Raw genomic sequence first — 124,458 nt, forward strand, 5'->3', positions numbered from 1 at the left:
TTTAAACATTACTGTGACATTATGGTAGCGCGGCCACGCGGTCTAAGGTGTTACATTTAATTTCTATGGAGGCGTGGGTTTGAATCCCAATGCTCTTAGAATTTCTGCCAATGTTTATTTTGACCTGTTCACAGAAAACCCGAATTTAGTGCGATGGAGCAGAGGATGTGAAAGAAGATGAAAGTGAAAGTGCAGATATTATTTTCATCACGGGGACAGGACACGTTCCCACAGGAGAGGGCCTCTCTCTTTAATATTCCTTCCAGCAGAGAGGGACGGGTGATCAAAGTGACTGGGCTCTTGCAGCGCGATCAGTCAGTGGGCGGTCCTTATATGACAGTCCAGGGTCGGGAAATGGCGAGGTTGTTAGTTGACTCTCATCGAGATCAACCAATGCTTTTCTTTGTGAACATTTCGAACGGAGTAGAATGTGCAATTGGTGTGTTACAAAATGCATCTAGTTATTTGTTCAGCCATGTGGTTCCTCCGGCCTACGCTGTTGCAAAAACAGATGAGATGTTTAGTTTTATTAGTTTACAGGAAGGAGGCTGCGGAATTGGAGCCACAAACCGTGATTTTGATCCATCTACAAATTATGGGATTTAACTGGAGCTTTAAACCAGCGGGTTAGACCGCTCAGTCACGATACTTGAATTCTTGAGATTTTCAAGAGCGACAAGGGGGCTGTTTCCCTTCTTTGATGAACATTCGTGATCCTGTTGTGGTTTTGCTGCAAAGTTCTAATTCCCACCACCAAAATTGAGCCCTCAACTTCAACGGTAGTCAAATTGGAATCCACAACTTTGGAGCTGGTGATTTGAAGTCCAACGTGCGACCCATTGCGCCACAAATCGGCTGTCGATTATGTGAGTTCACATTACCCATTTGCTGCTTATGACTTTTTGCTGCGGTGCAGCAAGTGGTTCGAAAGCTCAGTGGGGATTCACAGCAGCTCCTGAGAAATCTGCACAGCGACGGTTTCTCCAATGCCGAGTGATCTGTCTGTCTGTCTGTCTCTCTCTATTCGTCTTGCTCTCTCGCGTTCATTCTTGAGCTCTTACTCTCCCCGTTTATTTCAAGAAGGCTGGAATACAAAGGGGTGGAAGCGATGTTACAGCTGCACAGAGCTCTGGTGAGACCTCATCTGGAGGACATCATTCAGTTCTGGGCACTCCACCTCAGGAAGGATGTGTTAACCTGGAGGCTCGAGGGGCTGAATGGCCGATTCCTGTTCCTGTGCTCCAATAAATGAAAACATAATTCAAGTATAGAGACCCTAATGTATAAGGGTATCCGTTCACCACTACTCTCTGCCTCCCATTCCTGAGCCAATTAGGTGCCCACGTTACCACAGGTCCTTTAATTCCACGTGCTTCTATTTTTCGCATAAGTCTGTTACGTGTTAATTTCTAAAATGCGTCCTGAATATAGCTGTAACCCCGTAATTTTATACTTAATCAATAAGAATACGGATGTTCCGACCGAGCGATAGATTGGGTTCATTCCCATTACCCGGAGGTGACGGGACTGAGGAGGTGAAATCCCATCTGGGTTTATATTTTCCGAAAACGGAGACGGAAAATAGCAAAGCTCATCCCGTCGAAATCCAACAATTGGACTGAAGATCCGACAGTCTTTTCCATCCCCGGTTTCCAGACCTGGCCGTTCAAGGAAGCCTGATAAGAGAGAGAAGAAACGTAGACAGCGATAGAGAGATGCATGCAAAGAAATAAAATAGTATAAATCTCCAAATTCTGTGATTGAGCAGAATTTAAGGTACAGTTTTTTTGAAATTCTGTCTCAAGTCGTGAAATCTTAAAGGTGAACATTGGGCTGGATTATCCCTTAACCTCTGAGAGAAGTAAACACTGCCTGGTAATTACAGCTCTTATTTATTTGACTGTTTCACAATCGTCGTGTAAGCTGGTTTCGAACCCCCAGTGAATTTCACGACCATGCTTAATCTATAACTTAACACAAAGGCATGGCGCGGCTGTGGAGTCGATTGCGCACGGTAATCACAGGAACTCTGCCAGAGTGCATGTTCCAGACATGTATCCAAAGCTACACGTGCTGCCTGCAGCCGTGTGTCCATTGGTGGTTCAGTGGTGGAACCCTCGCCTGCTGGTGGGAAACCTGGGGTTTGTTTCCAGGCCAATGCAGCATCCTTTACCTTTTTTGTTCTGTACCCATGAGATTGTCTGAATTGGGATAAATTCATGTGCCGGCTTCAATCTACAACTTCTTCAAAGATGATCTTCATTTCGTCCACTTGTGTTGCATGGACAAACCCTCTGCATTCTTTCCTCTGGTGCTCAAACATGCTCTGCTGGAGATAAGTCAAAACTGCCTTCCACACCGCTGAAAAGATGTAAGAAGCCAATTGGTGATTTTTGACTAAAAATGGGGACATAACAGGGCTCATTCGGAATTTTGAACGATTCGAACTTCCTGAGCGACATTCAGACCCAAAGACCAACAAGCAACAGAGCCGTGCAGCCGCTGTAAAATTTCGCTGCCATGCAGCCGTTCCGCCATCCTTTCAGAAGGCTCTGTCCATACAATCCCGCTTTCTTCTACGATGCACGATGTGGAGCAATATCAGGTTCCACACGGATCATTTCATATCAACAATATTTCTCGCTTATTATCAAATTTGCTTTGAATGTAAGACTTGCATTATCAAGTAACACTTTGCAAAATGAATTGCTCTGAAACAACATAATCGTCTGTCTCGACATCGTCATAGTTTACATTCTACCATAAGTATAATTTACTCAAATTGCTGCTTTCAATCACTATGAGAGTAACATAAATGTACATATGCAGTGCCTGTACGCACGAGTATTGGTGGCTCTGGGATAGAATTCTGGCCTCTGACACGGATTCGATTCGCGGACAATGCATGAACGTTTCATGTTTTGCACCAATTAGGAAGATGAGTTTAGCCACTCGAGCCGGTTCCGCAAATCTATCAGTCTCAGGTTTAAAATTAACAATTAAGCTAACACTGTCGCTTGCAGAAGAGAGTTCCAAACTTCTACCCCCCTTTGCTTGTTGAAGTGTTAACTAATATCACTCCTGAAATTCCTGACTCTAATTTTTAGGCCAGGTTCCCGAGTCCTCGACATCCGAACGAGCGGGAAGAGTTTCTCTCCATCAACACCAACAGTTCCCCGTAATATCTTGAAAACTTCAATCAAATCAGCACTTATTCTACTGAATTCCAGGGAATACAACCCTAGTTTGTGTAATCTCCCCTCGTAATTTAACCCTTGGATTCCAGGTATCAATCTAGCAAAATTACACTGCACTCCCTCCACGGCCAAAATATCCTTCCTAAGGTGTGTTGCCCAGAATTGAACACAGTACTCCAGGTGTGGTCTAACCAGAGCTTTGTGTAGCTGTAGCATAATGTCTATCACCTTGTATTCTGGTCCTTTAGATATAAACGCTAGTTTTCCATTAGCCTTTTTGATTATTTTCTGTACCTGTCCATGACATTTTAATGATCTATGTATATGGACCGGTCAGTCCCTTTGGAACTCCACGGTTTCGAGCATTTCACCAGTTAGAGCGTATTCTGATCAATGCTCTATAGGTCCAAGTTGGATGACCTCACACTTACCTAAATTGAAATCCATTTGCCACAGTTTTGCCCATTCATTTATTATATGAAATACTCTCTGTAATGTTCTGCTTCCATCTACTTTGCTTACAGTGCTGCCCATCTTGGCGTCATCTGCACATGTCGCTCTCTATCCCGTCATCTTATATCAATGAGACCGACTGCACTGGGGTAAATTCACATTCAGCTTCAATCTCATCATCATATTGAGACATTTTTTTTTTCACCTGTGTTGTGCCTTGGAAATTTCCGCACTCTGTCCTCTGGAGCTCAAACATTCTCTGGATATAATTCAATTCTACCAACAGCAACACTGAAAAGATATCGGAAGCACATTGGTGACTTTTCACTAAAAGCACAGAAACAGGAGGGGTCATGCGGGATTTGAAGCTGAGATCGCGCGCATATCACATAACACAACCCTCGAAGCGAAAATCATACCCCTAGACCAACAAACCACTGATGCTGAAGTCGTGGAGTCAGTTGAAAGGTGCGCTGCCTCCAACAGCCGATCGGCCATCCTTTCAGACCTCTTCTGTCCATCCAATCTCGTTTTCCGTTCCGGTGCACAGCAATATCAAGTTGTACATTAACAACTTCCAGTCACCAATATTAGTCTCCCTTTAACAAGTAGGTTTCGACTGTACGACTTGAATTATGAAGTAAGACGTTTCAGAATTAGTTGCTCTGAAACTACATTGCTTGGGAGGAGACTGAGAGATGTAGATGAACAGCAAAACCTTGGAGTGCATGTCCACAGATCCCAGAAGGCAGCAGAACAGCTAGATAAGGTGGTTAAGAAGCCATAAAGAATATTCTCCTTTATTAGCCGAGGCATAGAATATAAGAGCAGGGGAGGTTCTGGTAGAAATTTATAAAACAATAGTTAGGCCACAGCAAGAATACTGCGTACAGTTGTGGTCACCACATTACAGGAAAGATGTGATTGCACGAGAAAGGGTACAAAGGAGATTGAAGACAATGTTGCCAGAACTGGAGAATTTTAGCTATGAGATTAGATTGGATAAGCTGGGGTTGTTTGCTTTGGAACTGAGGAGGCTGTTGGGAGATTTAATTGAGGTGTATAACATTATGACGGGCCTCGATCGAGTGTATAGTAAGGACCTATTTCCCTTCGTAGGGAGGTCAATAATCAGGATACATCAATCTTAGGTAATCGGTAGAATGATTAGAGGGGAGTGAATTTTTTTTTCCATCCAGAGGGTGGTGGGTGTGAGGGTCGGAAAATTACTGCCAGAAAGGGTGGGAGAGGCGGAAACCCTCATCGCATTGAAAAATAAAAACTTCAATATGCACGTGAAGATCCATAACCGACAAGATTAGGGACGAAACGCTGGAAAGTGAGACGAGGCTCGGTACCGATTTTTCGGCCGGCACAGGCACGATGTGCAGAATGGTTTCCTTCTTTGGCATAACTTTCTCGGATTCTATGATATAATTGCCGTCTGTCTCGGCATTGTGATAATATACACTCGACCAGAAGTATACTTTAATCAAATTGATGCTTTGTTTCACTGTGAGAGTGAAGAGACATAAGTGTGTAGACATTAGCTGCAGCAGCTGGGTTGCACCTTTACTTTTCCAACCGTCTCAGTGCCTTTTTTTTACCTTTCTCTGCTGGTGTTGCAGATGAGATCAGCCTTCGCCGTTCAAGGAAGCCTGAGAAGCCCGTCGGGCACAACAGAGATAGAAGAGACAGAGACAGGGAAAGATAGAGAGATGCATGCAAAGAAAATAAAGAGTATAAATGTCAGGTTTTGCAAACGACCAGAATTTAAGTTACAGATTGGGAGAGATTCCTTCTCGGGTCTTGAAATCTTGCAAGAGAAGATTGGACGCTCAATTAAAAGTATCTCTGATGCTGGGAGAGAGGTAAATGCGGTCAATTAACTCCAATGAATCTATTTGAGCATTGAAGAGATCTTTCAACAGTTGGGGGTTGCGAGCAGAATTCAAACCTCGGCAGGAAAACCCAAATGGGGTTTTGAGACCAACGCTTGAACCACTCGGCCATCGCAGCTGCAAACGGCATGTTCGTTTAGACAGCATTCCATATAGGAGCATGTAACTTCTACAAAAGCAAGCATTGGTGGTTCAGGGGTAGAATTCTCGCCTGCCACGCGGGAGACCCGGGTTCGATTCCCGGCCAATGCAAGATCATTTTGCATTCTGCACCAATGAGGAACTTCGGAACAGGATTGTGGTATTTGGTCCGTCGAGCCTGTTCCGCAACTCAATACGATCATGGCTGAGTTGTGACCGAAATCCCTGTACCCGCCTAAGTCCCATATCTCTAAATATCTTTGGTTAACAAAAATCGATAAATCACGGGTTTGAAATTAACAATTGAGCTCGCATCAACTGCAGTTTATGGAAGAGAGTTCCAAACTTCTCCAACACTTTGCTTGCAGAAGTGTTTCCTAACTTCACTCCTGAAAGTCTGACTCTAATGTTTAGCCGATGTCCCCAAGTCCTGGACACCCCAACGAGCGGAAATAGTTTCTATCCATCTAACCCATCAGTTCCTCTTAATATCTTGAACATTTCGATCACATCAACCCTTAATCTACTAAATTGAAGGGAATACAACTATAGTTTGTGTAATCTCTCCTCGTAATTTATCGCTTAGAGTCCAGTTATCTTTCTAGTAAATCACACTGCACTCCCTCCAAGGCCAATATATCCTTCCTAAGGTGCGGTGCCCAAAACTGAACACAGTACTCCAGGTGTGGTCCAACCAGAGCTTTGTGCAGCTGTAGCATAATGTCTATTCTCATTCTCTAAACATATAGGCCACCATTCCATTCGCCTTTTGGATTATATTCTGTTCGTGTCCATGACCTGTTATTGATCTATGTACATGGACACCGAAGTTCCTTTGGAACTCCACAGTTTCGAATTTTTCACCTTTTATAAAGTATTCTGATCTATCCTTTTGAGGTCCAAAGTGGATGACCTCACACTTGCCTAAATTGAAATCCATTTGCCACAGTTTTGCCCATTCATTCATTATATTAATGTCTCTCTGGAATTTACCAGAATGATACCCGGACTTCAAGCGTTAAGTTACGAAGAGAGATTACACAAATTGGGGTTGCATTCTCCAGAGTTTCGAAGGTTAAGGGGTGATCTGATCGAAGTTTATAAGATATTAAGGGGAACAGATAGGGTGGATAGAGAGAAACTATTTCCGCTGGTTAGGGGTTTTGGAAGTAGGGGGCACTGTCTAAAAATTAGAGCCAGACCTTTCAGGAGCGAGATTAGAAAACATTTCTACACACAAAAGGTTGTACAAGTTTGGAACTCTCTTCCGCAAATGGCAATTGATACTAGCTCAATTTATAAATTTAAATCTGAGATAGATAGCTTTTTGGCAACCAAAGGTATTAAGGGATATGGGCCAAAGGCAGGTATATGGAGTTAGATCACAGATCAGCCATGATCTTATCAAATGGCGGAGCAGGCACGAGGGGCTGAATGGTCTACTCCTGTTCCTGTGTTCCTCTTCCTATATAATCTGCACTGCTTATAACGCTGCCCATTTTGGTGTCATCGGCAAACTTCCATATGTCGTTCCCTGTCCCGTCATCCAATATCAATGAGACCACCTGAATAGGGGGAGATTCACATTCAGCATCAATCTCTGCATCATCTTGAGACATTTTATTTACTTCACATGTGTTGCACTTTGGAAACTTCAGCACTCTGTCCTCTGGAGCTCAAACATGCACTTTAATCCTACCAACAGGAACACTGAAAAGATGTCAGAAGCCAATTGGTGAATTTTACACTCAACGTAGCTGAACAGCAAGAGCTTATTGGGGATTTTACCCCGGGACTCTCGGATATTAATCAACCAAAGCCCCCGAAACAAGAATCATACATCTCGACCAACCAGACGCTGTTACTTACGTCATGCAGCTAGTTTAAAGTTTCGCTGTCTCCCATAGCCGATCGGCTACCCTTTCAGACCTCTTCTTTCCATCCAATCTCGTTTTCTATTCCGGTACACAGCAATATCAAGTTGGACACTAACTATTTCCAGTCACCAATATTAGTTTCCCTTTACTAAATTGGTTTCGTCTCTACGACTTATATTATCAAGCAAGATGTTTCAGAATTAGTTGCTCGGAAACTACATTGCTTTGGAGGATACTGAGAGGTGTCGTTATAAAGAGAGACCTTGGAGTGCATGTCCACAGATCCCTGAAGGGAAGAGGAGAGGTGGTTAAGGTGGTTAAAAAGGTATAAAGGATACTTTGCTTTATTAGCTGAGGCATAGAATGTAAGAGCAGGGAGGTTATTCTGGAACTGAATAAAACACTAGTTCGGCTACAGCTGGAGTATTGCGTACAGGTTTGGTCACCACATTACAGGAAAGATGGGACTACACTCGAAATAGTACAGAGATTTACGACGATGTTGCGAAGAGTGGAGAATTTTGGCTGTGAGGATAGATTGGACAGGCTGAGGTTGTTTTCTCTGGAACCGACGAGGCTGAGGCGAGATTTAATTGAGGTGTATAACATTATCACGGGCCTCGATAGAGTGGATAGGAAGGACCTGATTCACGTAGCAGAAAGTTCAATAAAAAGGGTCATAGATTTAAGGTAATTGGTAGAAGGATTAGAGTGGAGCAGAGGGGAATTTTGTTCCACCCAGCGGGTGGTGAGGGTCTGGAACTCACTGCCTGAGAGGGTGGGAGAAGCAGAAACCCTCATCGGGTTTAAAAAGGACTTCAATATGCACTTGAAGAGCCGTAACCGACAAGACTACGGACTAAACGCTGGTAAGTCGGGTGATGCTGGATATCTCTTTTCCGGCCGGTACAAACATGATGGGCCAAATGGCCTCCGCTAACGTAAATTTTAATGATTCTATGATATGTTTTGCCGTCTGTCTCGGCATGGTGATAACATCCACTCTCCCATAAGTATACTTTAATCAAATTGGTGCTTTGTTTTACTGTGAGAGCGAAGAGATCTTAATGTTTAGACATTGACTGCAGCAGCTGGGTTGCACCTTTACTTTTCCTACCGTCTCAATCTTTCTTTAACCTTCTCTGCTGGTGTTGCAGGTTCGATCAGCCAACGCCGTTCACGGAAGCCTGAGAAGTCCATCAGAGGACAACACAAGAGACAGAGACAGGGAGAGACAGAGAAATGCATGCAAAGAAAATAAAGAGAATACATAGAATCATAGAATCATAAAATGGTTACAGCAGAGAAGGAGGCCATTCGGCCCATCGAGCTCGTGCCGGCTCGTTGTTAAAGCAATCAAGATAGTCCCATTCCCCCGCTCCTTCCCGTTAGCCCTGAATTTATGTCCCTTCAACTATTTATCCAATTCCTTATTGAAAGCCACGATTGGATCTGCTTCCACCATCCTTTCAATCAGCGCATTCTAACTACTCGCTGGGTAAAGAAGTGTTTCCTTATGTCGCCTTTGGTTCTTTTGCCAATCACCTTAAATCTGTGTCTTCTGGTCCTTGACCCTTCCGCCAATGGGAACAGTTTCTCTTTATTTACTTTATCCAAACCCTTCATGATTTTGAACACTTCGATCAAATCACCTCTTAACGCTCTCTGTTCGAAGGAGAACAACCCCAGCATCGGGTAAATGCGGTCAATTAGCTTCAATTCATTTATTTGAGCCTGAAACAGCACTTTAAACATTACTGTGACATTATGGTAGCGTGGCCTCGCGGTCTAAGGTGTTAAATTTGATTTCTATGGAGGCGTGGGTTTGAATCCCACTGCTGTTAGAATTTCTGCCAAAGTTTATTTTGATCTGTTCACAGAAAACCCGATTGTAGTGCGATGGAGCAGAGGATGTGAAAGAAGCTGAAAGTGTAACTGCAGATATTATTTTCATCACGGGGACAGGACACGTTTCCACAGGTAAGGGCCTCTCAGCTTAAGATTCTTTCCAGCAGAGTTGGACAGTTGATCAAAGTGACCGGGCTCGAGCAGCGCAATCAGTCAGTGCGCGGTCCTTATATGACCGGACAAGGTCGGGAAATGGCTAGGTTGTTAGTCGAGTCTCACCTAGATCAACGAATCCTTTTCCTTGTGAACTTTTCGAACGGAGCTGAACGTATAATTGAGGTGTTCCAAAATGCATCAATTATTTGTATCGCCACGTGGTTCCTCTTGTTGCAATATCAGATGTGATATTTAGTGTTATTAGTTTACAGGAGGGAGGCTGCGGTATTGGAGCCGCAAACTATGATTTTGATCCATCTACAAATTATGGGATTTAGCTTGAGCTTTAAACCAGCGCGTTAGACCGCTCAGTCACGATACTTTCCATCTTGCGATCTTCAGGAGCTACTTTCACAGGAATAGAATTACTGCAAGCTAGAATTCTACCCCTCAAGCACCAATGCTCGCAGGCAGCAGGATGCATGTGTCCAGTTGGAAACCTGACTGAAGGAACATGCAGTCTGACAGAGCCGGAAGTCCAGCAGATTGACTTTTGTGGTGAGCAGATGATGTGCCTCCATCTTGAGAGTGTTTCGCCAATCCAGCTCAGAGTGGATTAAGCATTATAAATTCGGGTGGGACTGGAGCCACTTGTATCAGATGAAGTGGAGGGGTTATTTCCCTTCCTTGACGAGCATTAATGATCCTGTTGCGGTTTTGCTGCAAAATTTCACTTTCCAGCGCCGAAATCACCGAACCCTGAACTAAAATTCAACGATGGTGAGATTCGGACACACAACCTTTGCAGTGATTAGAAGAAGTCCCACGTGCTATCCATGGCACCACAAATCGGCTGTCGATTAGGTTATTTCACGTTACCCATATGCTGCTTTGGAACTTTTGCTGCGGTGCAGCAAGTGGTTCAAAAGCTCAGTGGGGATTCACAGCGCTCCTGAGAAATCGACACAGGGACGGTTTGTGCAATGCATCGTCCTCTCTCTCGCTCCCATTTGCTCACTCTCGCTTTCTCTCTTGAGCTCTCACTCTCCCCGTTTATCTCAAGAGGGCTGGAAAACAAGGGGTGGATGTTATGTTGCAGCTGCACAGAGCTCTGGTGAGACCCCATCTGGAGGATTGCATTCAGTTCCGGGCACCCACCTCAGGAAGGATGCTCGAGGGGCTGAATGGCCTACTCATGTTCCCAAGTTCCAATGAATGGAACAATAATTCAAGTATGGAGACCCTAATGTATCAGGATGAGTGAGTGAAGAATGTTTTCTGTTTGAAGTACTGATTTCATTAATTGAATACTCCCAGTGTCCTACCTCATTGCAGCCCAGGCCGGACAAACTGCTCGCACAAAGTGGCATTTTCTGTGAGAACACGAAAGACTTGTTCAGGCCATGACAGTACCGAGTGCGGGTAGGTCTGCGCGTGAAATGGAAAAGTGAGTTGAAACACTCCAACAAGCACCGGATGTCTCTGTTTGCATTTCCAAAATGCACGCACGCACGGGCCCATGATCCCCACTCACACTCTCCTTCCAATCTCACACACCTTTGCTTTGGTTTGAAATCGTGTATGTTTTCACAATGGGATTTAATTTGAAGAAAGCAGTGCTGTAACAACCCGGGGATATTGAAGAGATGCAGTACAAGAAGATACATAAAAGGCAAATGATAACAATGACTGTTCTCACACTGTGAGCTACAGTTAAAGGCTGACAACATTTAAAGTCTCATGCAGCAGGTCCGGGTCCAAATCTTTCACGTGGCATCTCCTTCTGTTTCTGTCACTCCTTTTCCTCCACGGAGAGTGGATTTGGAATTCCTGTGCGGCTGCATTGCGCATTTTCCAGATCTGCTTCGAGCGCAATTCACTCCAGTTCATCAATTGCACACATTAGTTTGATCAAGGGGAGAGGACACCTTTTCACAGACAAGGGCTGTTCATCCTATTGTTTTTCTAGCAGAGTCGGGCAGATCATCAAAGTAACCGGATTGGGTGAACTGTCCGTACAGGTGCCTGGTGGGCTCGTGGTTATGATTCGGCGTTCACACCTCTATAATTAATTGCATGAAACCAAATAAACTCGACGAAAAGAGGAATATTTCTGTAAACACCATTAACCAACCTATAACTTTCTGTTGCAGACTGAAAGAGACGCCAACGTGGTTACCGAGTGACAGTCACAAGTTTAATAATGATTTGTTTTGTATGTGAAACGCTTTTCAGACTGCATTTTAGGAGACTGGTTGTACAGCTTGCTGGAGTAAAACATGCCACAATGTCGTGATCGCGGGTTTGATTCCTGTATGGGCTGATAAGGGCCTTTGTTTTGGGTTTTCGTAATTTTGAAATCCAAGCTTTACAATCAGATCCACAGACAAATTCACGGGACAATTTTATTGAATAACATCCATTGCAACTTTACCCCTGGGCCGGAGAAACACGTCTTTCTTTTTCTTTTTCTTTCTCCGGTTTGCAGAGAAACATTCAACTCGCGGCCTGTTCCCATTAATGATCATCAGCAACAACAGAAAGACAGAGCGGGTCTGACCGCCCCGAGATGTGGAAAAGGGATCAGTTTAGAACAAATGCATCAAATCAAATGGTCACCCGGCACCGAGAGAGGAAAAACCAAGAGGAAAAGGCAGAAGGTAGCAGAGAAATAAAAACCAAATGCAGACGATATAAATATTTCCCATCGTTGATGTCTCTCTGTTCCATCCCCAATCCTTCAGTGGCGGGGATAAAATTTCACTGCAAATAAATGCGAGAATCGACCCAAAGAAGAAGAAACTAAATAACCAAAAACTGCCAAACACTGGGTTACACCAAAGACCTTTAAGTTTTCAGTCTAATGCAACCGCGACTGAGCTGTTGGGACACCAAAGCAAATGCAATTTTTCGCCATTGTCTTGCAAGAAAATATCACCCCAGCGACGCCTTGCTGTTTATTACTGCACTTCATATATAAACATCACACTCAGATATACCCAACCACAGTCCATAGATAAACACCGCACTCATATATTCACATCCACTGTTCAAGATATAAACACCGCACTCATACACACAACAACGGTTCATATATAAACATCGAACTTATATATACACACCCACAGTTCATATATAAACATCGCACTCATATATACACACCCACAGTTCATATATAAACATCACACTCATATATACACACCCACAGTTCATATATAAACATCACACTCATATATACACACCCACAGTTCATATATAAACATTACACTCATATATACACACCCACAGTTCATATATAAACATCACACTCATATATACACACCCACAGTTCATAGATAAACATCGCACTCATATATACACACCCACAGTTCATATGTCAATACTGCACTCATATATACACATCCACTGTTCGGATATAAACATCTCACTCATACACACTCACACACAGTTCATATTTAAACATCGCACACCTATATATACACCGACAGTTCATATATAAACATCGCACCCACATATACAAATCCACAGTCCATATATCAAAATCGCACTCATAGAAACATACCCACATTTCATATATAAACATCGCACGCATATATAAACACCCACAGTTCATATATAAACATTGCATTCATATACACTCACCCACAGCTCATATATAAATATCGCATTCATTGATAGTCACCCACAGCTTATATATAAAAATCGCATTTTTTTTATTCGTGCATGCGATGTGGGCGTCGCTGGCGAGGCCAGCATTTATTGCCCATGCCTAATTGGCCTTCCAGAACTGCTGCAGTCCGTGCGGTGAAGCTTCTCCCATAGTGCGGTTAGGAAGGGAGTTCCAGGATTTTGACCCAGCGACGATGAAGGAACGGCGATATATTTCCAAGTCGGGATGGTGTGTGACTTGGCGGGGAACGTTCAGGTGGTGTTGTTCCCATGTGCCTGCTGCCCTTGTCCTTCTAGGTGGTAGAGGTCGCGGGTTTGGGAGGTGCTGTCGAAGAAGCCTTGGCGAGTTGCTGCACTGCATCCTGTGGATGGTAAACACTGCAGCCACGGTGCGCCGGTGGTGAAGGGAGTGAATGTTTACGGTGGTGGATGGGGTGCCAATCAAGCGGGCTGCTTTGTCCTGGATGGTGTCGAGCTTCTTATGTGTTGTTGGAGCTGCACTCATCCAGGCGAGTGGAGAGTATTCCATCACACTCCTGACTTGTAACTTGTGGATGGTAGAAAGGCTTTGGGGGGTCAGGATGTGAGTAACTCGCCGCAGAATATCTGACCTGCTCTTGCAGCCACAGTATTGATATGGCTGGTACAGTTAAGTTTCTGGTCAATGGTGAGACCCAGGATGTTGATGGTGGGGGATTCGGCGATGGTAATGCCTTTGAATGTCAAGGGGAGGTGGTTAGACTGTCTCTTATAGGAGATGGTCATTGCCTGGCCCTTGTCTGGCGCCAATGTTACTTGCCACTTATGAGCCCAAGCCTGGATGTTGTCCAGGTCTTGCTACATGCCGGCTCAGACTGCTTCGTTATTTGAGGGGTTGCGAATGGAACTGAACACTTTGCAATCATCAGCGAACATCCCCATTTCTGACCTTATGATGGAGGGAAGGTCATTGATGAAGCAGCTGAAGATGGTTGGGCCAAGGACACTGCCCTGAGGAACTCCTGCAGCAATGTCCTGGGGCTGAGATGTTTGTCCTCCAACAACCATTATTATCTTCCTTTTTGCTAAGTATGACTCCAGCCACTGGAGAGTTTTCCCCCTGATTCCCATTGACTTCAATTTTACTGGAGCTCCTTGGTGCCACACTCGCTCAAATGCTGCCTTGTTGTCAGGGGCATTCACTCTCACCTCACCTCTGGAATTCAGCTCTTTTTTCCATGTTTGGACCAAGGCTGTAATGAGGTCTGGAGCCGAGTAGCCCTGGCGGAAACCAAACAGAGCATCGGTGAGCAGGTTATTGGTGAGTAAGTGCCGCTTGATAGCACTGTCGACGACACGTTCCATCACTTTGTTGATGATTGAGAGTAGACTGATGGGGCGGTAATTGGCCGGATTGGATTTGTCCTGCTTTTTGTGGACAGGACATACCTGGGCAATTTTCCTCGTTGTCGGGTTGATGCCAGTGTTGTAGCTGCACTGGAACAGTTTGGCGAGAGGCGCAGCTCGTTCTGGAGCACAAGACTTCAGCACTACAGCCGGGATGTTGTCGGTGCCCATAGCCTTTGCTGTATCCAGTGCACTCAGCCGTTTCTTGATATCAAGTGGAGTGATTCGAATTGGCTGAAGACTGGCTTCTGTGATGGTGGAGATATCGGGAGGAAGCTGAGATGGATCATCCACTTGGCACTTCTTCCTGAAGATGGTTGCAAACGCTTCAGCCTTGTCTTTTGCACTCACGTGCTGGATTCTGCCCTCATTGAGGATGGGGATGTTTACACAGCCTCCTCCTCCCGTTAGTTGTTTAATTGTCCACCACCATTCACGACTGGATGTGGCAGGACTGCAGAGCTTTGATCTGATCCGTTGGTTGTGGATTCGCTTAGCTCTGTCTATGGCATGTTGCTTCCGCTGTTTAGCTTTCATGTAGTCCTGAATTGTAGCTTCACCAGGTTGGCACCTAATTTTTAGATACGCCTGATGCTGTTCCTGGCATGCTCTTATGCACTCCACATTGAACCAGGGTTGATCCCCTGGCTTGTTTATTAATGGAAGAGTGAGGAATATGCCGGGCCAAGATATTACAGATTATGCTGGAATACAATTCTGCTGCTGCTGATGGCCCACAGCACCTCATGGATGCCCAGCTTTGAGCTGCTAGACCTGTTCTGAATCTATCCCATTTAGCACGCTGATAGTGCCACACAACACGTTGGATGGTATCCTCAGTGCGAAGACGGGACTTCGTCTCCACGAGGACTGTGCGGTGGTCACTCCTACCAATACTGTCATGGACAGATGCATTTGCGACAGGTAGATTGGTGACGACGAGGTCAAGTAACTTTTTCCCTCGTGTTGCTTCTCTCACCATCTGCCGCAGTTCCAGTCTGGCAGCTATGTCCTTCGGGCCTCGGCCAGCTCAGTCAGCAGTGATACGACCGAGCCACTCTTGGTGATGGACATTGAAGTCCTCCATCTAGAGTACATCCTGTGCCCTTGCTACCCTCAGTGCTTCCCCCAAGTGATGTTCAACATGGAGGAGGATTGATACATCAGCTGAGGGAGGGCGGTTGGTGGTAATCTGCAGGAGCTTTTCTTGCACTTGTTTGACCTGATGCCATGAGATTTCATGGGGTCCAGAGTCAATGTTGAGGACTCCCAGGGCCACTCTCTCCTGACTGTATATCACTGCACCGCCACCTCTGGTGGGTCTGTCCTGCCGGTGGGACAGGACATGCACAGGGATGGTGATGGAAGAATCTTGGACGTTGGCTGATAGGTATGATTCTGTGAGTATGGCTATGTCAGGCTGTTGCTTGACGAGTCAGTGGGACAGCTCTCCCAATTTTGGCACAAGTCCCCAGATGTTAGTGAGGAGGACTTTGCAGGGTCGACTGGGCTTGGTTTGCCTTTGTCGTGTCCGGTGCCTAGTGGTCCGATGCCGGGTGGTCCGTCCGGTTTTATTGTTATTATGACTTTTATTAGCGAGATTTTACAACTGAGTGGCTTGCTAGGCCTTTTCAGAGGGCAATTAAGAATCAACCACATTGCAGTGGCTCATTTATACTCACTCACAGTTCACATATAAACATCGCATTCATATATACTCACCCACAGTTCATATATAAACATCGCACTCATATTTTTACACCCACAGTTCACATATAAACATCGCTCTCATATATAAACTCATTCGGTTTATAAAGCAACAGCGCGCTCATAAACCCACACCCAGTTTATAGTAGCAGATCGGTACCGATCGCCGATAGAGCTCTCAGATTTCGAGAGTCCGAAGTAGCAGCGACCGAACAAATTCTGGATCTCATCCTTAACACAGACCGGTCGATCCACCTGTAAAATTACATCGCACTTGGATATCAGGGAGGGTAATGGTTTCTGAGAATGTATCAGGGAGCCTAATAGCTTCTTAGTGGCGATCCATCGGGGCAAGGGGATCTCAGAGAGGGGAAGGGACTGTCAGAGGGTATCAGAGAGTGTAAGGGGATCTCAGAGCGGGGAAGGGATAGTCAGATGTCATCAGAAAGTGTCAGGGGGCTCAGAGAAGGGAAGGGACTGTCAGAGGGCATCGGAGAGTACATTAAGAACTGAGAGAGGGGAAGGACTGCCGAGTCTGAGAGAGTGTAAGGGGGCTCAGGGCAGATCTGTGCAAGGGGCACTCAGTGGGTATGAGAGAAGGTAAAGAACGCTGACAAGGTTCAAAGATGATCATGGACTCTCTGAGGTCAGAGACAGAGTGTATCAGAGAAGTTAAGGAGCTCAGCGAGAATCAAAGAGGGTAAGGGGGGCTCAGGAGGTATCAGAGAGGCGAATGGATCCAGAGATGTCATCTTCTAAATATTACAATTTCGAACATTCAACATTTTTGATAACAGCAATAAATGAAGCCGATTGAACCGATAATCTGCCGTGTCCCATCTGGAGGGAATGAGAAGGTAGAATCTGGAGGGACTGGATATTTGGCAACGCTCAAGGTTTCATTTCACACAGCTCAGTGTTGTGTCTGTTTTTTAACTGGATTTCATGAACTCGAGAAAAGAGGTTGCAATTTGAAAATTTTATTACCCATTGTGAAAAATAGAACACAAATCGCCCAACGTGGGGCTCGAACCCACGACCCTGAGATTAAGAGTCTCATGCTCTACCGACTGAGCTAGCCGGGCTGGTTGCTAAAATTTTTCCCATTCTATTATTGTAGAGAGACAGCTGTTGGCTTTGCTGCAGGGGTTCAGTTCGTTCTGCAATCTCAGGGTTTCTCCTTCTGTGCACCTGATTTTCATTCTGGAGTCAGTCTGATGTCTTTTGCACGTCATTCAGCACCACGCTGAGCTGAAAAGGAACATCGGAACAGGAGAGGGCCATTCAGCCCCTCTTCCTGCTGTGCCATTCAATTCGATCATGATGTGATCTGCAACTCAACTCTCCTTCCCCGCCTTGGACACAAATCCCTTGGAACCCAAACCGAGAAATGATCTATCAATATCAGTCTTGAAAATTTGAATTGAGCCACAATCCACATCATTTTGGCCGAGAGAGTTCCAGCTTTCGGCCGTATTTTGTTTGCTAAAGTAATTCCTGATTTCTTGCCTGATTGGTCTGTCTCCAATTTCAAGATTAAAACCCCTCATTATGGATTCCGCCAACATAGAGAGAGATGACACAAAGATAGACAGAATTATAAGCAGTGCAGATGGAAGAATGAGATCACAGAGAGATATTACTAGATTAAGTGAATGGGCAAAACTGCGGCAAATGGATTTCAACGTAAGCAAGTTTGAGGCCGTCCACTTTGGACCTCAAAAAGATAGATCAGAAAACATATTAATGGATGTTACTCCAAAAAATTTACCTCATGACATTTTGTGTGGATTCGCTTGTTTCTCAAGTCTGCCAAACTTTTAAAAGTTACCAAAATATTGCAATAGGAACCTTATGGCCCGTACGGGTATCGAACCCGCGACCTTGGCGTTATTAGCACCACGCTCTAACCAACTGAGCTAACCGGCCATGTATACAGCTTAGCATTATGGGCTTACCCGCGTGCTGGGTAGTTTGTGTTTATTTTTACACCAGCTGACAGGGTTTTACAACGAATATTGAATAAACCACATCCCTTAAACATTGTTACTTGTTTCTGTATATACTGTCGAGAATGTAGATCAAAATTAACAAACAAAGAGCACTTTAATGTCACAAATTAAATTCCGATCAATATTATTTTACGAACAATCAACAGCCCATCCATAAAACACTGCCCCGCTATCAAACCTGTGGGAAGGACCCTGAGCGACTGTGAAAATGATATCACCGCAACGTGATTCGATCACGCTGCGTTTTGACGTTGAGTCAGATGTCTGTCTCTCTATCTGTCTGTCCGTTTATCCGTCTGATTGGATCTCTGCCTTATTCTCAGGCCAGGCTTTTTGTTTGCTGGCTGCAGGCCTCGCTCCCCGACTGACTGAACAACGACCGAATCAATGACTGTGACTGACTGTCTGCCCATTTATGGCCACATTTCTGAGTTCCTGCCTTCGCTCTGTGTCGCAGGCCTGTCTCTGTCCCTTAGGATCACAACACACCCACAAGCTTCACGACTGAACGCAGGTTTAGTCAGTCTGTCCTCGCAGGTCCATCGGAAGCGAATGATTTTGAACTGAATTATTTTTTCCTGAGTGACTTGTGAAGTTTTGTTCAGTGATATGTTTGCGAAAGAGAACGAAGGAAATAGTTAGTGTGCAATTCGACATTTCTCTACATCGGAATAGAAAACGTGTTTGGATGGATAGAAGAGGTCTGAAAGGATGGCCGATCGGCTGTGGGTGGCACCGAATTCTGCAGTGGCTGCAGTGGTTCATTACCGGTAATGAAAATGAGGTAATATACTAACACAAGCTGCCGCTGAAAATCATTCAATTTCCCAAACTTGACCCACCGAATCAAATGAAGCTGCTGGGAAAGCTACAAGACAACGCCGGTCTATAGGGCATCGTTTGAAGCAACTGGCATTTTAAAGTAGCATCCACAGCCATGTAAGTACTGCCATGTGCCGCTGCGATCGCCGAGTGGTTGAAGCGTTAAATTCAAGATCAAATGGAGTTTTCCTTCGCAGGTTTGATTTCTGCTCGCTGAATTATTGTTTAAAGATCCGTTCAATGCTCAAATGAATGAACTGGATCGAATTCACTTCATTTATCTCTCTCAGAGCATGAGAGCTACTCGAGCGTGGCCGGCGCTTTCAATTGGGTGCCCAATGTACTCTTGCAAAATTCAAATACACAAGAAAGAATCTTGCCCAATCTGCAACTAAAATTCTGCTACTTTGCAGAACCACCCATTTATAAGCGACTTTATTTACATGAATCTCTCTATCTCTCCTTGTCTCTATGTTGTCCCCCGATGGACTTCTCAGGCTTCCTGGAACGGGAAAGGCTGATCTAACCTGCAACACCAGCAGGGAAAGGTAAAGTAAAAAAAGACTGAGACGGTCGGAAAAGTAAAGGTGCAACCCAGCTGATAAATTCGTAGCTAATGTCTCCATATTTTTGTCTCTTCGCCCTCACAGTGAAAGAAAACAGCAATGTGAGTAAAATATACTTCTAGTCGCTTGTATACTCTGACGATGCCGAGACAGATGCCAATGCAGCTTCAGATTAACTAATTCTGAAAAGTATTATTTGAAAAAACAAGTCGTACAATGTAAACGAATTTAGTAAAGAGAGGCTAATATTGGTGACTGGAAATAGGTAGTGTACAACTTGATATTGCTGCAAATAGGAATAGAAAACGAGATTGGGTGGACAGAAGCGGTTGGAAAGGATAGCCGATCGGCTGAAGACTATGGTGAAATTTTAGACCGGATGCAGGGCTTTCTAGCAAGCGGTTCGTTGGTCTCGGAGTATGATTCTCGCTTTGGGCGTTTTTCTAATGGAATATGCGAGAGGTCCCGGGTTCAAATCCCGGACGAGCCCTGTTATCTCACTGCTTTTTAGTGAAAAGTCACCAATTGGATTCTGACATCTTTGCAGTTGAACGAATTGAATTATATTTGAGCTCCAGAGGACAAAGTGCAGAAGTTTCCAAGGCGCAACACACACGGAGTAAATAAAATGTCTCAAGATGATGTGGAGATTGAAGCTGAATGTGAATTTACCCCAATTTAGGCGGTCTCATTGATATTAGATGACGGGATCGAGAACCACATATTCAAGTTTGCCGATGACACAAAGATAGACAGAATTATAAGCAGTGTGGATGGAAGAATGAGATTACAGAGAGATATTACTAGATTAAGTGAATGGGCAAAACTGCGGCAAATGGATTTCAATGTAAGCAAGTTTGAGGCTGTCCACTTTGGACCTCAAAATGATAGATCAGAAAACATATTAATGGATGTTACTCCAAAAAATTTACCTCATGACATTTTGTGTGGATTCGCTTGTTTGGAAAGTCTGCTAAACTTTTAAAAGTTACCAAAATATTGCAATAGGAACCTTATGGCCCGTACGGGGATCGAACCCGCGACATTGGCGTTATTATCACCACGCTCTAACCAACTGAGCTAACCAGCCATGTATACATTTTAGCTTTATGGGCTTACCCACGTGTTGGGCAGTTTGTGTTTATTTTTACACCGGCTGACAGGGTTTTTGGACGAATGTTGATGACACCACATCCCTTGAACATTGTTACTTGTTTCTGTACACATTGTCGAGGATGTAGATCAAAATTAACAAACAAAGAGCACTTTAATGTAACAAATTAATTCCGATCAATATTATTTTACCAACAATGAACAGCCCATCCATAAAACACTGCCCCGCTATAAAACCTGTGGGCAGGACACTGAGCAACTGTGAAAATGATATCACCGCAACGTGATTCGATCACGCTGCGTTTTGACGTTGAGTCAGATGTCTGTCTGTCTATCTGTCTGTCTGTTTATCCGTCTGATTGGGTCTCTGCCTTATTCTCAGGCCAGGCTTTTTGTTTGCTGGCTGCAGGCCTCGCTCCCCGACTGACTGAACAACTACCGGGCCGTGTGTCAGAATCAATGACTGTGACTGACTGTCCGCCCATTTATGGCCACATTTCTGAGTTCCTGCCTTCGCTCTGTGTCGCAGGCCTGTCTCTGTCCCTTAGGATCACAACACACCCACAAGCTTCACGACTGAACGCAGGTTTGGTCAGTCTGTCCTCGCAGGTCCTTCGGAAGTTAATGATTTTGATCTGAATTATTTTTCCTGAGTGACTTGTGAAGTTTGGTTCAGTACTTTGTTTGCGAAAGAGAACGGAGGAAATAGTTAGTGTGCAACTCGACATTTCTCTACATTGGAATAGAAAACGTGATTGGATGGATAGAAGAGGTCTGAAAGGATGGCCGATCGGCCGTGGGTGGCACCGAATTCTGCAGTGGCTGCAGTGGTTCATGACCGGGAATGAAAATGATGTAATATACTACCACAAGCTGCCGGTGAAAATCATTCAATTTCCCAAACTTGACCCACCGAATCAAATGAAGCTCCTGGGAAAGCTACAAGACAACGCCGGTCTATCGGGCATCGTTTGAAGCAACTGGCAGTGCAAAGTAGCATCAACAGCCATGCAAGTACTGCCACGTGCCGCTGCGATCGCCGAGTGGTTGAAGCGTTAAATTCAAGATCAAATGGAGTTTTCCTTCGCAGGTTTGATTTCTGCTCGCTGAATTATTGTTTAAAGATCCGTTCAATGCTCAAATGAATGAACTGGATCTAACTCACTTCATTTATCTCTCTCAGAGCATGAGAGATACTAGAGCGTGGCCGGCGCTTTTAATTCGGTGCCCAATGTACTCTTGCAAAATTCAAATACGCAAGAAAGAATCTTGCCCAATCTGCAACTAAAATTCTGCTACTTTGCAGAACCACCCATTTTTAGCGACTTTATTTACATGAATCTCTCTATCTCTCCTTGTCTCTTGTCTCTATGTTGTCCCCTGATGGACTTCTCAGGCTTCCTGGAACGGTAAAGGCTGATCTAACCTGCAACACCAGCAGGGAAAGGTAAAGGAAAAAAAGACTGAGACGGTCGGAAAAGTAAAGGTGCAACCCAGCTGATAAATTCGTAGCTAATGTCTCCACAGTTTTGTCTCTTCGCCCTCACAGAGAAAGAAAACAGCAATGTGAGTAAAATATACTTATGGTAGCTTGTAGACTCTGACGATGCCGAGACAGATGCCAATGTAGCTTCAGATTAACTAATTCTGAAAAGTATTATTTGAAAAAACAAGTCGTACATTGTAAACGAATTTAGTAAAGAGAGGCTAATATTGGTGACTGTAAATAGGTAGTGTACAACTTGATATTGCTGTATATCGGAATAGAAAACGAGATAGGGTGGACAGAAGCGGTTGGAAAGGATAGCCGATCGGCTGAAGACAATGGTGAAATTTTAGACTGGCTCTCAGGCTTTCTCTCAAGCGGCTCGTTGATTTCGGGTTGTGATGCTCGCTTTGGGCGTTTTTCTCATGGAATATGCGAGAGGTCTCGGGTTCAAATCCCGAACGAGCCCTGTTATCTCACTGCTTTTTAGTGAAAAGTCACCAATTGGATTCTGACATCTTTGCAGTTGTTCGAATTGAATTATATTTGAGCTCCAGAGGACAAAGTGCAGAAGTTTCCAAGGCGCAACACACACGGAGTAAATAAAATGTCTCAAGATGATGTGGAGATTGAAGCTGAATGTGAATTTACCCCAATTTAGGCGGTCTCATTGATATTAGATGACGGGATCGAGAACCACATATCCAAGTTTGCCGATGACACAAAGATAGACAGAATTATAAGCAGTTTGGATGGAAGAATGAGATTACAGAGAGATATTACTAGATTAAGTGAATGGGCAAAACTGCGGCAAATGGATTTCAACGTAAGCAAGTTTGAGGCCGTCCACTTTGGACCTCAAAAAGATAGATCAGAAAACATATTAATGGATGTTACTCCAAAAAATTGACCACATGACATTTTGTGTGGATTCGCTTGTTTCTCAAGTCTGCCAAACTTTTAAAAGTTACCAAAATATTGCAATAGGAACCTTATGGCCCGTACGGGGATCGAACCCGCGACCTTGGCGTTATTAGCACCACGCTCTAACCAACTGAGCTAACCGGCCATGTATACATCTTAGCTTTATGAGCTTACCCGCGTGTTGGGTAGTTTGTGTTTATTTTTACACCATCTGACAGGGTTTTACAACGAATATTGAATAAATCACATCCCTTAAACATTGTTACTTGTTTCTGTATATACTGTCGAGGATGTAGATCAAAATTAACAAACAAAGAGCACTTTAATGTAACAAATTAAATTCCGATCAATATTATTTTACCAACAATGAACAGCCCATCCATAAAACACTGCCCCGCTACAAAACCTGTGGGCAGGACCCTGAGCTACTGTGAAAATGATATCACCGCAACGTGATTCCATCACGCTGCGTTTTGACGTTGTGTCAGATGTCTGTCTGTCTATCCGTCTGATTGGGTCTCTGCCTTATTCTCAGGCCAGGCTTTTTGTTTGCTGGCTGCAGGCCTCGCTCCCCGACTGACTGAACAACTACCGGGCCGTGTGTCGGAATCAATGACTGTGACTGACTGTCTGCCCATTTATGGCCACATTTCTGAGTTCCAAATCGCTCTCTGTCGCAGGCCTGTCTCTGTCCCTTCGGATCACAACACACCCACAAGCTTCACGACTGAATGCAGGTTTGGTCAGTCTGTCCTCGCAGGTCCTTCGGAAGCTAATGATTTTGAACTGAATTATTTTTCCTGAGTGACTTGTGAAGTTTTGTTCAGTGATATGTTTGCGAAAGAGAACGGAGGAAATAGTTAGTGTGCAACTCGACATTTCTCTACATCGGAATAGAAAACGTGATTGGATGGATAGAAGAGGTCTGAAAGGATGGCCGATCGGCTGTGGGTGGCACCGAATTCTGCAGTGGCTGCAGTGGTTCATTACCGGTAATGAAAATGAGGTAATATACTACCACAAGCTGCCGCTGAAAATCATTCAATTTCCCAAACTTGACCCACCGAATCAAATGAAGCTCCTGGGAAAGCTACAAGACAACGCCGGTCTATCGGGCATCGTTTGAAGCAACTGGCAGTTTAAAGTGGCATCTACAGCCATGTAAGTACTGCCACGTGCCGCTGCGATCGCCGAGTGGTTGAAGCGTTAAATTCAAGATCAAATGGAGTTTTCCTTCGCAGGTTTGATTTCTGCTCGCTGAATTATTGTTTAAAGATCCGTTCAATGCTCAAATGAATGAACTGGATCTAACTCACTTCATTTATCTCTCTCAGAGCATGAGAGATACTCGAACGTGGCCGGCGCTTTTAATTGGGTGCCCAATGTACTCTTGCAAAATTCAAATACACAAGAAAGAATCTTGCCCAATCTGCAACTAAAATTCTGCTACTTTGCAGAACCACCCATTTATAAGCGACTTTATTTACATGAATCTCTCTATCTCTCCTTGTCTTTTGTCTCGATGTTGTCCCCTGATGGACTTCTCAGGCTTCCTGGAACGGTAAAGTCAGATCGAACCTGCAACACCAGCAGGGAAAGTTGAAGGAAAAAAAAGATTGAGACGGTCGGAAAAGTAAAGGTGCAACCCAGCTGATAAATTCGTAACTAATGTCTCCACATTTTTGTCTCTTCGCCCTCACAGTGAAAGGAAACAGCAATGTGAGTAAAATATACTTATGGTAGCTTGTATACTCTGACGATGCCGAGACAGATGCCAATGTAGCTTCAGATTAACTAATTCTGAAAAGTATTATTTGAAGAAACAAGTCGTACATTGTAAACGAATTTAGTGAAGAGAGGCTAATATTAGTGACTGGAAATAGGTAGTGTACAACTTGATATTGCTGCAAATAGGAATTGAAAACGAGATTGGGTGGACAGAAGCGGTTGGAAAGGATAGCCGATCGGCTGAAGACTATGGTGAAATTTTAGACCGGCTGCAGGGCTTTCTAGCAAGCGGCTCGTTGGTCTAGGGGTATGATTCTCGCTTAGGGCGTTTTTCTAATGGAATATGCGAGAGGTCCCGGGTTCAAATCCAGGACGAGCCCTGTTATCTCACTGCTTTTTAGTGAAAAGTCACCAATTGGATTCTGACATCTTTGCAGTTGTTCGAATTGAATTATATTTGAGCTCCAGAGGACAAAGTGCAGAAGTTTCCAAGGCGCAACACACACGGAGTAAATAAAATGTCTCAAGATGATGTGGAGATTGAAGCTGAATGTGAATTTACCCCAATTTAGGCGGTCTCATTGATATTAGATGACGGGATCGAGAACCACATATCCAAGTTTGGCGATGACACAAAGATAGACAGAATTATGAGCAGTTTGGATGGAAGAATGAGATTACAGAGAGATATCACCAGATGAAGTGAATGGGCAAAACTGCGGCAAATGGATTTCAACGTAAGCAAGTTTGAGGCCGTCCACTTTGGACCTCAAAAAGATAGATCAGAAAACATATTAATGGATGTTACTCCAAAAAATTGACCACATGACATTTTGTGTGGATTCGCTTGTTTCTCAAGTCTGCCAAACTTTTAAAAGTTACCAAAATATTGCAATAGGAACCTTATGGCCCGTACGGGGATCGAACCCGCGACCTTGGCGTTATTAGCACCACGCTCTAACTAACTGGGCTAACCGGCCATATATACATCTTAGCTTTATGGGCTTACCCGCGTGTTGGGTAGTTTGTGTTTATTTTTACACCATCTGACAGGGTTTTACAACGAATATTGAATAAATCACATCCCTTAAACATTGTTATTGTTTCTGTATATACTGTCGAGGATGTAGATCAAAATTAACAAACAAAGAGCACTTTAATGTAACAAATTAAATTCCGATCAATATTATTTTACTAACAATGAACAGCCCATCCATAAAACACTGCCCCGCTATAAAACCTGTGGGCAGGACCCTGAGCTACTGTGAAAATGATATCACCGCAACGTGATTCGATCACGCTGCGTTTTGACGTTGAGTCAGATGTCTGTCTGTCTATCCGTCTGATTGGGTCTCTGCCTTATTCTCAGGCCAGGCTTTTTGTTTGCTGGCTGCAGGCCTCGCTCCCTGACTGACTGAACAACTACCGGGCCGTGTGTCAGAATCAATGACTGTGACTGACTGTCTGCCCATTTATGGCCACATTTCTGAGTTCCAAATCGCTCTGTGTCGCAGGCCTGTCTCTGTCCCTTCGGATCACAACACACCCACAAGCTTCACGACTGAATGCAGGTTTGGTCAGTCTGTCCTCGCAGGTCCTTCGGAAGCTAATGATTTTGAACTGAATTATTTTTCCTGAGTGACTTGTGAAGTTTTGTTCAGTGATATGTTTGCGAAAGAGAACGGAGGAAATAGTTAGTGTGCAACTCGACATTTCCCTACATCGGAATAGAAAACGTGATTGGATGGATAGAAGAGGTCTGAAAGGATGGCCGATCGGCTGTGGGTGGCACCGAATTCTGCAGTGGCTGCAGTGGTTCATTACCGGTAATGAAAATGAGGTAATATACTACCACAAGCTGCCGCTGAAAATCATTCAATTTCCCAAACTTGACCCACCGAATCAAATGAAGCTCCTGGGAAAGCAACAAGACAACGCCGGTCTATCGGGCATCGTTTGAAGCAACTGGCAGTTTAAAGTGGCATCTACAGCCATGTAAGTACTGCCACGTGCCGCTGCGATCGCCGAGTGGTTGAAGCGTTAAATTCAACATCAAATGGAGTTTTCCTTCGCAGGTTTGATTTCTGCTCGCTGAATTATTGTTTAAAGATCCGTTCAATGCTCAAATGAATGAACTGGATCTAACTCACTTCATTTATCTCTCTCAGAGCATGAGAGATACTCGAGCGTGGCCGGCGCTTTTAATTGGGTGCCCAATGTACTCTTGCAAAATTCAAATACACAAGAAAGAATCTTGCCCAATCTGCAACTAAAATTCTGCTACTTTGCAGAACCACCCATTTATAAGCGACTTTATTTACATGAATCTCACTATCTTTCCTTGTCTCTTGTCTCTATGTTGTCCCCTGATGGACTTCTCAGGCTTCCTGGAACGGTAAAGGCTGATCCAACCTGCAACACCAGCAGGGAAAGGTAAAGAAAATAAAGATTGAGACGGTCGGAAAAGTAAAGGTGCAACCCAGCTGATAAATTCGTCGCTAATGTCTCCACATTTTTGTCTCTTCGCCCTCACAGTGAAAGAAAATAGCAATGGGAGTAAAGTATACTTGTGGTGGCTTGTTTTCTCTGACGATGCCGAGACAGATGCCAATGCAGCTTCAGATTAACTAATTCTGAAAATTATTATTTGAAAAAACAAGTCGTACATTGGAAACGAATTTAGTAAAGAGAGGCTAATATTGGTGACTGGAAATATTTTTTGTACAACTTGATATTGCTGTCTGTATGAAGAGAAAACGAGATTTGGTGGACAGAAGCGGTTGGAAAGGATCGCCGATCGGCTGAAGTCTTTGGTGAAATTTTAGACGGACTGCAGGGTTAGTGGAAAAGCGGCTCGTTGGTCTAGGGGTATGATTCCCGCTTTGGGCGTTTTTCTAATGGAATAAGCGAAAGGTCCCGGGTTCAAATCCCGGATGAGCCCTGTTATCTCACTGCTTTTTAGTGAAAAGTCACCAATTGGATTCTGACATATTTGCAGTTGTTCGAATTGAATTATATTTGAGCTCCAGAGGACAAAGTGCAGAAGTTTCCAAGGCGCAACACACACGGAGTAAATAAAATGTCTCAAGATGATGTGGAGATTGAAGCTGAATGTGAATTTACCCCAATTTAGGCGGTCTCATTGATATTAGATGACGGGATCGAGAACCACATATCCAAGTTTGCAGATGACACAAGGATAGAGAGAATTATAAGCAGGGTCGATGGAAGAATGAGATTACAGAGAGATATTACTGGATTCAGTGAATGGGAAAAACTGCGGCAAATGGATTTCAACGTAAGCAAGTGTGAGGCCGTCCACTTTGGACCTCAAAAAGATAGATGAGTAAAAATATTAATGGATGTTACTCTAAAAAAATAACCTTCTGATATTTTGTGTGGATTCGCTTGTTTCTGAAGTCTGCCAAACCTTTCAAAGTCACCAAAATATTGTAAACGGAACCTTATGGCCTGGACGGGGATCGAACCCGCGACCTTGTCGTTATTCGCACCACGCTTTAACCAACTGAGCAGATATGTTCGCTTTGTGGTCCAACCAAGGTGTTGGAAAATTTGTGTTTTTTTTTACACTCGGCGACAGGGTTTTTCCACAAATATTGAGTAAACCACATCCCTTCAACATTGTTACTTGTTTCTGTATATACTGTCGAGGATGTAAATCAAAATTAACAAACAAAGAGCACTTTAATGAAACAAATTAAATTCTGATCAATATTATTTTACTAACAATGAACAGCCCATCCTTAAAACATTGCCCCGCGAGAAAACCTGTGGGCAGGACCCTGAGCAACTGTGAAAATGATATCACCCCAAGGTTGAGTCAGATGTCTGTCTGTCTATTTATCCGTCTCATTGGGTCTCTGCCTTATTTTCAGGCTTTTTGTTTGCTGGCTGCAGGCCTCGCTCCCCCGCTGACTGAACAACTACCGGGCCGTGTGTCAGAATCAATGACTGTGACTGACTGTCTGACCATTTTTAGCCTTAAATGGCCACATTTCTGAGTTCCTGCTTTCGCTCTGTGTCGCAGGACTGTCTCTGTCCCTTAGGATGACAACACACCCACAAGCTTCAAGACTGAACGCAGGTTTGATCAGTCTGTGCTCGCAGGTCCTTCAGAAGCTAATGATTTTGAACTGAATTATTTTCCCTGGGTGACTTGTGAAATTTTGTTCAGTGATATGTTTGCGAAAGAGAACGGAGGAAATAGTTAGTGTGCAACTCGGCATTTCTATATCGGAATAGAAAACGTGATTGGATGGATAGAAGAGGTCTGAAAGGGTGGCCGATCGGCTGCCGGTGGCACCGGATTATGCAGTGGCTGTCGTGGTTCATTACCGGTGATGTGTTACCGGTGGCTTTTTGGTTTAGGGGTATGATTCTCGCTTTGGAATATTTGACTATTGATTCTGAGCGAGGTCCCGTTTCTTAATGTTGTTTAAAGCTCAAATAAATATGAACCAGATGTAACCAACCACATTTCTCTCCTTCAAAGAGGTATTTCAGCAGACGTGTTTAATTCGAGAGCCCAATGGTCTCTTGCAAGATATTTGAAGGAATCCCTCCCGAGTTCCGTGTGAAATTCTTGCTCGTTCGCCGAACTTGACATTTGTTTCTATACTTTAATCTGTCTCTTGACTCTCTGTGTTTTCACCTCATGGACTTCTCAGGCTTTATTAAACGGCCAAGGATGAGCGAATCTGCAGAGAAGTGTAAAGATAGGAAGACGGAGACGGTAGGAGAAGCAAAGGTGCAACCCAGCTGATGAATTCAGAACTAATGTCCACTAAAGTCTCTTCGCCGTCAAAGTGGAAAAATCAGCAATTTGAGGAGAGTATACTTTTGGTAGAGTGTATAATCGGCAGATGTTGAGACAGACACCAATCGAACTGTTGCCGTGGCGATGAAAGCGCCAAATGCTAAACACTGGACCACCAGGTAACGCTGAACATTCTTTGCTGTGAACAAGCAGACAAACGCGGCCTTTCCCACTTGCCCCTTTGTAATTCGGGTCATTTTCGGGCCAGACAAGCTGCTCGCACAAAATAGCATTTTATGTTCGAACTACTGTTACAGCAACAAGTGCAAGTAGGCATGTACATGAAATGGAAAATGAGGTAAGAATCGACCACAAGCTGCCGGTGATAAGGCCAGCATTTATTGCCCATCCCTAATTGCCCTTGAGAAGGTGGTGGTGAGCCGTTTTCTTCAATCGCTGCAGTCCGTGTGGTGAAGATTCCCCCACAGTGCTGTTCGGTTTGGAGTTCCAGGATTGATACCCAGCGACGATGAAGGAACGGCCGATATATTTCCAAGTCGGGATGTTGTGTGACTTGGAGAGGAACGTGCAGGCGGTGTTGTTCCCATGTGCCTGGTGACCTTTTCCTTCTTGGTGGTAAAGATCGTGGGTTTGGTAGGTGCTGTCGAAGAAGCCTTGGCTAGATGCTGCAGAGCATCCTGTGGATGGTGCACACTGCTGCCGCGGTGCGCCGTTGATGAAGGGAGTGAATGTTTACGTTGGTAGATGGGGTGCCAATCAATTGGGCTGCTTTATCCTGGATGGTGTCGAGCTCCTTGAGTGTTGTTGCAGCTGCACCCATCCAGACAAATGGAGAGTATTCCATCACACTCCTGACTTGTGCCTTATAGATGGTGGAAAGGCTTTGGGGAGTCAGGAAGTGAGTCACTCGCCGCAGAATACCCAGCCTCTGACCTGCTCTTGGAGCCACAGTATTTATGTGGCTGGTCCAGTTAAGTTTCTGATCAATTGTGACCCCCAGGATGTTGATGTGAGGGATTCTTTGATGGTAATGCCAATGAATGTCAAGAGGAGGTGGTTAGAAAGTCTCTTGCCTGGCACTTGTCTGGCGCGAATGTTACTTGCCACTTATCAGCCCAAGCCTGGATGTTGTCCAGGGCTTGCAGCATGTAGGCACGGACTGCTTCATTATCTGAGGGGTTGCGAATGGAACTGAACACTGTGCAATCATTAGCGAACACCCCCATTTCTGACCTTATTATTGAGCGAAGATCATTGACGAAGCAGCTGAAGATGATTGGGCCAAGGACACAGCCCTGAGGAACTCCTCCAGCAATGTCCTGGGGCTGAGATGAATGGCCTCCAACAACCACTCCCATCTCCGTTCGTGCTCGTTATAACTCCAGCCACTGGGGAGTTTTCTCCCTGATTCCCATTGACTTCAATTTTACGAGGGCTTCTTGATGTCACACTCGGTCAAATGCTGCCTTGATGTCAAGGGCCGTCACTCTCACCTCACCTCGGGAATTCAGCTTTTGAGTCCATGTTTGGACCAAGGCTGTCATGAGATCTGGAGCCGATTTGTCCTGGTGGAACCCAAACTGAGCATCGATTAATACGTTATTGGTGGGTTCGTGCCGCTTGATAGCACCGTCGACGACATCTTCCATCACTTTGCTGATGATTGAGAGCAGACTGATGGTGCGGCAATTGACCGGATTCAAATTGTCCTGCTTTTTGTGGACTGAACAGCGAAACAGGCTCGTTGGGCGAAATGGCCGACTCCTGTTCCCGTGTTCCTCATTGGTGCAGAATGTAAAACGATCCTGCATTGGCCAGGTATCAAGCTCGAGTCGCATGATAAGCAGGCAAGAATTCAACGCCACCACCACCAATCCTCGCATGGCCATTTGTTGCATGTGTCCATTTGGAATCCTTTTTGAAAGCATATGCAGTCTGGCGGAGGTACTGCGATAACCCAACGCAGTCTGACCTACAGCTGTGCAAGAACTGCTGTGTGCAGCTGCGATGGCCCAGTGTTTGAAGCGTTAGACTCATAAGCCACTGGGGTTTTCTTGCACCGGTTTGAATTATACTCGGTGTGTCACTGTTTAACGATCTGTTCAATGTCCAAATGTATAAACTAGATCGAATTGACGCAATTACCCTTTTCAAAGCAGGAGAGACATTCCACCGTGGCGGGCGCCCAAAGTTCTCTTTCAAGATTTCAAGACACGAGAAGGAATATCTCCCAATCAGCATCTTAAATTCTGCTAGTTTGCTGAACCTGGCATTGAAACTCTTCGTTTCTTTCCTTGCATCTTTGTATCTGTCACTGACTCTGTCTCTTGTCTCTCTGATAGAATTCTCAGGCTTCCTTGAATGTCCAAGGTTGATCTAACCTGCAAGACAAGCAGGCTGAGATGGTCGGAAAAGTAAAGTTACAACCCAGCTGATGAATTCGTAGCCAATATCTCCACATTTATGTCGCTTCAGAGCAATTCATTCTGGAAAGTGTTTCAGGATAATGCAAATCGTACATTCAAAACGAATTTGGTGAAGAGAGGCTGATATTGTTAACTCGAAATAATTAGTGTTGAATCTGATCTCGCTGTACATCATATTTTGTACAAGAAAACGAGATTGGATGGACAGTCTATTCTGAAAGGATGGTTGATCGGCTGCGTGGCAGCGAAATTTTACATTGGCTGCACGGCTCCGTTGCCAGTTGGTCTTTGGATCTGATTCTCGCTCAGGGAGTTTCAATGGTTCAAATCCTGGAGCTCTTATTCACGTTCACTGGATTTCCCACTAAAGCCCAAATAAAGTTTCACTCTCTCCGGTCCTCCATAAATCCTGCTGTCGCAGCCTCTCCGGGAGCTGGGGAACAGCAGAAAACTGATGGGTTTGTTGTCCATCTGAAATGCGGTTTTGAACTGTTGTTTTTCGCCGAGACAGCGTTGCAGAATCCTTTAATGACCTCTCACAAACCAGCTGAAACCGGTCGGAATGTACAATCTATTTTGCTTTTCCGAAATAAAGGAGTGACATTCATTGTGGAAACACGGTAGCAGTCTGGTCTCGTTCACTGCACAAATATCCATATCTGAATGAATCAGCTCTGCGGCAACCATTGAGTCCTCGCTTCGGACCTTGTCTGTGAAGAAGAATTCTGAGTTCTGTATAGCCAATCGCGGATATTTAAATATTTTTCATGTGCCTGCTATCGGACCGCAGGTTCAATGGTGGAATAACAGCTGTGCTCCACTGGCAATTTTTACCCTGTATTTTCTTGCAGACAAAACACACATTAGAAAACTGGCGCTGTGAGGCAATGAATCCTGAGGTAAAAGTTATCCTGGGCGGGCTTAAACCACCAACCTTTCAATTAAAAGTCGAACGCGCTGACCGATTACACCACAGAGACACCATGTGCTTCATACTAAACCATCAGTTCACCGCGCTGAAGCTTGAGGTTGCAGTGACCAATACAGCAGCTGTCTACCATCGGTTTACTTTTCTAAAATAAAAGGAGTGCAGCTTGCACGAGTGAAGATCTGCGCGGTATTATTTCTGAGCATCAGACTCAACTTGCCCCATAAATGCCTGTATGGTTGTAGGCTCAGTCCCCAGTGGTAGAGACGATTGGTTTCTTGAGCTGTTATTTGACCAGGCTCCATTTCAGTAATATTCCCGTTACCAGAAAATGAGATGAGATGAAACGAGCAGGTCCAACCTGCCGTTTTATAACACTACACGGCATCTACAAAGTTGGCTCTTTGTACTTACAGTGAAGCGGAGGGCAGTTTTCACCATTAAACCAGCAAGATAGGTGACACGGTAAATAGTGTAGATTGGAGCAGAAAGTCGCAAAGGGCCATTGATGATTGAATGAGAGGGCCAAACTGTGACAGATGGAGTTCAATGTGGGGAAGTGTGATGTAATCCACTGAGAAACGAAGATAGATCAGAGTATTTTATCAATGGAGAGAAGTTTGGAACTGTCCAGGAGCGGAGAAATTCAGGGGTCCAACTCCAGAAATCTTTGCGTCGACTGATTTTTTTACTGATCTGCTGGCTGGCAGCTGGTGTTCACGATGTAATGGTTTCACTTTTGTGCTGCGGGTTCGATTCTCTGTCAAGGAAATAATTTTAACAAAACAATTATGAACATTACCAATTTAATATACGAAACCGATGATTCTCTGTGAAAGATGAATAATTGTAATGGTCATTAATGAACCGATAACTTTCTGCTGCAGACCGATGGAAATATTAACATGGTTAACGAGTGACAGCGAAACTTTGTGCTTTGCATGAGATGAACTTTCATCCGTTTTCATTTCCCGGACAGTATTTTAAGAGTCTGGTTAAAAATGTTCAGTGTTTATGACACCAGGACTGTGATAGAGCCGTTGTTAAATTTAACAGGAACAAACAATTGGCGGCGCATTTTCACAGATGAAGCTCAGCCCTGGAGGGTCATCAGGAGGAACTTCCCAAATAAATTTTCCGCCTGGGATCTAATCGGGGACTTTTCGCATGTGAGGCGAACGTGACGACCGCTAAACTAGCGAAACCTTTGCTCAGTTCATAGCACTGTGTCGCTTCTCCGTTAGACAACATCACTTCTGTCCCACACTAAACGCCGCCAATCCTCTTCCGCTTTCCTTCACAAGCATCTCAATGATCAAAACTTCACAAGTTACACAGGAAAAAATCTTCCAAATTTCAAAATCATTCAACTCCAGAAGGAACTAAGATGTTAATTCATGGGATTTAGGCGTCGCTGGCAAGGCGCGCATTAATTGCCCATCCCTAATTGCCCTTGAGAAGGTGGTGGTGAGCCGCCTGCTTGAACCGCTGCAGTCCGTGTGGTGAAGGTTCTCCCACAGTGCTGTTAGATTGGGAGTTCCAGGATTTTGACCCAGCGACGATGAATGAATGACGAATGACACCATTCCAAGTCGGGATGTTGTGTGACTTGGAGCGGAACGTGCATGTGGTGTTGTTCCCATGCGCCTGCAGCCCTTGTCCTTTTGGTGTTGGAGGTCGCAGGCTTGGGAGGTGCTGTCGAAGAAGCCTTGGCGAGTTGGTGCAGTGCATCTTGTAGATGGTACACACTGCAGCAGATTACAGTTGCGTTCAGTCAAAGTCGGTGTGTGAATGTTGTGTGTGTATTGTCATCCTGAGAGACAGAGACAGGATTGTGACACAGAGCGAAGACATGAACTCAGAAATGTGGCCATTCAGGTCCAAAAAAAGGCAGACGGTAAGTCAAAGTCATTCATTCTGACACACAGTCCGGTACTTGGTAATTCAGTCAGGGAGGGAGGCCTGCAGCCACCAATCAAAAATCCTGAGAATAAGGCAGAGACGCATTCAGACGGATATATAGGTAGACAGCCAGATAGACAGACAGACAGACAGGCAGAGAAGCAGACCGTGTCCTTTGCCTTTTATCCTGATTTGTCAGTAATAATTTTAAACAGCATCTGGATCGGTCCCTTCCTTTAATCCTGTGCAGCAGCAGTGACAATAACTTTGTGGATTTGAGGGTTGAGCCGAATCCGAGTCCGATCCCCAGTCCCCAGGAGAAATTCCCTCATTCCTGGGCACTTTGTGTTAAGCAGAGGTTAGCAGCAAAACGTGTTAATAATGGGAGTAGTGGGACTGAGAAATGCTTAAACAGCCGGCAGCCTGTAAAACAGAGCTCCAAGTATCGGTTTAAATAAAGACCTGAACTGACAGAGCGGAGGGCAGATGAGGATTGAATTAAATCCCAATTCACAAAATCTAAACAAGGTTTAATGAAGTGAATCTGTCAGGAGTGGGATTCCTGGGCCTGTGTGTGAGCTGAAACTGGATCGGTCCCGTTCAGTAAGAGAGACCGGCAGGCGGCTCCCAGGCCGGGCAGCGGCTGTTGCTGCTACTGCTTCCGTCTCTGAGAGTCCCTGCGGTGGCCGGTACTGATTTCCCACTTATGGATCCGGCTCCAAGTTTTGGTTGTGGACCTCGTGGTGCAACGGTAGCGCGTCTGACTGCAAATCAGAAAAAATGCTTGTTTGGATCACGTCGGGGTGATTGAATTTTCGCAACGTTTCAGTATCACTCTGTTTTTTAGCGGGGCAGTATTTTACGGATGGTCTGTTCACTGTATGTAAAATAATATTTATCACAGAATGAACACAGCACAGAAGGAGGCCATTCGACCCATCAATTCCTTACCTGCCTTTTGTAAGAACAATCCCATTATTCCCATTCCCCGGCCCTTTCCCCGTGGCCCTGCATTTTCCCCTTCAAGTATTTATCAAATTCCTTTTTGAAAGCCGCGATTGAATCCGCTTCCACCACCCTTTCAGGCAGCGCATTCCAGATCATAAGTATTCGCTGCGTAAATAAAATTTTCCTCATGTCGCCTTTGGTTCTTTTGCAATCACTTCAATCCTGTGTCCTCTGATTCTCGACACTTCCGCCAATGTGAACAGCTTCTCTTTATTGACTTTATCCAAACCTTTCATGACTTTGAACACTTCGATCAAATCTCCTCTGAACCTTCTCTGCTCTCAGGAGAACAACCCCAGCACGGCGTAAACGCGGTCAATTAGCTCCATTTTTTTTATTTGGGCATTAAACAAAACGTGAAAGACTGGCAAGGCGTTGTGCGACCGGAACTCACTGCTTTAAGACAATAAATCCAATCGCTGCGTGGGCGCTGGGTTCAAATCTTACAACTGATAGAATTTCTGGCAATGTTCATTTTGACCTGTTCGCAGAAAACCCGATTGTCGTGCGATGGAGCAGAGGATGTGAAAGAAGCTGAAAGTGGAAGTGCAGATATTCGTTTCATCACGGGGACAGGACACGTTTCCACAGGGAAGGGCCTCTTACCTTAAGATTCTTTCCAGCAGAGTGGGACAGGTGATCAGAGTGACCGGGCTCTCGCGGCGCAATCGGTCAGTCCGCGGTCCTTCCATGACAGGACAGGATTGGGAAATGCCGTGGTTGTTAATTCCAGTCTCAGCAAAGTCAAACAATCCTTTTGCTCGTGAACATTTCAACCGGAGTTGAAGGTACAATTGGTATGTTCCAAAATGCATCTACTTATTTGAATTGCCATGTGGTTCCTCCTGTCTGCGCTGTTGCAATAGCAGATGAGATGTTTAGCATTACTTGTTTTCCGGAGGGAGGCTGCGGAATTGGAACCACAAACTATGATTTTGATCCATCTAAATTTCAGGGATTCAACTGGAGCTTTAAACCAGCGGGTTAGACCGCTCAGGCAGGATACTTTCCATCTTGCGATTTTTAGGAGCCACTTTGGCAGGAATAGAATTACTGCAAGCAAGAATTCTACCCCTGAAGCACCAATGCTGTCACGGCAGCCTGATGCATGTGTCCAGTTGGAAACCTGTCTGAAGGAACATGCAGTCTGACAGAGCCGGAAGTCCAGCGGATTGACATTCGGTCTGAGCAGATGTTGAATCTCCTCCTTGAGAATGTTTCGCCAATCTTCCCGTCCTTGACGGACATCAATGATCCTGTTGCGGTTTTGCTGCAAAATTTCACTTCCCAGCTCCCGATCCCTGAACTAAAATCCAACTCTGGTGGGACTCGAACCCACAACCTTTGGATGTCTCCTCAAACCCTTAAGTAGAAGTCCAACACGCTATCCATTGCGCCACAGAGTCAGTTATGCAATGATGAGGCAGAGCGGGGACCTTGTGCTGTGGTTGAGGCGGTCAGGCTGCTCCTGCTTCCGCCTCTCACATTCCGAGAGCCGCGGTGGCGGTCGGCACCGATCGCCCTCCAATGGATCCGGCTCCAGCCGCTTGTTGTGGGCCTGGTGCAAGAATCGTCGCGTCTGACTCCAAATCAGAAGGCTGTGTGTTTTGAACCAGGTTGATATCGCAGCATTTTCACTGTGGCTCAGGGTCCTGCCGACTGATTTTAGATCGGGACAGTGTTTTGGGGATGGGCTGTTCGATGTTTGTGCAACAATATCAAAATTAAATTTGAGACATTAATGAGCTTTTTTTCTGTGACTTTCGATTTACACCCTCACCAGTTTTATGTCGAAACAGTTAACAATGTTTAATCGATGGGGTGTACAGTGTTTGTGGAATCAGTGCAATTAAATTTGATACTTTCATTTGTTCCTTCTCTAACCCAGACTCTTATCATCAGATTTGTAGCTTCACCCAGTTTAAAATAGGTTACTCAGTGATATAAAGAAGTCAGTAACAATCCCGAAACCTCAGCGGGTATATTTGTTCCAATGCTTTGTGATGGTCGCGATTTCCATGCAAATTTTCAATCAGCAAATCCCAAAGGGTGTTTTGGGTTTGACAAACTAATTTAAGTACTTGACTGGTTCCTGGAAATGATCCAATGGGGATTTCCTTACCTGTACAGATATAGAAATAAATACATTCCATCATTTCACAAATTACAGTTGCGTAAATAAATATATCGCCATATCCAACATGGAAAATCAGCTCTTCAAATTCATAAACAAATTTCCTCATTTTATTTGATTAATCCACTTCCGTTTCAATGTAGAACATATATTCAGAGCATCCCTCTAAACTTAAAGAATGGTAAAACAATTGCAGATTTTACAAACCCATAACATGCTATCGTGTAAGTAAGATTAAGGCCTACTTTGTGAAATGTTTATTCTAATTGTCTTTATGATGTTACGAAAAGTATTTCTCGATGTTCGTCCCCAACTTAACAGAGAAACTAAGATGAAAAACAAAAGGATTTTTCAAAAACTATTTGGAGCGATTTGATCGGTTCCCCTTCTCCTTTCTTTAATTGTTAACTTTTGCTAATTGTTCATCTTGATCCGTTTGCTTCATTTTTTCCTCAGTCATTTATTGTGAATTTTCTATCCGTTAACGTTCTTAAATATTTGATTTGTTTGTTCCCTTCCTCTTGACTTGTGATTTGTTGACCTTCAGGTCAAAGTCTGAAACGGAAATGTGTTTATATTCAGGCGTGACTCTGCAGTATGAGACCGAGAGGTGATGCCGGATGTGTGACCGAGAGAACAACTGCTGGAGGCAGAATTGTCCGTAATCTAACATACCACGTGTGGCATTGCTCATGGTAGGTCGGATGACAATGTTTCATATTGACTGAACGGCTATGTATATAACACACAACGGATTTTACTGCTGCTTTAACTGGACAAAGTATAATCACCATAAATGACCAAAGTCTCAGATCAGTTAGAATTGAATTACTGTTGGTGAGGGGAGTTTGTACATTGGAAGGAGTTTATACATTTACAGCTCCAGGTAAAACTGGAAACCTCCCTCGCCTGCAGGTTACGTCACCACGAGGTGTCCACCTTCCTTTGCGCTTCTGGACTTCTGAAGTGTGATTGAACCTGACCAAAAGTTTCCTATAATTAGTGAGGAAGGAAGGTATCAGTGTAAATGTGAGATCCAAACGTGGATGTTTCACTGGGTACCATAGGAACGAGATACACTGCTCATTCCAGTTATTTGTCCAGCAGGAAACAGAAATCCTTCTCTTCAACTGTACTCGCCCGAAGGAAAAGGAAACAAACAAAACTGCTCAGTTCTTTGTTTTAGCTTCTTCTGCTGGTTTACGTTCACTCACCGAGAAAGCGACAGAGAGAGACTAAGAGATTGGATTGGCTTTTTCACTTTATAATCTATTACACTTTGTCATTATTATAAGAGACGGTTCCACCCAACTGTCCTGTGCCTGACATTCTCATTGATACTAAGATGTGCTTTAAATGAGTTTCTACTAATTACACATTGCGGATAAAAGCTGAACGCCGAAAACTGCTCTGAAACCAGCTTTGCTTCGCAACCTTTCATGGAGATTGGTTGCTGGTTGCAGTTAAAGGAGTTTGTAAAATAAGCCCACGAGTGCATTATCCTGAAAACGTGTTTTGGACACATTCGCAGCTCAAATATATTGCATTAAATACAACAAATATACAAATACGTCACATGTGTTAAGATTAACACATAATGATACGAGGAAGGAGGCATTGGTGGATCTGGTTCTGGAGAATGAGGTGGGTCAATTGGAGCAAGTGTCAGTGTCAGATTTATTGAACGGTGATCATAGTATCATAAGATTTAGATGAGTTATGGTGAAGGAGAAGGAGCAATCTCGAGTAAAGTACTTAACAGGAGAAGGGCCAATTTTAATGGGTTGAGAACGTACCTGGCCCGTGTAAATTGGAATCAAAGATTGGCAGGCTAAAATATAATTGAACAATGGTTGGAGGAGATGTTTCGGGTACAGACTAGGTAGATTCCCAAGAGGGGCGAAGGTAGGGCCTGAGATCGCTGGATGACGAAAGAGATAGTGGGTAAAATGAAGCAGATAAAGGGGGTTTATGATAGATATCAGTTTGACAATACAAGTGAGAACCAGGCTGAATATAGGAAGTACCGTGAAAAAGTAAATAAGAGGGGCAAAGAGAGAATATGAACATAGTTTGCCGGCTAACATAAAAGTTAATCCAAAAGTCTTCGACAGGCATTTAAATAATGAAAGGTTCATAATAGGAGGGGTGTGGCCGATTCGGGACCAAAAAGGAGATCAACGCATGGAGGAGAGTACTTTGCATCTGTCTCTACCAAGGAAGAAGATGCTGCCAAAGTCACAGTAAAAAGGGAGGTAGTTGAGACACTGGATGTGGTGAAAATTGATACAGAGGAGGCACTTGAAAGGCTGGCTATGCTTAAAGTTGATAATTCACCCGGACCGGATGGGATGCTTTCAAGGTTGCTGAGGGAGTGGAAGGGTGGAAATTTCAGAGGTCCTGGTCATAATCTTCCAATCCTCCTTAGATGCGGGGGTGATGCCAGAGGACTGGATGATTACAAATGTTAGATCCTTGTTCAAAAAGAGTGTAAGGATAAACTCAACAACAACAGGCCAGTAACATTAAACTCGGTGGTGGGAAAGCTTTTATAAACGATGATCCGGGCCAAAATGAATAGTCACTTGGGCAAGTGTGGATTAATAAACGAAAGCCAGCATGGGTTTGTTAAAGGCAAATCGTGTTTAACTTGATTAAGTTTTTTGATGTGGTAACAGAGAGGGTTGATGAGGGCAATGCGGTTGATAAAGTGCCACAACAACAAAAACATCAACAACGACGACGACTTGCATTTATTTCGGTCCTTTAACGTAATGAAACGACCCAAGGCGACTCACAGGAGAGATTATCAAACAAAATTTCACACTGAGCCACATAAGGAGGTATTCGGACAGATGAACAAAAGCTTGGTTGAAGAGGTAGGTTTTAAGGAGCATCTTAAACGAGGAGAGAGAGGTAGAGAGGCGGTGAGATTTAGGGAGGGAATTCCAGAGCTTAGGGCCGAGGCAGCTGAAGGCACGGCCGCCAATCGTGGAGCAATTAAAATCGGGGATGCAAAAGAAGGAAGAATTGGAGGAGCGCGAAAATCTCGGAGGGTTGTAGGGCTGGAGGAGGTTACAGAGACAGGGAGGTGCGAAGCCATAGAGGCATTTGAAAAAAGGATGAGAATTGTAGGGCTGGAGGAGGTTGCAGAGATAGGGATAGGCGAAGAGATGGAGGGATTTGAAAACATGGATGAGCATTTTAAAATCGATGCTTTCCCGGACTGGGAGCCAATGTCGGTCAGTGATCACAGGGGAGGTGGGAGAACGGGACTTGTTGAGCGTTAGGATACGGGCAGCAGAGTTTTGGCCTCCTTCCCTCCTCGAACGATTCTATGATTTGTCAAGCTCAAATGCTTGCTACTTCAGTAAGAGTTCCGTCTGTGCAAAGAACGAGCATTTCAGCATTCCTTTCCTTGTTGGCTCCGGAATTAATACAAATACGGCCCTGCCTTACTCTGTTGTTTAATTCACAAATGAGGTAAATATCAGATGGAACAAAAAGGCGCCGCTGGCAATCGAACCTTGGATCTCTTGTGACAAAAAAGGCAATTTGCCCAGCTTTTGCAAATTAAGGAGACAAATTAAGTTGCAACGACTCCACCTCCTCTTCCTGATATCGACCTATCACTGTCTGTTAGCGTTTGAGGCAGTTGATATTTTTCTATTTCTCTTCTCCATTTCGCTCTGTTTACCGATACTCTGTATCTCTCGCTGTGTTTACCGATACTCTGTATCTCTCGCTGTGTTTACCGATACCCTGTATCTCTCGCTGTGTTTACCGATACTCTGTATCTCTCGCTGTGTTCATCTCTCTGTGTCAATCCGTGGGCTAATTCTGAATGAACAATGAAATAAATGAGGAGTTTTAGACAATTCTCCCTCTGACACTGAGGAACCAATGAGCGAAATTTTACAATAAGATACTGTTTATTGTGAAGCAGCAAAGAAAAAATTTCATTTTGAACGACTGAAGTTCAGTTATGCGCAAACAGAAACTGTGACCACAACGTGTTTGCAACAAGCCGCCTTTTAAGCTGATGTCAGACACACTAACATTGCAGCACGAGGTGCAGGCACCGCACTGATAACCTCCATGTGTATACGGGCAGATCAGACACTTCGTGTGACACAAGATCTTTCCAATCCCCTCCAGCCCCTGGGCACCGAGACATCCGTCAGAAGCAGCATTCACCGCCAGGACAAATATCGTGCCCCCTTTGCCAGACTTCAGAAAATTTAATGCTGAAAATACAAAACAGGATGGACAGTATCTGGAAAACAGTTAAACTTTCAGTGTTCAGTCTTTGGTAAGGACGAGAAACATAACTTTGAGTAGATATTAAGTGGATGTCAATAAGAGTGCGCTGTTGTTTTATAAAGTGTGGGAGTCCATATATGAATACGATGAACACATATGAACTGTGGGTGTGTATGTATGAGTGTGATATTTATATATGATCTGTGGGTGTGTATGTATGAGTGCGATATTTATATATGATCTGTGGGTGTGTATATATGAGTGTGATGTTTATATATGAACTGTGGGTGTGTATATATGAGTGTGATATTTATATATGATCTGTGGGTGTGTATGTATGAGTGCGATATTTATATATGATCTGTGGGTGTGTATATATGAGTGTGATGTTTATATATGAACTGTGGGTGTGTATATATGAGTGTGATGTTTATATATGAACTGTCGGTGTGTATATATGAGTGTGATGTTTATATATGAACTGTGGGTGTGTATATATGAGTGTGATGTTTAAATATGAACTGTGAGTGTGTACATATGAGTGTGATGTTTATATATGAACTGTGGGTGTTTATATATGAGTGCGATCTTTATATATGAGCTGTGGGTGTGTATATATGAGTGCGATGTTAAGATATGAACTGTTTGTGTGTATATATGAGTGCGATTTTTTTTTATGAATTGCGGAATGAACAGGAGGGGAAATGCCCCCTGGGGTTATATTTTCTTCCACGACAATGACATAAAGTAAACTTTTGACAAGGGGCCGAAATAGCTCAGTTGGGAGAGCGTTAGACTGAAGATCTCAAGGTCCTTGGTTCACTCCCGAGTTTCGGCATTTCCTGGTTATTTAGTTTCTTCTTCCTTGCTTCGATTCTCGCGTTTATTTACAGTAACATTTGATAACGGCCACTGAAGGATTGGGGGTGGAATCGAGAGGCATCAAGGATGGGAAATATTTCTGGTGTCTACATTTGGCTTTGATTTCTCTCATACCTTCTGACTTTTTCTCTTGTTTTTTTCATTCTCGGTGCCGCTAACATTGCAGCACGAGGTGTCGGCACCGCGCTGATGATCTTCATGTGAATCCGCGCCTTTCAGACACTTCGTGTGACACAAGAACGTTCCAATCCCGGCCAGTTCCGAGACACCGACTCCTCCGTCGAAGCAGCTTTCACCACCAGGACCGATATCGCGCTCCCTTTGCCGTACGTCAGCAAATTTAAAGCTGAAAATACAAAACAGGACGGACAGTATCTGGAAAGCAGTTAAACTTTCAGTGTTCAGATTTTAATAAGAACTATAAACAGGGCTTTGCGTAGATATTAAGTGCGTGTGCAGTAAGAGTGCGCTGTTGGTTTATAAACTGTGGGAGTCTATATATGAGTGCGATGTTCACACATGAACTGTGGGTGTGGAAATATGAGTTTGATGTTTATATATGAACTGTGGGTGTGTATATATGAGTTTGATGTTTATGTATGAACGATGGGTGTTTATATATGAGTGTGATATTTATATATGAACTGTGAGTGTGTATATATGAGTGTGATGTTTATATATGAACTGTGGGTGTGTATATATGAGTGCGATGTTCACACATGATCTGTGGGTGTGTATATATGAGTTCGATGTTTATATGTGAACGATGGGTGTTTATATATGAGTGTGATATTTATATATGAACTACAGGTGCGTATATATGGGTGTGATGTTTATATATGAACTGTGGGTGTGTGTATATGAGTGTGATGTTTATATATGAACTGTGGGTGTGTATATATGAGTGTGATATTTATATATGAACTGTGGGTGTGTATATATGAGTGCGATGTTCACATATGAACTGTGGGTGTGTATATATGAGTGCGATGTTTATATATGATCTGCGGGAGTGCATACATGAGTGCGATGTTTATATATGAAGAATGGGAGTGTATACATTAGTGCGATGTTTATAATATTAAGAGGATGCCAACTCTGGATCCATTCGCCTATCTGACACCTCCTGAGCCCACCTTACCCTCTTTGATTCTCCCTGAGCTCTTCATCTTCTCTGATACGCTCAGAGAGTCCATTATCCTCTTTGAACCTTGCAAGCGCCCTTTACACTATCTGATACCCGCTGAGTGCCCCTCGCCCACTGATACGCCCTGAGCGTCCTTACACTCTCTGATACCCTCTGGCACTCCTTCCCCTCTGTGAGATCTCAATATACTCTCTGATACCGTCTGACTGTCCCTCACCCTCTCCGAGCCCCATTACACTCTCTGATGCCATCTGACTCTCCCTTCCCCTCTCTGAGATCCCCTTGCCCAAATGGATCGCCACACAGAAGTCATTAGACGTCCTGATGCCTTCTCAGAACCCGTTACCGTCCTTGCTGTTAAAGTACGGTGTAACTTCACAGGTGGATCTCCCGGTCTGTGATAACGATGAGATCCAGAGTTTGTTCGGTTGCTGTTGCTTCCGCCTGTCCCATCCGAGAGCTCTATCGGCAGTCGGTACCGATCTCCCTCCAATGAACTGGATGTGGATGTATGAATGCGTTGTGGTTTTATAAACTGTGGGAGTGTATCGATGAGTGTGATATTGAAATGAACTGTGGGTGTGTATATATGAGTGCGATCTTTATATATGAGCTGTGGGTGTGTATATATAAATGAGATTTTTTCTATGAATTGCGGAATGAACCGGAGGGGAAATGCCTCCTGGAGTTATATTTTCTTCCAAGACAATGACATAAAGTTAATGGTTGAAAAGGGGCAGAAATAGCTCAGTTGGGAGAGCGTTAGACTGAAGATCTAAAGGTCCTTGGTTCAATCCTGAGTTTCGGTAGGTTCCTGATTATTTAGTTTCTTCTTCCTTGCTTCGATTCTCGCGTTTATTTGCAGGAACATTTGATACCCGCCACTGAAGAATTGGGGATGGAATCGAGAGGCATCAAGAATGGGAAATATTTATGGCGTCTATATTTGGCTTTGATTTCTCTCATACCTTCTGCTTTTTTCTCATGGATTTTTCACTCTCGGTGCCGCTAACATTGCAGCACGAGGTGTCGGCACCGCGCTGATGATCTTCATGTGAATCCGCGCCTTTCAGACACTTCGTGTGACACAAGAACGTTCCAATCCCGGCCAGTTCCGAGACACCGACTCCTCCGTCGAAGCAGCTTTCACCGCCAGGACCGATATCGCGCTCCCTTTGCCGTACTTCAGCAAATTTAAAGCTGAAAATACAAAACAGGACGGACAGTATGTGGAAAGCTGTTAAACTTTCAGTGTTCAGATTTTAATGAGAACTATAAACAGGGCTTTGGGGAGATATTAAGTGCGTGTGTAGTAAGAGTGCGCTGTTGTTTTATGAAGTGTGGGAGTCTATATATGAATTCGATGTTCACACATGAACTCTGGGTGTGTGTATGTGAGTGCGATGTGTATCTATGAACTGTGGGTGTGTTTATATGAGTGCGATGTGTATCTATGAAATGTGGGTGTGTATATATGAATGTGATGTTTATATGTGAACTGTGGGTGTGCATATATGAGTTCGATGTTCACATATGAACTGTGGGGTGTGTATATATGAGTGCGATGTTTATATATGAACTGTGGGTGTGTATATATATGAGTGCGATGTTTATATATGAACTGTGGGTGTGTATATATGAGTGCGATGTTTATATATGAACTGTGGGTGTGTATATATGAGTGCGATGTTTATATATGAACTGTGGATGTGTATATGTGAGTGCGATGTTTATATATGAACAATCGGAGTTCATATATGAGTGCAATATTTATATATGATCTGCGGGAGTGCATACGTAGGTGCGATGTTTATATATGAACAATGGGAGTGTATACATGAGTGCGATGTTTATATTATTAAGAGGATGCCATCTCTGGATCCATTCGCCGATCTGATACCTCCTGAGCCCACCTGAACCTCTTTGATTCTCCCTCAGCTTCTCATCTTCTCTGATACGCTCAGAGAGTCCATTATCTTCTTTGAAATTTGTCAGCGCCCTTTACACTCTCTGATACCCGCTGAGTGCCCCGCACCCACTGATACGCCCTGAGAGTCCTGACACTCTCTGATTCCCTCTGGCAATCCTTCCCCTCTGTGAGATCTCAATATACTCTCTGATACCCTCTGACTGTCCCTTACCCTCTCTGAGCCCCATTACACTCTCTGATGCCCTCTGACTGTCCCTTCCCCTCTCTGAGCCCCATTACACTCTCTGATGCCCTCTGACGGTCCCTTCCCCTCTCTGAGATCACCTTGCCCAAATGGATCGCCACTCAGAAGCCATTGGACGTCCTGGTGCCTTCTCAGAACCCGTTACCGTCCTTGCTATCAAAGTACGGTGTAACTTCACAGGTGAATCAAACGGTCTGTGTTAAGAATGAGATCCAGAGTTTGTTCGGTTGCTGTTGCTTCCGCCTGTCCCATCCGAGAGCTCGATCGGCAGTCGGAACCGATCTCCCTCCAATAAACTGGGTGTGGATGTATAAATGCGTTGTGTTTTTATAAACTGTGTGAGTGCAACGATGAGTGTGATACTTATATGAACTGTGGGTGTTTATATATGAGTGTGATCTTTATATATGAGCTGTGGGTGTGTATATATGAGTGCGATGATTATATATGAACTGTGCGTGTGTGTATGAGTGCGATTTATTTAATGAATTGCGGAATGAACAGGAGGGGAAATGCCCCCTGGGGTTATATTTTCTTCCACGACAATGACATAAAGTAAACTTTTGACAAGGGGCTGAAATAGCTCAGTTGGGAGAGCGTTAGACTGAAGATCTAAAAGTCCTTGGTTCAATCCCGAGTTTCGGCAGTTCCTGGTTATTTCGTTTCTTCTTCCTTGCTTCGATTCTCGCATTTCTTTACAGTAACATTTGAGACCAGCCACTGAAGGATTGGGGATGGAATCGAGAGGCATCAAGGATGGGAAATATTAATGGCGTCTTTATTTGGCTTTAATTTCTCTCATACCTTCTGCTTTTTTCTCTTGGTTTTTTCACTCTCAGTGCCGCTGACATTGGAGCAGGAGGTGTCGGCACCGCGCTGATGATCTTCATGTGTATTCGCGCCTTTGAGACACTTCGTGTGACACAAGAACGTTCCAATCCCGGCCTGTTCCTGGACACCGACTCCTCCGTCGAAGCAGCTTTCACCACCAGGACCGATATCGCGCTCCCTTTGCCGTACGTCAGCAAATTTAAAGCTGAAAATACAAAACAGGACGGACAGTATCTGGAAAGCAGTTAAACTTTCAGTGTTCAGATTTTAATAAGAACTATAAACAGGGCTTTGGGGAGATATTAAGTGCGTGTGTAGTAAGAGTGCGTTGTTGTTTTATAAAGTGTGGGAGTCTATATATGAATTCGATGTTCACACATGAACTGTGGGTGTGTATATATGAGTGCGATGTTCAAACATGAACTGTGGGTGTGTATATATGAGATTGATGTTTATGTATGAACTGTGGGTGTGCATATATGAGTGTGATATTTATATATGAACTGTGGGTGCGTATATATGAGTGCGATGTCTATATATGAACTGTGGGTGTGTATATATGAGTGTGATATTTATATATGAACTGTGGGTGTGTATATATGAGTGCGATGTTTATATATGAACTGTGGGTGTGTATATATGAGTGTGATATTTATATATGAACTGTGGGTGTGTATATATGAGTGTGATGTTTATATATGAACTGTGGGTGTGTATATATGAGTGTGATATAAATATATGAACTGTGGGTGTGTATATATGAGTGTGATGTTTATATATGAACTGTGGGAGTGTATATATGAGTGCGATGTTCACATATGAACTGTGGGTGTGTATATATGAGTGCGATATTTATATATGATCTGCGGGAGTGCATACATGAGTGCGATGTTTATATATGAAGAATGGGAGTGTATACATTAGTGCGATGTTTATAATATTAAGAGGATGCCAACTCTGGATCCATTCGCCTATCTGACACCTCCTGAGCCCACCTTACCCTCTTTGATTCTCCCTGAGCTCTTCATCTTCGCTGATATTCTCAGAGAGTCCATTATCCTCTTTGAACCTTGCCAGCGCCCTTTACACTCTCTGATACCCGCTGAGTGCCCCTCACCCACTGATACGCCCTGAGCGTCCTTACACTCTCTGATACCCTCTGGCACTCCTTCCCCTCTGTGAGATCTCAATATACTCTCTGATACCCTCTGACTGTCCCTCACCCTCTCCGAGCCCCATTACACTCTCTGATGCCATCTGACTCTCCCTTCCCCTCTCTGAGATCCCCTTGCCCAAATGGATCGCCACTCAGAAGCCATTAGACGTCCTGATGCCTTCTCAGAACCCGTTACCGTCCTTGCCATCAAAGTACGGTGTAACTTCACAGGTGGATCTACCGGTCTGTGTTAAGGATGAGATGCAGAGTTTGTTCGGTTGCTGTTGCTTCCGCCTGTCCCATCCGAGAGCTCTATCGGCAGTCGGTACCGATCTACCTCCAATGAACTGGATGTGGATGTATGAATGCGTTGTGGTTTTATAAACTGTGGGAGTGTATCGATGAGTGTGATATTTATATGAACTGTGGGTGTGTATATATGAGTGCGATCTTTATATATGAGCTGTGGGTGTGTATTTATGAGTGCGATCTTTATATATGAGCTGTGGGTGTGTATATATGAATGAGATTTTTTCTTTGAATTGCGGAATGAACCGGAGGGGAAATGCCTCCTGGAGTTATATTTTCTTCCAAGACAATGACATAAAGTTAATTGTTGAAAAGGGGCCGAAATAGCTCAGTTGGGAGAGCGTTAGACTGAAAATCTGAAGGTCCTTGGTTCAATCCCGAGTTTCGGCAGGTTCCTGATTATTTAGTTTCTTCTTCCTTGCTTCGATTCTCGCGTTTATTTGCAGGAACATTTGATACCCGCCACTGAAGAATTGGGGATGGAATCGAGAGGCATCAAGAATGGGAAATATTTATGCCGTCTATATTTGGCTTTGATTTCTCTCATACCTTCTGCTTTTTTCTCATGGATTTTTCACTCTCGGTGCCGCTAACATTGCATCACCAGGCGTCGGCAGCGCGCTGATGATCTCCATGTGAATCCGCGCCTTTCAGACACTTCGTGTGACACAAGAACGTTCCAATCCCGGCCTGTTTCTGGACACCGACTCCTCCGTCGAAGCAGCTTTCACCGCCAGGACCGATATCGCGCTCCCTTTGCCGTACTTCAGCAAATTTAACGCTGAAAATACAAAACAGGACGGACAGTATCTGGAAAGCTGTTAAACTTTCAGTGTTCAGATTTTAATGAGAACTATAAACAGGGCTTTGGGCAGATATTAGGTGCGTGTGTAGTAAGAGTGCGCTGTTGTTTTATAAAGTGTGGGAGTCTATATATGAATTCGATGTTCACACATGAACTGTGGGTGTGTGTAAATGAGTGCGATGTGTATCTATGAACTGTGGGTGTGTATATATGAATGTGATGTTAATGTGTGAACTGTGGGTGTGTATATATGAGTTCGATGTTCACATATGAACTGTATGTGTGTATATATGAGTGCGATGTTTATATATGAACTGTGGGTGTGTATATATGAGTGCGATGTTTATATATGAACAATTGGAGTTCATATCTGAGTGCAATATTTATATATGATCTGCGGGAGTGCATACGTAGGTGCGATGTTTATATATGAACAATGGGAGTGTATACATGAGTGCGATGTTTATAATATTAAGAGGATGCCATCTCTGGATCCATTCGCCTATCTGATACCTCCTGAGCCCACCTGACCCTCTTTGATTCTCCCTGAGCTTCTCATATTCTCTGATACGCTCAGAGAGTCCATTATCTTCTTTGAAATTTGTCAGCGCCCTTCACAATCTCTGATACCCGCTGAGTGCCCCGCACCCACTGATACGCTCTGAGCGTCCTTGCACTCTCTGAATCCCTCTGGCAGTCCTTCCCCTCTGTGAGATCTCAATATACTCTCTGATACCCTCTGACTGTCCCTTACCCTCTCTGAGCCCCATTACACTCTCTGATGCCCCCTGACTGTCCCTTCCCTTCTCTGAGCCCCATCACACTCTCTGATGCCCTCTGACGGTCCCTTCCCCTCTCTGAGATCACCTTGCCAAAATGGATCGCCACTCAGAAGCCATTGGACGTCCTGGTGCCTTCTCAGAACCCGTTACCGTCCTTGCTATCAAAGTACGGTGTAACTTCACAGGTGAATCTACCGGTCTGTGTTAAGAATGAGATCCAGAGTTTGTTCGGTTGCTGTTGCTTCCGCCTGTCCCATCCGAGAGCTCGATCGGCAGTCGGAACCGATCTCCCTCCAATAAACTGGGTGTGGATGTATGAATGCGTTGTGGTTTTATAAACTGTGTGAGTGCATCGATGAGTGTGATACTGATATGAACTGTGGGTGTTTATATATGAGTGTGATCTTTATATATGAGCTGTGGGTGTGTATATATGAGTGCGATGTTTATATATGAACTGTGCGTGTGGGTACGAGTGCGATTTTTTTTAATGAATTGCGGAATGAAAAGGAGGGGAAATGCCCCCTGGGGTTATATTTTCTTCCACGACAATGACATAAAGTAAACTTTTGATAAGGGGCTGAAATAGCTCAGTTGGGCGAGCGTGAGACTGAAAATTTAAAGATCCTTGGTTCAATCCCGAGTTTCGGTCGTTCCTGGTTATTTAGTTTCTTCTTCCTTGCTTCGATTCACGCATTTCTTCACAGTAACATTTGACACCAGCCACTGAAGGATTGGGGATGGAATCGAGAGGCATCAAGGATGGGAAATATTAATGGCGTCTTTATTTGGCTTTGATTTCTCTCATACCTTCTGCTTTTTTCTCTTGGTTTTTTCACTCTCAGTGCCACTGACATTGGAGCAGGAGGTGTCGGCAGCGCGCTGATGATCTTCATGTGTATTCGCGCCTTTCAGACACTTCGTGTGACACAAGATCGTTCCAATCCCGGCCTGTTCCTGGACACCGACTCCTCCGTCGAAGCAGCTTTCACCGCCAGGACCGATATCGCGCTCCCTTTGCCGTACGTCAGCAAATTTAACGCTGAAAATACAAAACAGGACGGACAGTATATGGAAAGCAGTTAAGCTTTCAGTGTTCAGATTTTAATGAGATCTATAAACAGGGCTTTGGGGAGATATTAAGTGCGTGTGTAGTAAGAGTGCCCTGTTGTTTTATAAAGTGTGGGAGTCTATAAATGAATTCGCTGTTCACACATGAACTGTGGGGGTGCATATGAGTGTGATATTTATATATGAACTTTGGGTGTGTACATATGAGTGTGATGTTTATATATGAACTGTGAGTGTGTATATATGAGTGTGCTGTTTATATATGAACTGTGGGTGTGTATATATGAGTGCGATGTTTATATATGAACTGTGGGTGTGTATATATGAGTGCGATGTTTATATATGAACTGTGAGTGTGTACATATGAGTGCGATGTTTATATATGAACTGTGGGTTTTTTTTATATGAGTGTGATCTTTATATATGAGCTGTGGGTGTGTATATATGAGTGCGATGTTAAGATATGAACTATGGGTGTGTATATATGAATGTGATGTTTATATGTGAACTGTGGGTGTGTATATATGAGTTCGATGTTCACATATGAACTGTGGGTGTGTATATATGAGTGCGATGTTTATATATGAACTGTGGGTGTGTTTTTATGAGTGTGATATTTATATATGAAGTGTGGGTCCGTATATATGAGTCTGATGTTTATAAATGAACTGTGGATGTGTATATATGAGTGCGATGTTCACACATGATCTGTGGGTGTGTATATATGAGTGTGATATTTATATATGAACTGTGGGTATTTATATATGAGTGTGATGTTTATATATGAACTATGGGTGTGTATATATATGAGTGCGATGTTCACATATGAACTGTGGGTGTGTATTTCTGAGTGCGATGTTCACATATGAACTGTGGGTGTGTATATATGAGTGTGATATTTATATATGAACTGTGGGTGTGTTTATATGAGTGCGATGTTCACATATGAACTGTGGGTGTGTATATATGAGTGCGATATTTATATATGATCTGCGGGAGTGCATACATGAGTGCGATGTTTATATATGAAGAATGGGAGTGTATACATTAGTGCGATGTTTATAATATTAAGAGGATGCCAACTCTGGACCTTTCGCCTATCTGATACCTCCTGAGCCCACCTTACCCTCTTTGATTCTCCCTGAGCTCTTCATCTTCTCTGATATTCTCAGAGAGTCCATTATCCTCTTTGAACCTTGCCAGCGCCCTTTACACTCTCTGATACCCGCTGAGTGCCCCTCACCCACTGATACGCCCTGAGCGTCCTTACACTCTCTGATACCCTCTGGCACTCCTTCCCCTCTGTGAGATCTCAATATACTCTCTGATACCCTCTGACTGTCCCTCACCCTCTCCGAGCCCCATTACACTCTCTGATGCCATCTGACTCTCCCTTCCCCTCTCTGAGATCCCCTTGCCCAAATGGATCGCCACTCAGAAGCCATTAGACGTCCTGATGCCTTCTCAGAACCCGTTACCGTCCTTGCCATCAAAGTACGGTGTAACTTCACAGGTGGATCTACCGGTCTGTGTTAAGGATGAGATGCAGAGTTTGTTCGGTTGCTGTTGCTTCCGCCTGTCCCATCCGAGAGCTCTATCGGCAGTCGGTACCGATCTCCCTCCAATGAACTGGATGTGGATGCATGAATGCGTTGTGGTTTTATAAACTGTGAGAGTGTATCGATGAGTGTGATATTTATATGAGCTGTGGGTGTGTATTTGTGAGTGCGATCTTTTTATATGAGCTGTGGGTGTGTATATATGAATGAGATTTTTTCTATGAATTGCGGAATGAACCGGAGGGGAAATGCCTCCTGGAGTTATATTTTCTTCCAAGACAATGACATAAAGTTAATTGTTGAAAAGGGGCCGAAATAGTTCAGTTGGGAGAGCGTTAGACTGAAGATCTAAAGGTCCTTGGTTTAATCCCGAGTTTCGGCAGGTTCCTGATTATTTAGTTTCTTCTTCCTTGCTTCGATTCTCGCGTTTATTTGCAGGAACATTTGATACCCGCCACTGAAGAATTGGGGATGGAATCGAGAGGCATCAAGAATGGGAAATATTTATGCCGTCCATATTTGGCTTTGATTTCTCTCATACCTTCTGCTTTTTTCTCATGGATTTTTCATTCTCGGTGCCGCTAACATTGCATCACCAGGTGTCGGCAGCGCGCTGATGATCTCCATGTGAATCCGCGCCTTTCAGACACTTCGTGTGACACAAGAACGTTCCAATCCCGGCCAGTTTCTGGACACCGACTCCTCCGTCGAAGCAGCTTTCACCGCCAGGACCGATATCGCGCTCCCTTTGCCGTACTTCAGCAAATTTAACGCTGAAAATACAAAACAGGACGGACAGTATCTGGAAAGCTGTTAAACTTTCAGTGTTCAGATTTTAATGAGAACTATAAACAGGGCATTCGGTCGATATTAAGGGCGTGTGTAGTAAGAGTGCGCTGTTGTTTTATAAAGTGTGGGAGTCTATATATGAATTCGATGTTCACACATGAACTGTGGGTGTGTGTATATGAGTGCGATGTTTATATATGAACTGTTGGTTTGTATATATGAATGTGATGTTTATATGTGAACTGTGGGTGTGTATATATGAGTTCGATGTTCACATATGAACTGTGAGTGTGTATATATGAGTGCGATGTTTATATATGAACTGTGGGTGTGTATATATGAGTGCGATGTTTATATATGAACAATGGGAGTGTATACATGAGTGCGATGTTTATAATATTAAGCGGATGCCAACTCTGGATCCATTCGCCTATCTGATATCTCTTGAGCCCAACTTACCCTCTTTGATTCTCCCTGAGCTCCTCATCTTCTCTCAGAGAGTCCATTATCCTCTTTGAACCTTGTCAGCGCCCTTTACACTCTCTGATACCCGCTGAGTGCCCCTCACCCACTGATACGCCCTGAGCGTCCTTACACTCTCTGATACCCTCTGGCAGTCCTTCCCCTCTGTGAGATCTCAATATACTCTCTGATACCCTCTGACTGTCTCTTACCCTCTCTGAGCCCCATTACACTCTCTGATACCCTTTGACTGTCCCTACGCCGCTCTGAGCCCCATTGCACTCTCTGATGCCCTCTGACTATCCCTTCCCCTCTCTGAGATCCCCTTGCCCAAATGGATCGCCACTCAGAAGCCATTAGACGTCCTGATGCCTTCTCAGAACCCGTTACCGTCCATGCTATCAAAGTACGGTGTAACTTCACAGGTGGATCCACCGGTCTGTGTTGAGGATGAGATCCAGAGTTTGTTCGGTTTCTGTTGCTTCCGCCTGTCCCATCCGAGAGCTCAATCGGCAGTCGGTGCCGATCTCCCTTCAATGAACTGGATGTGGATGTCTGAATGCATTGTGGTTTTATAAGCTGTGGGTGTGTATCGATGAGTGTGATATTTATATGAACTGTGGGTGTGTATATATGAGTGCGATCATTATATATGAGCTGTGGGTGTGTATATGTGAGTGCGCTCTTTATATCTGAACCGTGGGTGTGTATATATGAGTGCGATGTTTATATATGAACTCTGGGTTTGTGTATATGAGTGTGATGTTTATATATGTGCTGTGGGTGTGTATCTATGAGTGCGATTTTTTAAACGAATTGCGGAATGAACAGGAGGGGAAATGCCTCCTGGATTTATATTTTCTTCCAAGACAATGACATAAAGTAAATTTTTGACAAGGGGCCGAAATAGCTCAGTTGGGTGAGCGTTGAACTGAAGATCGAAAGGTCTTTGGTTCAATTCCGAGTTTCGGCAGTTTTTGGTTATTTCGTTTCTTCTTCCTTGCTTCGATTCTCGCATTTATTTACAGTAAAATTTGATACCCGCCACTGAAGAATTGGTGATGGAATCGAGAGGCATCAAGGATGGGAAATATTTATGGTGTCTATATTTGGCTTTGATTTCTCTCATACCTTCTGCTTTTTTCTCTTGGTTTTGTCACTCTCAGTGCCGCTAACATTGCAGCACCAGGTGTCGGCACCGCGCTGATGATCTTCATGTGAATCCGCGCCTTTCAGACAGTTCGTGTGACACAAGAACGTTCCAATCCCGGCCAGTTCCGAGACACCGACTCCTCCGTCGAAGCAGCTTTCACCACCAGGACCGATATCGCGCTCCCTTTGCCGTACGTCAGCAAATTTAAAGCTGAAAATACAGAACAGGACGGACAGTATCTGGAAAACAGTTAAACTTTCAGTGTTCAGATTTTAATAAGAACTATAAACAGGGCTTTGGGGAGATATTAAGTGCGTGTGTAGTAAGAGTGCGCTGTTGTTTTATAAAGTGTGGGAGTCTATATATGAATTCGCTGTTCACACATGAACTGTGGGGGTGTATATTTGAGTGTGATGTTTATATATGAACTGTGGGTGTTTATGTTTGAGTTCGATGTTCACATATGAACTGTGGGTGTGTATATATGAGTGCGATGTTCACATATGAACTGTGGGTGTGTATATATGAGTGTGATGTTTATATATGAACTGTGAGTGTGTTCATATGAGTGCGATGTTTATATCTGAACTGTGGGTGTGTATATATGAGTGCGATGTTTATATATGAACTGTGGGTGTGTATATATGAGTGCGATGTTTATATTTGAACTGTGGGTGTCTATATATGAGTGCGATGTTTATATATGAACTGTGGGTGTGTATATATGAGTGCGATGTTTATATATGAACTGTGGGTGTGTATATATGAGTGCGATGTTTATATATGAACTGTGAGTGTGTATATATGAGTGCGATGTTTATATATGAACAATGGTTGTGTATATATGAGTGCAATATTTACATATGATCTGCGGGAGTGCATACATGAGTGCGTTGTTTATATATGAACTGTGGGTGTGTATATATGAGAGTTATGTTTGTATATGAACTGTAGCTTTGTATCTCTGGGTGCGATGTTTTTATATGAATTTCGGAATGAACAGGAGGGGGATGGAATACAGAGGCATCAAGGAATAGAAATATTTCTATCGTCTGTATTTGGCTTTTATTTCTCTGTTGCCTTCTGCCTTTTTCTTTTGGTTTTCTCACTCTCGGTGCCGGGTGACTATTTGATTTGATGCATTTGTCCTGAACTGATCCTTTTTCCACATCTCGGGGCGGTCAGACCCGCTCTGTCTGTCTGTTGCTGCTGATGATCATTTGTGAACTGGCCGCGAGTTAAGCGTTTTCTGCAAACAGGACAAAGATAAATAAAAAGAAAGACGTGTTTCTCCGGCCGAGGGGTAAAGTTACAATGGATGTAATTTAAAGGACTGTCCCCGTGAATTTGTCTGTGTTTTTTTTCGTAAAACTTCGATTTTAAAAGTTACAAAAACCCGAAATAAATAAAGTAAATTACAAGAATTGAATCCGTGATCATGACATTACGGTACATTTTAAGCGAATGAGTTAACCGGCCGTACTAAGGGCACATTCGGCTGTTTAATTAATTTTTGTATCTGTCTGTTGGTTGGTCGCGGTTTCTGTACTTGGACCCTTAAATCTCTCTGATTCTCCACTGTTCCTAGTTTCTCACCATTTAGAAAATACTCTGATATATCTTTCTTAGATTTGAAGTGGATGACCTCGCTCGCTCCTACATTGAACTCTGTTTGCCACAGTTTTGCCCACTCACTTAATCTATCAATTCCCACTTTTCACCTTCCTGCTTCTGTCCATATTGCGCCAGAAGAAGGCTGCGTGTTCAAACCCCGGGGTCACCGTTGATTTAGAGCTGATAGGATTCTGGATCGTTCGGGAATGAATGTTTTATCTGCTTTTTCACAAATAACAGGACCTTGCTGTAAAGTCTGCTTCCCGAGTTCTCAAATTTCAGGAAGGCGTCTCATTCTGCTCTTGACTTTTGATCTTGACCTGCGGATCAAACTTTTGCGAAGAGGGAAACGAAGTCCCCAAATCGCTCCACCAGAATCTCAAACGCTTTGGTAAGAAGTTCAGTGTGAACAATCAGGACTTTGAAGTCACCTCAATGACCTGCACTTTCTTTTCGTGAGATTTGTTCGCCTTTGCATTCGACCGTGAAATCGCTCTCGGTTTTCATCTCACTGAAGTGAAGAGTGTGACCTCCTTGTATCTATCAGCGTGTAAATGATGAGTTTGGGGTCGGTACGGGTCGCTTTCAACTTTTGAAATCTCACCAAGCACCAGCGAAAAAGAAACTGAGAATCAAACTGTCCCGTAAGTGAAGAATTGAAGTGAATATCGCTCCAAGCAGATCTGGACAATGCGCAGCGCAGCCGCACAGGAGTTCCAAATCCACCCTCTATCCAGTCGGCAATCACATTAACTGAACTTTACTCTGGCCCAGTGTCGCCGCGCAGAAATCGAGTATTTCTCGGCCGCATTTTTTCTTAACATCATAGTTACTGGTTTAAGTGTGAGAACTGCCGTCCGCATCACCGTAAGTGCAAGAGACAACTTTGTCGATATCATGTAGTGTCACAGACCTGATCGTCGGACCTGCTCATTTCATCTCATCTCATTTTCAGCAAACCTGAATATTAATGGAATAGAGAATGGCGAATCACAGCTCGATAAAACAATCCTTTCTCCCACGAAGGGACTGAGTCTTCCAACATGCAGGAGTTTAATGGCAAGATGAGTTTTTTGTTCAGAAATAATACGGCAAAAATTTTCACTCGTGCAAACTTCACGCCGTTTATTTTGGAAAATTAAACTGATAGTGCAGAGATGTTGTATTGATCGCTACAACCTGAATTTGTAGCTGGTTGAATTAATGGTTCAAATAGAAATGTGGCCAGTCTCTTTGGCGCAATCGGTTTGCGCGTTTGACTATTAACAAAAGGGGTGGTGGTTCGAGCCCACAAAGTAACGGTAAGGGAGCTTTTACTTCAAGATACATTGTCTTGCTTTTTCTGGTTTCTGATGTGTATTTTGATTGCAAAAGAAATGCCCGGTTCAGATGGCCAGCTGAGCACGGCCGATCTTCCACCATTTAACCTGTGATTGGCTGCACGGAAATCAGAATTCTTCTTGACAGACAAGGTCCGAAGGTTGCAGGAGAGCCGCTTGTCTTCACAGGACATGAATATTTCTGCAGTGAGCGACACCAGACTGTTTCTACAATGAATGTCACTCCTTTTATTTTGGAAACATAACATTGTATTCACATTCCGAAGGGTTTCAGTTCATTACCTTTCAAAACTGTGGCCAATGCAATTCAATGTCGGAAAGTGTGAGGCCAGCCACTTTGGACATAAAAAAGGTCGATCAGAGTTTTTTTAATAAATGGTGAGAAGCTGGGAACTGTAAATGAGCAGAAATATTTGGGGGCCCAAATCACGAAAATCTAGTTCACAGATACAAAAAACTTGAAAAGATAATGGAACGCAAAGGGGTGACAGTTATGATGCAGCTGCACAGAGTTCTGAATAGAACCCATTTAGTGTACTCTGCTCCGTTCTGGGCACTGCACCTCACGAAGGATATATTGGCCTTAAAATGGGTGCAACGCAGATTCACCAGAATGATACCAGGCTAAAATAATTTAATTTTGAGGACAGATTACACAGACTTGCATTCCATTAGACATCGAGTATTAACGGGTTGTCCAATTGAGGCAGTCAAGATGATCACAGGAGTTCATAGTATAGACAGAGAGAAACATTTTTTCTCTTCTGGCGGAGTCAAGAACAAGGGGGCATAGCTGTAGAATTCGAGCCAGGCAGATCAGGGGTGATGCCAGAAACTACTTCTTCACAGAAAGGGCAGTGGAAATCTGGAACTCTCCCACCAAAAAGCTGTTGAGGCTGGGGATCAATTGAAAATTTCAAAACTGAGATTGATCTATTTTTGTTCGGCAAATGTATTAAGGGTTATGTAGCCAAGGCGGGTAGCTGGAGTTAAGATGCAGATCAACCATCATCTGATTGAATGGCGGAATAAGCTCGAAATGCTGAATGGCCTACTCCTGGTCCTTTGCCCCCGTGTTGCTCTGCTTGCAGGATGGTGTAGCAGCGTTTCCTGTTCATCTAATGGTTAGGATTCGGTATCAATGCGGATGTCCGGATTTGATTCCCAGATCAAAGACTATGAATTTGTCGCTGCTGGTACCAACCAAAGTCCTTCCACTGAGTGGAAAGCTCGATCTTGATTAATCACAGCCTTCTCAACACACTGGTGCTTTAACACTCAGAAACACTTAGTTCTTTAGTTTTGTACCGATACATAACGCACTTGCGTAATTTGCCAACTTTTCTAAAGTCATGACGATGCGCAAATTCAGCGAGACGTTATATTGTCATTTCTCTCAAGACTTGCAAGATTTGGAACCAATCCTGCTACATGACACTTCAAATATTGTCAGTCTTTAAATGGGGCTCACGATGGCAGAACAAGAAGTGTTATTATTAACCTTTCCTGTATCTTGTTCCATTGCATCTCGTCAATAGCCCCAGGTTATCACAGCACGGCTTTCTTCACATCAAATCCCAGTGTGAAAACATACACCATTTGAAAGCTAAGCAACGTGTGCAACGATTGGAAGGAGAGAGCGATTGGAGATAATGGGTTTGGAGCAGTGAGAACAGCTCTTGGGAATCAAGATGTTCAGTATCTGAAAGGAGCACGGTGATCAGATCATTCCTGGTATTCACAAAATTCAACGTCTGTCAATGCTCAGCATCTTTCTTTCCCCTTCCCTGCTTTCTCAGGTAAGTCCTGGTTTCGATGGTTACATGGAAATGTTAACAGCCGAACGCCCTAATCATTTGCGCAACAGAGAATCATATTGGCCCAGAATGTTACCCTTGGATGCTGGAAGCCTCAGTCCCCAGTTGTAGAGAGGGTTGATTCTTCGAGCTGTTATTCACCATCCTCCATTTCAGTAATTTCTCATTAGCATAAAATTTGATGAGCTGAAATGAGCAGGTTCAATGAGCCGGTCTGCAACACAGACCAATGACTCGGTGCAGCTTGTTATCCAATCACTGGACTCCGTTATCGCCGTTCCTGTCAGTAATACACAAAGATAAATTGTAAATCTGTAACAGGAAAAGATAATATACATCATTTATATCATCCCACAGATTTTTTCTCCTTTTGAAAACAATCTGTTTAACAGTTTGTCAAACCCGCATCAGCCTCTGGGATTTGCTGATTCAGAACTGCAATGGAAATTAGGACCGTCACTAAGTATCGGAACAAATATCCCCGTCGAGGTTTCGGGTAGTTATTAGTTTATTTATATCAGTTAGTAACCCATTTCAAACTCGGCGTGGGTCTAAATCTAACGTAAGAGTCTGGATAGGCAGGGGATTCCTAAATGTATTAAGTTAAATTACACTGATTACACACATCCCTTAAACGTAATTACTTGATTCTACATAAAACTAGCGAGGGTGTAACTGGAAAATAACAGGAAAATCCTTTTATGGTATCAAACTTAATTATGATAACTACTATAACAAACTTTGAACAGCCCATACCTAAAACAATGACCCAATATAAAACCGTTCGCCAGTCCCTGAGCCGACGGACCCGCGTCGTGATTTGCACACCGTCTGACTGACTTGGTATCAGATGCGCTCCGTCAACAGTAAACAGTTGGAGCCAGATCCTTAAGAAAAAAATCAGGACCGACCTCCACGGAGCACCCAGAGTGCGGAAGGAGAATTAACAGCAGCAGACAGAGTGATCTCCAGAAACCAGCGGCTGACGCCGGAGAGAAGTAATTCCCATTCCGAGCGGTGTCTTCCAGCCGCTTGCCGGCCCTCTCTGCACTGAAGGGGACCGATTCAGGACCAACTCACACACTCACTATTGGCTCAGGAAGGCTGTTTCTCGTTATCGGGGTGGACAAGCAGTCTAAGGCCCTGCGTTCACATCACGACGTTTTTAATTGGGAGCCCAATGGTCTCTTGCAAAATTTCAAAACACGTGATGGAATCTCTCCCAATCTCCATCTTAACTTTTGTTCGTTCGCAGAACTTGACATTTATACTATTTGTTTCTGTACTTTTATCTCTCCCTGTCTCTGTCTCTTGTCTCTCTGTATTTTCCCCTGAGGAACTTCTCAGGCTTCATTGAACGGTTAAGGCTGATCGAACCTGCGACACCAGCAGAGAAGGGTAAAGAAAGAAAGACTGAGACGGTAGGAAAAGTAAAGATCCAACCCAGCTGATTAATCCGTAGCTAATGTCTACACTTTTATGAATCTTCGCCATCACGGTGAAAACATTACAATTTGAGTACAATATACTTATGGTAGAGTGGATAATCTGCAGATGCCGAGGGAGACAACGATGTAGCTTTAGAGCAATTAATTCTCCAAAGTCATACTTGGTTATACAAGTTGCACATTCAAAACGAATGTGGTAAAGAGAGGCTAATATTTTCGACTTGAAATTGTTAGTGCAGAACCTGACATTGCTGTACATCGGAATAGAAAGCGCGATTGGACTGACAGGAGCGGTTTGAAAGGATGGCTTGTCGGCTGTGGGTGGCAGTGAAATTTTACGTTGGCTTCACTGTTGCCAGAGGCTCGTTGGTCAATGGGTATGTTTCTCGCTTTAGGGGTTTCACTGATTAACATGCGAGAGGTCCCGTGTTGAAGTCCTGGACGACCCCTGCTGTATCACCATTTTTAGTGAAACTTCACTAATTTGCTTCACACATCTTTTCAGCGCTGCAGAAGGCAGGATTGACTTAATTCCAAAGCATGTTTGAGGTCCAGAGGACAGAATGCAGAGGGTTTGTCGACATGTGAAGAAAATATATTTTTTTAATATGGTGTGAAGAATGAAACTCAATATAACTTGAACCCAATTCTGGCGATTTCATGGGTGCAATATGAAAATATTTCTCCATTGGCCGGTAATTGAAGCCAGGCCGCCCGTGTGGGAGGGGAGAATTCGACCACTGAACTATGAGTGTGTATATATGAGTGCAATGTTTATATATGAACGGTGGGTGAGTATATATGAGTGTGATGTTTACATATGAACTGTAAAGTATCTTACAACACCAGGCTATAGTCCAAAATTGTTGGACTATAACCTGGTGTTGTAAGATTCTTTACATTTGTCAACCCCAGTCCATCACCGGCATCTCCACATCATATATATATGAACTGTGCATGAGTATATATGAGTGCGATGTTTATATATGAAAGATGGGTGTTTATATATGAGTGCGATGTTCATATATGTACTGTGCGTGAGTATGTATGAGTGCGATGTTTATATATGAAGTGCAGAATGACCGGGAGGGGCAATTCCCCCTGGGGTTTTATGTTGTTCCAACATAAGGACACAAAGATCAATTAACAGTGGGGTGGAAATAGCTCAGTTGGGAGGGCGTTTGACTAAAGGTCTAAAGATCTCGGGTTTCGGCAGTTTGAGATATTTAATTTCTGTTTCTTTGAATCCTAGAATGGTTACAGTACGGAAGGAGGGCATTCGGCCCATCGGGTCCATGTCGACACTTCCGCCAATGGGAACAGCTTTTCTTTATTAACTTTATCTGAACCCTTCATGACTTTGAACACTTCAATCAAATCTCCTCTGAACCTTCTCTGCTCTAAGGAGAACAACCCTGATGAACTGGATTCTTTACCCCTCAGTCTGGTTCAGCAAACACTGAGTCGAATACACCTTTAAAGTTCAACACAACATTATTAGCAGGACTTGGTCGGCAGCTTCGATTTTGACTCCTGATAGAGCCTTGTCGATTCTGACAGAGCAAGACAAAAACACATACAGAAATTCACACGTTTATACAGATCAATAGGGGTTGGAACATTGTTAACACAAGGGTCAACACCAATCATAAGCCGGGCATAGGTTGGCCATGCTGGGTTACATGATTGCAGGCCAATCACAGATATTAAACTTGGCTGATCACACCACAGAGGCAGATATAGATGGATGTCTCCTCATCTCCAAGCTTGGAATGCTTCTCCTGTTCATCCCACATCCTTATCTACTAACTTGGGATGTTTAGGGCTTCGCTCAGCTCATTATTTCTATTGATCACCGAGCTGTACAGAGACCCCTACACCAGACTCCCTAACCGATGAGCATAAGCAGACCTCTACATCAGACAAGCTACTCACACCACTATTAGCCTTGAAGGGGCCCATTGTTCCAACCCTTAGCAGGCAGGATTATAATTAACCCTTGCTTAATCATATTACTACGTCTTCTACTTTGCCACTTAGGCATTTTACTATCCACTGAAAACTGACTATATCGTCATTTTCATTAAAGGGGCACTACGTCGGCATTCTCAACTCCAGCACGGCGTAAATTAGCTCCAATTTATTTATTTGGGCATTAAACAAAACGTGAAAGACTGGTGAGGCGTTGTGCGAACGGAATTCACTGCTTTAAGACAATAAATCCAATCGCTGGGGTCAAATCCTACCACTGATAGAATTTCTGGCAATGTGCATTTTGACCTGTTCGCAGAAAGCACGATTGCAGTGCGATCGAGCAGAGGATGTGAAAGAAGCTAAAAGTGAAAGTGCAGATATTAGTTTCATCACAGTGACTGGACACGTTTCCACAGGGAAGGGCCTCTGACCTTAATATTCTTTCCAGCAGAGTGGGACAGGTGATCAGAGTGACCGGGCTCCAGCGGCGCAATCGATTAGTGCGCGGTCCTTATATAACAGTACAGGATCAGTAAATGACGAGGTTGTTAATTCGAGTCTCACCGAGATCAAACAATCCTTTTGCTTGTGAACATTTCGACCGGAGTTGAAGGTACAATTGGCGTGTTCCAAAATGCATCCACTTATTTGTATTGCCATGTGGTTCCTCCGTTCTACGCTGTTGCAATCGCAGGTGAGATGTTTGGTATTACTTGTTTACAGGAGGGAGGCTGCGGTTTGGAGACGCAAACTATGATTTTGATCCATCTCCAAATTGTGGGATTTAACTGGAGCTTTAAACCAGCGCCAGAGGCCGCTCAGCCAGGATACTTTCCATCCTACACTTCAGAAGCTAGTTTTACAGGAATAGAATTACTGCAAACAAGAATTCGACCCCTCAAGCACCAATGCTCGCACGGCAGCAGGATGCATGTGTCCAGTTAGAAACCTGTCTGAAGGAACATTCAGTCCAACAAAGCCGGAAGTCCAGCAGATTGACTTTCGGTCTGAGCAGATGAGGAGTCTCCTCCTTGAGAGTGTGTCGCCAATCCAGCTCAGAGTGGATTCAGAATCATAAATTCGGGTGTGACTGGAGCCACTTATGTGAGATGAAGTGTCGGGGGCAGTTTCCCGTCCTTGACGGACATTAATGATCCTGTTGCGGATTTGCTGCAAAATTTCACTACCCAGCTCCCTGAAATGAAATCGAACTCTGATGGGACTCGAACTCACAAACCTTGAACGTCTCCTCTGAACCATTAAGTAGAAGTCCAACACGCTGTCCATTGCGCCACACTATCAATTCAGAAATAAAAGGGAGAGCGGGGATCTTGTGCTGTGGTTGAGACGGTCAGGCTGCTCCTGCTTCTGTTTCTCACATTCCGAGAGCCGCGGCGGCAGTCTGCACCGATCGCCCTCCAATGGATCCTGCTCCAGCCGCTTGTTGTGGGCCTGGTGCAAGAACAGTCGCGTCTGACTCCAAATCAGAAAGTTGCGTGTTCTGAACCAGGTGGAAATCACAGCATTTTCATTGTGGCTCAGGGTCCTGCCGACTTATTTTAGATCGGGACAGTGTTTTATGGATGAGATGTTCAGTGTTTGTGCAACAATATCAAAATTAAATTTGATGCATTAATGAGCTTTTTTTCTGTTACTTTCTATTTACACCCTCTCCAGTTTTATGTAGAAACAGTTAACAATGTTTAAAGGATGTGGTGTGCAGTGTTTGTGGAATCAGTGTGATTACATTTGATACTTTCATCTGTTCCTTCTCCAACCCAGACCCTAATCATTCGATTTGCAGCTTCACCCTGTTCAAAATCGGTTACTCAGTGATAGAAATAAATCAGTCGTAACCCCGAAACCTCAGCGGGTATGTTTGTTCCAATGCTTTGTGATGGTCTCGATTTCCATTCAAATTTTCAATCAGCAATTCCCAACGGGTGTTTTGGGTTTGACAAACTAATTTAAGTACTTGACTGGTTCCTGGAAATGATCCGGTGGAGATTTCCTGACCCGTACAGATATATAAATAAATACATTCCATCATTTCACAAATGACAGTTGCGCAAATAAATATATCGCGATATCCAACATGGAAAAGCAGCTCTTCATAGTCATAAAAAAACTATCACATTTTATTGTATTAATCCAATTACGTTTCAATGTAGAACATATATTCAGAGCATCTCTCTAAACTTAAAGAATGGTAAAACAATTGCAGATTTTACAAACACATGACACGCGATCGTATAAGTAAGTTTATGGCCTACTTTGTGAAATTTGTATTCTAATTGTCTTTATGATGGTACGAAAAATATTTCGAGATGCACGTCCCCAACTTAACGGAGAAACTAAGATGAAAACCAAAAAGATTTGTCAATACCGATTTAGAGCGATTTGATCGGTTCCGCTTCTCCTTTCTTTATTTGTTACATTTTGCTAATTGTTCATCTTGATCCGTTTGCTTCCTTTTTTCCTCAGTCATTTATGGTGAATTTTCTATCCGTTAACATTCTTAAATATTTGATTTGTTTGTTCCTTTCCTCTTGACTTGTGATTTGTTGACCTTCAGGTAAAAGTCTGAAGCAGAAATGTGTTTATATTCAGGCTTGACTCTGAAGTGTGGGGCCGAGAGGTGATGCCGGATGTGTGACCGTGAGAACAACTGCTGGAGGCAGAACTGTCCGTAACCTAACATACCCCCTGTGACATTGCTCATGGTAGGTCGGATGACAATGTTTTACATTAAATGAACGGCTATGTACATAACACAAAACGGATTTTACTGCTGCTTTAACTCCACAAAGCATAATCACCATAAATGACCAAAGTCTCAGATCAGTAAGAATTGAATTTCTGTTGGTGAGGGGAGTTTGTACATTGGAAGGAGTTTATACATTTACAGCTCCAGGTAAAACTGCAAACATCACTCGCCTGTCGGTGACGTCACCGTGAGGTGTCCACCTTCCATTGCGCTTCTGGACTTCTGAAGTGTGATTGAACCTTACCAAAAGTTTCCTATAATTCGTAACGAAGGAAGGTATCAGTGTTAATGTGAGATAGAACCGTGGATGTTTCACTGGGTACAATGGGAACCAGATACACTGCTCATTCCAGTTATTTGTCCAGCAGAAATCAGAAATCATTCTCTTCAACTTTCCTCGCTCGAAGGAAAATGAAACAAAAACAAAACTGCTCAGTTCTTTGTTTTAGCTTCTTCTGCTGGTTTACGTTCACTCACCGAGAAAGTGACAGAGAGAGACTGAGAGATTAGATTGGCTTTTTCACTTTATCATCTATTACACTTTGTAATTATTATAAGAGACGGTTCCATCCCAACTGTCCTGTGCCTGACATTCTCATTGATATTTGATGTGTTTTAACTGAGTTTCTACGAATTGCACATTGCGGACAAATCCTGAACGCCGAAAACTGCACTGAAATCAGCTTCGCTTCGCAACCTTTAATGGAGATGGGTTGCTGGTTGTCGGTAAAGAAGTTTGTAAAATAAGCCCTCTAGAGCAATATCCTCAAAACATGTTTTGGACACATGCGCTGTTCAAATATCTTACATTAAATGTAACGAATATACAAATACGTCACAGGTGTTAATATTAACACATAATGATACGAGGAAGGAGGCATTGGTGGATCTGGTTTTGCTGAATGAGGTGGGTCAAGTGGAGCAAGTGTCAGTGTCATATTTAGGGAACGGTGATCATAGTATCATAAGATTTAGATTAGTTTAGAGAAGGAGCTATCTCGAGTAAAGTACTTATCAGGAGAAGGGCCAATTTTAATGGGTTGAGAACATACATGGCCCGTGTAAATTGGGATCAAAGATTGGCAGGCTAAAATATAATCGAACAGTGGGTGGCCTTTAAGGAGGAGATGTTTCGGGTACAGACTAGGTAGATTCCCAATAGGGGGGAAGGTAGGGCATCTAAAGCCTGAGCTCCCTCGATGACGAAAGAGATAGGGGGTCAAATGAAGCAGATAAAGGGGGTTTATGACAGATATCAGTTTGACAATACAAGTGAGAACCAGGCTGAATATAGGAAGTACCGTGAAAAAGTAAATAAGAGGGGCAAAGAGAGAGCATGAACATAGATTGGCGGCTAACATAAAAGATAATACAAAAGTCTTCCACAGGCATTTAAATAATGAAAGGTTCATAAGAGGACGGGTGTGGCCGATTAGGGACCAAAAAGGAGATCTACGCATGGAGGCAGAAAGCGTGACTGAGGCACTAAAAGAGTACTTTGCATCTGTCTCCACCAAGGAAGAAGATGCTGCCAAAGTCACATTAAAAAGGGAGGTAGTTGAGACACTGGATGTGGTGAAAATTGATACAGAGGAGGTACTTGAAAGGCTGGCTATGCTTAAAGTTGATAAGTCACCCGGTCCGGATGGGATGCTTTCAAGGTTGCTGAGGGAAGTAAGGGTGGAAATTTCAGAGGTCCTGGTCATAATCTTCCAATCCGCCTTATGTGCAGGGGTGATGCTAAAGGTCTGGATGATTACAAATGTTAGATGCTTGTTCAAAAGAGGATGTAAGGATAAACCCAGCAACTCCAGGCCAGTAAAATTAAGCTCGGTGGTGGGAAACTTTTTACAAACGATGATCCTGGGCCAAAATGAATAGTCACTTGGGCAAGTGTGGATTAATAAAGGAAAGCCAACATGGATTTGTTAAAGTCCAATCGTGTTTAACGAACTTGATTAAGTTTTTTGATGAGGTAATAGAGAGGGTTGATGAGGGCAATGCGGTTGATAAAGTGCCACATAACAACAAGAAGAAGAACAAGAAGAACAACAACTTGCATTTATTTCGGTCCTGTAACGTGCTGAAACGACCCAAGGCGACTCACAGGAGAGATTATCGAACAAAATTTCACACTGAGCCACATAAGAAGGTATTAGGAGAGATGAACAAAAGCTTGCTTGAAGAGGTAGGTTTTAAGGAACATCTTAAACGAGGAGAGAGAGGTAGAGAGGCCGAGAGGTTTAGGGAGGGAATTCCAGACCTTAGGGCCGAGGCAGCTGATGGCACGGCCGCCAATGGTGGAGCAATTAAAATCGGGGATGCAAAAGAAGGAAGAATTGGAGGAGCGCTAAGATCTTGGAGGGTTGTAGGGCTGGAGGAGTTTACAGAGACAGGGAGGTGCGAGGCCATAGAGGCATTTGAAAAGAAGGATGAGAATTGTAGGGCTGGAGGAGGTTGCAGAGATAGGGATAGGCGAAGAGATGGAGCGATTTGAAAACATTGATGAGCATTTTTAAATCGAGGCTTTCCCGGACTGGGAGCCAATGTAGGTTAGTGATCACAGGGAAGGTGGGTGAACGGGACTCGTTGAGCGTTAGGATACGGGCAGCAGAGTTTTGGATGAGCTCAGTTTTATGGAGGTTGGAAGATTGGAGATGAGCCAGGAGACCATTGGAATGGTCCAGTAATAAGCTTGTCAGCAAAATTGAAGCCATCGGAACAAACAGGGGCAGTGGCACCATGGATGCGAATTGGCTAACTGACGGGAAACAGAGTGTAGTGGTAAACAGTTGTTTTTTGGACTGCAGGGAGGTAGACAGTGGTGCTCCCCAGGGGTCGGTACTAGGATGGCTGCTTTTTTTGATATATATTAATGAATTGGACTTGGGTGTACAGGGCACAATTTCAAATTGCAGATAACACAAAACTTAGAAGCGCAGTAAACAGTGAGGAGGACAGTAATAGACTCCTAGATGACATAGACAGTCTGGTGGAATGGACGGACACATAGCAGATAACATTTAATGCAAAGAAATGCGAAATGATACATTTTGGAAGGAAGAAAGAGGAGATGCAAAATAAACTAAATGGTACAATTCTAAAGTGGGTGCAGGAAATGCGACCTGGTGGTACCTGTGCACAAATCTTTGAAGGTGGCAGGAGAGATTGAGAAAGCGGTTAAAAAGGATACGGAATCTGGGGCTTTATAGATATAGGCATAGAGCACCAAAGCAAGGAAGTTATGTCAAACCTTTATAAAACACTGGTTCAGCCACAACTTGAGCATTATGTCCAATTCGGGGCACCGCAGTTTCGGAAGGATGTGAAGGCCTTCGAGAGGGTGCAGAAAAGATGCAGAAAAGAAGGTGCAGAAATGGATCCAGGGATGAGGGACTTCAGTTCCGCGAATAGACTGGAGAAGCTCGGGTTGTTCTCCTGAGAACAGAAAAGTTTGAGAGGAGATTTGATGGAATTGTTCAAAATCATGACTGGTTTAGATAAAGTAAATAGAGAGAAACTGTTCCCATTGGCGGAAGGATCGGTAACCAGAGAGCACAGATTTAAGGTGATTGGCAAAAAACCAAAGGCGACATCAGGAAAAAAAAAAGCAGCGAGAAGTTCTGATCTGGAATGCACTGCCTGAAAGGATGGCGGAAACAGATTCAATCGTGGCTTTCAAAAGGGAATTGGATAAAGAGTAGAAGGGAAACAAATGCAGGGCTACGGGGAAAGAGAGAGGGAATGGGACTAACTGGATTGCTCTTACAAAGAGGCGGCACAGACTCGATGGGCCGAATGGCATCCTTCTAAACTCCAACGATTCTATGATTTGTCAAGCTCAAAGTGCTTGCTACTTCAGTGAGAGGTCCGTCTGTACAAAGAACGAGCACTTCCGCGTTACAGTTCAGCAGTCCTTTCCTTGTTGGCTCCGGAATTAATACAAATACGGCCTGTGTTTTTTTTTAATTCGTTCACGGGATGTGGGCATCGCTGGCGAGGCCAGCATTTATTGCCCATCCCTAATTGCCCTCGAGAAGGTGGTGGTGAGCCGCCTTCTTGAACCGCTGCAGTCCGTGTGGTGACGGTTCTCCCACAGTGCTGTTAGGAAGGGAGTTCCAGGATTTTGACCCAGCGACAATGAAGGAACGGCGATATATTTCCAAGTCGGGATGGTGTGTGACTTGTAGGGGAACGAGCAGGTGGAGTTGTTCCCATGTGCCTGCTGCTCTTGTCCTTCTAGGTGATAGAGGTCGCGGGTTTGGGAGGTGCTGTCGAAGAAGCCTTGGCGAGTTGCTGCAGTGCATCCTGTGGATGGTACACACTGCAGCCACAGTGATCCGGTGGTGAAGGGAGTGAATGTTTAGTGTGGTGGATGGGGTGCCAATCAAGCGGGCTGCTTTATCTTGGATGGTGTCGAGCTTCTTGAGTGTTGTTGGAGCTGCACTCATCCAATCAAGTGGAGAGTATTCCATCACACTCCTGACTTGTGCCTTGTAGATGGTGGAAAGGATTTGGTGAGTCAGGAGGTGAGTCACTCGCCGCCGAATACCCAGCCTCTGACCTGCTCTTAGAGTCATAGAGTCATAGAGTTATACAGCACGGATAGAGGCCCTTCGGCCCATCGTGTCCGCGCCGGCCATCAGCCCTGTCTACTCTAATCCCATATTCCAGCATTTGGTCCGTAGCCTTGTATGCTATGGCATTTCAAGTGCTCATCCAAATGCTTCTTGAATGTTGTGAGGGTTCCTGCCTCCACAACCCTTTCAGACAGTGAGTTCCGGACTCCAACCACCCTCTGGGTGAAAAAGTTCTTTCTCAAATCCCCTCTAAACCTCCCGCCTTTTACCTTGAATCTATGTCCCCTTGTTATAGAACCCTCAACGAAGGGAAAACGCTCTTAGTATCCATCCTATCTGTGCCCCTCATAATTTTGTACACCTCAATCATGTCCCCCCTCAGCCTCCTCTGCTCCAAGGAAAACAAACCCAATCTTCCCAGTCTCTCTTCATAGCTGAAGCGCTCCAGCCCTGGTAACATCCTGGTGAATCTCCTCTGCACCCTCTCCAAAGCGATAACATCCTTCCTGTAGTGTGGCGACCAGAACTGCACACAGTACTCCAGCTGTGGCCTAACCAGTGTTTTATACAGCTCCATCATAACCTCCTTGCTCTGATATTCTATGCCTCGGCTAATAAAGGCAAGTATCCCTTATGCCTTCTTTACCACCTTATCTACCTGTTCCGCCGCCTTCAGGGATCTGTGAACTTGCACACCAAGATCCCTCTGACCCTCTGTCTTGCCTAGGGTCCTCCCATTCATTGTGTATTCCCTTGCCTTGTTAGTCCCTCCAAAGTGCATCACCTCGCACTTTTCCGGGTTAAATTCCATTTGCCACTGTTCCGCCCATCTGACCAAACCATCTTGTAGCCACAGTATTTATATGGCTGGTCCAGTTAAGTTTCTGGTCAATGGTGACCCCCAGGATGTTGATGGTGGGGAATTCGGTGATGGTAATGCCGTTGAATGTCAGGGGGAGGTGGTTAGACTGTCTCTTGTTGGAGATGGTCATAGCCTGGCATTTATCTGGCGCGAATGTTACTTGCCGCTTATGAGCCCAAGCCTGGATGTTGTCCAAGTCTTGCTGCATGCGGGCTCGGACTGCTTCATTATTTGAGGGGTTGCGAATGGAACTGAACACTGTGCAGTCATCAGCGAACATCCCCATTTCTGACCTTAATGTGGTGGGAAGGTCATTGATGAAGCAGCTGAAGATGGTTGGGCCTAGGACACTACCCTGAGGAACTCCTGCAGCAATGCCCTGGGGCTGAGACGATTGGCCTCCAACAACCACTATCATTTTCCTTTGTGCTCGGTGTGACTCCAGCCACTGGAAAGTTTTCCCCCTGATCCCCATTGACTTCAATTTTACTGGGGCTCCTTGGTGCCACACTCGGTCAAATGCTGCCTTGATGTCAAGGCAGTCACTCTCACCTCACTTTGTTGTTTAATTCAGAAATGGGGTAAATATCAAATGGAATAAAAAGGCACTGCTGGGAATCGAACCGAGGACCTCTTGTGACGAAAAAGGCAATTTGCCCAGCTTTTGCAAATTGATGAAACAAATTAAGCGACAACGACCCCACCACCTCTTCCTGATATCTGTCTGTTAGCGTTTGAGGCAGTTTGTATTTTTCTATTTCTCTTGTCCATTTCGCTGTGTTTACCGATACTCTGGATCTCTCGCTGTGTTTACCGATATTCTGGATCTCTCGCTGTGTTTCCCGATACTCTGTATCTCTCGCTGTGTTTACCGATACTCTGTATCTCTCGCTGTGTTTACCGATACTCTGTATCTCTCGCTGTGTTTATCTCTCTGTGTCAATCGTGGGCTGATTCTGAATAAACAATGAATTAAATGAGGAGTTTTGGACAATTCTCCCTCTGACACTGAGGAACCAATGAGCGAAACTTCATTATAAGATATTGTTTATCGTGAAACAGCAAAGAAAACATTGCATTTTGAACGATTGAGGTTCAGTTCTGTGCAAAAAGAAACTGAGACCACAAGGTGTTTGCAACAAGCCGCCTTTTAAGTTGATGTCAGGCTCGCTAACATTGCAGCACGAGGTGTGGACACCGCGCTGATGATCTTCATGTGTATCCGGGCCTTTCAGACACTTCGTGTGGCACAGGAGCTTTCCAATCCCCTGGACACCGACACATCCGTCGAAGTAGCATTCACCGGCAGGACCGACATCTCGCCCCCTTTGCCAGACTTCAGCAAATTTAACGCTGAAAATACAAAACAGGACGTGTAGTGAGAGTGCGCTGTTGTTTTATAAAGTGTGGGAGTCCATATATGAGTGTGATGTTCACATATGAACTGTGGGTGTGTATATATGATTGTGATATTTAAATATGAACAATGGGTGTGTATATATGAGGGAGATATTTATATATGAACTGTGGGAGTCTATATATGAGTGCGATGTTTATATATGAACTGTGTGTGTATATATGAGTGTGATGTTTAAATATGAACAATGGGTGTGTATATATGAGGGTGATATTTATACATGAACTGTGGGTATATATATATATGAGTGTGATATTTATATATGAACTGTGTGTGTATATATTAGTGCGATGTTTATATATGAACTGTGGGTGTGTATATATAAGTGTGATATTTATACATGAACTGTGGGTGTGTATATATGTGTGTGATGTTTGTTTATGAACTGTGTGTGTGTGTATATATTAGTGTGATGTTTATATATGAACTGTGGGTGTGGAAACATGAGTGTGATATTTATATATGAACTGTGGGTGTTTATATATGAGCGTGATGTTTGTATATGAACTGTGGGTGTGTATTTATGAGTGTGATGTTTGTACATGAACTGTGGGTGTGGAAACATGAGTGCGATGTTGATATATGAACTGTGGGTGTTTCTATATGAGTGTGATGTTTATATCTGAATTGCGGGTGTGCATATATGAGTGCGATGTTTATATACGAACTGGGGGTGTGCACATATGAGTGCAATGTTTTTCGATGAATTGCGGAATAAACAGGAGCTGCAATTCCTCCTGGGGTTATGTTTTCTTCCAAGACAATGATGTAAAGGGATACTTTGACAAGCGGTCGAACTAGCTCAGTTGGGAGAGCGTTGGACTGAAGATTTAAAGGTCCTTGATTCAATCCCGAGTTTCGGCAGTTTTTGGTTGTTGAGTTTCTTCTTCCTTGCTTCGATTTTCGCATTTCATTGCAGTGAAATTTGATACCCGCCTCTGAAGGATTGGGGATGAAATGGAGAGGCATCAAGGATGGGAAATATTTTTTCGTCTTGATTTAGTTTTTATTTCTCTGTTAACTTCTGCCTTTTTCTCTTGTTTTTTTCTCTCTCGGTGCCGGGGGACAATTTCATTTGATGCATTTGTCCTAAACCGATGCCTTTTCCACATCTCGGGGCGGTCAGACCCGCTCTGTCTGTCTGTTGCTGCTGATGATCATTAATGGAAACAGGCCGCGAGTTAAACGTTTCTCTGCAAACCGGAGAAAGACAAATAAAAAGAAAGACGTGTTTCTCCGGCCCAGGGGCAAAGTTACAATGGATGTTATTCAATAAAACTGTCCCCGTGAATTTGTCTGTGGACTTGATTGTAAAGCTTGCATTTTAAAAGTTACAAAAACCCGAAATAAATAAAGTAAATTACAAGAATTGAATCCGTGATCATGACATTACGGCATACTCTTTGCAAATGAGCTAACCGGCGGTCCGAACGGCTGTTTTATTAATTGTTGTACCTGTATGCTGGTTGGTAGCGATTTCTGTATTGGACCCCGAAATCTCCCTGCTCCTCCACAGTTCCTTTTTTCTCACCATTTAGAAAATAGCCTGATTTATCTTTATTAGATTTAAAGTGGATCACCTCGCTCTCCCCCACATTGAACTCTATTTGCCGCAGTTTTGCCCACTCACTTAATCGATTAATTCCCACTTTTCAACGTCCTGCTTCTATCTACATGACTTATTGCGCCACCAGAAGGCTGCGTGTTCAAATCACGGGGTAACCGTTACTTCTCGAGCTGATCGGATTCTGGATCGTTCCGGAATGAATGTTTCATCTGCTTTTTCTCAATAAACGGAACCTTGGTCTAAAGTCTGCTTCCCTGGTTCCCAAATTTCAGGAAGGCGTCTCATTCTGCCCTTGACTTTTGATCATGACCTGCAGTTGAAACTTTTGCAAAGAGGGAAATAACTCGCCAAATCGCTCCACGTGAATCTGAAACGCTTTCGGAAGAAGTTCAGTGCAAACAATCAGGACTTTAAAGGCACCTCAATGACCTGCACTTTCATTGAATGAGTTTTGTTCGCCTCTCGGCTTTCATCTCACTGAAGTGAAGAGTGTGACCGCCTTGTATCTGTCAGCGTGCAAGTGACGAGTTTGGGGTGAGCACGGGTCGTCTTTATTTTTGAAATCTCACCAAGCAACAGGGAAAAGAAACTTCGAATCAAACTGTCCCTGTAAGTGATGAATTGAAGTGAATATCGCTCCAAGCAGACCTGGACAATGAGCAGCGCAGCCGCACAGGAGTCCCAAATCCACCCTCTCGCCACTCGGCAATCACAACTTTACTCCGGCCCAGTATCGCCACGCTGAAATCAAGTATTTCTCGAACACATTTTTTTTAACATCATAGTTACTGGTTTAATAGTGAAGACTACGGTCCGCTTCACTGTAAGTGCAAGCAACAACTTTGTAGACATCGTGTCGTGTCACAGAGCTGCTCCTTGGACCTGCTCATTTCATCTCATCTCATTTTCAGCAAACCTGAATATTACTGGAATATAGAATGGCGAATCACAGCTCAAAAGGTCAATCCTCTCGACCACGACGGGACTGAGTCTTCCAACATACGGTGGTTAATGGCAAGGTTGACTTCATGTTCAGAAATAATACAGCACAGATTTTCACTCATGCAAGCTGCACACCCTTTATTTTGGAACATTAAACTGATAGTCAGACAGATGTTATATTAATCGCGGCAAGCTGAAGCTTTAGCTCGGTGAATTAGTCCTTCAGCAACTACAAAGTTGTGTTTCTGTGGCGCAATTGTTTAGCGCGTTCGGCTGTTAACTGAAAGGTTTTTGGTTCAAGCTCCACCCGGTGGACGCTGGGTCGTAACTTTCACCTGAACATTCAATGTCTCGCGTTTCCAGCATTCGAATGTGTGTCCTGTCTGAACGAAAATATACAGGTGAGGTGCCTGAAGATTGGAGGGCAGCAAATGTTGTGCCTTTGTTTAAGAAGGGCGGCAGGGAAAAGCCTGGGAACTACAGACCGGTGAGCCTGACATCTGTAGTGGGTAAGTTGTTGGAGTGTATTCTGAGAGACAGGATCTGCAGGCATTTGGAGAGGCAGGGACTGATTAGGAACAGTCAGCATGGTTTCGTGAGTGGAAAATCATGTCTCACGAATTTGGTTGAGTTTTTTGAAGGGGTAACCAAGAAGATAGATGAGGGCTGTGCAGCAGACGTGGTCGACATGGACTTTAGCAAAGCCTTTAACAAGGTACCGCATGGTAGGTTGTTACATAAGTTTAAATCTCACGGGATCCAAGGTGAGGTAGCCAATTGGATACAAAATTGGATTGACGACAGAAGACAGAGGGTGGTTGTCGAGGGTTGTTTTTCAAACTGGAGGCCTGTGACCAGCGGTGTGCCTCAGGGATCGGTGCTGGGTCCGCTGTTATTTGTTATTTATATTAATGATTTGGATGAGAATTTAGGAGGCACGGTTAGTAAGTTTGCATATGACACCAAGATTGGTGGCATTGTGGACAGTGAAGAAGGTTATCTGGGATTGCAACAGGATCTCGATAAATTGGGCCAGTGGGCCGATGAATGGCAGATGGAGTTTAATTTAGATAAATGTGAGGTGATGCATTTTGGGAGATCGAATCGGGCCAGCACCAACTCCGTTAATGGTAGGGCGTTGGGGAGAGTTATAGAACAAAGAGATCTAGTAGTACAGGTTCATAGCTCCTTGAAAGTGGAGTCACAGTTGGATAGGGTGGTGAAGAAGGCATTCAGCATGCTTGGTTTCATTGGTCAGAACATTGAATACAGGAGTTGGGATGTCTTGTTGAAATTGTACAAGACATTTGTAAGGCCACACTTGGAGTACTGTGTACAGTTCTGGTCACCCTATTATAGAAAGGATATTATTAAACTAGAAAGAGTGCAGAAAAGATTTACTAGGATGCTACCGGGACTTGATGGTTTGACTTATAGGGAGAGGTTGGATGGACTGAGACTTTTTTCCCTGGGGAGTAGGAGGTTTAGGGGTGATCTTATAGAAGTCTATAAAATAATGAGGGGCATAGATAAGGTAGATAGTCAAAATCTTTCCCCAAAGGTAGGGGAGTCTATAACGAGGGGACATAGATTTAAGGTGAGAGGGGAGAGATACAAAAGGATCCAGAGGGGCAATTTTTTCACTCAAAGGGTGGTGAGTGTCTGGAACGAGCTGCCAGATGCAGTAGTAGAGGCGGGTACAATTTTGTCTCTTAAAAAGCATTTGGACAGTTACATGGGTAAGATGGGTATAGAGGGATATGGGCCAAGTGCAGGCAATTGGGACTAGCTTAGTGGTATAAACTGGTCGACATGGACATGTTGGGCCGAAGGGCCTGTTTCCATGTTGTAAACTTCTCTGATTCTATGAATCTATACCGTGAACATTGCCAGCTGAGTGCGTCTAATTTTCCACCATTTAATCTGCTGTCTGAAAAATATTCAAAAAAAACGAAATTGGCTCGAAATAATTCGGATTATTCCTGTTTCCACAATGAATGACACTCCCTTTATTTTGGAAAAGTAAAATGGCATTCACATTCCGACAGGTTTCAGTTGATTTGTGAGAGATCTTCAAAGGATCAATCTCCGGTTAAGGCGGCCTTTTTATCTCTCTCTCTCTGTTGGCAGAATCCAAAATGAAATTGGAGCTCGACTAATCAGGCAAGAAATCAGGAATCACTTTCGCAAACAAAATACGGCCGGAAGCTGGAACTCTCTCATCCCAAAGGATGTGGATTGAGGCTCAAATCAAATTTTCAAATCTGATATTGATAGATCTTTTTCTGGTTCGGTTACCAAGGGATATGAGTCAAAGGCGGGGAAACAGAGATGAATTACTGATCACCTCATGATCTAATTGAATGGGACAGCAGGCTCGAGGGGCTGAATGGTCTTCTCCTCTGCCGATGTTACACTCCTGCTCAGTGCGGGGCTGGACGACTGGTAAGAGGCATCAGACTTGACTCCAGAATGAAAATCGGGTGTTCAGATTCAGCCACCTTGGGATTGTCGAACAAACTGAACCCCGACAGCAACGTCACCACCTGCCTCTCTGCAATAATAGGATGAGAAGGAGCCCTGCCGCTGGCCCGGCGAGCTCAGTCGGTAAAGCACGAAATTCCTAACCTCAGGGTATTGGGATGAAAACAAATATTGGGGATTTTGAGTTCTATTTTTCACAGTGGGTGATGAAAGGTTCAAAGTGCAACCTCTTATCTCCAGTTCAAGAAATCCAGTAATATAAACAGACACAACACTGAGCTGTGTGAAAGGAAACCGTGAGCGTTGCCAAATATCCAGTCCCTCCTGATACTATCTTCTCATTCCCTCCACACGGGACACGCCCGATACCGTTTCAATAGGTTTCATTTTTGCTGTTATTAAAAATGTTGATAGTTAGGATGTGTAATATTTAGAAGATGGCAACTCTGGATCCATTCGCCGCTCTGATACCTCCTGATACCCACTTACCCTCCTTGATTCTCCCTGATCTCCTTATCTTCTCTGATACCCTCAGAGAGTCCATTATCCTCTTTCAACCTTGTCAGCGCCCTTTACACTCTCTGATACCCGCAGTCCTCACCCACTGATACGCCCTGAGAGTCATTAAACTCTCTGATACACTTTGAAAGTCCTTGCCCTCTGTGAGATCTCAATATGCTCTCTGATACCCTCTGACTGCCCGCTCCCGTCTCTGAGCCTCCTTGCACGCTCTGATGCCCAATGACTGTCCCATCCCCTCTCTGAGATGCCCTTGACCCAATGGACCGCCACTAAGAAGCGATTAGACGCCCTGAGGCCTTCTCAGAACCCATTACCGTCCCTGCTATCAAAGTGCGGTGCAACTTCACAGGTGGATCTACCGGTCTGTGTTAAGGATGAGATCCAGAGTTTGATCGGTCACTGCTGCTTCCGCCTCTGAGAGCTCTATCGGCGGTCGGTACCGATCTTCCTCTCACAAACTGGGTGTGGATGTATGAGTGCGCTGTTGATTTATAAACTTTGGTAGTTGACGTATGACAGCGATGTTTATATATGAACTGCGGGTGTATCTCTATGAGTGCGATGTTTATATATGAAATGTGGGTGTATCTCTATGAGTATGATGTTAAAATATGAATTGTGGAATGAACAGGAGGGGCAATTCCTCCCGGGGTTATATTTTCTTCCATGACAATAACACAAAGTTAGGGTGTGCTGGAGAGCCGAAATAGCTCAGTTGGGAGAGCGTTAGACTGAATATCTGAATGGTCCTTGATTCAATCTTGAGTTTCGGTTGTTTCTTTGCTTCGATTCTCGGATTTATTTACAGTGAAATTTAATTCCCGCCACTGAAGGATTGGGGATTGAATAGCGAGACATCAAGGATGGGAAATAATTCTATCGTTTGTATTTGGCTGTTATTTCTCTGTTACCTTCTGCCTTTTTCTCTTGGTTTTGTCTCTCTCGGTGCCAGGTGACTATTTGATTTGTCCTAAACTGATCCATTTTTCACATCTCGGGGCGGTCAGACCCGCTCTGTCTGTCTGTTGCTGCTGATGATCATTAATGGGAACAGGCCGCGAGTTAAACGTTTATCTGCAAATTGGAGAAAGACAAATAAAAAGAAAGACGTGTTTATCCTGCCCAGGGGCAAAGTTACAACGGATGACATTCAAAAAACGGTCACAGTGAATTTTTCTGTGGATGTTCTTTGCAAAGCTTCGATTTCAAAAGTTACAAAAACGCGAAATAAATAAAGTAAATTACAAGAATCGAGTCCGTGATCATTATGTTACAGTATACTCTTTGCAAACGAGTTGACCGGCCGTACAAACGGCACATTAGGCTGTTTAATTAATTTTTGTACCTGCAGCGATTTCTGTACTTGGACCCCGAAATCTCTCTGCTCCTCCACAGCACCGAGTTTCTCACCATTTAGAAAATACTCTGATTTATCTTTCTTAGATTTAAAGTGTATGACCTCGGTCTCCCCCACATTGAACTCTATTTGCCACAGTTTTGTCCACACACTTAATCTATCAATTCCCACTTTTCAATTTCCTGCTACCATCTGCGTTACTTCCTGCCTCACCAGAAGGCTGCGTGTTCAAAACACGGGGTAACCGTTGCCTTTAGAGCTGATAGGATTCTGTATCGTTCCGGAATGAATGTTTCATCTGCTTTTTCTCAATAAACAGAACCTTGCTCTAAATTCTGGTTCTCTGGTTCTCAAATTTCAGCAAATCGTTTCATTTTGCCCTCGACTTTTGATCTTGTGCTGCGGATGAAACTTTTGCAAAGAGGGAGAAGAAGTCCCCAAATCGCCCCACGTGTATCTCAAACGCTTTGGGAAGAAGTTCTGTGGAAACAATCAGGAATTTAAAGGCACCTCAATGACCTGCACTTTCATTGAATGAGTTTTTTTCGCCATTGGAATCGACGTGAAATCGCTGTCGGCTTTCATCTCACTGAAGTGCAGAGTGTGGCCGCCTTGTATCGGTCAACGTGTTAGTGACGAGTTTGGGTTAAGCACGGGTCGCGTTTATTTCTGAAATCTCACTAAGCACCGGGAAAAAGAAACTTAGAATCAAACTGTCCCTGTAAGTGATGAATTGAAGGGAATATCGCTCCAAATAGATCTGGACAATGTGCAGCGCAGCCGCACAGGAGTTACAAATCCACCCTCTCACCACTCGGCAATCGCATGAACTGAACTTTACTCTGGCCCGTGTCACCGCGCTGAAATCGAGTCTTTCTCGGCCACATTTTTTCTTAACATAATAATTACTGGTTTAAGAGTGAAAATTGTCGTCCACTTCACTGCAAGTGCAAGAGACAACTTTACAGACACGGTGTAGTGTCACAGACCTGCTGGTTTGTCCTGCTCATTTCATCTCATCTCATTTTCAGCAAACCTGAATATTACTGGAACAGAGAATGGCCAATCACAGCTCAAAAATCAATCCTCTCTTCCACGAGCGGACTGAGTCTTTCAACATACAGGTGTTTAATGGCAAGGTGAGTTTAATTTTCAGAAATAATACAGCACAGATTTTCACTCGTGCAAGCTGCACACCCTTTATTTTGGAAAAGTAAACTGATTGGAAGAAAGCTGTTGCATTGAGCGCGGCAACCTGAAGCTTCAGCTCGATGAATTGGTCCTTGAACATTTGCATGCTTTGTTTCTGTGGCGCAATTGGTTCGCGCGTTCAGCTGCGAACTGAAAAGTTGGTGGTTTGAACCCACTCGAGGACGCTAAAGCAACCTTAACATTCATTGTCTCGCATTTCTTGGGTTCGAATGTGTGTCTTGTCTGCCAGAAAATGTACCGCAAACATTGCCAGCTGAGTGCGTCTGATTTTCCACCATTTCGTCTGCGGTTGGATAACAGGCATCTGAAAAATATCCAAAAAAAACGAGATTGGCTTGAACGAAGTCGGAATACTTCTTGACAGAGAAGGTTCGAATGTTTCAGGCGAGCTCCTTCAGACTGAATCACACTGACATGGATATTTCTGCAGTGAGCGACATCAGACTGTTTCCACAATGAATGTCACTCCCTTTATTTTGGAAAAGTGAAATGGTATTCACATTCCGACTGGTTTCAGTTGATTTGTGAGAGATCGTTAAAGGATCAATCTCCGGTTCAGACGGCCTTTTTCTCTCTCTCTGTTGGCTGAATCGAAAATGAAATTGGAGCTGGACTAATCATGCAAGAAATCAGGAATCACTTTAGCAAACAAAATACGGCCGAAAGCTGGAACTCTCTCATCCCAAAGTATGTGGATTGTGGCTCAATTCATAATTTGAAGTCTGATATTGATAGATCGTTTTTCGATTCGGGTACCAAGGAATATGAGTCCCATGCGGAGAAACAGAGATGAATTGCAGATCAACTCAATATCTAATTGAATGGGGCAGCAGGTTCGAGGGGCTGAATGGCCATCTCTTGTCCCGATGTTCCTATACTGCTCAGCGCGGGGCAGGACGAATGGTAAAAGACATCAGACTAACTCCAGAATGAAAAAACGGGTGTTCAGAAGTAGATACCCTGAGATTGTGGAACGAACTGAACTCCTGCAGTAAAGCCAACAGCTGTCTCTCTGCAATAATAAGATGGGAAGAATTTTGGCAGTCGGTCCGGCTAGCTCAGTCGGTAGAGCATGAGATTCTTAATCTTCAGGGTCGTGGGTTTGAGCCCCACGTTGGGCGAATTATGTTCTACTTTTCACACGGGGTGATAAAAGTTTGAAAGTGCAACCTCTTGTCTCCAGATTCTAACCAGACACAACCCTGAGCTGTGTGAAAGGAAACCGTGAGCGTTACCAAATATCCACTCCCTCCCTATTCGACCTTCTCGTTCCCTCCACATGGGACACGGACCGGTTCAATCGGATTCATTTTTTGCTGTTATTAAAAACGTTGAAGGTTAGAAAATGTAATATTGAGAAGATGACAACTCTGGATCAATTCGCCTCTCTGATACCTCCTGAGCAACCCTCCCCCCACCGCTCTTGCCCTCTTCGATTCTCCCTGAGCGCCTTACCTTCTCCGATGTCCTCAGAGAATCCATTATCCTGTTTGAACCTTTTCAGCGCCCTGATATGTTCTCTGATACCCGCTAAATGCCCCTTATCCACTTAGACGCCCTGAGCCTTCTTACACTCTCTGATACCCTCTGACACTCCCTTGCCCTTTCTGAGATCCCCTTTGATTCTCTGATAACCTCAGACAGTCCCTTCCCCTCTCTGAGATCGCCTTACACTCTCTAATACCCTCTGAAACTCCCTTGCCCTCTCTGAGATCGCCTTAGATTCTCTGATACCCTCTGACAGTCCCTTCCCCTCTCTGAGATCGCCTTACACTCTCTAATACCCTATGACACTCCCTTTCCCTCTCTGAGATGCCCTTGCCCCACCGGACCGCCACTAAGAAGGCATTAGACTCCCTGATTCCTTCTCAGAACCCATTACCCTCCCTCATACACAAGTGCGATGCAATGTCACAGGTGGATCTCCCTGCCTGTGCTAACGATGAGATCCAGAGGTTGTTCGGCTCCTGCTGCTTCCGCCTCTGCCACTTCTAGAGCTCTAGCGGCGGTGGGAACCGATCTCCCTCCCATAAACTCAGTGTGTCAGTTTTAGTGCGCTGGTGTTTCATAAACTGTGGGAGTGTATATCTGGGTGCGATGTTTATTTTTGAACTGTGGGAGTGTATATATGAGTGCGATGTTTATATATGAACTGTGGGTGTGTATATATGAGCGTGATGCTTATATATGAACTCTGTGTGTATATATATGAGTGCGATGTTTACATATGAAGTGCGGTAATGAACAGGAGCGGCAAGGCCTCGCGGGGGTTATATTTTCTTGCAAGACAATGGCGAAAAGTTGCATTTGCTTTGGTGTCCAAATAGCTCATCTCATTCGGAGTTGCATTAGACTGAAAATTTAAAGGTCTTTGGTTCACTCCAGTGTTTGGCAGTTTTTAATTATTTAATTTCTTCTTCTTTGGGTCAATTCTCACATTTATTTACAGTGAAATTTGATTCCCGCCACTGAAGGATTGGGGCTGGAACAGAGAGACATCAAGGATGGGAAATATTTCTATCGTCTGTATTTGGTTTTTATTTCTCTGTTAACTTTTGCCTTTTTCTCTTGGTTTTTTTCCTCTCTCGGTGCAGGGTGACTATTTGATTTGATGCATTTGTCCTAAACTGATCCCTTTTCCACATCTCGGGGCGGTCAGACCCGCTCTGTCTGTCTGTTGCTGCTGATGATCATTAATGGGAACAGGCCGCGAGTTAAACGTTTATCTGCAAACCGGACAAAGACAAATAACAAAAAAGACGTGTTTCTCCGGCCCGGGGGTAAAGTTACAATCGATGTTACTCAAAAAACTGATCCCGTGAATTGATCCGTGGACCTGTTTGTAAAGCTTGGATTTTAAAAGTTACGAAAACCCAAAACAAAGCCCCTTCTCAGCCCACACAGTTTTCAATCTTTTTTGTACCTATACTAGTTTGAAATGATTTCTGTACATGGCCCCCAAAATCTCTCTGCTCCTCCACAGTTCCGAGCTTCTCACCATTTAGAAAATACTCTGGTTAATCTTTCTTACATTTAAAGTGGATGACCTCGCTCTCCCTCACATTGAACTCTATTTGACGCAGTTTTGCCCACTCACTGAATTTATCAATTCCCACTTTTCAACTTCCTCCTTCTATCCACATTACTCACTGCTCTACCAGAAGGCCGCGTGTTCAAATCACACCCGGGTAACCGTTGCTTTTCAAGCTGATAGGATTCTGGATCGTTCCGGAATGTATGATTCATCTGCTTTTTTCTCAATAAACAGAACCTTGCTCTAAACTCTGCTTCACTAGTTCCCAAATTTCAGGAAGGCGTCTCATTCTGCCCTCGACTTTTGATCTTCAACTGCAGATGGAACTTTTGCAAAGAGGGAAAAGAAGTCCCCAAATCTCTCCACGTGAAGCTCAAACGCTTTGGGAAGAATTTCAGTGCAAACAATCTGGACTTTAAAGGCATCTCAATGACCTGCACTTTCTTTGAATGAGTTTTGTTCGTCTTTGCATTTTACCTTGAAATTGAACTCGCTTTTCATCTCAATGAACCAGAGTGTGACGACTTTGTATCTGTCAGCGTGTAATTGGCGAGGTTGGGGTAAGCACAGGTCGTTTTCAACTTCTGAAATCTCACCAATCACCAGAGAAAAGAAACGTGGAATCCAATTGTCCCTGCCAGTGACGAATTGAAGGGAATATCGCTCCAAGCAGATCTGGAGAACTCGCAGTGCAGCCGCACAGGAGTTCCAAATCCACCCTCCCGCCACTCGGCAATCATATAAACTGAACTTTACACTGGCCCAGTGTCACCGCGCTGAAATCGAATATTTCTCGGCCTCTTTTTTACTTAACATTATAGTTACTGATTTAAGTGCGAAAACTGCCGCTCGCCTAAATGTAAGTGCAAGAGACAACTTTGTGGACAACCGTGTATTGTCAGAGACCTGCTCGTTGGACCTGCTCATTTCAACTCATCACATTTTCCGCAAACCCGAATATTATTGGGAGAGAATGAAGAATGGCGAATCACAGCTCGAAAGATCAATCGTCTCCACCACGAGGGGATTAAGTCTTCCAACACACAAGTGTTTATGGCAAATGAGTTTAATGTTCAGAAATAATACAGCATGGGTTTTCATTGGTGCAAGCTGCACACCTTTATTTTGGACAAGTAAACTGATCGTGGAGAGATGTCATATTGATCGCTGCAACCTGAAGTTTTAGCTCTTTGAATTAGTGGTTCAACAGCAAACGCATTGCTTGGCTGTGGCGCAATTGGTTAGCGCGTTCGGCTATTAACATAAAACTTAGCAAGTCCGAACCCACCCAGAGACGCTAGGGCAACTTTTATCTTCAGGCTCATGCACTCGCATTTCCTGGTTTCCAATGTGTGCTTTGGCTGCAAAAGAAATGCACGGCTGAAAATCGCCAGCTGAGTACGGCCGATATTCCTCCATTTAACCTGTGATTGTCTTCACGGAAATCAGAACTTTTCTTGGCAGACAAGGTGCGAAGGTTGCAGAAGAGCAGTTTCACTCTGACATGGATATTTCTGCAGTGAGCGACACCAGACTGTTTCCACAATGAATGTCACTCCCTTTATTTTGGAAACGCAAAATTGTATTCACATTCCGAAGGGTTTCAGTTCATTTGTGAGAGATCATGAAAGGATCCTGCAGCGCTGCCTTGGATAATAACAACACTTCTAAGCCGCATTTCAGTCGCGGCAACAAATCCTTGCATCCGAGTATCTGCACCCTTAAATCCGAGTATCTGCACCCTTAAATCCGAGTATCTGCACTCTTACACCGGAGTATCGCACCCTTACACCGGAGTATCGTACCCTTACACCCGTTAACGAATTAACCGTCCGCAATCACCTTTAACAGCATCAGGAACGCTAAACAAAACGCAACAGAGAAGAAATTAGCTTTATAACTTTTCACTCATGTACGGAGACTTTTATTTACTGTACTTTGAGGAAGATTTGAGGAAAGTGGGCGCTGATACTCAGAAACTCTCCTTCGCGTGTCGCTACTTGGTGCTATTTTTTCAGCGGGCTCGTTGGTCTAGGGAATGATTCTCGATTCGGGTTTACTGATTGAAATATGCGAGAGATCCCGGACGAGTCTTCTTTTTCCCCACGCCTTTTGATCTTGACCTGCTGTTAAAACTAGCGATTTCGGTGCTGGAAAGTAAAATTTTGCAGCAAAACCGCAACAGCATCAATAACGTTCGTCAAGGAAGGGAAACAACCCCCTCCACTTCCTCTTATACAAGTGGCTCCAGTCCCACCCGAATTTATAAGGCTTAATCCTCTCTGAGCTGGATTGGCGAAACACTCTCAAGAAGGAGGCTCGTCATCTGTTCACTGCAAAAGCCAGTCTGCTGGACTTCCGGCTCTGTCAGACTGCATGTTCCTTCAGACAGGTTTCTAACTGGACACATGCATCCTGCTGCCGTGCGAGCATTGGTGCTTGAGGGGTAGAATTCATGTTTGCAGTAATTCTATTCCTGCAAAAGTAGCTGCTGAAAATCGCAAGATGGAAAGTATCGTGGATGAGCGATCTAACGCCCTGGTTTAAAGCTCAATCTAAATCCCATTATTTTTAGTTGGATCAAAATCATAGATTGTGTCTCCAATTCCGCAGCCTCCCTCCTGTAAACTAATAACAATAAACATCTAATCTGTTATTGAAACAGCGTAGGCCGGAGAAACCACATGGCAATACAAATAAGTAGATGCATTTTGGAACACACCAATTGTACCTTCAACTCCGGTCGAAATGTTCACAAGGAAAAGGACTGTTTGATGTCGGTGAGAGTCGACCAACAACCTCGGCATTTCCCGACCCTGTACTGTCAGATAAGGACCGCGCACTGACTGATTGCGCCGCTGGAGCCCGGTCACTTTGATCACCTGTCCCACTCTGCTGGAAAGAATCTTAAGGTGAGAGACCCCTACCTGTGGAAACGTGTCCTGTCCCCGTGATGAAACTAATATCTGCACTTCCACTTTCAGCTTCTTTCACATCCTCTGCTCCATCGCACTACAATCGGGTTTTCTGCGAACAGGTCAAAATAAACATTGGCAGAAATTCTAACAGCAGTGGGATTGAAACCCACTCCTCCATGGAAAGTTGATTGAACACCCTGGACCGCGAGGCCGCGCTATCCTAATGTCACAGCAACGTTTCAAGAGCTGTTTAACGCTCAAATAAATAAATTGAAGCCAATTGACCGCATTAACCCCGTGCTGGGGTTGTTCTCCTGAGAGCAGAGAACGTTAAGAGGAGATTTAAAAGAAGTGTTCAAAATCATGAAGGGTTCAGATAAAGTCAAAAAATAGAAACTGTTCACATTGGCGGAAGAGTCACGAACCAGAGGACACAGATTTCAGGTGATTGGCAAAAGAACCAAAGGCGATATGAGGAAACTTTTTTTACCCATCGAGTAGTTATGATCTGGAATGCGCTGCCTGAAAGGATGGTGGAAGCAGATTCAATCGTGGCTTTCAAAAAGGAATTTGATAAATAGTTGAAGGGAAAAAAATGCAGGGCTACAGGGAAGATGCGGGGGCGTGGTTCGACCTGGATCGCTCTTACAATGAGCCGGCATGGGCTCGATGGACCGAATAGCCTCCTTCTGTGCTGTAACCATTTTATGATTGTATGATTCTATTTATTCTCCTTATTTTATTTGCATGCATTTCTCCATCTCTCCCTGCCTCTGTCTCTTGTGTTGTCCGCTGATGGACTTCTCAGGCTTCCTTGAACGGCGTTGGCTGATCGAACCTGCAACACCAGCAGAGAAGGTTAAAGAAAGATTGAGACGGTAGGAAAAGTAAAGGTGCAATCCAGCTGCTGCAGCTAATGTCTACACATTAATGTCTCTTCGCTCTCAAGTAAGTCACTCTCTTTTCATACCTCTTATTTCGTGCTTTTTCTTTCTGCCTCCACCACCTTTGTCTGTATCCTGTTTTTGTTCTCTCATGTGTCTCTGCTGGATGATCCACAATTCAGACCCGCCGCTTCTTCCAGCTTTGTCTTCCTTCCACAATCATGGTCCATTTCATTGAGACTTTACTGCGGCCTTGCGACTCTAACATTCACTTTCATTTTTTGATGCCTTTTAGTTTGCTCTACATCGGCCCCTGTTCCGAGTGGACACATGTCCCGTTCGCATCAATGTTCATTTGTGACTTGAAACCAGTCGATACATTTCCATCTGCGTGTCTGCTCCAGGGACAAACACTTAGAAAGCAGGTCTGGCATTCGAAAGGACAGCGCATATTTTCCGTTAAATTTCCATGGGGTATCTTGTGATACGGGGGATGTTAACTGAAGAACTAGGTTTTGTTTTCATGTTGGTGCTTTTCCCGGAGCAGTTGATGTGCGGGAGAGACGGACGGCGCTACATAGCTGCGAATGACGGCTGAAAGCTGCACTTTAGCAATCTGGGCGGTGCAGGAAAGTCGGAAATGTTCCGCTTGATCTTAGTAGGTCTGTGGAAATGTCCGATTGAAAAGGAATGAGGGGAAATGAGAAGAGCGGCAATGGTGAAAAGGTGTCGATTACAGGAGATTGGCCGTGAGCGAAAGGTCCTTTGAAAGCTCGGCGCGGAGGGGATTTTGTTCCGAAACCGCAGACTTTAAGCGCGTGAGGAAAGTGAAGTGCGAGCTGCGTCCTTGGGTCAAATTGGGTGTTTTCAGGGAAACAGCCATTGTGAAATCACAAAAATGAAAACAGAAAATGCTGAAAACGCTGAGCAGGTCAGGCAGCACCTGTGGCCAAAAAAACAGAGGGAACGTTTCAGCTCTATGACCTTTATCATCAGATCTGAAGGGTTTGCCATGTGCGTGAGTAACTGCGCTGTCGAAGATGCTGGTTTCCATCTCTGAATTATGTGGGCTCGAATCTCACTGCTGCCAGAATTTGTAGAGCTTTTCATTTTGGCCGTCTCATCAAAAACCCTTCTTTAATCAGAAGTGCTTTTCCGTATTGCTGGTTTACACCTGTTTGCACAATTCAGCAAAGTCTGGATTGCCACCCAACTGTTTCTTAGACGGAGGTGTTGGGACTGTAAGGGGTGATCTCGGTGAAGTATCAATCAATGTGCACAATGGCGCCCTGGTGAACCGAGTACCTCTTATAGTCAGTATAATATAAAAGATATGGACCATAATTATGAATTTCTTCTTTGCATCACACAAGGATTTATTATCAGGGAATGTACATGAGCAGGTCGATTTACGTCACGCTCCGGTCGCTTCGCATCGCCTCCCACAAATAGAATAGAATCATCGAAAGGTCACAGCACGAAAAGAGGCCATTCGGCACATCGAGTCCGTGCCGGCTCTCTGCAAGTGCAATCCAGACAGACCCACTCCCCCACCCTTTCCCTGTGGCCCTGTATCCTCTTTCGTTTCAAATACTTATCCAGTTCCTTATTGAATCTGCCCCCACCACCCCCTCGGGCGGTGTATTCCAGATCCTAAACACTCGCTGTGTCGAAAAGTTTTTCCTCATGTCACCTTTGGTTCTTTTACCAAACACCTTAAATCGATGTTCTCTGGTCTTTGAACCTTCCGCCAATGGGAACAGTTTCTCTCTGTCTACTCTGTCTAGATCTTTCATGATTTTGAATACCTATATCAGATCTCCTCGTAACCATCTCTGTTCCAAGCAGAGCCATCCCAGCTTCTCCAATCTATCCACGAAACTTATGCCCCTCACCCCTGGAATCGTTACAGTAAATCTCTTCTGTGGGGATTCGGTATTAACATCGCCGAATCCCCCACTATCAACATACTAGTGGTTATCATTAACCAGAAATTTAACTGGACCAGCCACATGAATACTGTGGCTGCAAGTGCAGGTCAGATGCTGGATATTCTGCGCCAAGTGACTCACCTTCTAACACCCTAAAGCCATTCAACCAACTACAAGGAGTGAGTTGGAATACTCATATGATGGCCATCGACCTGAAACGTTAACTTTGTTTCTATGTCCAAAGATTCTGCCTGACCTGCTGAGGATATACACATTTACAGTTTTTATTTCAGATTGGCAACATAGCCAGTATTTTCATGTTGAATAAAGGGGGTTTCGGAGACTTTTGTATGCGATGAGGTGGCCGAGAGGTTAAGGCGATGGACTGCTAATCCATTGTGCTCTGCATGCGTGGGTTCGAATCCCACCCTCGTCGTTTTTGTGTTTAAGTTTTGTTTCTCTCATTCAGTCCACCCAGAAGGTCTGGTGAAAGTCCCATTCTTCTCGCAACGGCAGACGGAGGGTTTTGCATTGTTTGCTGAAATCAGCAACAGTTCCTTCCAGGAAGGTGTTGAGATTGTGAGATTGTGAGATCGCGAAATATCAGAGTGCACATTGGTGTCATTGTAAAAAGAGTAAATCTTATGGTCAACATAAGATAAACTTATGTCCCATAATTATGATTTATGTCCGGATTATTCCGTGTCTGTGTCTGTTTAAAAGGGGTGTGCTGTCAGTCCCGGATCATTCTGTGTGCGTTTTATCCGATTTTCTTGATACGTTTTTCCTTCTAACTGAAATGACGATCCTCTCTCGAGAAGAAGGTTCACCGCCTGCTTCGGGCAACTGGTAGGAAAAATAACAAAAACTGATGAGACCAAGTTCATTCTGCTGGGCTTCCATTCCAATCTCCGCACTCTATCCCCCATTCAGTCCTTCCCCCGCCTGGACATTATAATCTGCAATATTCATAAGGGAATGGAGAAGCCGAATATCACGGTTATAATTTTCTTGGTTGCTCAAGACTGCATAGCATCAATCGCAATTATTCAGAAGGTAATCATAGAATCATAGAATCTTACAGCACAGAAGGAGGCCATTCGGCCGTCGTGCCAGTGTCGGCTTTTTCGAAGACCTGTCCAAATTAGACCCACACCCCAGATTTTTCCCCATAACCCTGCAAACTAATACTCTTCAATTATGTCCAATTGCCTTTTGAATGATCCAATCGAATCTGTTTTCACCACCCTTCCAGGAAGTGCGTTCCTGATCTTAACAACCCTCTGTGTGAAAATAATTCTCCTCAATTCCCCTCGAGTTCTTTTCCCAATTATTTTAAATGTATGACCTCTGGTTACCGACCCACTTGCCAGAGGAAACAGTTTCTCCCTACTTGCTCTTTCAAAACCCCTCATCATTTTCAATATCTCTCTTAGGTCTCCCGTTAACCATCTCTGCTGTAAGGAGAATAAACCCAGCTGGTCCAATCTCTCCACATAACTGAAGTCCCTCATTCCTGGTAACATCCAGGTCAACCTGCTCTGAATCCCCTTCAATCCCTTTTCATCCTAAAGTGTGGTGCCCAGATCTGTACAATATACTTCAGCTGAGGCCTAACCACTGATTTGTAAGGATTAGTATGGTTTCCTTTTTTTTGTATTCAATGCCCCTATTTACAAAGCCAAGTATCCCTTACGCTTTCTTAAATGCCTTATCAACTTTCCCTGTTTTATGAATATGAACCCTCTGCTCTTGGAACCCCCCATAAATTGTTCCATTTAGATTATACTGCCTCTCCATGTTCATCTTCCAAAAGTGCATCACTCGGCGTTAAATCTGTCACGTGACCGCCCATTTCAACAGTCTGTCTATCTCCTCCTGAAGCCTGCTATTATCTTGATCACTATTCACGACGTTGCCAAGTTTTGTATCATCCGCAAACTTCGAAATTGTACTCCCTATTCCCACATCCAAGTCATTCATAAAAACAAGAAAAGCAATAGTCCTAATACCGACCCCTGGGAGATTCCACTGCATATTTCTCCCCAGTCAGAAAAACATTCGTTCACCACTAATCTCTGCCTCCTATCCCTTAGCCAATTACTTGCCCACGTTATCACCGGCCCTTTAATCACACGTGCTTCTAGTTTTCGAATAAGTCTGTTATGTGTTATTTTCTAAAATGTGTCCTGAAAATAACTGTAAACCCGTAATTTTATTGTTTAACAATGAGAATACAGATATTTAGACCGAGTGATCGAACGGGTTCATTCCCATTACCCGGGGGTGACGTGACCCGAGCAGGGGAAATCCCATCTGGGTTTATATTTTCCGAAAACGGAGACGGAAAATAGCAAAACTCATCCCATCGAAATCCAACAATTGGACGAAGAACCGACAGCCTTTTCCCATCCCAGTTTGCAGAACTGGCCGTTGAAGGAAGCCTGATAAGCCCATTAGGGAGCAACACCGAAAGTGAAGAAATGCAGACAGAGATAGAGAGATAAATGCAAAGAAAAATAGTACAAATCTCCAATTCTGTGATTCAGCAGAATTTAAGCTGCAGCTGAAAGGAAACCGTCGCATGTCGTGAAATCTTAGAGTTGTACATAGGGCTGGATTATAACTTTATTTCTGAGAGAAGTAAACACTGCTTGGTAACTACAGCTCTTATTTATTTAACCATTTTACAGTGGCGGTGTGAAGTGATTTCGAATCTCAGTGAATTTCAAGACCATGCTTGACCCACTCGTTTGGTCACCCACAGGTAGCATGCGGTTGGAGACTGCGCAGGCTTATCACAGGAACTCTGCCAGACTGCATGTTCCAGACTTGTATCCAACGCTGCACGTGCAGCCTGCAGCCGTGTTTGCATTGGTGGTTCAGTGTAGAACCCTCGCCTGCCGTTTGGTTCCAGGCCAATGCAGCTTCCTTTACCTTTTGTATCTGTACCCATGAGATCGCCTGAATTGGGATAAATTCCTGTGCCGGCTTTAATCTGTACAACTTCTTGAAAGATTATCTTCATTTCGTCCACGTGTCTTTCTTGGACATACCCTTTGCATTCTGTCCTCTGGTGCTCAAACATGCTCTGCTGGAGATAAGTCAAACCTGCCTTGTGCACTTGCTGCAAAGATGTGAGAATCCAATTGGTGGTTTTTGACGAAAAATGGGGAAGCAACGGGGCTTATCCGTGTTTTAAACCAGTGAAACTTCCTGAGCGAGAATCAGATCCAAAGTCCAACTGGCAACAGAGCCGTGCAGCCACTGTAAAATTTCGCTGCAACGCAGCCGATCAGCCATCCTTTCAGAACACCATGGCCATCCAATCTCTCTTTCTTGTACGATATACGATGTAGAGTAATATCAGGTTCTAAACTAATTATTTCATATCAACAATATCAGTCTCTCTTTATCAATTTTTTTTGAATGTACGACTTGTATTATCAAGTAACACTTTACAGAATGAATTACTCTGAAACGACATTGTCGTCTGTCTCGGCATCGTCATAGTTTACACTCCACCATAAGTACACTTTACTCAAATTGCTGCTTTCATTCACCATGAGAGCGAAGAGCCATGAATGTGGAGACATTATTACGAAATTATCAGCTGGGTTGCACCTTTCCTTTTCCTACTGTCTCAGTCTTTTATCTCTTTACCCTTCTCTGCTGGTGTTGCAGATTAGATCAGCTCTCGTCGTTCACGGAATCCTGAGAAGTCCATCGGGGATAAACACAGAGAGACAAGAGACAGAGACATGGAGAGACAGAGAGATGGAGGCAAAGAAAATCAACAGTATAAATGTCAGGTTTTGCAAACTAGCAGAATTTAAGTTACAGATCGGGAGAGATTCCAGGTCTGGTCTTGAAATCTTGCAAGAGAAGATTTGACACTAATTAAAAGCACCGGCCACGCTGTGGAATCTCTCATTCTGGGAGAGAGATCAATGCGGTCAATTAACTCCAATTAATCTATTTCAGCACTGAAGTGATCTTTGAACAGGAGCTCTGCGAGCAGAATTCAAACCTGCGCAGGAAAAGCTCAATTCGATTTTGCGTCCAAAGCTTTAAACACTCGGCCACCGCAGCTGTAAACGGCATGTTCATTCAGATCGGATTCCAAATGGACACTTGCCGCTATTAAGAATGCGCGCATTGGAGGGGCAGGGGTCTAATTCTCACCTCTTACGCGGGAGACTTTGGTTCGTTTCCCGGCCAATGCAGAATCATTCTGCATCAATGAGGAGCTGAGGAACATCGGTATGGCATTTCGCCCCTCGAGCCTGTTCCGCAATTCAAACAGATCATGGCTGATATATGAACGAACTCCATATAATCGCCTTAGCCACGTATCCCTTAATAACTTCCGTTAAAATAAATCTATGAATCTCAGGTTTAAAATGAACAATTCAGTTCGCATCAACTGCTGTTTGCGGAAGATAGTTCCAAACTTCTACCTTCCTTTGCTTGCAGAGGTGTTTCCCAACTTCACTCCTGAAAGTCCTGACCCTAATGTTTAGGCTCTGTCCCCGAGTCCGAGACATCCCTGACGGGCGGAAATAGTTTTTTTCTATTTACCCCATCAGTTCCCCTTAATATTTTGAAAAGTTCGATCAAATCAGTCCTTAATCTAATAATTCGATGTAAACCCTAGTTTGTGTAATCTCTCCGCGTAATTTAACCCTTGGTGTCCAGGTAACATTCTAGTAAATAAACGCTGCACACCCTCCACAGCCAATATATCCTTCATAAGGTGCGTTGCCCAGAACTGAATAAAATACTTCAGGTGTGGTCTAACCAGAGCTTTGTATAGCTGTATCATAATGCATATCCCCTTGTATTCAAGTCCTCGAGATATAAAGTCCAACATTCCATTAACCTTTTTGATTTTTTTGTACCTGTCCATGACATTTTAATGATCTATGTAAATGGACCCCGAAGTCTTTTTGGACCTCCACTGTTTCGAGCTTTTCACCATTTCGAAAGTACTCTGATTTATCCTTTTAGGTCCAAAGTGGATGAACTCACACTTGACTCAATAGATATCGATTTGACACAATTTTGCCCATTCATTCATTGTATTAATGCATCTCTGGAATGTTATGCTTTCTTCTGCACTGCTTCCAATGCTGCCCATCTTGGTGTCATCGGCAAACTTGGATATGTGGCTTTCTATCCCGTCATCTAATATCCGCCTGAATTGGGAAAAATCCAAATTCAGTTTCAATCTCCTCATCATCTTGAGACATTTTATTTGCTTCATGTGTGTTGCGCCGACGAAACTTCGGCATTCAGTCCACTGGAGCTCAAACAGACTCTTGATATAATTCAGTTCCACCAACAGCAAAACTGAGAGAAGCCAATTGGTGACTTTTCACTCAAAGGAGCAACACAGGAGGGTTCGTCCGGGACTTGAACCCGGGATCTCTCGCATATCACTCGATAAAACACCCTAAGCGACAATCATACCCCTAGACCAACGAGCCGCTTTTACTTGAACTGTGCAGTCAGTGTAAAAGTTCGTTGCGTCCCACAGCCGATCGGCCATCCTTTCTGACCACTTCTGTCCATCCAATCTCGTTTTCTGTTCGGGTGGACAGCAATATCAAGTTGTACACTAACTATTTCCAGTCACCAATATTAGTCTCCCTTTACCAAATTTGTTTCGAGTGTACGACTTGCGTTATCAAGTAAGACGTTTCAGGATTAATTGCTCTTAAACTACATTGCTTGCGAGGATACTGAGAGGTGTGTCGAATTACGGCACGCTCTGTTCCCTTTGCTATCGCCTCCTAAACATCGAGTTGAATCACAGAAAGGTTACAGCACGGAAAGACGCCATTCGGCCCATCGAGTCCGTACTAGCTCTCTGCAAGAGCAATCCAGCTAGAACCACTGCCCCGTCTTTCCCCGAAGCCCTGCATTTTTTTTCCTTTCAAGTACTTATCCAGTTCCCTTTTGAAGGCCATGATTGAATCTGCCTCCATCACACCCTCGGGCAATGCATTCGAGATCCGAACCTCTCGCTGTGTGAAACGTTTTTCGTCATGTCACCTTTGGTTATTTTGCGAATCGCCTTAAATCTATGTCCTCTGGTTCTTGACCCTTCCGCCAATGGGAACAGTTTCTCTCCATCTTCTCTGTCTTGATCCTTCATGATTTTGAATACCTCTATCAAATGTGTACAAAACCGTCTCTGTTCCAAGGAGAACAACCCCAGATTATCCAGTCCATCCACGAACTAAAGTCCCTCATCCCTGGAATTATGCGAGTAATTTTTTTCTGCACCCCCTCTAAGGCCTTCACATCTTTCCTGAAGTGCGGTGTCCAGAACCGGACACAATACTTCAGTTGTGTTCGAACCAGTGTGTTATACAGTTTCATCCTGACTTCGATACTTTTGTACTTTTGTACTCTATACATCTATTTATAAAGCCCAGGATCCCGTATGCTTTTTTTCCGCTTTCTCAACCTGCCCTGCAACATTCAACGATTTGTACACATAAGCCCCTCTTTGTTCCTGTACCGCTTTTACATTTGTGCCCTGGAGTTTATGTTGCCTCTCCTCGTTCTTCCGACCGAAATGTATCACTTCGTATTTTTCTGCGTTAAATTTCATCTGCCACGTCTCCGCCCATGCCACCAGCCTATCTATATCATTTGAAGTCTATCACTATCCATATCACTGTTTACGACCCTTCCAAGGTTTGTTTCATCTGCAAATTTTGAAATTGTGCCCTGTGCACTCAAGTCCAAGTCATTAACATATATCAAGAAAAGCAGTGGTCCGAGCACTGATCCATGGGGAACACCACTGTACAACTCTCTCCAGTTCGAAAAACAACCGTTCACCAGTAATCTCTGTTTCCTGCTCTTAGTCAATTCTGCATTAATGTTGTTACTGCCCCTTTACTCCATGGGCCGCAATCTTGATGATGAGCCTACCATGCGGCACTTTATCAAATACCTTTTGAAAGTCCATATACACCACATCAACTGAATTGCCCTCATCTATCCTCTCTGTTACCTCATCAAAAAACTCTTACAGGTTAGTTAAGCACGATTTGCCTTTAACAAATCCGTGCTGGCTTTCCCTAATCAATTCACCCTTGTCCAAGTGACTTTTAATTCTGTCCCGGATTATCGTTTCTAAAAGTTTCCCCACCACTGAGGTTAAACTGACTGGCCTATATTTGCTGGGTTTATCCGTACACCCTTTTTTGAACAAGGGTGCAACCTTTGCAATTCTCCAGTTCTCTGGCACCACCCACATATCTAAGGATGTTGGTAGATTATGGCCAGTACCTCCGTAATTTCCACCCTTACTTCTCTCAGCAACCTAGCATGCATCCCATCCGCGCCGGGTGGCTTATCTACTTTAAGTACAGCCATCCGTTCAAGTGCCTCTTCTTTATCAATTTTTAGACCATCGAGTATCTCAACGATAATTCCTTTGCTGAGACTCTGGCAGCATCTTCTTGGTAAAGACAGATGCAAAGTATTCATTTGGTACCTCGGCCATTCCCTCTGCCTCCATGAGTAGATCTCCTTGATCGGGCCTAATCGGCCTCTCCCCTCCCCTTACTACCCGTTTAATGTTTACATGCCTGCAGAAGGCTTTTGGATTCACTTTTATGTTGGCCGTCAGTCTATAATCATATTTCTCTGTGCCTCTCATTTCCTTTTTCACTTCCCCTATGAACTCCCTAAATTCGGTCTGGTGAATGAGCGCATAAAAAGTTAGCATTTCTTTCAGCCGGAAACAGAAAGTTACTGGTTGATTAATGGCGATTTGAACAAGTATTCGACTTTTTTTACAGAGTTGAATGAGTTTTGCGAAATTAATACAGTGAACTAATACAGTAAAGTTAAATTCCTGATCGGGAACCGCCTCAGACAGCGCATTACTGCCCATCTCTGGGAAACAAGATACGACCGAAACTTTGACAACACATCGCAAGTCCCGCTGCAAAGACACAGCTTGCCAGCTGTTCCGAAATTTGGAGCCTGGACAGGGAGTTAAACGCTGGACCATCAGCTCACTACCCACTTTAAAATTCTGATACTCTACCGACTGAGCTACCCAGGCTCGATACTACATAAGCTCCCATCGTACATATTCATGGGAGATCTCTGTATTTTCTCTGCAGCCGTCGAGCAAGAGTGAGGTCCGTTTGATAAAATTCTCAGTAACGTGTTGAGGAGAATCCTTGTTCCCGTTCAACATGATGTAAGAAACATGGACAGCGAACTCGAGAGTTTACAATTCTTCTTGTTTGGACGAAATGTCTTGTCATTCGTTCGCAAAAATTAAAATAACACTTTACCCAGCGGCTCAAAAGCTGAACTTGTCCCACACGGGAGTTGGAAAAGGCCTCTCGACCTTTCAGCGTATTAACATCAGTAAGCTGAATAATTTCTCCCGTTACACAGTGACACCAGGCAGTATATTTCTCTTCCAAATTTTCCCCACACGAAACTTCCAACCGATGAATATCGGCTTAACGAAAAGAAGAATTGTTTGTTTGGTTCTTTAGATTTAAAGATCTCGTACCGGCCCCTTTGCCATATGAGCTGCCGCTAAAAGCCCCCTCTCCCCCTATGAACAAGTAAACTGGCACCTGCTATTGCAAGACGGTAGGCCAGAGGAACCCAAGAGCCCACATGGGAAAACTAAGAAGTAGATGCGTTATGGAACATACCCGTTGTACCTTGATCTCCAGTCAAAATGTACGGAGTAAATGATTTGATAGTTTTAGAAGACGCTCGAACTCACAACCTGGTCATTTCTGAAGCCCATACTGCTATAATAAGTAACGCACGCTGAACAATTGCACAACACGAGATCGGCGCACAACCGACAGCATCAGCGCTCCTGCCAAACAGCCTCATTTTCCATCTCTCAATTATCACTTCGAGATCTTTCTCAAACAGAAGCCTCCAATCAAGCTGCTCTTCGTAAAATAACAATTCCTAAATCAAGAGAGTTTTGATCGATGATGACTAAATTTCCCCACCTGTTCCTTTTAATCCCCTGGAGTGGAAACCATCAGGTCCTGGAGATTTGTCTATATTTGGCCGAATGATTTTCTCCATTGCCATTATTTTACTGATACGAATCCCCTTGATTTATTAACAGTTCTCCCCGCGTCTCTGCTATGTAAGCCTCTTCCATTTCTGTGACGACCGATGCAAAGTAAAAATGTAGCAACACTGCCATTTCCTCATTTTCAATTACAATATTACCTCCATCTGTCTTTAAGCGGCCAACATTACTTCTAAGCCTCCCTTCTTTCTCTTAATATACTCGTAAAAACCTTGAGAGTTGTCCTAATTTTCCCTCACAACTTTATCTCCTTTTCCCTTTTTGCTCCTCTTACGATTTTTTAGTTTCAGCACCACAATAATCAACACTTCGCTGAAAAGTTCGGCTCAATAGTTCTCCAATGTCAGAGCGAGAATTATCTGAATCCCTAATTTATTTAATGTAACAAATACAATCACACATAATCATCCGTGTATCAACGCACTGATGGATACACAAAGATAAACACAGCGAGAAATGCAGGCAGCATCGGAATGTACAGGTAAACGGACAAGCGAAATGGACAAAAATGAAACGGCCTGAACCACCAACAGTGAAGTGTCGCTGATAGATATTAGTGAGAGGAGGTGGGGGCATAGCGTCATGAATTCGCGCTGTGGCTTAGTTGGTTAAAGCATCTATCCAGTTAAACAAGAAATGCTGGGTTCAACTCCCAGCAGTGTCTTGTGTAGCTTGTTATTTTACCTTATTTGTGGAATTGAGCGACAAAATGGCACTGTGGTATTGGTATTTGTTCAGGTTTCAGGAGGAAACGGATACCAGAATGACTGTTCAAAAAATGCACTTTCATTGTACAGACAGACCTCTCAGAATGTGTCTGTAACACGTTAATTTAAGGACACGTTCTTGTTTTTGGGTTCGTTGGGGTCTGGGTATTATTCACGATTTGCGGTTCAAACCCGGAAGTCGTCCTAATTTGGACCTGGACTTGTGATCTTGACCTGCGGTGCAAACATTTGCAAAGAGGAAAAGGAAGTCCCAAATCACTCCACCTGAATTTCCAGGCCAGGATGAAATATACCCCAGGCTATTAACAGAAGCAAGGAAGGAAATAACGGAGGCTGTGACCATAATTTTCCAATCGTCCTTCGCAACAGGCGTGCTGCCGGAGGATTGGAGGACTGCTGAAGTTGTACCGTTGTTTAAAAAGGTAGAATGGGATAGATCGAGTTATTGTAGGCCAGTCAGCCTAACCGCAGTGGTGGGTACATTATTGAGAACAATTCTGAGGGAATGTATTAATCGTCATTTAGAAAGGCTTGGATGAATCAAGGACAGTCAGCATCGATTTGTTAAGGGACGGTCGTGTCTGACTAACTGGATTGAATATTTTGAGGAGGTATGAAGGAGGGTCGATGAGGTTGGCGCATTTGATGTAGTCCACATGGAATTTAGCGAGGCTTTTGAAAAAGTCCAACGTGGCAGATTCGTCAAAATTGTAAAAGCCCATTGGATCCAAGGGACATTGGCAAGTTGAATCCAAAATTGGTTGAGTGGCAGCAAGGAAAGAGTAATGGTCGACGGGTGTTTTTGTGACTGGAAGTCTGTTTCATGTGGAGCTCCACAGGGCTCCGCACTAGGTCCCTGCTTTTTATAGTACAGATCATTGATTTTGATTTAAATATAGGGGGCATGATTAAGAAATTTGCAGGTGATACATAAATTAGTCGGATGGTTGATAGTGAGGAGGAAATCTGTAGGTTGCGGGAAGATATCAACGGACTGGACAGGTGGATAGAAAAGTGGCAAATGCAATTCAATCTGGAGAAGTGTGAGGGTGGGCAAACAAGGCAAAGGAATATACAATGAAAGGGAGGATACTAAGAGGAGTAGAAGAACAAAGGGACCTTGGAGTGCATGTCCACAGATCCCCGAAAGTAGCAGGACAGGTAGATAAGGTGGTTAAAAAGACATGCGCGATACTTTCCTTTCTTAGCTGAGGTATAGAATATGAGAGAAGGGAGGATATGCTAGAACTATATAAAAAATTCGTTCGGCCACAGCTTGAGTATTGCCTGCAGTTCTGGTCACCACATTACAGGAAAGATGTGATTGCGCTAGTGGGCATAGTGGAGATTTACGAGGATGTTGCCAGGACTGGAGAATTTTAGGTATGAGGAAAGATTGGATAGGCGGGCGTTGTTTTCTTTGGAACAGAGGAGGCTAAGTGGAGTTTTAATCGATGTTTATAAAATTATTAGGAAATAGAGTGGATAGGAAGGGCCAATTTCGCTTAGCAGAGGGGTCAATAACCAAGGGCATCGATTAAAGTAATTGTTAGAAAGATTAGAAGGGACCAGAGGAGATTTTGTTTAGCCAGAGGGTAGTGGAGGTCTGGAACCCACTGCCTAAAAGGGTGGTAAAGGCAGAAACCCTCAACTCATGTAAAAAGTACTTGGATATGCACTTGAAGTGCCGTAACCTATAAGGCTACGGACCAAGTGCTGGAACGTGGGATTCGGAACGATGACTGTTTTTCGGCCGGCACAGACACGATGGGACGAACGGCTTCCTTCTGTGCCGTAAATTTATTTGATTAGATGATTCAAACAATCAGGACTTTTAAGGCACCTCAATGGCCTACACTTACATTGAACGAGCTTTCTCTGCAATTGCCTTCGAACTTAAAACCGCTCTGAGCTTTCATCTCACTGAAGCAGACTGTGGCTGCTTTGTATCTGCGAGCCTGTCGGTAACGAAGTTCGCTTTGATATTAGTCGCTTTCAATTTTTAAGATCTCACCAAGTGCCAGAATCAAAGCACGGCTCGAAATCGAAATGCGTAGGCTGTTGACAAGCGACCTGTATGTTCTTTCAGACAGGTTTTTAGCTGGACACATGGAGCCAGCTGCCGTGCGGACATCGCTGTTTCAATGGTTAAATACTTGCTTGCCACGTGGAGGCCCGGGTTCGCTTACTGGCCAATGGAGGAGCATTTTCATTCTGGACCCATGAGGTCACGTGAATTGAGGTACATTCATCTTCAACCTGCACATCCTCTTGAGATATTTTCTTTTCTCCATGTGAGTTGCGTCGACAGGACCTCTGCATTCTGTCCTTTGAAGCTCATACTTGCTTTGTAATTAAGACAATCCTGCCCACTGCACCGCTGGCAAGACGTGAAAAGCCAATTAGTGAATTTGAACTAAAAATGGTAATAACGTAGGGCTTCTCCTTGACTTGAACATGGGACCACTCGCACATTAATCAATGAATTCCCAAAGCCAACCATTCTCCAATGCATCATTGTTGCAGCCAGTGTAGAATTCGGTGCCGCCCACAGCCTTTCGGCCATCATTTCAGACCGCTTCTCTCCATGCAATAGTGTTGTCTTTTCCGATGTACAGCAATGTCAGGTTCTACAATAATTATTTTAAGCCAGCAATATTAGCCTCTCTTTACCGCATTCGTTTTAAATGTGTGACTATATGATCAAGTAAGACGTTGCAGAATTAAGTGCTCTAAAGCTGCATTGTGGTCTATCTCGGCATCCGTAGATTGTACACTCTAAGATAAGTTTACTGTACTCAAATTGCTGATGTTTTCACTGTGAGGGCGAAGAGACATATATGTGTGGACATTAGCTACAAATTAATCGGCCGGGTTGGTCATTTACTCTTCCTACCGTCTCAGTCTTTCTATCTTTACCCTCCTCTGCTGGTGTCGCATGTTTGGTCCACCGTGGCCGTTCAAGGAAGCCTGAGAAGTCCATCAGGTGAAAAAACAGAGAGACAGAGACAGGGAGAGATCGAGAGATAAAATTATACCAAAAATAGCCGAAGCATCAAGTTAGCATAGTTTAAGATGGAGCTTCGGAGAGATTCCTTCACGTGCCTTGAAATCTTGTGGGAGACATTCCTCGGCAATTAGAGCAATTAATTCCTTAGCGTCGGAAACACGGTCAGACAATTCCAGTTTACGTTGATTTATATCATACCACTTCGAGCAGGATTCGAACATTTGTTCAACAACTCCATTGGATTTCAGGTCCAACGAATTAAGCATTCAGCCAGCGCAACTGCGAACAGTAGCGAATGCACGGCAGTATATCAGAATGCACATGGTCAACACAGGCGATCTGGGAGACTATATTCCATCAGACAGATTTCCAACTGATCACATGCAGCCAACGGCCAAGGAGTCGTCCCGAATCAATCCAGACTCGTCCAAGTGACTGCTAATTCTGTCCCGAAATATCGTTTCGAAAAGTTTCCCCACTACTGAGGTTAAACTGACTGACCTATAGTTGCTGGATGTACCCTTACGCTCTTTTTTGTAACATTTACAATTCTCCATTCCTCTGGCACCACCCCCGTATCTATGGATGTTTGAAAGATTAAGGCCAGAACCTCCACAATTTCCACCCTTACTTCCCTTTACTTCGGCCCAACAGAGTAAGGCAGTTTCTCCTGAATTGCTTATTTTACAACTACAACAAGAACAACTTGTTTATATAATGTAATCTAAAATATATTTATTTACATATATTTTATGTAGAATGCAGCACAGCATAGCACGGCAGAAAGGCCATTCGGCCCAATTGGGTAAAGCGGTTGCCCCATAATTGCTTAATTTACAACAACTGCTACTCCAACAACAACTTGTATGGACAATGTTATTATATATATTTTCTTGATTACAACTAATACAAAACCCTGCTAAGGCCTGTGGGGAAAGAGCAGGAGGTGAAGCGGGATTAATTGGGTAGTTCTTTCAAAGAGCCAGCATCGGCACGATGGGCCGAATGGCCTCCTCCTACCACACTATGATACAATGAACAACAATCTCGACCGCATCAACCTGGAAAATGGCCGCCCAGAAACAAAACGGCGGGCATTAGGCAGCCATCTTACCGAGAGGCACGGCGGAGCTTGTTATGGTAAGAGACACGGATAGAGATTGTTTTTTGTTCCTGTTGAATCACAGAAACAAAGGCCAGTCTTTCGGATGAGACATTAATCCAAGGCCCCATCTGCCTTCTCCCGTGAGTGGGTGGGTGAGCGTAAAAGATCCCACGGCCAGCCACTCACTATCAGAAGAAGCGCAGGGGTGGTCCGCCTCCTCCCTCCCCCTCCTCCCTCCCTTCCCGGTGTCCTGGGGCCAACATTAACCCACATGTCTAAAAAAAAGCTCATTCATTCAGGCTCACATTGCTGCTGTTTGTGGGATCTTGCCGTAAGCAAATTGGCAGCAATAGGTATTTCCTTACATTACCACGGTGACTACACGTGAAAAAGTACATCATTGGCTGTAAAGAGCTTTGGCAGGCACGCGGTGAGGTGGTGAAAGGCGCTTTATGAATGCAAGTCCTTTCTTTGTTAAGAGATTGGTTGTAATGATTCGTCAAGAACTCAACTATCAAAGGTTGCATGATGGGACTCCCTCCCTGGTACAGTAGAAGGAGAACTAGATGGACCTTGGTCTTTTTATCGTCCCTTCCTCCCTCAGTTCCTACGTTCCCAAATGGTCAAGCATTAAATGTTCGCCGATAGGCTGCCGAGCCAACCCGTTTGGCCCAACTGGGTAAAGAGGTTTCTCCTGAACGCCATGAATCTGAAACAAAATGGCCAACAGTATGGTGGTCATCTGAAACAAAATGGCCGTCAGTAACGCAGCCATCTTACTGAGCGGCAAGGCGGCCACCTTAAATAAAATGGCCGCCAATGTCCCAGAGTATCCCAGTGATTCCAGTATGTGCCAGTGATGCCACAGTGATTGCAGAGTGACCCAGTGATCCCAGAGCGTCCCAGTGATCCCAGAGTCCTCGCAGTCATCCCACATGTTCACACTATCCTCCTAATGATCCCACGGTGTTCTCAGTGCTCCCGCAGTGCTCCCAGTGATCTCACAATATCCCAGTGATTCCATAGTGTCACCAATAATTCGACAGTGACTGGGTGACGATGCCACAGTGTCTCAGTGATCCCACAATGTCCCAGTGATACCACGGTGACCCAGTGATCCCACAGTGACCCAGACACAACTCATGTGAGCCCCATTGGGTGCAACCTGTAGTGAAGGTTTCGGTCATTCCCCTCTGGATAGAAAGCTTCTTGTCCAAGAATTGCTCCTTCTCCAAAATTTCTCTTTCCACATCTTCATATTACAGCATTTCCAGAAAAAAAATCCCTCTGGAGAGAGAGCGAGAGAGAAAGGGAAAGGATTAAAAACAAAGCATGGGATTAAAAAGGCACAGCAAGAGCCCAGACCTCCGTCACACACAGTCACTAAATTCCGTGACACAGGCAGTCTCTCAGCAAACACCATTGACAAACAAAACCCCCAGTTACAATGTAGAGAATCGAAAGAGAAAAGTGAAAAGTTGGGAGTAGAGAGCCAGAAAGACATTCAGGACAAACTGAAGATCACATCTTGCTTCTCTCTCCAATACACATTTGCAGGCTTTTCTCTTATGCATTGCCACTCCCTCCCCCTGAAAGGTGCCTGTCTGTCTGTCTGTCCTGGTTAGTGTTTACTGCAGTGTCCAAAGTACCGCTAGAGTTTGCTTGTGGCTTTTTCCAATTAGCTAAAGAGTTAAAACAAATTCATGACGTTTAAAAAATCGAAAGCAAAGAACTTGAAAAAAATACTCATCAAGATCCCCCACTCAGTTACAGGGACAATCTCTAAACAACATTAATTTACACGGAAGCACAGCCCAGATAATAAAGCAAATGAATCTAATGGTTGAGAGGAGATTTGATAGAGGTATTCAAAATCACGTGGGGTCTCGACAGGATAGATACAGAGAAACTGTTCCAATTGGTGGAAGGTCAAGAACAAGAGGACACAGATTTAAGATGATTGGCAAAGGCGGCATGAGGAAAAATATTTTAACGCAGTGTGTGGTTATGATCTGGGATGCACTGCCTGTGGGTGTGGTGGAGGCAGATTCAATCGTGGCTTTCAAAAGGAATTGTATAAGTACTTGAAGGGAAACAATTTACAAGTCTACAGCGAAAGGGCGAGGGAGTGGGACGAGCTGGATTGCTCTTGGAGTGCTGGCACGTGCTCGATTGGCCGAATGGCCTCCTTTTGTGCTGTAACCATTCTACGATTCTAAAGAGTAAAAGATTGAGAGATAATCACTTGTATTTATGTATTGCAACGACTTAGTTCTATATATATTTTAAATTATATATTCATTCCATAGAATACAACACAGCACAGAAACAGGCCTGAATTCCCTATTCAATTTACTAGTGACTATTTTAGATTTATATTAAATAAATACAAGCTGTTGTTGTTGTTGCTGTTGTTGTGTATGTTTATAGATTACAGCTACTACTACAACAAGGGGTGAGGGGAAAGCACAAAGGGAAATGGGAATAATTGGATACTTTTTCAAAGAGCGGGCTTAGGCCCGAAAGATGAATGGCCTCCTCTGTGCCATACTTGCTATGATACTATGAACCACAGCCTCACCGCACTGATCTGAAAACAAAATGGTCACTTTACTTACTGAGGGGCAAGTCGGCCAACTCACTGAGGGCCAAGCGGCCATCTTAAGCAAAATGGCCGCCATGAAGCTTAAAAAATGACCACACTGAACCTGGAACAAAATGGCTGCCAGTATGGCGGACATCTCACTGAGGGGTAAGGCAGCCATCATATTGAGGGGCAAGGTGGCCATCTTACTGGGGGCATGACGGAGCTTAAATTAAACAGCAAAACGTGAACTTCTGCAAAAAAAATGGATTCACATTAGGTTATTTCGATGTAATGCTTATAAAGGAGGAAAGACCAGACATTCGGAGGAAAGGTCAAATTTGCCATTTTCTGTACAGAATGCAATTCTAGCTTCTATTAAATAAACCAGAGTAAAATTGGATTCAATCTGAATGTAGTTCTGATGTGGGATTTGGTTTATTTCTCCATTATTCACATTTTTATTTAATCGGAAACAACAACAGTACTTGTAACAGCAACAGAGCAGGTGAACGCTGTGGGACCCTATCCACAGCAGAAGGGGTAAGAGTACGTTGTGATTTAATATAAAATAATGCAGATCACAGCGGAAGTTACACATGGTACAGATGTATGAGCAAAAAGGTGCAAATTAATTTTACACTTTAATTTGTGGCGATGCCTTTTTACCTCCAAATAGTTAAATTTTACATTTAAATTAATGGGCTCTTTTTCCTAAAGAAGCTTCAAGCACAAACCATGGCTTTATAAAGAAAATGATCACTTATTATTAATACACTAGAAAATTTGACATTAGAATGAAAACAACATCTTGTGTTTATGGTCGAATTAGAATTGTTCTAACAACAATAAAACAATACATTCTGAATTCCCAAAATGCATAACCGTTTGGAAATCAAATGTCTATCTTAGACTAAACTCAAAACGAAAATTATGTGCTGATGGTTGGCCTAAGCTTTCTGGGAAGAGTGCAGCTATTTTGATGGATACCGTTGCAGTGTAGCGTGGCTTTCTCTTGTAGCTAGGTCAACTGTTTCACAGGCAATCTGTAAACCTGTATCGAGGCATCAAGCGTTGAGGTAGCGAGCACTCATGAAGATTCCAGGTGAGGTGGTGCTGCCAGGAAGCGAAAGGCGAGGTTGGAGCAGTCGTGGTGGATCTGTATCTCTCCCCACTCAACTTCGGCCCAGCTTTTAAAGACACTTCACTTGTTTTCTCTGTGTATCTACAACGTAACCAAGTTCAGTCGGCAGGTGTCGAAACCGCCTCCATCCCTCCTGGAATCGTTCTTGTTGCTATGGTGAACTATCCTCTGCAGTGTGATCTTTTGCAATGTGTCATTAACATTCCATTAAACAGTTCTTCCACCTTTTAAAAGTCCTTTTCCTTCAGACATGCTGAAACAGATTTAACCTCGGGCTTTTGTTTAACAGATGATTTTTTACTACACAGAGCAGCTTGGAAACTCCTGCAGTAAGTAATGGCCATGGTCAGGTACACAAGACTGAGTGACTTTATTATGCAGCCTCCAGGCATCAACTTCAGCAGTAACAAAACTGAATCCGCAGGAGTGTCGCTCTAGAACAAACATGAACTCTCTGGCCTGCTTCATCTGCTGGAGTTCTGCTAGTCAGCACTCTCACACTCCAGGCTGATTACACCGTTTGTTTGCTAATTTAATGCTTTCTGTGTTATATTCTCAATCCTGTCTTTACCCTCCCGTCACTTTATTTATTTCTCCCTCTTTCACTGTGTCTGTTCTCTGTGTATATTGTTTATCTCTGTTTATTTTCTGTGTGTTTTTCTATCTTGTTACTTCCACTTCCACTTTAATTTATTTCTCTCTGTCGCTCTTTATGTCTCTCACTTTTTCTGTTACTCTTGGCTTTTTTTTGCTATGCGCCTCTCTCACTGTCTGTATGTCGTTGCCTGTCTTCTCTCTCTGTCTTCTCTGTCTTTTGTTACATCTGCCTCCTTGTCCCCCTTGCTCGTTGTCTCTCTCTCTGACTTCATCCGTCTTTTTGTCTTTCCATCCCTGTCTATCTCTGTCTTTTTTCTGTCGGTGTATCTACTCTTCCCTTTTCTTTCCCTCTTCCTCTTTCTTCCTCCTTCCCTTTTCATTTGACTTTCTTTCATTCTGTTTGTTTCTCAATCTCTCTAACTCTGCTTCTGTCTTTTTGTTTCTCTCTGATACCAATTGACTTCTCGACTTCTGTTGCACTGGCAACATCCTCGTAAATCTCCTCTCTACCTTCTCTAATACAATCACATCTTTCCTGTAACGTGTGTGACCAGAACTGTACGCAGTACTCAAGCTGTGGCCTAACCAATGTTTTATAAAGTTGTAGCATAACCTCCCTGCTCTGATATTCTATGCCTCGGCTAATAAACGAATTTATCTTGTAAGACTTTTTAAACACTTTATCGACCTATCCAGTTACCGTCAGGGGTCTGTGTGCATGCTCTCCAAGGTTTTGCTCCTCATCTACACTTCTCATTATCCTTCCATGTATTGCGTACTCCCTTGCTTTGTTTGCCCTCCCCAAATGCATTACCTCACATTTCACTGGATTGAATTCCATTTGCCACTTCTCTACCCACCTGACCAGTCCATTGATATCTTCTTGCAGTCTACAGCTATCCTGGTCACTTTCAAACACGCAGCCAAATTTTGTATCATCTGCAAACTTCTTGTTCAAACCCCCACATTCAAGTCCAAATCATTAATATATACCACAAAAAGCTAGGGACCTAATACCAAGCCCCACGTGACCCCACTGGAAACAACCTTTCAGTAGCAAAAATACCCGTCAATCATTAAGAACCTAAGAACATAAGAAAAAAAAGAAGGACTAGGCCATCCGGCCCCTCGAGCCTGCTCCACCATTCAACAAGATCATGGCTGATCTTCTACCTTAACGCCATTTTCCTGCACTATCCCAATATCCGTTGATGCCTTTAATATCTATAAATCCTTCGATCTCTGTTTTGAATGTACTCAATGACTGAGCCTTCACAGCCCTCTGGGGTAGAGAATTCCAAAGATTTACCACCCTCTGAGTGAAGAAATTTCTCCTCATCTCAGTCCTAAATGACCTACCCCTTATTCGGAGAGTTGGACCCCTGGTTCTAGAATCTCCAGCCAGGGCAAAGATACTCTTTCCTCTATCATGTCTAGCCCTGTAAGAATTTTGTACGTTTCAATGCGATCACCTCTCATTCTTCTAAACTCTCGAGAATACATGCCGAGTCTATTCAATCTCTCCTCCCACGACAATCCCATCATCCCAGGAATCAGTTTGGTGTACCTTAGTTCCCTCTATGCAAGTGTATCCTTTCTTAGGTGAGGAGACCACAATTGTACACAATACTCCAGGTGCGGTCTCACCAAGGCCCTATATATTTGCAATAAGACATCTTTACTCCTATACTCAAATCCTCTTGTAATAAAGGCCAACATATCATTGACCTTCCTAATTGCTAGCTGCACTTGCATGTTAGCTTTCAGTGACTCATGTACAAGAACACTCAGGTCCCTTTGAACCTCAACATTTCCCAATCTCTCACCATTTAAAAAATACTCTGCATTTCTGTTTTTCCTACCCGATAACTTCACATTTTTCCACCTTATATTCCATCTGCCATGCCTTGCCCACTCACGAGGCCTGTCTGTATCCCTTTGACGCCTCTTTGCATCCTCCTCACAACTCACGTTCCCACCTAGTTTCGTTTCATCAGCAAACTTGGAAATATTGCATTTAGTCCTCTTATCCAAATTATTGATATAGATTGTGAATAGCTGGGGCCCAAGCACCGATCCCCGTAGTAACACAGTAGTCACAGCCTGCCAACCTGAAAAAAACCCCGTTTATTCCTACTCTCTGTTTTCTGTCTGTTAACCAATTCTCAATCCATGCCAATGCCCTAACTTTGTTCACCAACCTCCTGTGTTGGACCTTATCGAAAGCCTTCTATAAACCCAAATACTCCACATACACTGGTTTTCCCCTTATCTATGCTGCTGGTTTCATCGTCAATGAACGCCAATCAGTTTGTCAAACATGATTTCCCTTTCATAAATCCATGTTGACTCTGCCAAATCCGATTATAATTTTCTAATTGTACTGTTATGACATCCTTTATAATATATTCTAGCATTTTCCCTACTATTGATATCAGGCTCACAGGTCAGTAGTTCCCTGTTTTCTCTCTCCCTCATTTCTTAAATAGTGGGGTTAATTTTGCTTCCCTCGAATCTGCAGGAATCGTTACAGAATCTATAACATTTTGGAAGATGACAACCAATGCATTCATTATTTCTATAGCCACCTCTTTCAAAACCCTGGGATGTAGATCATCAGGTCCTTGAGATTTATTAACTTTCAGTCCCATTAATTTCTCTCGTATTATTTTTTTTACTAATACTAATTTCTTTCAATTCCTCATTCTCGCCAGTCCCTTGGTTCTCTAGTATTTATGTGAGGTTTATTGTGTCTTCTTCTGTGAAAACAAACACAAAGTATTTGTTTAATTTTTCTGCCATTTCCTTATTCCCATTATAAATTCTCCCGTCTCTGTCTGTAAGGGATCCACATTTGCCTTCACCAGTCTTTTCCTTTTTACATACCTATAGAAACTTTTACAGTCAGTTTTTATGTTTCTCGCTTGAAGCTTTTACAGTCCGTTTTTGTGTTTCTCGCATTACCCTTTGCTTCCTGCCACTGAGCAAATTTTTGAACCTACTAGCCACTTTCCCTTGGATCCCATGGGCTTTTACTTTTTTGACCAGTCTGCCATGTGGGACCTTTTCAAAAGCCTTGCTAATATCCACATACACTACATCAAACGTGTTACCCCATCGACCCTCCTTGTTACCTGCTCAAAAAATTCAATCAAGTTAGTCAGACACGACCTTCACTTCACATATCTATGCTGACTGTCCTTAATTAACCCGTGCATTTCTAAATGACAATTTATGCTGTCCCTCAGAATCGATTCCAATAATTTGCCCACCGCCGAGGTTAGACTGAATGGCATATGATAAATCCGTCTATCTCTTACTGTCTTTTTTAACAACGGTGCAACTTTAGCAGTCCTCCAATCCTCCAGCATCACGCCTGTAGCCAGGGAAGATTGGACAATGATGGACAGTGCCTTCGCTCTTTCCTCCCTTGCTTATCTTGACAGCCTGGGATACATTTCATCCGGGCTTGGCGATTTATCTACTTTCAAATATACTAATCGCTTTACTCCATCCTCTCTCACTATGTTTATCCCATGCAATATTTCACACTCCTCCTCCTAAACTACAATCTGTGCATCGTTTCCCTTTTTTGTGAAGACAGACGCAACGTATTCATTAAGAACCATACCCAACTCTCCAATGGGAAGCGTTGGGGATGGAGTATGAATTGGATTTAGTTCTAGTCCTTGAAACCCTTCAGCTCTTTCTATGATTTCACTAATTTAACGATGAGATTGAGTGGGTATTTCACCGCGTTCTTCAGCTCCTCTCTGAATTTAGTCTGGGTCAGGACATAGATACACGTGTTTGTGCAGGAACTGAGAAGCTGCAGCATCTTTGCGGTGTCATCTGTGATATAAACAGGGTCAGTATAGGAGTAATAAGACCGAATGTTTGCAATCCGTGCGTAAATGTAAAATACAACCCGTGTCACCCATAACAATATAAAACTGCCCGATATACTGAAGAGTAAAATGATAGATTTCTTTCGGTTCTCCACCTCTGTGTCCTTTTGATTCTCTCCATTGCTGCGGCCCCGGAGTCCCCTGCGGACTCGACTGGACACTAAAATACGTCTGACCGTCAGACCATTGAACAGCAAAATCAGACAGAACGAGACACAAGGAGTTAAAATGAGGTGAAACATGTCAAATGCGGCCCATGCAGAGGATGTACGGAAGCTCGATTTAATCTGACAAGCCCAGGGAACATTATCAATGACATATCGATGTCCATATACAAAATACCAGGGGACACTCTCTAAACAGCCCAGCACACTCACTGTTCCCAGAACCACAGCCGCCGTTTTCTCGGTGCAATATTTAGTTTTAATCTTCTCACAACAAATGGCTACAAATCGATCAAAGGTGAAAGCGACTGTGAGCCAGACAGAAACCACCACGGTTGCAAAACCCAAGAAGCCAATAAAACTACACACGGCTGTCGTATCCAGGAATGACCATGGGAAATAATATGCATTAATCCGCATCAATATCGGGTCAGTGATGACAACCAGGAGATCGGCCACTGCCATTCCCACCAGGTAGCGACTGATACATTTGGAGAGACCGCACTTTCCTCGGGACAGGATCACAATCGCCACTAAGTTAACTGTAAGAGAGAGAATAGGAAGCAGAGAAAATACTGATCAGGTCTGGAGGCAAAGCAGCAAGTTGAGAGAATCTAGGATGAATTTCCAGCTTTGTTGCTGCATCAACGGTAGTACCTGATGTATTGACCTATGCAGCCCTTTCGGGCAGAGAGATATTTTTAAACACAATGATCAACAATGAATTGGTTGATCGAAACAGCAAATGAAAAAAAGTGAGCACCGAATCCACTGGAAGGGCTGAGTGAGGGCGCAGTGTCCGAGGAGAGGGAAGAAGGGGTTTTACCGAGCGGGAATGCAGCAGATTAAAGCCAGATTTAGGCTCCAGACGGACGGGAAAGATAGTGAAACGTCTGGAATGAGAGGGGACAGGGGGATTTGCAGCTGGTTTGTTGCTCTGGTTTAAGAGAGCTGGCAGGGGCTGCCAGAGACCGAGGCAGTGAGTGAGATTGAGAGCGAAACAAGGAAAAGGACATGTAGAACCTGGAGCGGTTCAGGATCAGATGGTTTGTGAAAATGGATAAACTGAAGCAACGGATGTGCAAACAGAGGATTCAACGCAGTGGGAGGAGAGGCTGGGATTCACAGGGAGAAACTACAGCACAGTGTTAGAGGAAATCTAATCTAAATGTCCCACTAACATAATTCAACTAAGACATTCAACAGTTCATTTCTGTGTTTATTGGTCTCAGGGAACCTGTGTTCGGTATAAAATGTGTTCAATAAATTTAATTTGTATATTCAATTAAAATTACAACCTTATTGTTCATTGAATTCAGTCGAGCTTTAAAATACAATATCCTCGTAATTCATTATGATCAAGAAATTACTTATTCTATTCATGAAGTAAATTTTAATTATATTTAGCGTTCAGTTGTAAAACAAGGAACATTCACAAAAACAGACTGAGGACCTGACAGGGATGTAAACATGAGGAGCGAGTCCCACAATAAAAACTCCCCAAATCTGATCACAGGATAATAACACCTTAAAGTCGCATTTTCAACGTTTAATTGTACTGGACGTTTCAGCAGTTCATTCTGATGAATTATTCACACCACAGCCTCTTGCCTTCCCTCTCAGTCGCCCCTGTGTCACTCACTCTACTCTCTTTCTCAAGGCCATTTTCATATCCGATTAATTCCTATCATCCTGCGCCTGCATTCTGTTCACTCGACCTGTGTTCCACCGATCATATTCTCAATGTCAGTTTCTTACATTTTGAAGCCTCTGTGGAATAGTTTAATGTTTCTACAGATCATCCAAGTCTCCATTTGTTCACCTGCATTATTCACTTCATCTACAACTCATGAAATAACCAGAATCCAATGCCTCTTCCAAACAGATCTCACAAGAATTGAATTTCCTTCTCCTGTAATTACAAAGTAAAGCGATAGATGGCGGGATTGTTCAAATAACAAAACGTCAATATCATACTTAGAGGCTACAGATAATTAGGAGGGCTCCTGATTCCAATAGATACAGTACAAACTGAGACAACATAACATCAAAACACTTCATTTCACAATGAAGTCCAGTGACAGTCAGTGAATTCATCCACAGTGAAGCAGAGAATGAGATGTGAAAGAGTCAGCAACAAACTCAGTTCAGTAGCCAGACATCTGAAGCGGCGTCACATACACACACAATGAAACAATATTTCCTAACAGTGATAACCAATAAATATATTGAAATCCGAGTAAAACTAAAGTATGTTACTGGGGAGGGAGGACATTGTGCTGCCTTCTTGTAACACTGAAACCGTGAGCTGTCTCATTATGAATCACTGAAAACACATTGATGAAAAAATATTCCAGGACAGGTTAGTTCCACAACATGAAACTGTTAACAACTCCTGATGGTCTGATACCAGCACTTAGCCCAGACACCTGATTCCAGAGTGCAGAATAATCCACTAACAATGCAAGGGCTTGATATACAAAGGTGACTACGGGTATAATGTAACTCCTACAAGAATCAATGTTTAGAATTTAAAGAGATACCATTACTCAACACTACTTTCAGTACAGAGGGGAATCCCGTAACAATGCCAGGGTTTGATATAGAAAGATCATTATGGATATAATGTAACTCCTACATGACCGAAAAAGCAACGACTTAACACATTCCATCATTAAATCCATAGAACAGAACAGGTGACTGTAAAACATGCAGGGAGAAAAAATAATTTGCCAAGCATAGCAGCAGAGTTAATACCGATTCACACCATTAACAGCTGAAATAATGGCTTACCCGGAACTCCAACAGCTGCAAGAACAGGATAATAAATGCGTGTTATCTGAATCATTATTGGATATCCCATTTCTGATAGAAGCAGTGACTTCAGTTGGCCTGGAAACCACAGCTCCGACAGCACTCTGTGCTGATCCATTCCAAGAAGCCCTGATTTATAAAGAGGATAAGTCTCCACTGAAACGGTTATACTCCAGATCATTGCTATTATTTACAGTCACTTGAACAAACATATTACATCAGCAGCTTTGAATCCGATGTAGATAATGTGGTGGATATAACACAAACATTACAAAGTCCAGGGCATTATCACAATCAGATCTCTCTCGAGAATTAAGTTATAAGCTGTACTCATACAGGACTGATCCAACAATAATGAGAGGCTTAATTTGCAGTTTCCATATAATTGCATTGACCATTTTCACTCCTGGTGATTGATTTATAATTTATACCAGTTTCTCCGCAGTGCACACTGAATCCAGGAACACGAGCATACCTGTTTCACTCTGTTCCTGCACTTTCCCAATTAAAATATGAATTTTGAGTCTCTGACACGGGGACAGTTAAAGGACAGGTTGATGATTGCAGACTAGAAATGGCAGCGGGTAATATTAGGGGACGGACACTGAAAGTACCCCATTGATACTCCTCTCTCCGCTATTTAACTACAGATGTTCACCCGTTTATTCTGCATTGGATAACGGCTCCTGTAAAATTGGCCCCGTGTAACACCGAGCTGAGCTCATGACCCGATTTGACCTCTATCACAAAGGCCCCGTGATTCCCTCAGCCGCCACCATTCCTTCCTCAGCCTATTGCCATTGAAACCTTCATCAATGCCTCTGCCCCTTCCTTACTCCATTCCTCCAAAGCACTCCTGGCTGGCCACCCAACCTCCGCCTTCTGTAAACGTGAGCTCGTCCAAAATTCTGTTTTCCGTGTCCAACCAGCACCAGGTCCTGCTCGGCCTCACTGAACCTCAATGACTCCCAGATCCCCATCGCCTATCTTTTAAAATTCTCATCCTTCGGTTTAAATCCCTTCATGGCTCACCCCTCCTCATTTCCACGCCTAGAGGAAACCCATCCCTGACCTTCTCATTGATCTGACACTGGCCTCTTTTGGTGGGAATTACCTCGCTTGGTTCCACTCACCTATCTGATCAGAGCCAGGAGAAGCTTCTCTTCCCTATCACCGTTATCTGTGATCTTTCTGAAGGTTCAAACCTTGCCTCCTTCCTTTTCCTCATCTATATGCTGTCCTTTGGTTATATAGTTCGCAGACATGGACCAGCTTTCAGATGGACGCTGATAAAATCACCGCTTCTCTTGACCCTTCCAATGTCTTTGTGTTGTCAGACTGACAATCTCTTTGAGATGAGTCACAATTTCGTCCAGTTAGGAATTAGGAGGCCATGAACGTTGGCCCCACAATCTCCATATCCTTCCCACGGATTCCATCCCCACACCGGGCTTTTCGATTGGTGAGTCACTCGCCAATCACCCATTCCCTTACTACGATGCATTGTATTACAGTCTCCTTAGCCTGCAGTTTATTTTTATTATTTTTTACACTTAAATCCATCAGGGCCTCACCCCTCCCTATCTCTGAAACCTTCTCTAGTCTGACAGCCCCTGCCAAACACTCTGCCCCCCCCCCCATCTCTGGCTGCTTGTGAATCCATAGTCCATTTGCCCTACTTTTGGCAGCCGTACCTTCAGCCATATCCACTCTCCAGAATGCCCTCCCTAAGCCCCTCCATCTCCCTCTCTCCCTTTCAAGTGTCAGCTGTGGCTCAGTGGTAGCAGTGTCGTTTATGTGTTAGAAGGTTGTGAGTTCATACTGGGAACAACACTACCTGCACGTTCCCCTCCAAGTCACACACCATCCCGACTTGGAAATATATCGCCGTTCCTTCATTGTCGCTGGGTCAAAATCCTGGAACTCCCTTCCTAACAGCACTGTGGGAGAACCGTCACCACACGGACTGCAGCGGTTCAAGAAGGCGGCTCACCACCACCTTCTCGAGGGCAATTAGGGATGGGCAATAAATGCTGGCCTCGCCAGCGACGCCCACATCCCGTGAACGAATAAAAAAAAACTCCCACTCCAGAGACTTGACCACATAATCCAGGCTGACACTGCAATGCAGCACTCAGGGGACGCAGTACCGTCGGAGGTGCAGAGTTTCGTTGGACACATTAAACCGAGGTCCCATCTGCCCTCTCAGGTAGGTGTAAAAGATCCCCGGCAATGTTCGAAGAAGTGCAGGAGAGTTCTTGCCGGTGTCCTGGCCAATACTTATCCTTTAACCAACATAACTAAAACCGATTTTCTGGTCATTTATCTCACTGCAGTGTATGGGAGCTTGCTGTGTTCAAATTGACCGCGTTTAGTACATTACCTCAGTGATTACACTTCAAAATGTACTTCATTCACTGCTTTGGGATGTTCTGAGGCCTTGAAATGCGCTATATAAATGCAAATTCTCTCCTTCTTTCAGAACTTCCATGGAAACCACCTCTTGCTTCAAGCTTTTGTCATCCTTCCTAAAAAGTGCTTCTTTGGTCGGAGTTCCACTTTTTGTCCTACAGACATCTAAATACAACTCTTGAAAACCAATCTATCCCCTCCGACTCTCCAATTACTTCTCCTCCTTTTACACGCTCCTTAAACCCACTCTTTGACCAAGGTTTTCGCCATGAAATCCCGATAACTTCTTATTCATTGTGTGCCTGTTTATCCTCACTCCTCCGTGAAGCCCTTGGGAATGTTTATTACATTAAAGGCGGTCTGTGAATGCAAGGTGTTGCGGACTTTCATTGGAATGTGTTCATTCGTTGTCCACGGTTTGAGCAAAAGCAATTTCTTGGATCACATTCTTGTACCAGAAAGCGATTTATATCATAGGCGGACGTGTTTAGTTAAATTAACATTGGGAACTATAGTTGGACACCGTCTTGTTAGAACAGCATCATGTGATTTATGGACAGACATCACATTGAAATAGGTTTGTATAACTGTGAGGCAGCCTTTAGGGAGTCCTCTATCTAATATGAGATCAGCTACTGTTTCTCGGATGAAGCTTTATTAGATTTTTTCGTTTTACTCTTTGGTTATTACTCGTTTTACTGCTCGCTGGGGCTGATGAGTAGAATGAAGCTTTATTAGTTCTTATCTTTGGTTGAAGCCCGCAGTTCCAGAGTATTGTGTGCAAGTTTGATGCCCCATTATAGAAACAACATTAAAGTCATAGAGAGAGCAAGGTGTAGATTAACTGGAATGAGGCCAGGGATGGGAAGTTTATCAGGAAAGATTTGAACTAACGGGATTATTTCCACGGAAATAGAGAAGTGGAAACATAAATTATAAATTAGGAAATTGTTTGATAGGCTAATAGAGAATGACTGTACCCTCTCGTTGTGAGGATCAGTGACAAAGTGTCGTCAATTTCAACTCCTCATCAAAGAGTTTGAGTGTAAATTATTCACGCAGAGGTTTTTTGGAGCATGGAATGTTTCACCACGGAAAAGAACAGAAAAGGAACAATTGCATCTTTTACCGTTGCATCGTTAAATTGAATAAATATTTGAAATTGATGAAGATAAAGGGCAGTTGGAATAATGTTTGCCATGACCTGTGTTTTCATTTGTTTTAACCATAAACTGGCACTGATGCGATGGGCTAAATTGCCTCCCCTGTTCTGTCACCCTCTATACTTCATGTTTCTCCTACACTGAGATCTGCGATGTGCTTGAGTGACCCTGAAGGCCGGTGTGCAGCATTGCCGCATATCTAACAATAAGGTAGCGTAACCCAGGGATTTAACAATAGTTCCCCTTATAATTTGAACAGGATATTCAGGTTCCTGCACTGCCCATTATCTAACAATATGATACGATGACCCAAGGAAGTAAGAATAGCTCCCCTTATAATCTGAACTGGGGACTTGTGTTTCTGCACTGCCCCATATATAACAATACGACAATGCAGCCCAGGGATGTAACAATAGTTCCCCCTTATAATCTGAAGGGGATATTCGTCTTTTACACTGACCCTTATCTAACAATTCGATAGTGTAACTCAGGGATGTAACAATACATAGATTTTACGTAGATTCTACATAGAATCTACAGCACGGAAATAGGCCATTCGGCCCAACTGGCCTGTGCCGGTATTTATGTTGCATACAAAATTCCTCCCATCTCATCTCATTTCACCCTATCAACATATCTTTTTACTCCTACCTGCCTCATGTTCTTATCTAGCTTCCCCTTAATTGCATCTATGCTGTTCGCCTCAACCACTCCGTGGAGTAGTACGTTCCACATTCTAACCACTCTCTGGGTAAAGACGTTTCTCCTGAAAACCTTATTGGATTTATTAGTGACAATTTTGTATTAATGACCCGAAAATTTGGACTCCCCACAAGTGAAAACATCTTCTGTATCTCCATCCTATCAAACTCCTTCATACTTGTAAAGACCTCGATCAGCTCACCACTCAGCCTTCTCTCTTCTGGAGAAAAATGCCAAAAACTGTTCAGTCTTTCCTGATAGGTATAACCTCTCAGACCTAGATTCATTCTTGTGAATCTTTTTTGCAACTTCTCCAGTGCCGCTATATCTCTTTTTTTAATATGGAGACAAGAACTGTGCACAGACCTAAAACGTTATCTCTGTTTCTCTCGCCACAAATGCTGCCTGACATGCTGAGTGTTTGCAGCATTTTCTGTTTTTATTACAGTATTCCACGTCTGGTCTAACCAAGGTTCTATACAAGTTAAACGTAACCGACCTGCTTTTCAATTCTCTCCCCCTGGAAATGAGCCCAATGCTTTGTTTGCATTTTTATGGCCTTATGAACCTGCGATGCAATGATTTGTGATGGTGTACCCGAAGATCCCTCTGCTCCTCCAACCCATTTTCCCTGTTATTTTCCAGATTATGTGACCTCCCTATTCCGAATACCAAAATGTGACGCATCACACTTAACTGTATGGAGATTCAGTTGCCATTTACATGGGAATTCTGCAAGTTTATTAACATCTTCTTGCGTTTTGTTGCATTCTTCCTCAGTATTATCTACACCAGTCAATTTGGTGACATCTGAAAATGTTGAATTTGTACTTCCGATTCCCGAGTACAATAGCTCCCCCTTATGATCTGAAGTGGAAATTCGTATTTCTGCACTGCTCCACATCCAACAATACGACCGTGTAACCCAGGGTAACAATATTTCCCACTTATAATCTAAACTGGATTTTCATGTTTGTGCTGCCCCATATCTAACAATACCATGGTGTAACTTGGGGATGTAACAATACATAGATTTTACATCGAATTTACAGCAACAGGTCATTCGTCCCATTGGTCTGTGCCGGTGCTTATGCTCAACATGCCCACCCCGTTTCATCTAACCCTATCTGCATGTCTTTATATTGCTTTCTCCCTCATGCCTTTATCTAGCTTTCCCCTAAATACATCTATTCTCCTCAACCACTCAATGTACCGGGAAATTTCACATTATAACCTTTCTCTGGGTAAAGACGTTCCTGCTGAATTCCTTATTGGATTCATCAGTGAAAATTTTACATTGATGACCACAGGTTTTGGCTCCCCACAAGTGGAAACATCTTCTCTACCTCTACCCGATCAATCCCCTATATAATGGTGAAGACGTCTATCAAGTCACCGCTCAGCCTTCTCTTTTCTGGAGAAAAGAGCCCCAGCCTGTCCAGCCTTTCATGATAAAGATATCCTCTCAGTTCTGGTATCATTCTTGTGAATCTTTTTTGCACCTTCTCCACTGCCTCTTTATCCTTTTCATAATATGGAGACCAGAACTGTGCACAGACCTGAAACGTTAACCTTGTTTCTCTTTCCACAGATGCTGCCTGACCTGCTGAATGCTTGTGGAATTTTCAGTTTTGGTAAGTGTTCTAAATCTGGGCTAAACACGGTTCTATACAAGTTTAATATAACTTCCTTGCTTTTCAGTTTTATCCCCCTGGAAATGAGCCCCAGTACTTTGTTTGCATTTTTATGGCCTTATTAACCTGCGTGGCTATTTATAATGATTTGTGTTTGTGTACCCCCAGAACCATCTGCTCCTCTATCCCATTTATCCTATTATTTTCCAGAGCATGTTGCCTCCTTATTCCGAATACCAAAATGTGCCACATCACACTTAACTGTATGGAAGTTCAGTTGCCATTTACATGGGAATTCTGCAAGCTTATTAACATCTTCTTGCATTTTTTTGCATTCTTCCTCTGTATTATCTATACCCCTCAATTTGGTGTCATCTGAAAATGTTGTAATTGTACTTCCGATTCCCGAGTACAATAGTTCCCTCTTAAGATCTGACGTGGAAATTCGTGTTTCTGCACTGTCCAGTATCCAACAACCCGACAGTGTAACCCAGGGGTGGAGCAATAGTTCCCTTATAATCTGAACTAGATATTCTCGTCTTGGCACTACCCCGTATCTAAAAATATGATACCGCAGCCCAGGGATGGAACAATAGTTCCCACTTATAATCTGAACAAGATATTCATGTTTCTACATTGTCCAATTTTTAACAATACGTCTTTTATTTTCTAAGAAGCTCGTGGCCTCCTTATTCTTCCTTCCAAAATGTACAACGTCACTCGTATCTATAATATAAATTCATTTGCCAATTACACGTCAATTCCACCAGTTCATTAATGTCTTCCTGTACTTTGATACATTCTTCCTTTGTATTAACTATATCCTACAATTTGATGACGTCGCAAATTTTGAAATTGTGCCTCCGATTCTCAAATCCAAATCGTTTATATAAATTATGAAGAACAGTGGTCCCAGGACTGATCTTTGTGGAACATAATTTCCCACATTTTGCCAGTCTGAGTAACTTCTTGTAACCCCTACTCTCTGCATATGGTTTGTAGCCAGTTTGCTATCCATTCTGCTACTTGTCCCCTGACTCCACATGCTCTGACCTTAGTCATGAGTCTACAATACGGAACATTGCCAGAGGCGTTTTGAAAAACCAAATATATTACATCTACTGCATTTCCCTTGTTTACTCTTTCTGTTACTTCTTCAAAGAATTCAATAAGTTTGGTTAAGCATGCGCTTGCGTTTGAAGTCCGTGCTGAATATTTTTTATTCTGTTTTTGGTTTCTAGATGTTTTTCTGTTACATCTTTGAGTAAAGTTTCCATTATTTCTCCTACCACCGACGTTAAGTTCATTGCTCTATAGTTCCCCGGATTTTTTCTATCTCCCTTTTTAAATAGAGGAATAATATTAGCTGTCCGCCAGTCCTCTGGGACTATTACATCTTCTAATTAATTTTCATATTTATGTAATAGTGCCTCTACTATCTCTTCCCTAACTTCTTTTAATATTCGTGGATACAATCCATCTGGACCAGAGGTTTTATCCTCTCTAAGTTTCATTGGTTTATCAATTATCTCCCTCCCCTTTTCATCTTAAATGCCTTTAAATCTTTTTTGATCTCTTCTTCTAATATCATGTCCACCCTGTTAGTCTTCCTGATCAATACTGAGGCAAAGTAATTATTTAATATTTCTGCCATTTCGCCGTCATTACCTGTGAGTCAATCATGTGTGTCCCTTAGTGGCCCTACCACATCCTTGTTTTTCTTTTGTTATTTATGTATCTGTAGAATACTTTACTTTTTATATTCCTTGATAATTTAATTTCATAGTTTCTCTTTGGCTTCATAATTGTTTTTGTGAATTCTTTCTTAAACTTTTCGTATTCCTTTTGTCATGCTCTCCTTTGTTGCTTATGTACTTAGTGTTTGCCTTTTACTTTACTTTCAATCATGCCCTTCTTTCTTTATTCACGCAGGGTGTGTTTATTGCCTCTGCTTATGTCTCCCTTCCCCTCTCTCAGCCTCTTTCTCTGTCTCTCACAATAGGGCAATAATAGTAGGGGATACCAACTACCCATTATTAACTGGCTCTTTTTCTCTGTCTGTTTCTCTGACACTCTGTCTCTGCTTCTCTCTCTATCCATCACTCTCTGTCTCTTTCTCTGTCTCTCTCTGTCTGTCTCTCTTTCTCTCACTGTCTCTCACTCTCTCTCACTGTCTTTCACTCTCCTGTCTCATTCTCTGCGTCGCTATCCCTGTGTCTTTCTCCCTCGATCTCTCTCTGTTTCTGTCTCCGTGTCCATCTATCCGTGTGTCTTTATCTTTCTCTTTGTCTCTCCCTTTATCTCTCGATTTCACTCTCCCTGTTTCTGTGTCTGCTCTCTCTGTCTCTCTCTCTCTCTCTCGGTCTCTTTCTGTTTCTTTCCCTGTCTGTCTCTCTGTCCCTCTCCATATCTCGCTCTCTGTGTTTCTCTCTCTCTCTCTTTCTTTGTCTCTATCTTTATCTCTCTGCCTCTATGTCTGCCTCTGTCTCTCTCCCTCTATATCTCTTTTCACTGTGACTCTCTCTCTCTCTGCCTGTCTCTCTATCCCTGTGTCTCTGTCGCTCTATCCCTTTGCCTTGGTCTCTCTCTCTCTCCCTGACTCTCACTGTCTCTCTCGCTCTCACTCTCTCTCTATTTATCTGTCCAATTCTCTGTCGCTTTCTCTGTCTCTCTCTTTCTCTGTCCTTCTCACTCTGTCTCCCTCTTCACCTGTCTCTGTCACGGTCTCTCTCTATTTCTCTCTGTCCCTCTCTCTGTCTATTTGAATGTCACTCTCTCTCTGTTCCTCTCGCCCTCTCTGTTTCTCTGTGTGTTTATCTCTGTCTCTCCTTCTGTCTCTCTCCTTCTCTATTTCTGCCTGTATCTCTTTCTCTCTCTCTTTCTCTTTCTCTTTCTCTGTCTGTCTCTCACCCTCTCTCTCTGTCTGTCCGTCTCTCTTCCCCTCTTTGTCTCTCTTTCCCTATATCTCCCTCTCTCTCTATCTCTCTCTCCCTCTCTCTGTGTCTATGTCTCTCCCTCTCTCCCTCTCTCTGTGTCTCTCTCCCCCGTCTCTCTTCCTCTCCCTCTGTCTCTCTCTATCCTTCTGTCTAATTCTCCCTCTCTCTCTCTCTCTCTCTGTCTCTCTCCCTCTCTCTCTCTCTCTCTGCCTC

General features: G+C 43.7%; 15 non-coding genes across 15 annotated transcripts; 9 read left to right on the top strand and 6 right to left on the bottom strand.

The window, feature by feature from the left end:
- The first annotated feature begins 5,732 nt into the window (after positions 1-5,732).
- On the top strand, positions 5,733-5,803 carry trnag-gcc (transfer RNA glycine (anticodon GCC)). The gene has a single exon. It is a non-coding gene; the product is annotated as a tRNA-Gly (tRNA).
- An 11,544-nt stretch (positions 5,804-17,347) lies between these two features.
- On the bottom strand, positions 17,348-17,420 carry trnak-cuu (transfer RNA lysine (anticodon CUU)). Its single transcript has one exon. It is a non-coding gene; the product is annotated as a tRNA-Lys (tRNA).
- Positions 17,421-18,190: 770 nt separating this feature from the next.
- On the bottom strand, positions 18,191-18,264 carry trnai-aau (transfer RNA isoleucine (anticodon AAU)). The gene has a single exon. It is a non-coding gene; the product is annotated as a tRNA-Ile (tRNA).
- A 2,487-nt stretch (positions 18,265-20,751) lies between these two features.
- trnai-aau (transfer RNA isoleucine (anticodon AAU)) lies at positions 20,752-20,825 on the bottom strand. The gene has a single exon. It is a non-coding gene; the product is annotated as a tRNA-Ile (tRNA).
- A 2,504-nt stretch (positions 20,826-23,329) lies between these two features.
- On the bottom strand, positions 23,330-23,403 carry trnai-aau (transfer RNA isoleucine (anticodon AAU)). The gene has a single exon. It is a non-coding gene; the product is annotated as a tRNA-Ile (tRNA).
- A 2,489-nt stretch (positions 23,404-25,892) lies between these two features.
- On the bottom strand, positions 25,893-25,966 carry trnai-aau (transfer RNA isoleucine (anticodon AAU)). Its single transcript has one exon. It is a non-coding gene; the product is annotated as a tRNA-Ile (tRNA).
- An 11,396-nt stretch (positions 25,967-37,362) lies between these two features.
- trnar-ucu (transfer RNA arginine (anticodon UCU)) lies at positions 37,363-37,454 on the bottom strand. The gene is given in 2 exon segments: positions 37,363-37,398; positions 37,418-37,454. It is a non-coding gene; the product is annotated as a tRNA-Arg (tRNA).
- Positions 37,455-43,210: 5,756 nt separating this feature from the next.
- trnaf-gaa (transfer RNA phenylalanine (anticodon GAA)) lies at positions 43,211-43,283 on the top strand. Its single transcript has one exon. It is a non-coding gene; the product is annotated as a tRNA-Phe (tRNA).
- A 1,927-nt stretch (positions 43,284-45,210) lies between these two features.
- On the top strand, positions 45,211-45,283 carry trnaf-gaa (transfer RNA phenylalanine (anticodon GAA)). Its single transcript has one exon. It is a non-coding gene; the product is annotated as a tRNA-Phe (tRNA).
- A 1,938-nt stretch (positions 45,284-47,221) lies between these two features.
- On the top strand, positions 47,222-47,294 carry trnaf-gaa (transfer RNA phenylalanine (anticodon GAA)). The gene has a single exon. It is a non-coding gene; the product is annotated as a tRNA-Phe (tRNA).
- Positions 47,295-49,261: 1,967 nt separating this feature from the next.
- trnaf-gaa (transfer RNA phenylalanine (anticodon GAA)) lies at positions 49,262-49,334 on the top strand. Its single transcript has one exon. It is a non-coding gene; the product is annotated as a tRNA-Phe (tRNA).
- Positions 49,335-53,470: 4,136 nt separating this feature from the next.
- On the top strand, positions 53,471-53,543 carry trnaf-gaa (transfer RNA phenylalanine (anticodon GAA)). The gene has a single exon. It is a non-coding gene; the product is annotated as a tRNA-Phe (tRNA).
- A 1,769-nt stretch (positions 53,544-55,312) lies between these two features.
- trnaf-gaa (transfer RNA phenylalanine (anticodon GAA)) lies at positions 55,313-55,385 on the top strand. Its single transcript has one exon. It is a non-coding gene; the product is annotated as a tRNA-Phe (tRNA).
- Positions 55,386-82,515: 27,130 nt separating this feature from the next.
- On the top strand, positions 82,516-82,589 carry trnak-cuu (transfer RNA lysine (anticodon CUU)). Its single transcript has one exon. It is a non-coding gene; the product is annotated as a tRNA-Lys (tRNA).
- Positions 82,590-90,589: 8,000 nt separating this feature from the next.
- Positions 90,590-90,671, top strand: trnas-gcu (transfer RNA serine (anticodon GCU)). Its single transcript has one exon. It is a non-coding gene; the product is annotated as a tRNA-Ser (tRNA).
- The last annotated feature ends 33,787 nt before the right edge of the window (positions 90,672-124,458 follow it).

This window comes from Heptranchias perlo, chromosome 20 (assembly GCF_035084215.1).
Source record: "Heptranchias perlo isolate sHepPer1 chromosome 20, sHepPer1.hap1, whole genome shotgun sequence".
NCBI classification, from domain to species: domain Eukaryota; kingdom Metazoa; phylum Chordata; class Chondrichthyes; order Hexanchiformes; family Hexanchidae; genus Heptranchias; species Heptranchias perlo.